The sequence below is a fragment of the Ovis canadensis genome, chromosome 1 (assembly GCF_042477335.2).
Source record: "Ovis canadensis isolate MfBH-ARS-UI-01 breed Bighorn chromosome 1, ARS-UI_OviCan_v2, whole genome shotgun sequence".
NCBI lineage: Eukaryota > Metazoa > Chordata > Mammalia > Artiodactyla > Bovidae > Ovis > Ovis canadensis.
Window position 1 is genome coordinate 220,560,133 of NC_091245.1, and position 143,252 is coordinate 220,703,384.

General features: G+C 41.1%; 5 protein-coding genes, 3 non-coding genes and 1 pseudogene across 25 annotated transcripts; 4 read left to right on the plus strand and 5 right to left on the minus strand.

Annotated features, from left to right (window-relative positions):
* Positions 1–19,770: 19,770 nt before the first annotated feature.
* On the plus strand, positions 19,771–46,251 carry LRRC31 (leucine rich repeat containing 31). 3 transcript variants are annotated; one of them, XM_069580000.1, is made up of 9 exons: positions 19,771–20,006; positions 27,572–27,715; positions 30,828–30,995; positions 35,523–35,690; positions 36,200–36,367; positions 37,148–37,312; positions 40,361–40,528; positions 42,465–42,632; positions 45,252–46,251. In XM_069580000.1, the coding sequence occupies exons 2-9, from the start codon at positions 27,610–27,612 to the stop codon at positions 45,581–45,583; spliced, it is 1,443 nt and encodes a 480-aa protein (XP_069436101.1). In that variant the 5' UTR covers positions 19,771–20,006; positions 27,572–27,609; the 3' UTR covers positions 45,584–46,251. The 3 variants fall into 3 exon arrangements, with proteins under 3 accessions (XP_069436101.1, XP_069436092.1, XP_069436110.1); XM_069579991.1 differs by having other exon boundaries at positions 19,863–19,980; XM_069580009.1 differs by lacking the exons at positions 27,572–27,715; positions 30,828–30,995 and having other exon boundaries at positions 19,863–19,980.
* Positions 46,252–46,597: 346 nt separating this feature from the next.
* Positions 46,598–63,335, minus strand: LRRIQ4 (leucine rich repeats and IQ motif containing 4). The gene is given in 9 exon segments (XM_069579977.1): positions 46,598–46,648; positions 47,714–47,845; positions 53,171–53,367; positions 54,849–54,987; positions 56,214–56,387; positions 62,316–62,468; positions 62,470–62,715; positions 62,717–62,809; positions 62,811–63,335. Coding segments are annotated over 9 exon segments (1,710 nt in total).
* Positions 58,375–58,447, minus strand: TRNAG-CCC (transfer RNA glycine (anticodon CCC)). Its single transcript has one exon. It is a non-coding gene; the product is annotated as a tRNA-Gly (tRNA).
* A 3,133-nt stretch (positions 63,336–66,468) lies between the features above and the next one.
* On the minus strand, positions 66,469–66,558 carry TRNAY-GUA (transfer RNA tyrosine (anticodon GUA)). The gene is given in 2 exon segments: positions 66,469–66,504; positions 66,522–66,558. It is a non-coding gene; the product is annotated as a tRNA-Tyr (tRNA).
* A 1,892-nt stretch (positions 66,559–68,450) lies between these two features.
* Positions 68,451–87,341, plus strand: LRRC34 (leucine rich repeat containing 34). 4 transcript variants are annotated; one of them, XM_069580064.1, is made up of 11 exons: positions 68,453–68,591; positions 74,330–74,450; positions 74,958–75,076; positions 75,173–75,237; positions 76,346–76,429; positions 79,792–79,920; positions 81,854–81,949; positions 83,210–83,364; positions 83,727–83,882; positions 84,517–84,643; positions 86,266–87,341. In XM_069580064.1, the coding sequence occupies exons 1-11, from the start codon at positions 68,492–68,494 to the stop codon at positions 86,467–86,469; spliced, it is 1,356 nt and encodes a 451-aa protein (XP_069436165.1). In that variant the 5' UTR covers positions 68,453–68,491; the 3' UTR covers positions 86,470–87,341. The 4 variants fall into 4 exon arrangements, with proteins under 4 accessions (XP_069436194.1, XP_069436165.1, XP_069436183.1 ...); XM_069580082.1 differs by lacking the exon at positions 83,727–83,882 and having other exon boundaries at positions 68,471–68,591; XM_069580072.1 differs by lacking the exon at positions 76,346–76,429 and having other exon boundaries at positions 68,471–68,591.
* On the plus strand, positions 86,832–90,156 carry LOC138435458 (protein TFG pseudogene; annotated as a pseudogene).
* A 3,594-nt stretch (positions 90,157–93,750) lies between these two features.
* On the minus strand, positions 93,751–111,602 carry MYNN (myoneurin). 6 transcript variants are annotated; one of them, XR_011255088.1, is made up of 9 exons: positions 110,922–111,602; positions 109,670–109,966; positions 105,173–105,963; positions 104,310–104,469; positions 100,814–100,992; positions 99,858–99,941; positions 98,897–98,983; positions 96,942–97,262; positions 93,751–95,138 (listed from the first exon to the last, which is right to left on the minus strand). XR_011255088.1 is itself a non-coding variant. In XM_069580021.1 (8 exons), the coding sequence occupies exons 2-8, from the start codon at positions 109,933–109,935 to the stop codon at positions 97,000–97,002; spliced, it is 1,830 nt and encodes a 609-aa protein (XP_069436122.1). In that variant the 5' UTR covers positions 109,936–109,966; positions 110,922–111,602; the 3' UTR covers positions 96,901–96,999. The 6 variants fall into 6 exon arrangements, 3 of the variants coding, with proteins under 3 accessions (XP_069436122.1, XP_069436146.1, XP_069436134.1); XR_011255094.1 differs by having other exon boundaries at positions 109,670–109,740; positions 110,922–110,989; XR_011255092.1 differs by lacking the exon at positions 99,858–99,941.
* Positions 110,737–119,702, plus strand: ACTRT3 (actin related protein T3). Of its 8 annotated transcripts, none has more exons than XM_069580165.1 (4): positions 110,737–111,055; positions 111,474–111,627; positions 117,797–118,027; positions 118,576–119,702. In XM_069580165.1, exons 3-4 carry the CDS (start codon positions 117,840–117,842, stop codon positions 119,492–119,494), a joined length of 1,107 nt encoding a protein of 368 aa, XP_069436266.1. In that variant the 5' UTR covers positions 110,737–111,055; positions 111,474–111,627; positions 117,797–117,839; the 3' UTR covers positions 119,495–119,702. The 8 variants fall into 8 exon arrangements, with proteins under 8 accessions (XP_069436266.1, XP_069436223.1, XP_069436231.1 ...); XM_069580122.1 differs by having other exon boundaries at positions 111,014–111,055; positions 111,474–112,088; XM_069580130.1 differs by having other exon boundaries at positions 111,037–111,113.
* On the minus strand, positions 112,952–113,024 carry TRNAV-AAC (transfer RNA valine (anticodon AAC)). Its single transcript has one exon. It is a non-coding gene; the product is annotated as a tRNA-Val (tRNA).
* Positions 119,703–143,252: the final 23,550 nt, after the last annotated feature.

A 143,252-nucleotide genomic window follows, 5' to 3' on the forward strand; every position in this document is an offset into this window, starting at 1 on the left:
GAGATGCAATAGATCCAGTACTATAGAATTAGTATAATATGAAGCAGAAGATATTAAGAAGAGGTGGCAAGAATACACAGAAGAACTGTACAAAAAAGATCTTCACGACCCAGATAATCATGATGGTGTGATCACTCACCTAGAGCCAGACATCCTGGAATGTGAAGTCAAGTGGGTCTTAGAAAGCATCACTACAAACAAAGCTAGTGGAGGTGATGGAATTCCAGTTGAGCTGTTTCAAATCTTGAAAGATGATGCTGTCAAAGTGCTGCACTCAATATGCCAGCAAATTTGGAAAACTCAGCAGCAGCCACAGGACTGGAAAAGGTCAGTTTTCATTCCAATTCCAAAGAAAGGCAATGCCAAAGAATGCTCAAACTACCGCACAATTGCACTCATCTCACACGCTAGTAAAGTAATGTTCAAAATTCTCCAAGCCAGGCTTCAGCAATATGTGAACAGTGAATTTCCAGATGTTCAAACTGGTTTTAGAAAAGGCAGAGGAACCAGAGATCAAATTGCCAACATCCGGTGAATCATGGAAAAAGCAAGAGAGTTTCAGAAAAACATCTATTTCTGCTTTATTGACTATGCCAAAGCCTTTGACTGTGTAGATCACAATGAACTGTGGGAAATTCTGAAAGAGATGGGAATACCTGACCTGCCTCTTGAGAAACCTATATGCAGGTCAGGAAGCAACAGTTAGAACTGGACATGGAACAACAAACTGGTTCCAAATAGGAAAAGGAGTATGTCAAGGCTGTATATTGTCACCCTGCTTATTTAACTTCTATGCAGAATACATCATGAGAAACACTGGGCTGGAAGAAATACAAGCTGGAATCAAGATTGCCAGGAAAAATATCAATAACCTCAGATATGCAGATGATACCACCCTTATGGCAGAAAGTGAAGAGGAACTCAAAAGCCTCTTGATGAAAGTGAAAATGGAGAGTGAAAAAGTTGGCTTAAAGCTCAACATTCAGAAGGCATCTGGTCCCATCACTTCATGGCAAATAGATGGGGAAACAGTGGAAACAGTGTCAGAATTTGTTTTGGGGGGCTCCAAAATCACTGCAGATGGTGACTACAGCCGTGAAATTAAAAGACGTTTACTCCTTGGAAGAAAAGTTATGACCAACCTAGATAGCAAGTTGAAAAGCAGAGACATTACTTTGCCGACTAAGGTCCATCTAGTCAAGGCTATGGTTTTTCCAGTGGTCACATATGGATGTGAGAGTTGGACTGTGAAGAAGGCTGAGCGCTGAAGAACTGATGCTTTTGAACTGTAGTGTTAGAGAAGACTCTTGAGAGTCCCTTGGACTGCAAAGAGATCCAACCAGTCCATTCTGAAGGAGATCAGCCCTGGGATTTCTTTGGAAGGAATGATGCTAAAGCTGAAACTCCAGTACTTTGGCCACCCCATGCAAAGAGTTGACTCATTAGAAAAGACTCTGATGCTGGGAGGGATTGGGGGCAGGAGGAGAAGGGGACAACAGAGGATGAGATGGCTGGATGGCATCCCTGACTCGATGGACATGAGTCTGAGTGAACTCTGGGAGCTGGTGATGGACAGGGAGGCCTGGCGTGCTGCGATTCATGGGGTTGCAAAGAGTCGGACACGACTGAGTGACTGAACTGAACTGAACTGTGTTGTTATTATCATGTTAGATAGAGCAGAGGTGTGGCAAAACAGGCAAAAGCCTGAGAAATCCCTTCAGCTATTGACTGCAACCTTCCAGAATTCATGTGTTGAACCTAGTCTCTAATGTTAAAGTGTTTGAAGGTGGGGACTTTGGGAGGTGACTAGGTCATGAGGGTGGAGTTCTGGTGAGCAGAGACCCCAGAGAGCTCCCTAGCCCTTTTTGCTATGTACAAACACTGATCAAGATGGCTGTCTATGAACCAGGAAGCAGGTCCTCATTAGGCACTGAGTCTGCTGGTACCTTTATCTTGGACTTACCAGGCTCTAGAACTGTGAGAAATAACTTGGATTTAATATACCTTACTATATATAAAGGTGGTTCTAGTGGTAAAGAAATCTCCTGCCTATGCATGAGACATTAAGAGATGCGGGTTTGATCCCTAGATCGGGAAGATCCCCTGGTGGAAGGTATGGCAACCCACTCCATTATTCTTGCCTGGACAATCCCATGGACAAAGGAGCCTGGTGGGCTACAGTCCATAGGGTCACAAAGAGTTGGACAAGACTAAAGAGACTTAGCGGGCATGCACACCATATGTAAAACAGATAGCAAGTGGGAAGTTGCTGTATAACACAGAGAGTTCAGCCCAATGCTCTGTGACAACACAGAGGGGAAGGATGGGGTCGGGGGTGGGAGAGAGGTTCAAGAGGGAGGGGACATATGTATACTTATGGTTGATTTACATTTCTGGACTGCAGAAACCAATACAACATTGTAAAGGAATTATCTTCCAATTAAAAATAAATTTAAAAACTAATAATTCATGTTTATAAGGCATCCAGTCTGTTAGAGCGGTCCAAAGAGACTAAGACAATTCCTGTCTGGGGTTGCCCCAGAAGGCTTTGTGGACCTGGTGTGATCTGAGCTCTCAAGTTCTAGAAGAATAGAGTCATGTGGTATTGTTAACACCCACACCATTATTCATGATTTCCTGGCCTGAAACTAGATGTGTGGTATGTTAATGTACAAAATACCTAGTTATATAAACTTCTTTACTTCTCACAATCCTGTTCCTACCCAAGATGTAAAGTAGGAGAGAACCAAAGAATATCCATTGTGAGATTTTAAAAAGTGAGTAAAATGTAAATGATTCAGAAACATAAGGATTTTATTTCCCTTAAAATAGAGTTCCCAGTCCAAGGAGAAAATATATGACCAGTGCAGTTTGCTGTTAGCTACAGGAGGCCTGTTCTGACAGAGAGTGAGATTGGGGGTACTTTTTGACCAAAATAGCGTCTCTTTGCCTTTTTTTTTTGCTACTGAGTCAACTGATGATGTTCCCATTTTGTTTGATTACATAATTTCCTCAGGATAATATATTAAACATTGTTAATTAGGCATTTTCCTAGAAAAATCTAATGAAATCAATTCTGTTTTGTTGTTGTAAAGAGTCTAAAGTTTTACTGCAAAAAGAGGTCTGGCCTTAGTCCTCAACTTCTTGATAGGAGAGTTCTTGTTAGCCTGGGGGCCTTGGCCCAGGCAGATACTCAGAAAGTGATAAAGGGTGGAGTTTGCGGTGGTGTGAGTGGACCTGCTGAGGGGCTGGAATGAGAGTCCCCACTGAATAAAGACTGGACACTGAGGCTTGGGTAACCTTCCCTGGTTGGCGATATTCAATGCATACTGTCACACATCAATGCCGAGAGAGTGACAGTGTCATGATCCATGGGGACAGGAAACATGGGGAGTTTGAACTCGATTGAACTCTGCCCTGCATTTCTTTCCTTGCCTGATTCTAATCTTATCCTTTAGCTGTATTAAAGCATATAACCATAACAGCTTTCAGTGAGTTCTATGAGATCTTCCAATAAGCTATCAAACCTATGAGTGGTCTTGGGGATCCCTGAACTTGAAACTTGTGTCAGAAGTGAGTCTGGTCTTTTGTATGGACTGTTTCTTCTCACTTCTCAGTTGGCTAAAGTCTCGCAAGTTTCAAGGCACATCTGTATGCCCTGCAAAAATCCCTACCAGCTTGGCTTTCTACCTGGAGTCTATCAATCCTGGCCTATCCTAATAGAGTGCAGGCCGGGATATTTCTCCCAATGTCTTGGGCAGGGAAAAGAATATCAAAGTAAAACAGTTTGGGAAAAGAAGACATTACACAGATAAAGATGTCCATCAAAGCACTTATCAAAAGAGTGAAATGAATAGAGAATTGATTATATAAATTATGATATTCCATACAGTGAACACTATTTTAAAAATTAGATAGATATTTATGTGTTAGTTGTTTAGTCGTGTCCAACTTTTTGCAACCCCATGGACTGTAGCCCACAAGGCTCCTCTGCACATGGAATTCTCCAGGCAAGAACACTGGACTGGGTAGCCATTCCCTTCTCCAGGGGATCTTCCTAATCCAGGGATTGAACCTGGGTCTCCCACATTGTAGGCAGTTTCTTTACCATCTGAGCCACCAGGAAACACTGTCACTACTTCATTACTTAAGAGGAACTCTCTTGCCTCTGAAACTCTTTTATTGCCCAATCACCCATTCTGTATTTAAACATACACAGCCATGAACTTAGGTAATATTAGGGGGTTTATGTCTTGTTTCCTGAGCTGGAAGGTTAGCTCCTTGAAGACAAGGGTCATGAACTGTGCTTCTCTGCACCTATCAATACCTAGGAAAGGAATTATGGGTAACAGATGTTTGCTGAATGCATGATTGATTATGGAAGCTGGCCCCATGCTGCCAAGCTCCAAGAGCAGCTAATTTCAACACAAATGAGAACAACAGGACAGCCAGGGTTCATGTATAACAAAGGGACTCAATCTGCTTATCCTCATTAAGGCAATGAATAGATGATGAGCCAGCTTGGGTAAGCAAATTTGCTATTGACCTAAAGTTCATTTTCACAGGGACATTGCTGGTAAAGCCCTGAGCTTAGCACTGCCTAGATAAGAACGCACATTAGCCAGTAGAGAACATGACAATAAAAGTGATGTGGGAAAATAAGCGCCTCAAAACAAAGAATACAATGCACTTGCTTTAGGAAGTAAGACTCACAACATGAGTTATAGCATAATCAATACTCTACTTTCCCCATCCTAATGTTTAGGTCAGCTTCCTGGGTAGGGGGCTACAGCAGATCAGTAGTCACAGTCCTCCTCCCCGTCCTAGATTGTCCTTTTGAAGGGAGGTGGCCTTGTGACTTGCTTTGGCCAACAAAATGTTCTTGGAGGCGATGCATGTCATTTCCCAGCAGAAGCATTTAAGAATCTGTGGCCAAGTCTCCAACCTACCTTCCTTTGCTGCAGCAATCGTGAGAGCAGATATTTGGATAGAGATGCCACAAAATCAAAGCATGCTGATGGAGTGCATTCACTTAAGCTACACTTACTGAGCACCAGTCTTGGTGTGAAGCACTGTCAGACGGAATATAGCAGTCTCTATGCGCATGGACTTTCCTGTCTGCAGGGCAGACATCTATTTTGACTGATGTAAATCAGCATTTAACTCTGTCTGTGGCTCATGTTATGAAGGGAAGTAGAACGTGTCAAGAGAGCATGTTATGTGGACATCTTGAAGTCTAATGGGAGGGTTGATTTAACGACAAGTAGGACTTACCAGACTGGTTCCAAATAGGAAAGGGAGTACATCCAGGCTGTATATTGTCACCCTGCTTATTTAACTTTTATGCAGAGTACATCATAAGAAACGCTGGGCTAGAAGAAGCACAAGCTGGAATCAAGATTGCCGGGAGAAATATCAATAACCTCAGATATGCAGATGACACCACCCTTAGGGCAGAAAGTGAAGAGGAACTAAAAAGCCTCTTGATGAAAGTGAAAGAGGAGAGTGAAAAAGTTGGCTTAAAGCTCAACATTCAGAAAACGAAGATCATGGCATCTGGTCCCATCACTTCATGGGAAATAGATGGGGAAACAGTGGAAACAGTGTCAGACTTCATTTTTGGGGGGGCTCCAAAATCACTGCAGATGGTGACTGCAGCCATGAAATTAAAAGACGGTTACTCCTTGGAAGAAAAGTTATGACCAATCTGGATAGCATATTAAAAAGCAGAGACATTACTATGCCAACAAAGGTCCGTCTAGTCAAGGCTATGGTTTTTCCAGTGGTCATGTATGGTTGTGAGAGTTGGACTGTGAAGAAAGCTGAGCACTGAAGAATTGATGCTTTTGAACTGTGGTGTTGGAGAAGACTCTTGAGAGTCCCTTGGACTGCAAGGAGGTCCAACCAGTCCATCCTAAAGGAGACCAGTCCTGGGTGTTCATTGGAAGGTCTGATGCTGAAGCTGAAACTCCAATACTTTGGCCACCTCATGCGAAGAGGTGACTCATTGGAAAAGATCCTGATGCTGGGAGGGATTGGGGGCAGGAGTAGAAGGGGGCGACAGAGGGTGAGATGGCTGGATGGCATCACCAACTTGATAAGACATAAGTTTGGGTAAACTCTGGGAGTTGGTGATGGACAGGGAGGCCTGGTGTGCTGCAGTTCACAGGGTTGCAAAGAGTAGGACATGACTGAACGACTGAACTGAACTGAACTGAAGAGTTACCAGTTAAAAAATATCCCTGGCTGGTTTTCTGAGGCACAGAAGGGAATATTCAATCTGAAGAAAAGACCAGCATGGCTGGACAGGAAAAACTAAGGGCACAGTATACCAGGCTGATGAAACATGTAGAAATTACATTGTACAGCCTTGTGGGCTTTGTTAAAGATTTCAATCTCTTTTCTAAAACTTATTTGGGTATTCGTGAAGCAAACAATTAATGGTCATGTATCACTCCCCTATTATACTTTTCTCCACCCTAGCAGCCTTGTGGAGTGGTACTAAGTTCCTTCTTGCTGAGGGGTATTTAAGCAAGTTGAGAAGTTGAGCAGGTACCCCTGTCCGATGAGGTCCCTGTGTGGCATCTGCCACTCCTCTGCAGCTCCCACTGTGCCATCCACCGAATCAGGCAGGGTTCTTCAGAAGGAACCAGGATCTGGGACTTCCCTGGTCCAGCAGCTAAGACGCTGAGTTCCCAGGGCAGGGGGCCTCGGTTCGGTCCCTGGTCAGGGAACTAGATTCCCCCATGCCTCAACTAAGACCTGGTACAGCCAAATAATTAAATAAATAAAAATAGATGTTATTTTTTAAAAGGGATTTATAACAAGTAGTATAAGGGTTATGGAATCATGGAGAAATGGACTGTGAGTTGTGTTTCTGGGAAGACCACAAAGCCACCCCATGTTACTGGGCCACCAAGAAAACTGCTGCCCTGTCATAATGAAGCTGCTGCCAGTTGAAACTGGAAGCAGCTGCTGTATTTGTTAACTCAAACCACACGCATCGGGGAATTAGACATCACGTGACCTGCCCCTGTCCCCCTGCACCTCAGCTGCAAATTCAAGGCCTGCACAAATGCACTGGGTCAGCAGAACCTAAATCACAACCAGAGCCTAGCTTGAGGGGAGGCTGGGGAAAGGCATTTTAAGTCTGTAGTTTCTGCAATAGGGAAAACCTGCTGGAAGGGGGGTTGAAAGAGATTTTGAGCATATAATTCATGGTGTTCATCACACCACGTATCAAAACAATAAAAGTGAGATCCCTGTTTTTGAAAATCTTCCAGTTCTCACTTTAGCTCTTTAAAATCCTGTCCTTATCTAGTGCCACCAAGGACTTCCCTGGTGGCTCAGATGGTAAAGCATCTGTCTACAATGCGGGAGACCTGGGTTCAATCCCTGGGTTGGGAAGATCCCCTGGAGAAGGAAATGGCAATCCACTCCAGTACTATTGCCTGGAGAATCCCATGGACAGAGGAGCCTGATAGGCTACAGTCCATGGGGTTGCAAAGAGTCGGACACGACTGAGCGACTTCACTTACCTAGTGCCACTCTCCTTGTCTTCCCATGGTCTTTTCCCCTATCAAGAATCAAGTCACTGTAAAAGTGTCTATTTCTCCACTTCTTTTGCATTTGGCCAAATCATGTCCTGGCCTTTCTATCCATCTATTCCTTGCTTTAGTAACATTAGAAGCTGTAAGAGGGCAAGTTCTTCATCACAAATGAGCTTTGTCAGAAGCTAGCACTGTGTAATGTAAATACACATGCTTACTATACAAATATTATTTGTCTAATTAAGTTTCTCTATAAGGAAGCCACTCCTGTTTGAGAATACTTAAAAGGGAGCAGAAGTAATGTAATTGGGATGAGCTACTCTGAGCATCCGGACTTCCCTGGTGGCTCAGATGATAAAGCATCTGTCTACAGTGTGGGAAACCCGGCTTCAATCCCTGGGTCGGGAATTTCCTCTGGAGAAGGAAATGGCAATCCACTCCAGTACTCTTGCCTGGAAAATCCCATGGACAGAGGAGCTTGTTAGGCTACAGTCCATGGGGTCACAAAGAGTTGGACATGACTGAGCAACTTCACTTTCACTGAGCATCCAGCTTAAGGACCAGAGGAGGGAGATACTTCAAACGTCTCTGTTCCTATATTATTTTCTGTAACTATTTGGACAGTGCTTTTATAACTCTAATTTTCTTTGTATTTCCCTTACCTAAGGCTGCTTTCGTGATCAGGCTATGTCTAGATAGAACTTCGAGTCTCAGAATTCTGTGTAAGTCTTGTTCTGGTGCTGGGCACAGAGATGGTGATATCTAGGTAAGGAAAATGTTCAGTTCAGTTCAGTTGCTCAGTCATGTATGACTCTTTGCAACCCCATGGACAGCAGCACACCAGGCTTCCCTGTCCAACACCAACTCCTGGAGCTTGCTCTACCTCATGTCCATCAAGTTGGTTATGCCATCCAACCATCTCATCTTCTGTTGTCCCCTCTCCTCCTGCCTTCAATCATCCCCAGCATCAGGGTCTTTTCCAATGAGTCAGTTCTTTGCATCAGGTGGCCAAAGTATTGGAGTTTCAGCCTCAGCATCAGTCCTTCCAATGAAATTCAGGACTCATTTCCTTTAGGATGCACTGGTTGGATCTCCTTACTATCCAAGGGACTCTCAAGAGTCTTCTCCAACACCACAGTTCAAAAGCATAAATTCTTTGGCGCTCAGCTTTCTTATACTCCAACTCTCACATCCATACATGACTACTGGAAAAACCATAGCTTTGAGTAGATGGGCCTTTGTTGGCAAAGTAATGTCTCTGCTTTTTAATATGCTGTCTAGGTTGGTCATTGCTTTTCTTCCAAGGAGCAAGTGTCTTTTAATTTCATGGCTGCAGTCAACATCTGCAGTGATTTTGGAGCCCAAAAATATAGTCTGTCACTGTTTCCATTGTTTCTCCATCTATTTGCCATGAAATGAAGGGACCGGATGCCATAATCTTAGTTTTCTTAATGTTGAGTTTTAAGCCAAGTTTTTCACTCTCCTCTTTCACTTTCATCAAGAGGTTCTTTGGTTCTTCTTCACTTTTTGCCATAAGGGTGGTGTCATCTGCATATATGAGGTTATTGATATTTCTCCCGGCAATCTTGATTCCAGCTTGTACTTCATCCAGCCTGGCATTTCCTATGATGTACTCTTTCCAACATCAGGAAAATGTTAGGTGTATCTAAATCCATCTGGATACTTCTGAGCTCAAGCGGATACATTCTTCACATTGAAATTTTCCAATCAGGAAACGAGTTCACTGTAGGAAATAACTGAGGACCAACAGCCCCACAATGGGAGTGAAGATCCCATGGGCAGGCTTGTCACTATATCCTTACGGTAACTCTGCATAATAAGGGATGCATGGGTGGAAGATAATGAGAAAGGACTAAGTGTTAGGGGTTGTAGAGAGGCCAGGAATGTATTGGCTGCACCCAAAATCCTGCACTCAAGACTGGTCTCTATCTTCTGTTACCTTGGGACCCCAGAGGAGCCTTGGGTACAAGTAGCGAGTGAGTGAAGGTCGTTCAATCCTGTCTGACTCTTTGTGACCCTATGGACTATACAGTCCATGGAATTCTCTAGTCCAGAATACTGGAGTGGGTAGCCTTTCCCTTCTCCAGGGGATCTTCCCAACCCAGGGATCGAACCCAAGTCTCCCACACTGCAGGCAGATTCTTTACCAACTGAGCCACAAGGGAAGCTGAAGAATACTGGAGTGGGTAGCCTATCCCTTCTCCAGCACATCTTCCTGACCCAGGAACTGAACCATGGTCTCCTGCATCATGGGCGGATTCTTTACCAACTGAGCTAAAATTGTTATTATTATAACTTCTATTTTACAGAAGATGATATTGAGATTTACAGATTACAAATGTCTAGGATTACACAAAATAGTAGTTGAAAAACCTAAATATAATAAGGAAGACTTTGTTTGGGCAACATATTTCAACGCTTTTATTCTTTTGCCTACTATTTACCTCTACATTTCTACATAATACACTTATACTGTTATTTCAGCTTTAGATACTATATATGACTCTATGAAGACCTACAAGACCTTTTAGAACTAATAACCAAAAAAGATGTCCTTTTCATTATAGGGGACTGGAATGCAAAAGTAGGAAGTCAAGAAATACCTGGAGTAACAGGCAAATTTGGCCTTGGAGTACAGAATGAAGCAGAGCAAAGGCTGATAGAGTTTTGCCTAGAGAATGCACTGGTCATGGCAAACACCCTCTTCCAACAACACAAGAGAAGACTCCACACATGGACATCACCAGATGGTCAACACCGAAATCGGATTGATAATATTCTTTGCAGCCAAAGATGGAGAAGCTCTATACAGTCAGCAAAAACAAGACCGGGAGCTGACTGTGGCTCAGATCATGAACTCCTTATTGCCAAATTCAGACTCAAATTGAAGAAAGTTGGGAAAACCACTAGACCATTCAGGTATGACCTAAATCAAATCCCTTATGATTATACAGTGGAAGTGAGAAATAGATTTAAGGGACTAGATCTGATAGACAGAGTGCCTGATGAACTATGGACGGAGGTTTGTGACATTCTACAGGAGACAGGGATCAAGACCATCCCCAAGAAAAATAAATGCAAAAAAGCAAAATGGCTGTCTGAGGAGGCCTTACAAATAGCTGTGAAAAGAAGAGAGGTGAAAAGCAAAGGAGAAAAGGAAAGATATAAGCATCTAAATGCAGAATTCCAAAGAATAGCACGGGGAGATAAGTTGGCCTTCCTCAGTGACCAGTGCAAAGAAATAGAGGAAAATAATAGAATGGGAAAGACTAGAGATCTCTTCAAGAAAATTAGAGATTCCAAGGGAACGTTTCATGCAAAGATGGGCTCAATAAAGGACAGAAATGGCATGGACCTAACAGAAGCAGGAGATATTAAGAAGTGGCAAGAATACACAGAAGAACCATACAAAAAAGATCTTCACAACTCAGATAATGAAAATGATGTGATCACTCGCCTAGAGCCAGACATCCTGGAATGTGAAGTCAAGTGGGCCTTAGGAAGCATCACTATGAACAAAGCTAGTGGAGGTGATGGAATTCCAGTAGAGCTATTTCAAATCCTGCAAGATGATGCTGTGAAAGTGTTGCACTCAATATGTCAGCAAATTTGGAAAGCTCAGCAGTGGCCACAGGATTGGAAAAGGTCAGTTTTCATTCCCATCCCAAAGAAAGGCAATGCCAAAGAATGCTCAAACTACCGCACAACTGCACTCATCTCACACGCTAGTAAAGTAATGCTCAAAATTCTCCAAGCCAGGCTTCAGCAATATGTGAACCATGGACTTCCAGATGTTCAAGCTGGTTTTAGAAAAGGCAGAGAAACCAGAGATCAAATTGCCAACATCAGCTGGCTCATGGAAAAAGCAAGAGAGTTCCAGAAAAACATCTATTTCTGTTTTACTGACTATGCCAAAGCCTTTGTGTGGATCACAACAAACTGTGGAAAATTCTGAAAGAGGTGGAAATACCAGACCACCTGATCTGCGTCTTGAGAAACCTATATGCAGGTCAGGAAACAACAGTTAGAACTGGACATGGAACAACAGACTGGTTCCAAATAGGAAAAAGCGTACGTCAAGGCTGTATATTGTCACCCTGCTTATTTAACTTCTATGCAGAATACATCATGAGAAACACTGGGCTGGAAGAAATACAAGCTGGAATCAAGATTGCCAGGAGAAATATCAATAACCTCAGATATGCAGATGACACCACCCTCATGGCAGAAAGTGAAGAAGAACTAAAGAGCCTCTTGATGAAAGTGAAAATGGAGAGTGAAAAAGTTGGCTTAAAGCTCAACATTCAGAAAACAAAGATCATGGTATCTGGTCCCATCACTTCATGGGAAATAGATGGGGAAACAGTGGAAACAGTGTCAGACTTTATTTTTGGGGGCTCCAAAATCAGTGCAGATGGTGATTGCAGCCATGAAATTAAAAGACGCTTACTCCTTGGAAGGAAAGTTATGACCAATCTAGACAACATATTAAAAAGCAGAGACATTACTTTGCCAGCAAAGGTCCGTCTAGTCAAGGCTATGGTTTTCCCAGTAGTCATGTATGGATGTGAGAGTTGGACTATAAAGAAAGCTGAGCACCAAAGAATTGATGCTTTTGAACTGTGGTGTTGGAGAAAACTTTTGAGAGTCCCTTGGATGGCAAGGAGGTCCAACCAGTCCATCCTAAAGGAGATCAGTCCTGGGTGTTCATTGGAAGGGCTGATGCTGAAGCTGAAATTCAATCCTTTGGCCACCTGATGCGAAGAGCTGACTCAATTGAAAAGTCCCTGATGCTGGGAAAGTTTGAGGGCAGGAGGAGAAGGGGACGACAGAGGATGACATGGTTGGATGGCATCACTGACTCAACGGACATGAGTTTGGGTGAACTCCGGGAGTTGGCGATGGACAGGGAGGCCTGGTGTGCTGCAGTCCATGGGGTCGCAAAGAGTCGGCCCCGACTGAGCGACTAAACTGAACTGACTGGTCTTCCTAGTAGGGCAGATGAGAATTTATTTTTGTAAACCTCTACAAATTTCCCCTTTCCACAGCCTTTCAACACGGTTATTTGGAGTTTAAATATAACATTACTATTATATTGTTACAGTTCTGTAAAATACTGTTCACAGCTTAACCATAAAGTATGCCAAAAATATGTACACATTTTTTCCATAATTAGTAATAAGTTCATTTTTCAGTAACAACATTAGTGAGATGTGAGTCACATAAAATACAATTTAATGTGTACAATTTTACTGTTTTTAAATGGATTCATAGAGTTGTGCAACCTTTTCTACAGACAATTTTAGGCCACTTTAACCACATCAAAACGAAACCTCCTGCTACATGTATATGGATAGGTGAGTCTCTTCGCTGTTACCTGAAACTATCACAATTGTTTGTTAATTGGTTATATTCCAATGCAAAAGAAAATGTTTTTAAGAAAAAAAAAAACCTCTTGGGATCTCCTGGATGGCCTAGTAGCTAAGCAGGGGGCCAGGGTTCAATCCCTGATCAGGAAACTAGATTCCATATGCAGCAACTAAAGATTCCCAGTGCTGCAATGAAGACTGAAAATCCCACAGCCAAATTCCTCAAAACTGTTGACAAGTGTTTGTTTCTTTTTGCCTATCTTCTATTCATATCTCTCAGTTTCTCTCTAGTTTTTTTATATCATAGATCAGTTTTCAAATGCCACAAATTATTTGATATGCCTTCTTTTACAGCGTGAAACTCCCTGCACTTAGAGTATGGACTGGACTTAGGGACTCACTTCTAACACCTGGAATAAGGCGGGAGGGATGGTGTGTGACCCGTGAATCATGTGCTCTGGAAAGTCAGCTGCGGCTTTGTGAGAATACATCAGGCAGCCTGTGAAGAGGCCCATGTAGTTACCTTCGAAGACGAGGGTACAGTGGGACAGCTTTCCCAGCTTGATGGCTTTGCTACTGTTATGGTGAGTGAAGTCGCTCAGTCGTGTCCGACTCTTTGCAACCCCATAGTCTGTAGCCTACCAGGCTCCTCTGTCCATGGGATTTTCCAGGCAAGAGTACTGGAGTGGGTTGCCATTTCTTTCTCCAGAGGATCTTCCCGACCCAGGGATCGAACCCACGTCTCCCGCGTTGTAGGCAGACGCTTTACCGACTGAACCACAGTTAAACAATGTTGCCTCGGGCTTCTTGAAGCTGCTTTTTCTGCCCTGCTGTTGCTATCTCCCACTTTATCTGGACCTTCTCTCGCCTTGCTCGTAGTATCTCTGTGCTACTCAATTTATTTACTTAAATAATTTAAAGAATTACTTCTGGCTGCACAGGGTCTTCGTTGCTATGCATGGGCTTCCTCTAGTTGTGGCGAGCCAGGGCTGCTCTCTAATTGCAGTGCGCAGGCTTCTCGTTGCAGCGGCTTCCCTTGTTGCGGGGCATGGGCTCTAGGCAACACAGGCTCAGTGGTTGCAGCTCTCAGGGTCTAGAGCACAGGCTCAGTAGTTGTGGCGCACAGGCGTGGTTGCCCCACAGCATGTGGAATCTACCCTGTATCCCCTGAACTGGCAGACAGATTCTTAACCGCTGGACCACCAGGGAAGTCCTGTGCTACTCCGTTTAGATTCTACCACCACAGATCCTTCTCTGTGAAGGACTCTGTCCTGGAAAGGAGATTCAGTTGGTTAGTTCTGAGATTTAACTGGACCCAGATTGTCCCATACCATCTAACCTTTCCTTTGCCTTCACCCTTAGAACCCAGCTCTGGCACTGTTCCCAGAAAAAAAAAACAATTTTCTTTCTATACCAAGTGGGCATATTCAGCATTCAGCGTAAGTGCCTTTGGCAGTTTGATTCGAGTTTGCTGTTGTTCAGTGTCACCCCAGGACCCTTAGCCTGCTTTCTGCTTCCTCTTGCCCACTTGCTGATACCCTGTAGGTCTCACTGACGTCAGTTGATCAGCCCTTTCCTTGTATTTCAGAGTTCACAGGATATCGTACTACTTTCATAGTAGATGACGGTCATGCATTTGTTGTGATGATGTTATTGTTGAAGGATTAACTTGTTGTTTTATTCTGCTTTTTCCATTTATCCTTAATCTTGCGTGATTGTCTGCTCAGTCATGTCCCACTCTTTTGCGACCCCATGAACTGTAGGATTAGGTAGATTCAAAACTACAGAATGTCACTTTAATCTAGCACAGAAACTATCTCATTTTTAATTTCTAAAATTTCCTTTGTCCCCTGGAGCTCCCCTCTCATTCATCTTCTGATTCTTGGTTTATGGACCCAAGAACTCTCAAAGTATAATAGTGATTCTAAAAAAATTCTTTTCTCCTCCTTACACTGTCCTTATTTTCTCCAAGTTTCCTTTTTGTTACTGTTTCTACGTCTCATTTTCTTCTAAGAGCCTTTCTTCAACTACCTCGAGCTCTTTGGCCCAACCCAAGCGTATACAGCATGAAGTGTGTGTGCGCTCACTCGTGCCCAATTCTTTGCAGCCCTGTGGACTGTAGCCCACCAGGCTCCTCTGTCCATGGGATTTCCCAGGTAAGAATACTGAAGTGGGTTGCCGTTTCCTCCTCCAGGGGAACAGAATGAAGGGCTGTGTGTGTATACATAATAGAGTATTGGCTGCTCATGTCTGATTCTTTGTGACCCCATGGTCTGCAGCCTGCCAGGCTTCTCTATTCACAGAATTCTCTAGGCAAGAATACTGGAGTGGATAGCTGTTCCCTTCTTCAGGGGATTTTCCTGACGCAGGGAATGAACCCAGGTCTCCTGCACTGCAGGCAGATTCTTTACCATCTGAGCCAGCAGGGAAGCCCATAGGATGTGTCCATCAGTGGGCTTCTCTGTAATTGCTTGGACAGCTTCAGCTTCATTTAGTTAAGGGACTTTATCTACACAATCAATATCTGTGGGGTTCTTCTCTTGGGTTGGTCAGTTTCCTACATAGGTGTCCTTCCACCTACCTCCACTGGGTGGGGGAAGAGGGTGACTAAGTTTGGTTGCCAGTGTGTTCTTAGAGGACCTACAGGGGAAATAAGGAGAGATCTCATTTTTCTGTACATAGACTTTATTCAACCTCTGTATCCAATAAGGTACTCAAAACATGACCAGAGTCTCTGAATCCAGATCCTTTGTGTTTCAACTGGTTCTGAAAATAAACTTTGTCTATTCCAGGTTGGGGAAAAGAGCAGTCTTTGGTCTGCCCTGGGGTGAGAAATGGAATTGGATAGTTTAACTTCTTACACTTTTAAACTAATCATATTCTTTTCACCGCTACCCATACCCATGTCTTTCTTCAGAGTTACCTGGTACAATTGCTGGTACCCTTACTGAACCTTTGGGTTTCTGAAATTTGAAAAACTATAAACTATTTACCCCAGCCTTTGCAGGGAATTAAGTATAAAGTCAGGTAAACGCATCTTCATGCTCTCTAGATTCCAAAATTTTGTTGGCATCTATCCAGTTTTCTATATCCTTACAGATTTCTTGAGACCATCCCCATGGAAAAGAAATGCAAAAAAGCAAAATGGCTGTCTCAGGAGGCCTTACAAATAGCTGTGAAAAGAAGAGAGGTGAAAAGCAAAGGAGAAAAGGAAAGATATACCCATTTGAATGCAGAGTTCCAAAGAATAGCACGGAGAGATAAGAAAGCCTTCTTCAGTGACCAGTGCAAAGGAATAGAGGAAAACAACAGAATGGGAAAGACTAGAGATCTCTTCAAGAAAATTAGAGATACCAAGGGAACATTTCATGCAAAGATGGGCTCGAGAAAGGACAGAAATGGTATGGACCTAACAGAAGCAGAAGATATTAAGAAGAGGTGGCAAGAATACACAGAAGAACTGTACAAAAAAGATCTTCATGACCCAGATAATCATGATGATGTGATCACTACTCTAGAGCCAGACATCTTGGAATGTGAAGTCAAGTGGGCCTTAGAAAGCATCACTACAAGCACAGCTAGTGGAGATGATGGAATTCCAGTTGAGCTGTTTCAAATTCTGAAAGATGATGCTGTGAAAGTGCTGCACTCAATATGCCAGCAAGTTTGGAAAACTCAGCAGTGGCCACAGGACTGGAAAAGGTCAGTTTTCATTCCAATCTCAAAGAAAGGCAATGCCAAAGAATGCTCAAACTACCATACAATTGCACTCATCTCACATGCTACTAAAGTAATGCTCAAAATTCTCCAAGCCAGACTTCAGCAATATGAACCGTGAACTCCCTGATGTTCAAGCTGGTTTTAGAAAAGGCAGAGGAACCAGAGATCAAATTGCCAACATCCGCTGGATCATGGAAAAAGCAAGAGAGTTCCAGAAAAACATCTGTTTCTGCTTTATTGACTATGCCAAAGCCTTTGACTGTGTGGATCACAAGAACCTGTGGAAAATTCTGAAAGAGATGGGAATACCAGACCACCTGACCTGCCTCTTGAGAAATCTGTATGCAGGTCAGGAAGCAACAGTTAGAACTGGACATGGAACAACAGACTGGTTTCAAATAGGAAAAGGAGTACATCAAGGCTGTATATTTTCACCCTGCTTATTTAACTTATATGCAGAGTACATCATGATAAACGCTGGACTGAAAGAAACACAAGCTGGAATCAAGATGGCCGGGAGAAATATCAATAACCTCAGATATGCAGATGACACCACCCTTATGGCAGAAAGTGAAGAGGAGCTAAAAAGCCTCTTGATGAAAGTGAAAATGGAGAGTGAAAAAGTTGGCTTAAAGCTCAACATTCAGAAAATGAAGATCATGGCATTTAGTCACATCACTTCATGGGAAATAGATGGGGAAACAGTAGAAACAGTGTCAGACTTTATTTTTTTGGGCTCCAAAATCAGTGCAGATGGTGATTGCAGCCATGAAATTAAAAGACGCTTAATCCTTGGAAGAAAAGTTATGACCAACCTAGATAGCATATTCAAAAGCAGAGACATTACTTTGCCGACTAAGGTCCGTCTAGTCAAGGCTATGGTTTTTCCTGGTGTCATGTATGGACGTGAGTTGGACTGTGAAGAAGGCTGAGCACCGAAGAATTGATGCGTTTAAACTGTGGTGTTGGAGAAGACTCTTGAGAGTCCCTTGGACTGCAAGGAGATCCAACCAGTCCATTCTGAAGGAGATCAGCCCTGGGATTTCTTTGGAAGGAATGATGCTAAAGCTGAAGCTCCAGTACTTTGGCCACCTCATGTGAAGAGCTGACTCATTGGAAAAGACTCTGATGCTGGGAGGGATTGGCGGGCAGGAGGAGAAGGGGACGACAGAGGATGAGATGGCTGGATGGCATCACCGACTCGATGGACGTGAGTCTGAGTAAACTCTGGGAGTTGGTGATGGACAGGGAGGCCTGGCGTGCTGCGATTCATGGGGTCGCAAAGAGTCAGACACGACTGAGCGACTGAACTGAACTGTGTTTTTTAAAATCCTAACATGGGTAAACACAAGTTTACCTTTGCCATCTTTTTTTTTAAAATAAATTTTCTTTTCTGTTGTTATTATTTGCAAAACATATCACATTGTAATCTTTTAAATTTTTGTTTATTTTTAATGGAAGATAGTTGCTTTACAATATTGTGTTGTTTCTGCAATATATCAACGTGAATCAACCATAGGTACACATATGTCCTCTCCCTCTTGCCACCTTTTTAATAGAAGTGTTGTCATCCTTTTTAGTAAATCCCTTTCCTTGCTTAAGTTCATTGAGAATAGTATTATTAACCAATACTAGAAATGTATCTACAATAATACGTTTTCAAGACAAGAGTTCTGAACAGGGCTGAAGTAATAGGCCCATTAGACAAGTGACCTAAGATACCGTGTGCCACCAGAATGCTTTAGAACTGAGTGACTGAGTCAGCTTTTTAAAATTACCTAGGAGTTTTATTTTGTATTTCTTAAAACCCATTTAGACATTTGGATTTTTGAAAATTATGCCATACTTGTAACTACATAAGGAGAAAACGGCAAAAAGTAATTAAAGCATTTTAAAAACATTTAGAGTCAGCCTTCTGAATTAAAATAAATTTTAATTTAAAAAATTTTAAAAACTCACAAAACAAAATTTAACATCTTAACCATTTCAAAATCTGCAGTTCAGTAGTGTTAAATATATTCACATTGCTGAACGACTGATCTCCAGAAATATTTTACCTTACAAAAATAAAACCTTGTACGCATTAAGATAACCCCCAATTTTCCTCTCCCCCAAGTCCTGGCAACCACTGTTCTACAATCTGTTTCTATACATTTGATTCCTCTATATACATCATGCAAGGAGAATCATATAGTATTTGCCTTTTTGTGACTGGCTTTTTCCTCTTACATTCTCAAACTTCATTCATGTTGTAGTATGTGTCATGCTTTTTAATGAAATAAGTTTGGGGAAGAAAGAAAAACACATTTCCCCTTAACAAGCAACACTGAAAGTATGATTCACTCTAAAAACGTTGGATCAAAATTTTAAGGCCTTTGAAAGCATTCCTTGAAAATTTTAAATAAATGTTAAGCCAAAACCTAAGGATGGACAAAAGAAGAAAAAGATATTCCTCACTTTTGCAAAAATAAATGAAAATCACTTAAAAGTAAGAGAAATAATGTGTTAAATATGTATTATCCTTGGGGTTTCATGGCAAATAGCCTCACCAACTGATAATACAGTAAATTATCAACAATAATTACTCAGCTAAATGCCAGCCATTGGTTTTCCCAAAGAGCTTTTAAGTGAATGCCTCTGATTCTGGGAGAAGAGGCAAAACCTCAGTTTTCTTTTGTGGCTATAGTCTAATTATGCTATGATCTGAAAAGTTCCCCAAATTCAGTTTCCAGGGTTTGTTTACCTTCACAGTGTAAAACCCAGCACAGAGATGAGGGGGAAGCCAGAGTTTGAGTTGCCTGAGTTGCTGTGAGAAAGCCTGAGAACGTTCAAGTTTGTATATAGAGAGGAATTTCCCAAAGACATTTTGAAAACATTTCTAAGCATGAGCATGGTAAAATACTGCTCAACCCACAGTGTATCAAGAAATAGGCGGGTGCTTTCCCCTTTACTCTCACAAGCCCGCCTTCCTCATACTTGGAATTTTTCTGGCTCCCTGTTAGCTCTCAGCAGCTCTCTTCTCCTTTCTGCTTTCCTCGTCCCCCACTGTGTGCTGTTTCCTCTGTGTAGTTTCTAGCCCTTCCTGGCTCCCGGCCCTTCCGTTCTGCTCTGTAGTGTCCCGTGGACACAGAGAGCCCAGCAGGGCCTCATCAGCTGGGCGGGGTTTCATGTGGGTAAATGACCACATCCTGGAGCACCATCCAGCAGTGTTTTCTTAAGACTTTGGAGTTGAAGTCACAACATTTAAGGAGGGGGGAGAAAAGGGGAAGCATTTACTGGGATGGCTCTCCAGAGAATGGCTGTGTATGTGCCTCCAAAAGGTGAGATTGAGCGAGTGACCATGGAGGTAAGCCTTGGGTGGGTGCCAGAGAAGCAGTAAAAGGAAAAGGGCCCTTGGGTCATGGTGGAATTGAAATGGGCAGGCATGGCTGCAGGTTGTGGCTGGATTCACAGGCTAAAGGTCTCTCCCACCTAACCTTCTGAGGCTTGGTTAGCTGTGGGGCTGTAGCTGGACAACTGTCTGGTCCCATGGCTGTCTGTTCCTGTGTACCTGGGCTGAATCCTGCTCTGGTTTGAAAAGACAAAAAAAACAAAACAAACAAACAAAAAAAACAACCCTAGCTGTTACTTCTAAAATAGTACTCCAGGGGACTTCCCTGGCGGTCTAGTGGTTAAGACTCCAAGCTTCCACTGCAGGGGGCATGGGTTCCATCCCTGATCAGGGCCAAAAATAAATAAATGAAATAATTAAAGTAGTACTCTAGGTATTAAGAACATTCCATCCCCTAGGCATGGAGGTAGGCTCTGCAAGGTCATTGAAGATCCCCTGTGTGCAAAATGTTTCTTGAACCATTCTGGAATGTAGTATTACAGAAAGACCCATTTTATAGGGAGGGAGCCATGAACATTGTTATTTCAAGAATATCTATTAGGCCCTAGCCTGAGGACAGAATGTAAACTTTAATAGCAGAATCTAAAATTCCATTTATAGTTTTATCCCTTTAGTTTAAGTCTTTAGTACTTAATTGCTTTGCACAGTTGTATCTGACTCTCTGTAGCCCCATGGACTGTAGCCTGCCAGATTCCTCTGTCCATGGGATTTTCCAGGCAAGAATACTGGAGTGGGTTGCCATTTCTTACTCCAGGGGATCTTTCCTACCCAGGGATGGAACCAGTATCTCTCTTGGGTTTTCTGCATTGATAGGCACATTCTTTACCACTAGCACCACCTGGGAAACCCTGTTTCAGTCTTTAATCCTCCCTTTAAAATGTAAGGAGATCCCAGGAGGGACGATAGATTAAACCTTCATGAATCTTGAGCCTGAAGTGACAGCAGACCCACCCCTAACCTCCATCCCCCACATCCCTTGCTCCAGGCACCCAGAATCCACTCCTAGAGGCAACCCCAGGCTCCTTTATGTCTTCATACCTGGAAGCTTTTGAGCCTGATTTTTCCTACCTGGGACACTTCTTCTCTCTTTTTAACTATCTCAAAATCGAGGTAATGTCACTCATTGCTCAGAGTTATGCTCCAAGCCAGGCTTAGTCCAGTGGTGGGTTCCCTGACCACAGGGGTCTCTTCTCCCTGACGGCCCTTGTCCCAGGGTAATTGTTGGCATACAGAGCCATCTTTCTACCAGGTTAAGGATTAAGTAATGTGAGGTGTGTCTGTTGGTCACTGGCTCTCTTGTGTCAAGAACAGTATCTTGCCCAGAGTACGTTCACTTCGTGGAGTGAATTAATTCCTGACTGCCAATGTGTTTTTATGGAAACAAGTGCAGGGCTGAGTAGTGAAAGTGAAAATGCCAAGAGATGCACCTGGAGTCCCTGAAGCAGTCTCCTCTGGGTGACAGTTTGCAAAGGGCCAGGGAGCTTAGAGGCATGCCAACTTCTATACAATCTCTCTCAGAAGGTAACTGACTGCTGAAATTTAAAACGTATCGACACATTCAATGCACTTGTCGAAGAGGTGTTTAAAGAATCGTTTCTCACAATAAAATAGGGCAAAGTTTCAAATTCAAATTTGCTTTGGATTTGTTGAATATTTTAAATAATTTGCTCATTTTACTTTTAATTATCAAAAGTAATTATGTCGCAGAAAGGTTTAGAGAAAAATACCCAGTTTCATTTTAACACAAAGTGCTATCTCTTCAAGATTCTTTTCAGATTCTTTTCACATGCATATATTTATGGTTAACCAACCAGTCAACAAATATTGAGTACCTCCTACGTGCCAGTCGCTTATTAGAAATATAGCCACGCAAAAGAGAACCTTATGTACACAAGGGACAAAAAGCAGGCATACTTTTTGTGTGATAAGTCGTATGAAGACCAATAAGCAATATAAGGAGATAGCGAATGATGGGCTGGGGTAATTTTAGATGCAGTTGGCAGGAAGGCATTTCTGATTTAGTAATAGAAACTCTTGAGCTGAGATCTGAAAGGCAGCCACGTAGAATGAATGAAGCCAGCCATATGGATATTTTAGGGAGCAGCTTTCCAGGCAAAGGGATCTGTAAATGCAAAGGCCCAATATGGGAGTGAGCCTGGAGTGCTTGAGAGCTGGCCAGGAGGTTAGGGATGCTGAAGCAGGATGAGAGATGGATAGAGGATGAGGGGAGTAGGGGACTAGTCAGAGAGGCAGCAGAGGCCAAACAGACATGGCTTTGTACAATTAGAAGAGCTTATAAAAGCCTCCTGAGCTTACATGGAGCTGTGATCCTCCTTCTGGGATTTATTATACCATTCACTGCTCACATGGTTACATGACGTTCATATGCCTACTTTTGACAGTGGCATAATATTCCATTCCATGCCTATGGCATAATTACTAAGTTCTTTTTTGCCCTTTGGTGAGTATCTTTGGCTTTCCCAGTCCCTTGTTTTCTCCTTCACTGTGTTACACTAAATAGCTGAAAGTTCCCAGCACAGAGATTACAAATTCAAGGGTTATGAAAATATTGCCACCCTCTCTCTAAAGTCATGACATATACAGTGTCATCAGTATATTATTAGAGTAAGTGTATTTTAAAAACATTTATACTTTTCGTGCAAATGCATGTAAAAGAGAGAACAGTATGAGTCCCCATGATTACCTCCCTCTAACAATTATCAACCCATGGCCAGTCTTATTTCATTTATACTTACCCCCACATCTGTCAGATTATTTGTTCCACTTTACCTGTGAGCAGTATCACTTTACCTGTGAGCAGTTTGAATACATTTTTGAAAGTAGAAAATTAAGAAGTCTGTCTTTAAAAGAAGGTAATCAGAAGGTTGTTGCTATTTGTTCTAAAGTATGATTTGGAGCTTTGGGAACATGGTTAATGGATACCCATGTAGTACTGCCCAGTCATGTCTGACTTTTTTGCAACCCCATGGACTGTAGCCAGCCGGGCTCCTCTGTCCATGGGATTCCACAGGCAAACACACTGGATTGGGTTGCCATTTCCTTCTCCAGGGGATCTTCCCAACCCAGGGATCAAACCTGCATCTCCTCTGTCACCAAGTGGATTCTTTACCACTGAGCCAGTGGATACCTATTATCATGATTAAATTAACAGTGCAGTCAGCTGGTTATCTCAGCTGGCTAACACCAGCCCCTCAAGATGTGCGTGGCATCTCCATGTTCATTTCTCCCCAAACTCAGTGGCCCCAGGAGTTACATGAATTGTCCCCCAAGTGGCTCTGGGACCTAGCTGGTCCTCTCTGTTGCTGTCCTGGCTTTCTTGTCTATTGCCTGGACTGCTGCTGCTGTTTCCTACCTGGTTTCTCTCCTCCTGGTCTTTCTCTCTTGCCAGCCTGTCCCCCACACTTCTGCCGGGTGCTCTTTCTAAACCACAGATGTCTTCCACCGGTTTGAAATTCTTCACTGAGTCAGTCTTGCCTTGAAGAGAAAGACAATATTCTCAAGCATGATCTTCATGGTGTTTGTGGTAAGCTGAATATCTCTTCATGGCCTCTGCCTTCCCCCAACCTCACATTCCTCCTCTACTGCTGATATTGTGATTTACCTGCAGTTTCCTGATCTGGCCACATTCCCCCAGAGCGGGTCCCTGTGCCAAAAAAGACCTTCCCTGTGTCTCTACCCTCCCTCTGCACCCCTCCCCCACTTATCCCTCCCTCCTGACCACCCACCTGGCTGACTCCAACTCATCTTTAAGGCGCAATTTATTTCACTTAGACTTCCCTGGTGGCTCAGACAGTGAAGAACTTGCCCGCAATGCGGGAGACCTGGGTTTGATCCCTGGGTTGGAAAGATCCCCTGGAGAAGGAAATGGCAACCCAATTCAGTATTCTTGCCTGGAGAATCCCATGGACAGAGAAGCCTGGTGGGCTACAGTCCACGGGGTTGCAAAGAGTCGGACATGACTGAGCGACTAATACTTTCACTTGGAAGCTTGCCAAGGCCCATCCCAAGAACTGAAGCACTTACTGTCTCTACCCTGGGCCACCTGGCACCCCTGCTGGCCTCCACCCTTGTACTTCTCTGTACTGTGACCGTGGCTCTTTCATCTGTCTCCTCCATCAGACAGGTAGCTCCTTGTTAACAGGAACTTGTTATCTTGATTCCCTGTACTGCACCACCCACGTTACAAACACGCAATCATGTTTTACGAGAGCATTAGGATTCTTGGTTGTAAACAACAGAAGCCAACCTCTCCAGGTTTAGCTTGGAAAAGAACCTAATGAGAAGATCCTGCTTGGCTCACAGAATCTCCTGGAGAAGCAAGAACGTGGTTCAGCAGAACAGCAGCCAGAACAGGCCCCGAATGGCTCCACAGAGCTGCTCACATGTGGTCACTTTGCCCCCTCCATGGAGGGCCAGCCCTCCTCTAGCAACAGCCAACCTGTAGCAGATCTGACTCATTTGTTATATATACTGAGCTGTCACCTAAGATATTTTTTGAAGGAAGAGTTTCATAGATTCAAAAAAACATACATATGGTCTGTAAGGCGATGTGTGGGGGCCTCAAAAATGGGTACTCATATTTATACTTAGGTGTTTTGATAAAGATTTATCATCTTGATTTTGGTAATTGAGGAACTATAAAGCTAATATTCATTCATTCACTCATCTAGCTATTTGTTCATTCAACAATGTTTAAAAAGTATGTATCATGTCAAAGGTATTGTAGAGTCCCATCTTCCTGGGAAGGTTCAGCAACTTTAAGTCACTACACTCCTGATAAGTGAACCAGGTGGGAATTATAATTTCCATTTTATAGATGAGTAAACCAAGGCTCAGAGAAGTTAAATGACTTGCTTACCTGATGGACACACGAGTTGATCTAGGTTTTCCAGTTGTGCTGCCTTGGACTTGCCAATCAATCATATAAAATATATATTACAGAGCACCCACATAGGGTGTGGTCTGCAAAGGGATTTCAGAATCTGTCAGTTGGTTGTTGGGCTGCACCCCGCTGGCCTGCAAATCTTGTAGTTGCCCAGACTTAAGACCAAAGAAAAAGCCTGGTGACAGCAACAGAGACATCAGTGTTCATTGGTTAGGGGCATCTTACCCAAAGGTCCTGGAGTCACACCCCACCATGTGTGACAGACAACGGGCAGAACATGGCAGCAGTCTTTGATATTCACCAGGAGGAGGAGGTTACCATTTATAGGGGAGGTGGGCTCATCAGTAACCAGGGAAACCAGCAGCTGGGGCAGGGGGCAAGCAGGCAGGCAGTTACTAATTAAGTCCTGTAATTAAGAGGATTGGATAGTCATGTGAGGGAAGCAGGGCCTGGTCAAGTAGGGGATGGATAGAGATCAAGAGAACAACCATCCTTAAAGGCCTGACCATACATACATCATTGGTGGTGGTGACCTTGGAGAAACAATTTATTTGGTCAGGTAAGTGTGGCAACCAGAATGTAGAGGACTAATTGGTAACAGTGTTGAAGAAGTGGGGCCAGCAAGCACACTCCTCTCTTTTCAAACATTTGACAGTAAAGGAAATGATTGACAGAACAGTGGCTTGAGGAGAAAACAACAAAAAAAGAAGGCTTGGTGAAGCTGGAACTTGAGCATGGTTGTAGGTTGAAGCTACAGAGATAAAAAAGCTAAAAGACAAAAAGGAGCGCAACAAGACACAATGCAGAGAAAAAAATTTAAGCACAAATATTTAAAAAGCACACACACATAATGGGCTTTGGAGCAGATTGTTCTGGGTTCAAATTCTGACTCTGCCGCTGACCAATTAATAGTCTGAGTCTCGGCTTCCAAATCTATGAGACAGTGTGCTTACGACTCCTTGCATCAAGTGTACACAAAATGTTCTGTCCTCACTGGCATAGAAGAGGCAGTCTGTCCTCGTCCCCCTCATCCATAACTCTCCTATGATCCACCCCAAATTAGGGTTGTCAGAAAAAGAAAAATACCTGCATTATTTGGGATGTACTTTTACTAAACAATGATTCTTTGTTTACCAGAAGTTTAAGGTTAACTGGACTTGGTATTTTTGTTTTTCTTAAATCTGCAACCCTACCCAAAATAAAATACCTTGTATACAGCTTACTATAATAAAAATTGAAGGCCAGAGTGAAGAGGTAAACGGTGGGTGGATGATGCTGCCTCTTACTGGTAGAATGTGGCAACACCAAACATCCTAGGTTGGCCTGTAGGCGGTTTTCTTAAGAATGGCAAGCCACTAGACCCGCTGCAGAAGAGAGATGGAGTCTATTATCCTGCTAATATTTTAGTCTAAATTTACTAGTATGGTAATGCTGCTATCTTTTCATTTTCACCGGTGCCAATATATTTCTTTTTCTCTATATGATTTGTATACTTTTTTGTCAGGGTTAGTAGAGTATTACTGTACACTTGGAACTTATGCTTTCCTATTGGATTCCAGTATGCATACTGTTTGTATATGTTTTATTTATTTATTTGGCCTCACCACATGGCATGCAGGATTTAAGTTCCCTGACAAGGGATTGAACCTATGCCCCCTGTGGTGGGAGCGTGGACTATTAACTATTGCACCAACAGGGAAGTCCCTAATTAAAGTCACTGTCTGTACATGCTTATGCATTTTGTCTTACAAAAGTACAGTATGTCCTACATGTGGCTTACATGTTGACACATGCAGTAGTAGACAATAAAATTAATTATTAATAAAATTAATATAGTCCATGGAGTCACAAAGAGTCAGAAGCATCAGTTCCAAATGTACAGTAATACTCTACTAACCCTGACAAAAAAGTAACACACACACACAAAATTATAGCTTTTTATTTTTATTTAATCTTTTTAAATGTTAGTGACATAGTGCAGCATTATTACAGAGGAACTTGGCAAGGGTGTCACATATGTCCCTAAAAAAAAAAAAAGTACCTAGTAACAAAGACAAATGAGGTTTTCTGAATATATTCTCTGGCAGGAGTTGAGAAAATACAAAAGCTCTTGTAGGCACTACTGTCTGGATTTATTAGTTGAAGGGTCTAGGAAACGAGCAGCAAGTGCTCCACTTGCTCCTTTTAGCCATCTGAGGCTCATCAGGGGAGACTGCAATGTTCCCCCTCCTCGTCTGTCCTGTTAGGAGGCCAGCATGTGGGCACCTCCCCCAGCAGTGCGTTCACCAAAGATGTCTATGCATCCTTCCACCAGAGCTGTCTTAAACATGGTGCTAACAATTTACCGCTTCGTCTAGGAACATGATTCAGTCTCCAAGCAAGAAGCCCAGGTCAGGCCATGAAAGAAAAGCCCCTGAGTTCCTCAGGCTCCACTGTAGGAAAAGGGTCCCTAGAGCAGCCAGTGTTGAGCACCAGCCACAGGGACAGAGGTCAGGTTTTGTCCCCTTCTGAGTTGAGGTTTCACAAAGGACTAGTTCACAGTTGTCTGTCTTCTCATGTGTCTCATCTTTATACTGTCATTCATAGCAAAGTCTTCTTTATTCTTATCATACAGCCAAGACTCTCACTTCAGAAACAGAACTGAGATCCAGGATGGAGGAAAATGAGCGGTTTCTGCAGAAGCTAGGCAGAAAGGCTGTCAACAAGTGTCTAGATCTGAACAACTGCAGACTGACAACAGCGGATGTGAGGGAGACGGGTCTGTATGGAGTCGACCTTATCCAAAGGCACAGAGGGCACAGAGGGCTGAGATGAGCAGGCAAAGCTCTGCGTCCTCACTTGGTAACCTGAGGTCTGCAGGGTGGCCTAGAGAATTCGGGAAGAGCAGCTACATTGCTGTTTAAAAAAAAAAAAAAAAGTCAATTGACTCTTCCTCAAGTCTCAAAGATTTGAGCCCAAATTTAGGTGGGAGGTTTGTTTTTTCCTGAACAATTTTACCTCTCTACTAATTACCTCTAACTCTCTGAAACTCATCTCCTCCTATATATGATATAAACTCATCCATAAAAGTAAGCCCTGCTGGGAATTTAAAGGGGCATCATGTTGTTATCTGTGGGATGAAAAGTATCATTCCTAGTGATTATTGCTCACACTTTTTTTTTATACAAAAGAACAACTACTGTTTGTGACACTCTAGCAAGAGTTTGATTGCAAACAACCTTCTCCTCAACAACACCATCATCACCTTCTTAAAGATTCTCTTTTTTCGGACATCTTAAGTCAAGTAATCAATCACATTAAATGTGTCTACCAACAGAGGAATCAAAAGAACTGCATTTTGAGTGAGGAGGGGTGGGCTGGGGCTGTCCTTCACTATTTTAATTAAAATCCATGCCATTACATTTGAGACAGATCTCTTAACAGGAAACTGTAACCATGCCTGTGATTCCCAAATGCCTGTGTACGGGTCAGAATCTTGCAGAACCTATGGAAATGCATACACTTGAGTCCAACCCAAACCCACTGAACTGAAATCTTCCAGAGCACGTCCCAGGAATCCTAGTTTTTTGCCTTCTAATGTGTTCAATAGACTTTCATACTTTGTAACACTTAAGATCACGGTAAACAAAATTAAATTGCTGAAGTGCTTTGGGCTTCCCTGATCATGGAAAAAGCAAGGGAGTTCCAGGAAAACACTTATTTCTGCTTTATTGACTATGCCAAAGCCTTCAACTGTGTGGATCACAATAAACTGTGGAAAATTCTGAAAGAGATGGGAATACCAGACCACCTAACCTGCCTCTTGAGAAACCTGTATACAGGTCAGGAGGCAACAGTTAGAACTGGACATGGAACAACAGACAGTTCCAAACAGGAAAAGGAGTACGTCAAGGCTGTATATTGTCACCCTGCTTATTTAACTTATATGCAGAGTACATCATGAGAAACATTCCAGCACAGCTGGAATCAAGATTGCCAGGAGAAATATCAATAACCTCAGATATGCAGATGATACCACCCTTATGGCAGAAAGTGAAGAGGAACTAAAATGCCTCTTGATGAAAGTGAAAGAAGAGAGTGAAAAAGTTGGCTTAAAGCTCAACATTCAGAAAATGAAGATCATGGCATCTGGTCCCATCACTACATGGGAAATAAATGGGGAAACAGTGGAAACAGTGTCAGACTTTATTTTGGGGGGCTCCAAAATCAGTGCAGATGGTGATTGCAGCCATGAAATTAAAAGACGCTTACTCCTTGGAAGAAAAGTTATGACCAACCTAGATAGCATATTGAAAAGCTGAGACATTACTTTGCCAACAAAGGTCCATCTAGTCAAGGCTATGGTTTTTCCTGTGGTTATGTATGGATGTGAGAGTTGGACTGTGAAGAAGGCTGAGCGCTGAAGAATTGATGCTTTTGAACTGTGGTGTTGGAGAAGACTCTTGAGAGTCCCTTGGACTGCAAGGAGATCCAACCAGTCGATTCTGAAGGAGATCAACCCTGGGTGTTCTTTGGAAGGAATGATGCTAAAGCTGAAACTCCAGTACTTTGGCCACCTCATGAGAAGAGTTGACTCATTGGAAAAGACTCTGATGCGGGGAGGGATTGGCGGGCAGGAGGAAAAGGGGATGACAGAGGATGAGATGGCTGGATGGCATCACCGACTTGACGGACGTGAGTTTGAGTGAACTCCGGGAGTTGGTGATGGACAGGAAGGCCTGGCGTGCTGCAATTCATGGGGTCACAAAGAGTCGGACACGACTGAGCAACTGAACTGAACTGAACTGAACTGAACTGATGACTCAGACAGTAAAGAATCTGCCTGTAATGTGGGGGACCTGGGTTCCATCCCTGGGCTGGGAAGATTCCCTGGAGAAGGAAATGGCAACCCACTCTTGCCTGGAGAATCTCAAGGACAGAGGAGCCTGGTGGACAATAGTACATGTAGTCACAAAGAGTAGGACATGACTGAGTGACTAACACTTTGAATGCTGGTAAAAAAAAAAAACTATAAACATATTTTTTTTGCCCTTAAGTGTGTCTTCAGAATTTCTTCAGAATGGTGGAAGGTCAGAAATTGCTGCACCTGTAACTCTAGAAGCTCACTATGTGATGTCTAACTGCTGCCACTATTTTGACATCCAAGACAGCCATTTAAAAGCAAGCAAGCAAAGACACCTTCCAGCCTTGACTTTGGCATTTCCACTCAAGTCTTGTTGCCTCAGGAGATAAAGATAACCTCAGAGAATTTTGTTCACAGAGAGTAATTTCATTTTTCATGAGCAATGGAGGAGACTCAGAGAAGGTTCTGGTCAGGCTTTGTGCTTGTCTAAACCGCCACGTGTTGGCCCATGTAGGTATAAAAGGAGGTTTGTAAGACGGTGATACCCAGGTGATCTAGATAAGAAAAAATAGTTAATGGGCACTGTCTGAGCAGTCCTGGCCAATGGAGTGCTCCCCGGGCCTTCGGCCTGAGGGTCCAATAGAATGACAGGGTGATGGTTGTTAGAGGGTTTGCAAAATAAAAGGACCAGTTTACACACTGTAGTGACGGCAGTAGTAACAGTGGTAGCTGAATTGCCGTTTCCACCACAGTAAAGGAGTTCTTATGGAATCTCACAGAAACACCACTGCCTCTTCAGAATGCAGTTATTTGGCAGAAATCAAAAAGGTCCCAAGAAATAGGATATCACGTCGTAATATCACGACGTCTCCAGTTGCACACCTGAGGGAGCCCTGCTGTGCGGAAAGTCAGCCCATTCATCCTCCTTCTATCCTGTTACAGAGCAACAGGCAGTATAGATGAATCCTGTTTACTACAAATCACAAATTCCACATATAAATCTGTCTTTTCTTGTGTTCACTTCTAGTTGCTTTGCTGCCTTCTCTCCCAGACTTGGAAAAACTGGATATTTCCTGGAATGATGTCATAGGTGGAAACCTCCATGTACTCACCCAGCAAATGCATCTTGTCAGCAAGTTAAAAATACTGAGGCTGAGTAGTTGCAGACTTACCGCTGATGATGTTCGGGCACTGGGTATGATGAATGCTTCCCTTGAGAGAGTGCTTGCCTGGAAGGATCTCTGCAATCCAAACCCTCAAGGGCAAATCACCTGGGTGCCCACTCCCCTTGGATTCCCGTGGACGAGGATGAGAGCGCTGTCCCTACAGGATGCAATGCTGTGTTGAGCATTTGTGTACTTTCTAGAGGACTGTGTAACTGGCACCCAGAATTGCGCTAAGCCCTGGGAGAAAGAGGGGAACAGGCTGACCAAGCCTCTGGTCTCAGGGAGTTTAAATGGAAATAATAATTGCAAAATTTGCTCTCTCTGGATCTGTTACCTCATCTGTAACACAGAGAAGTTGGGATAGATAAATTAAGATCCTTTCCAATCTCAAAATACTTTTCTCTTTTCCCATTCCTATTTTTTAAAAATTGATCAAAACAAGATTTTTCAAATAAAAGCAATGGTTTAAGTAGAACCAGAACCTCAATTAAGTTAGTTTTGTATGTTGAACGTTGAATAACCTAAAATGTAGGCTAAAATTTGCCATGCTGCTAACCCAGCTGCTTTACTGGAATGCTTGCTGATTTTAGATGCCAGACATACTTTTTTAGTCTTCTTTTCATCTCAAGTCTTTATTTCAATTATGTATTTTGATCATTTACATCTCGGCAAAGATTTCTGTAAAAGCAACAAAATTTATGCCAATGTCTTTTCTCTAAACTGGAGGAGGAAATGGCAATCCACCCCAGTACTGTCAGAAATATCCCATGGACAGAGGAGCTTGGTGGGCTACAATCCATAGGGGTCACAGAGTCAGACACGACTGGGTGTGCACAGATGCACTTCTCTCTAATCATTCCCTAGAAAATGGCCAGATCCTAGTTCAAATCCTGGTCCCACTTCTAACTACTTTTGTGACCATGGACAAAACAACCCTCCCGAGCCTCAGTTTTATTATCTCTGAAATGGGGATAATATCCACCTCAAAAAATTGTGAGGATTAAATAATTTTTATAAAGTACCTACTACATGCTTGACACATAGTAGGCACTCAATAATTGATAATTCCTTCTTTCCCTACTTCCCCATCCAAAATTACCTTTCTGTGGTTTTCTATGATCAATTTAGCCTCACAGGTTAGCAGCTGGTTATCATGTAGCAGAGTCTCAAATTTAACATACTGTTACTCAGGCATGAAAAGAAGTATAGTTTCTTTTTTTTTTTGACTAATCTAATCTTTTTCATGATCCTCCAACCTTAAGGAACCAGAAATTGAATTTTCTTTTTTTAATGTTTAAATTTATTTATTTTAATTTTATTTTTGTAGGCACTGGGTCTTCGTTGCACAGACTTTTCTCTAGTTGTGGCAAGCGGGTCTACTCTCTAGTTGCAGTGCGTGAGTTTCTCACTGTGGTGGCTTCTCTTGTTGAGGAGCACAGGCTTTAGGGTGCTCAGGCTTCAGTAGTTGTGGCATAGGAGCTTAGTTGCCCCGAAGCATGTGGAATCTTCCCTGACTAGCAATCGAACCAGTGTCCCCTGCATTTCAAGGAAGATTCTTTACCACAGACCACAAGGGAAACCCAGCAAGTGGAATTTCTACCCTGGGACTCACTCCAAACTCATCTCGTCCAGGAGAGCGTCTGCAACCTTGTCACTGATGTTTTGTGTCCTTTTCCCTCTCGTCAAGAATTTATCCTCTCTGGAAGGACTTCTATATCCTCTTTACCAGGAGGAGCTTTCTTATCATCCATACTCTACTTAGCCTTAATGGCAGATGGGGCATAAGAAGGGTAGGAGAGTAAATGGTTTATTGTTCAGTTCAGTTCAGTCGATCAGTCGTGTCTGACTCTTTGCGACCCCATGAATCGCAGCACGCCAGGCCTCCCTATCCATCACCGACTCCCAGAGTTCACTCAGACTCACGTCCATTAAGTCAGTGATGCCATCCAGCTGTCTCATCCTCTGTCATCCCCTTCTTCTCCTGCCCTCAATCCCTTCCAGCATCAGAGTCTTTTCCAATGAGTCAACTCTTTGTATGAGGAGGCCAAAGTACTGGAGTTTCAGCTTTAGCATCACTCCTTCCAAAGAACACCCAGGACTGATCTCCTTTAGAATGGACTGGTTGGATCTCCTTGCAGTCCAAGGGACTCTCAAGAATCTTCCCCAACACCACAGTTCAAAAGCATCAATTCTTCGGTGCTCAGCTTTCTTTATTGTTAAGAAAACATAAATCAGGAGTCATCCCAACATTATTACACCTGTTAAAATTGCTTAGTGCAGGATGGCAAGTGTATAGTGCTCCAATATTAGATGGACTGCAGACAATCATGCCCTTTCTCCCTGATCCTGGGCATGCCTCAGGGCTGTTCAAAGCCTCACCCCATTGACTGGCAATGGCATACAAAATGACACCTGTTTAGTGGCTTATTTTGTTAAAATTCCTGAAGAATTTGCATGTTTAAGTGGGGCTCGCGTACTCCAAAAACCTTAAAGTGAAAGTTGCCCAGTCATGTCCAACTCTTTGCAACCCCATAGACTGTATAGTCCATGGAATTCTCCAGGCCAGAATACTAGAGTGGGTAGGCTTAAAGCTCAACATTCAGAAAACGAAGATCATGGCATCTGGTCCCATCACTTCATGGGAAATAGATGGGGAAACAGTAGAAACAGTGTCAGACTTTATTTTGGGGGGCTCCAAAATCACTGCAGATGGTGATTGCAACCATGAAATTAAAAGACGCTTACTCCTTGGAAGAAAAGTTATAACCAACCGAGATAGTATATTCAAAAGCAGAGACATTACTTTGCCAACAAAGGTCCGTCTAGTCAAGGCTATGGTTTCTCCTGTGGTCATGTATGGATGTGAGAGTTGGACTGTGAAGAAGGCTGAGCACTGAAAAATTGATGCGTTTGAACTATGGTGTTGGTGAAGACTCTTGAGAGTCCCTTGGATTGCAAGGAGATCTAACCAGTCCATTCTGAAGGAGATCAACCCTGGGATTTCTTTGGAAGGAATGATGCTAAAGCTGAAACTCCAGTACTTTGGCCACCTCATGCGAAGAGTTGACTCATTGGAAAAGACTCTGATGCTGGGAGGGATTGGGGGCAGGAGGAGAAGGGGACAACCCAGGAGGAGATGGCTGGATGGCATCACCGACTCGATGGACAGGTCGAGTCTGAGTGAACTCCGGGAGATGGTGATGGACAGGGAGGCCTGGCGTGCTGCAATTCATGGGGTCGCAAGGAGTCGGACATGACTGAGCGACTGAACTGAACTGAACTAGCCTTTTCCTTCTCCTGGGGAATCTTCCCAACCCAGGGATCAAACCCAGGTATCCCGCATTGCAGGTGAATTCTTTACCAGCTGAGCCACAAGGGAAGCCTGAAAAACCTTAAACCATAGAATAAGTAATCAGTGGCAGAAGTTCACGCCCAGTATCCAGCAGTAGAATATAGGTTTCTGGACTCAGTGGACCTTCCAACACTCTCAATTGACTGACACTCTCAATTCAGATTGACTCCACATGTTGAGAAAGTATATTTTCCGTGTGTGCAGCTCACCATTCTGTTCTGCCCCCAAAGCAATGACAATCATTCCTAAGGGCTGACCCCTCATTATCTCCCGGCTTCCACTCTGTAGCCCTCAAGTGTATCCTGTGTTAAGTGGTCCCAGAAATGTTAAGTTTCATCCCTGCTCACTGCATCCTTCTTTACCCCAGGGCTGTCATAAGCTGCTTGCATTCCAAGGCATCATGAGCTGCTAATGCCTAGTGCTCTCTTACTCATTCCTCCCTGCCATGGTTGGATCAGTTGTATGTGATATTCTTGATGTCAGAGTGAGCTTTTCCTCTGTGATGGCCAGTGCCCTGCTTTTGCTTCTACCTCTGGCTGAAATATAACAGTGGTTATGTTGGGGAATAAAATTATGGGCGATTTAAATTTTCGTGTTTTATTTTCTAAATCTTTTATATTTCTACCTCTGGACAAGCTTCTCAGCAATAATGATCCCTAAAGAGGGTGGATGAGAGAAAGTAGATGGACTGGTAGAAATACTTACTACCATAAAAACGATTTGGTAAAATCATGGTGGCTCAGGTAAAGAATCTGTCTGCAATGCAGGAGACCTGGGTTTGATTCCTGGATCAGGAAGATCCCCTGGAGAAGGGAATGGCAACCTACTACAATATTCTTGCCTGGAGAATCCCACATACAGAGGAGCCTGGCGGGCTACAGTCCATAGGGTTGCAAAGAGTTGGATACGACTGAGTGACTAAGACAGACACACACCCCTTACCAACAAGTGGATTTTTTTTTTTTCCACAATTTTTGCTTATGAGCATGGCTTCAGAACTCTGGCTATGCCTAGAAGCTCACCCTGCTGGTCGTGGGTAGGAACTGGGTCCTTTTCTCCTCCCTGTTCCCCGGCATCTAACCAGGACCTGGCCCGGCTTCAATACTTTATAAATGATGGTTGTATTGACTTTCAAATGAACTCACTGCTTTGTGAACCTGGCAACCAACCTGATCTTTGGACCATTTTTTTTTTTTTTAAACAGGAGAAGCACTTAAAGTGCTGCCTGAACTTGAAGAGTTGAATTTGTCTTGGAACAGTAAAGTGGGAGGAAACTTGCCTCTGATCCTCCAGACGTTGCAAGAAGGGAGCAAGATACAAACACTTGAGCTCGTGGACTGTACACTCACATCAGAAGATGGGGTGTTTGTGGGTAAGTAGAATTTGGTAGAGTCTTTCCCAGGAACAATGTGAAGATGCCCATAATGGGAGAGCTTGGGAGTTGACATTGGGTGTATTTCCTCTCACCCCGAATTGAAAAAGTAGCTCACTATATCCCAGGTCACATGAAGATGTAACACTCTCCCCATCACAGCCCCCGCCTGCCCCAACTTTCATGCCCACATCTGCTTTTTTGGCTATGCTGGGTCTTCATTGCTCCAAGTGAGCTTTCTCTAGTTGTGGTGGGTGGGGCTACTCTTTTTGCGGAGCACTGGCTCTAGGGTGTATGGACTCAGGAGTTACAGCTTGTGGGCTCCAGAGCACTGGCTTTAGTATTAATCGTTGCAAGCTTAGTTGCCCCATGGCATATGAAATCTTCCCAGACCAGGGATGGAACTCGTGTCCCCTGCATTGCTGACAGATTCTTAACCACTGAACTGCCAGAGAAGTCCCACACCCTGCATCTTTACTGAGTTGTTCTTTGGATTTCTTTCCTTCCAGGTCAGTTGCTACCTAGACTGCAAAACCTTGAAGTACTAGATCTTTCTATTAACAGAAATATCGGTGGCAGTCTCAGTAGTATTGCTCATGGACTAAAAAGTACCTCAAACCTGAAAGTCTTGAAGTTACATTCGTGTGGATTGTCACAAAAGAGTGTCAAGCTACTGGGTGAGTTAGCAATGACTGAAGCTTCTATATAATTTTATTTTACGTTTAATTTTTTAAGCTGTTAGGAAATATAACAAACTAGAAACAGAGGTTAGGTTGGGGAATGAGATCATGGGTAATTTAAAATTAAAAGTTTTATTGATTTTCCAAGTCTTAACAGTGAGCATGTATTTTTACAATTACAAAACTAAATGGCCAGCTCTGAAAAGGCCAGGGTATTTTAGATTTGAGAGAGACAGTGAGCAAAATAAAAGTGTGCTACTAAAGCTCTCCATTTCTCTCTTACTTTTGAAATTACCAGCATTATTTTATGCTTAGTAGTAGGAGGGAATTGGTGCTGATAAAAACAACTTCAGTGACATCTGTAGTTAAAATTTGCTCTGCTATATAGAGTACCCCCATTACATGAGAATATAAAGTGCCATGTATTTTTATCCTTGAACCTTCTAGAGCCTGTCCTATCCTTCTCCTTGGCAGTTTAAGTCTAGAATGCTGCTAATGTATCGGTGCTCAAGGATAGTAGAGGAAGGACCATTAGTTGCAGAAATCTGAGCAAAATCACTAGCAATCAATGCAGGTCATAGGGAGAGTGTTCGAAGCCATTGTCAGGTCCAAAGGGGCTAGTGGTACAAAGCAGACTGTTATCCCTCCACTTGGGGTTTTGTCATCACAGTGCATCTATTTTCTTAGTCTCCCTTCTCCACGTCTGCCCCCTGCCCTGCTCTGCTCCTGCCGACTGTCCTGTAATATGTCAGAGTGGGATTTTGACCTTCTTTGTAGATGCTGCCTTTAGATATTTGTGTGAGCTGAGGACACTAGACCTTTCCTGCAACAAGGAGCTGGGTGGAGGGTTTGAAGACACCACAGGGCTGGCCACACTGGAGCACCTGGAGGGGCTGGATCTTCGCCAGTGCTCGCTGACGGCTGACGACGTGTTGTCCCTGAGTGAGTAGGTGCTGCAAAAGCTGAGGGAGTGCTCTCAAAGCCTTGGCATATGTTTGGGAAACTGGCAAATCTGAGATGTACTGTTTATGAAGTTACTGGGAGGATCACATCATAAAAGTTCTGTGAATGTCCCCATATAGTATTTGGCAAATATTAGGTGCCCAATAAATATTGTTGTTCAGTTGCTAAGTCATGTCCAGCTCTTTGCAACCCCATGGACTGCAGCAGGCCAGGCTTCCCTGTCCTTCACTATCTCTTGGAGTTTGCTCAGACTCATCTCCACTGAGTTGGTGAATGTTCGTGAATCTAAACTCCTATAGACATCTGTGAAGGAGGAAGAAATTTTGAATTCCTAGGGCTGTTTAGAAATGAATCTATTAATATCACAAAGCATATTACAAAGAAGGATGTATAGGGAAAGCCAAAACGAAGGGTGTTGAGGCACTCTCTCTCACAGGTTATGCCAAGACACTTAGATAAGGTGAAGTTACAGAAGCTCAGTGGATAGTGCATAATCACAATTTTAGGTCACTACCTTTACTTTCCTACCACAGATATAGTCCTGTAACAGGTAACGTATATGCAATTTCCCCTAACAGCAAGCACAGCCATAGAGATTAAGGGTTTTATTCATCTGCAGCCACAATAAACCTTCAGAATACATCCTGAGTCTGACCATGGCTCACTGTTTAGACCTCTACTCTCCTGCTCCAGCCCACTGTCAGTTCATGCCTAAATTATTGCAAGAGTCTAGATAGCTTTCCTGCTCCTCTGTCACTCTGACTGCAATCTCTATTTCTTTCCCGGATCAACTTCTCCAGCTACACTGTGCTGACTCCCACGCACACCAGCCATGCTCTGCTTTCTCTCTGAACGATGGGCTCCTCCTAGGTAGCGATGGTTTTCTTCAGTATCTCTCTACCGCTTGTGCACAAGTTCTGGCACAGAGCTGGCACCCAGCAAATGCTTGTTGAATGTGTGATTGAATGAATCAATCAATAAAGAACGAGAAAAAGAAAATTTTTGTCATTTTTCGTATAATTGGGGGAAGAAAACAGCAAAATAGGTCTTTGGGTCTAATATCAATCTTTTAGCCCTGCTAATTTGTTTCTTAGACTCTTATCCCTCAATTTGGGAAATTGAGGTGAGTTCAAGTCTTTCATGAAGATTTTAAAATAGTAAACAATAACTTTTTGAGCTTCAAATGGAAATTGTGATGGATCAGCATCTCTTTTACTTATGAGTGTCATACCTGCGGAGACACTCCTGAATTATCAGTCCATCAGATTCCAAATAATGAATTTCCCCTGCTACAACTGAATAACACAAACTTCATATCTCATCTTGCTGCTCAGATGAAAATTAAAGTGCTAGAGGACTTGAATTGTTACCACTAGTGCAACCAAGAGATTAGCCTTTATTATCTGGAGGCCACCAATAGAGTAAATAGCCCCAGAAAGGTAATGGTTATTTAATAAGAATTGCATGGTCCTCCTCAATTTTAAAAAGGCGGAATTGAAAATACATCCTGTTTTCTACCTTGTGATATTAAAGAATTGAACATTCTTTTATCTGATCATTCTCAGTGGCTTCAAAGAAAGGGAATTATGGATCACTTAGCCAATGACATCTGATTAATCATCTAATTGTTCGAGGCCCTGTGCTGCAGGCTAAGGGAAATTCAGAGTCAGGGGCTTCAGTTTGTGGGGGCGGAAATAAACCAAATACATGGTGAAGATCCCCTGGAGAAGGAAATGGCAACCCGCTTCAGTTTTCTTGCCTGGGAAATCTCATGGACAGAGGAGCCTGGCAGGCTACAGTTCATGGAGTCACAAAGAGTCGGACGCAACTGAAGTGACTTAGTACACATGGTGAATACAATGTGTTGTGGGCATCAGACGAGGGAGAAATGGTTGCATCTGCGGGGATCACAAGTACCTGCCCTCTTTTTTCCTTTCCTTCCCCTTCCTTTCTCCTGTCCTTCTCTCCTTCCACTAACATTTGAGCCTCAGATTTCCAGACTCTGATGCACATTCTGGGCAGGAAGAAGCCTCTACACACAGAGCTCACCTTCAGTGAGGGAGGGCAGAAGATTTGCGAATGAACAATAGATACGCAAACAAGTCACGTAACAGGGGTGCTGGGAGGAAAAGAGAATAGGGCGCTGTGATTGTGACCACAGGATTCCTGTGGCTTTGGTGGCCCTGGAAGGCTCTGAGGAGGTGAGTCAGCCCCACAGGGGTCCCAGGAAACTATATTTCCCACACTGGGAAGAACTAAGGCAAAGGCCTGAAAGCATGAAAAGCAGCAGAAAGACAGGGAAACGGGTCCCTCCTGGCACAGCAGGGGCCCTCAGGACCCCACTCTGGTGCTGTCACTAACAGACATCTGGTTATTATTATTACTTTTTAACCAATGTACATACCTTAATTTAAAAAAAAAATGTAGCCACATGTGGGATCTTAGTTCCCCAACCCGGATTGAACTAGGCCTCCCTGCATTGGAAGTGTGCAGTCCCGACTATTGGGCTGCCAGGGAAGTCCCAACAGACATCTGTTCTGATTGCTTGATTTCATTGCCTTCCTAGTACTCCTGACTTATATTCTGAGGAAAGAATGATCATATCAAACATTAACTGAGCAGTTAATGTGTGCCAGGCACTGTACCAGGCACTTTATATATACCAAGTCACTTTATCTTCCCATTGTCTCTATGGAGTAGTTATTGTTATCGAGAAAACTGAGGCTCAGAGAAGTTAAGCAATTTACCCAAAGTCACACTGTTCTTTAGCAACAAACAGGATGAGAACCCAGTTTCCTCTGTCTCCGAAGTCTTTGCTCTTTACTTCCAGCCTGGAGAGAGGCTTAGAGAAGAGCCCAAGCTGCATGCTGGGGAAAGTGGCTGGTGTGTGTGGGGAGGAACGGTGTGTAAGGAAGGGCAGGGGTCACATAAGCAAGAGTCATGCTTGTTGATCAAGAAGACTGTGGCACCTCCCGAGACCCTTTGTGAGATGCTGCCTAAGCCATGTCACTCTTGATGTTTCAACAGCTCAGGTTATCCCTTTACTCACGAGTCTTCAGGAATTGGATTTATCTGCCAACAAAGAGATGGGCAGCTATTCTGAAAACCTACTCAGCAGGCTCCGATTTTTGCCAGTGTTGAAGTCATTGATAACCAGCAACTGTGCTTTGGAGAGTGAGACTTTTACTGCCCTGGGTAAGCGATTCTCCAGGTCCCTGCAGACACTGGCACAGTAACACCCGAGAGGGAGGCCTCTGTTTCCCTCCAAGTGAATTTCATCCCAAGGCTCAGCCATAGGCATACTGAAGTATCAATCTGTCCTCTTTTCAGGAAATATGCTCTTTTAAAAGTGACTTTCAAGGCCACATGGATGATTTCTGGCTTTTGAAAATTTAACCTTTAACATTTAAAGTATGCAGACTTGACCCTTTGTATCCAGGGATTCCAAATCCGTGGATTCAACCAACAGCAGGTCAAAAATAATTTGGAAAAAATTTCCAGAAAGCTCCAAAAAGCAAAACTTGAATTTGCCTCATTCAGGTAACTGTTTATATAGATAGAATTTGTATTGTGTTAGGTATTATATAGGTGGTGCTAGTGGTAAAGAACCGACCAACCAACGCAGGAGACATAAGAGTTGTGAGTTCGATCTCTGAGTCGGGAAGATACCCTGCAGGAGGTCATGGCAACCCACTCCAGTGTTCTTGCCTGGAGAAACCCATGGACAGGGGAGCCTGGTGGGCTACAGTCCATAGGGTTGAAAAGAGTTGGACACAACTGAAGTGACTTAGCACAGCACAGAAATGATTTAAAGTATATATATGGGAGGATGTGCATATATTATGTGCAAATACTATGCCACTTTACATAAGGGACTTCAGTATGGACGGGTTATGGAAACAATATCCCTGTCTATACGGAGGGGTGGCTGTATGACCGACTTTGGAGGTTCACATTTGTAGTACCTTGTAATTCCACTGAGGTCAATATAAATTGGGATTGCTATGAGTCTGATGGGCCATCAGAAGGCATAATTCTTTTCAATTATAGCTACACAATCAAAGAATCATAATCAAGTAGATATTACACTAAATTGCATCATGTGACATGAATCTACAGATAGTCCCTGACTTACAATGATTTAACTTAAGAGTTTTTGACTTTAAGATGATGTAAGGGCTTCTCTCGGAGAAGGCAATGGCTCCCCACACCAGTACTCTTGCCTGGAAAATCCCACGGACAGAGGAGCCTGGTGGGCTGCCGTCTATGGGGTCGCAAAGAGTCGGACACGACTGAGTGACTTCACTCACTCAACCATTTAACCAAGTTTTACTTTTCTATAGTTTCCAAAATATCTTCCAGATGAAAATAGACAACATAAATTGAATCCATGCATTTCAGGCAGGAGAAACAAGGAACTGTGGAGGGCTTCCCTGGTGGCTCAGACAGTAAAGCGTCTGCCCGCAATGCGGGAGACCTGAGTTCGATCCCTGGGTCAGGAAGATCCCCTGGAGAAGGAAATGGCAACCCACTCCAGTACTCTTGCCTGGAAAATTCCATGGGCAGAGGAACCTTGTAAACTACAGTCCATGGGGTCGCAAAGAGTCGGGCACGACTGAGTGACGTCACTTCACTTCTTCACTGCCCACACCCAGAAATGATGTCCCTCTTTCACCCAATTTAATCCAAAGACTGCTGGATCTCAGGACTCCCCTAGTGGTCCCTGGGCTAAAATTCCACACTCCAATGCAGGGGACCCACTGACCGACTAGGGTCGATCCCTAGTCAGGAACTAGATCCCACATGCTGCAACTAAGACGTCTCTGAAAGTGAAAGTGCTAGTTGCTCAGTCATGTCTGACTCTTTGTGACTGCATAGACGTAGCTCACTAGGTTCCTCTGTCCAAGGGGATTCTCCAGGCAAGAATACTGGAGTGGGTCTTCCAGGGGATCTTCTCAACCCAGGTCTCCCGCATTGCAGGCGGTTTCTTTACCATCTGAGCCACCAGGGAAGCCCACAACTGTCTTAACTCAGTGATAATATGTTGCCCTAGCCTAAGTTGCTCTCGTTCAAAGTTTATGACCTCTAAGGAAGTCTAAGTTATTGCTATTCTTATCGCTGTCAATTTTAGCTGAAGCCTCCATTCACCTCCCTGCTCTGAAAATAGTCAACCTTTCTTGGAATAAGTGTATTGGCGGCAACCTGAAGCTGCTCCTGGAGATGCTAAAGCTTTCGACGTCTCTTCAAGTGCTGAGGCTGAGCAGCTGTTCCCTGGTGACAGAGGACATGGCTCTCCTGGGTTTGTATCTTCTGGTTCCAAAGCTGTCCTGACACTGAGCCCAGTGTGCCCGCCCTGCCAGCCTGGGGGAAGGAAGGCGCAGGAGGCAATGAGGCCTGGAGTTAAGCCCTTTGTGTACCTTCCCTGCTCCCTGACATCTGCTTGGGAGAAAGCTGGTTTGTGATCAGTCACTTCAGTCATGTTCAACTCTTTGCAACCCCATGGACTATAGCCCAACAGGCTCCTCTGTCCATGGCATTCTCCAGCAAGAACACTGCAGTGGGTTCCCATGCCCTCCTGCAGGGGATCTTCCCAACCCAGGGATCGAAACTGCCCCTCCTGTATCTCCTGCATTGCAGGTAGATTCTTTACCCACTGAGCCACCTGGGAAGCTAAATAGACACAGGAATTCTAAAACCAGATACACAGTAGAGACTGGTTCATAAAATGAGATGGAGGAATTCCTTGTGGTCCAGTGATTAGGACTTCATGCTTTCACTTCTGAGTGTGCAGGTTCTATTCCTAGCTGGGGAGCTAAGATCCTGCAAGCCACCAGGTGCAGCCAACCATTAAAAACAAGAAAAAGGAGATAGATACAGATATGGTGGTGAAAGAAGGAGGATTATCTGACATAGAATAGAATGTTGGAGCTGGATGTGGAAGGGCAAGGCTCCTTGTCCTTGGGAGGGCTGTGCATGTGTGGATTTTGTTTACGCCTATTCCTGGCTTTGCTCAGCTGGGTGTAGTTTTTTCTGTTCACCTGGTGTTTCCTGTGGATGAATTATGTGTAAGCAAACAAGAAATTTGTGTTACATTCACACTGTTCTCTGATATTTCAATCTAGTTGGAATAAATACGTGTTTTCAAAACAAGTGTTATGGCCAAACACTGTAATTAGAAGATGGGCACAAATCACTGTGATTTTATTTTGGATTTCCCTAATGACTAATGAGGGCTTCCCAGGTGGTGCTAGTGGTAAAGAATCCGCCTGCCAATACAGGAGACACAAAACACATGGGTTCAATCCCTGGGTCGGGAAGATCCCTTGAAGAAGGAAATGGCAACCCACTCCAGTATTCTTTCCTGGAGAAACCCATGGACAGAGGAATCTGGCAGGCTACAGTCCCTGGGGTTTCAAACTGGTCAATTGATTTTTGACAAAAATGCAAAAGCAATTCAGTGAGTCTTTTCAACTAACAGTGCTTCATTAACTGAGCTATCATACACAAAAATATTAACTTCAGCCTATATCTCACAACTTGGACAAAAATAACTTAATATGGATAAGTAAAATGTAACTGTAAAACCTTAGAATAAAATATAGGAAAAATACTTGGGAACTTGAATTTTGCAAAAAGTTTTTAAGATATAACACAGAAAGCTCTGCCCACCAAATTAGCAAATTGATAAACAGATCTTTATCAAAACTGTGAGTTATGCTGTGAAAAAGGTACTGTTAAGGGGGTGAGAGGAAAATGTAGGTAAGTTCTTTATCACTGAGCCACCAGGGAAGCCTCCATGGGTCTATGCATCTGTTCTTTTACCAGTTTCATACTGGCTTGGTTACTAAAGCTTTATAGTAAGCCTTGATGGAAATGGAGCATCCTGCCCAGTCTGGAAGCCATGATGTGTGACAAATGATTGAAGGACCAGGGTATGTTTAGTCCTAACAGGGGGACATTTGAGGGGACCTGTTGTCCAACACTGCATGGTTGGCATGTGGAAGGAGCTGAGATTCCCAGAAGATAGGCAGTGGCAAGGTCAGATGGGGCCCAGAGGCATGGCTTCCTCCAGCTGAGAGCTGCTTCCCTCTGCTGGGGCAGCCTGAAAGGCGTTTCAGGCAGATTTGGGCTGGTCCCCCTTAGAGAAGCTGTGAGAGGGATTTTTCTCTGATCATCCATCTAGAGGTTGAAAGAGGAGCCCTCCAGGGTCCCTTCCAGCTCTGAGAGTCTGCCCATCTCATCTTTTTAATCCATTCCTGCTTTTGGCTGAAAAGGGAAGCACATGTCGTCTGCTCTGGCTGTCCCTCCTTGCTCCTTTTCTTAGCTTCCTCATTAACAGTTATTTATTAAGAGCAATTTTAGGTAGCACTGTGATACTACCTAATGTGTACTATTCAAAGGAAAAATTGACCCATGTGTGAAAGGTTCTAATTGACCCATGAATTAGAAATTATCCAAGTATATTTTGTCCATGGAAAGTACTCAAATAGCTGTTGAATGAAAAGTGAGTAAATAAACAATGAATAATGAAACAGCATTATACAGCAAGAAGACTATTCACAAATGATCCTGAGTTAAAGCCAGTGAGTAGTCACTCCTCACATTTAATTAGAGAAAGTCTGCAGCAAGAGCTGGGGCTCCAGGAGAGCAGACAGCATGAACTCAACCAGAAAAGACATTCTTTGGGTTGGAATTTGGAAGGAGAAAAAAATTCATTTTCAAGCTGTACATGGAATGCAGAGAGGTGTTACTAGAGTAATTTCAAATGCCCTGAAAAAAACTGCTAGCTAATAACATTCTATTACTTAGTGCCACTCTTATTACAAATCCTGGAGCTAGTGTGTTGTGTTATTGGAAGTGAGAAACAGTTGCACTTGAATGTGTTCTTGGCTTTTAGCAGAGTGATTTTGTTTTTCAGCATCGGTAATTCAGACAGGTCACCTGGCCAGGCTGCAGAAGCTGGACCTGAGTTATAACGACAGCATCTGTGAGGCAGGATGGACTGTCTTCTGCGAAAACCTGTGGCTCCTCAAGGAATTAACTGAGCTGGATATCAGCCTTCGGCCATCAACTTTTAGGAAATGCGGACAATGGTTTAGATACTTGCTAAGTGCCGTGACCAAACTTCCCAAGATCACTGAGGTAGCAATGAAGAGGTGGCTTCTCCCAGCTTCACAGGAGGAGGAACTACAAGGCTTTGACCAAGATCACAGAAGCAGTGTTCACTTTGACCATGGTGGGTTTCAGTAAGCTGACTTTCCAAGGCTCGACTAAGCTACATGTCACCCAAAGGAAGAAGAAAAGAACGTGAGTGAATCCTGGTGAAGTCAAAGGAATACCAGCTTGTAGGCTGTTTAACGTGATTTATGTTACAAGAGCTTTGTAAATATATGTTTAGGATAATCTAATATGAACATGCCTTTATGCTCTATTTTATGAAACAAGGGTGACATTTTTCAATGGGCTTTCATTTGTTTGGATATATAGTTAGTTCACTTTCTATTTAGAAGGCCTGACAAAATGTTTAGATTCCAGTAACACATTTCCTTTTTTCTTTCCCTAGAATTTTCTGCCTCTTTTACTAAATGTTTTAAATATAAGGGTGTGTCTTTATGTGAGTATGTAAAATGTGAAAGGCACTAACTGTGGAACATTTTCATGTTATCTTTATCATTATATCTGTCTCAATGTGGTCTGATGGAAATGTAATTTTCATCAGAAAGAATGCTCTTCAGTTATTTATTGTTTTATGTTCTCTTGCCTTTTATCTCAGGTACAAACCATGAATACAAATAACGGTCACTGACATACAGATCTTCATGAAAAGTGATCAAAAATTCAAAACCCAGTATCAAAAACGTGCCTTGTTGAAATAAAGTAAAATGTTTTGTTGCTAAAATAAACAAATTAACATATTATTAATATCTCTGAGCATTTCTTTGACATGGAATTTGCCTCATAAAACCTATTTAATTCATTAATTAAAGTTCCTGTGTTGCTGTCGGTGATTTGGGGAATTTCTGGTTTTCTCTTCCTAGAGCATGAAATTCATTGCATGGCAGAGGGATCTGCTCACACATTTCTATTCTGATATATTCTAATCAGATCATGTTTTGCTTTCTTCTTGCTACAGTAATAATTCTTATTATAATCATTGCTTGAAGGACATGTTGAATTTGAAATCAATGTTATTCCAACAGAAAAAGTCATCAGGGTGAGGAGGTCTTGATTAGTATAAATGGGGATGTTTTAGGTAATGATTCTTCACTTCTCTGAGTAAATGTTCGGAGCAACTTTATTCAAACTAGCCCAAACCTGGAAACAGAGAAACACCTTTCAATGGGTGAATGGTGAGCAAACTATGCAATACTACTCAGCAACCAGAAAGGAATGAACAATTGCTTCGTGCACCACTTGGATGGACTGGAAGTGAATTATGCAAAATAAAAGGCCAGCCCCCAAATGTTACTTACTATGTGATTCCATTTATATGATCCTCCTGAAATAACAAAATTACAGGTCAGGGACTGGAAGAGAGACAGGTGGTAGGTGGGACTAAGAGTAATAGCACAGTGGTGATAGAACAGTTCTATCTTGATTGTAGTGGTGGCTACACAAAAGCTACATGTAAGAAAATTGCACTGGACTACACACACACACACACACACACACACACAAGTGACAAGTGCATGTATAAGTGATGGAATCTGAATAAGCTCCGTGGATGGTACTGATGTCCATTCCCATAGTCATGGAGGGTGTCAACACTGAGGAAGGCTGAAGGGTGCATGGACCTTTCTGTATGTTTCTTTGGAACGTGCTATGAATTGTTTCGTAAGTAAGAGTTTTAAAAGCAGACGTGATAGTGTAGTGAACCTTCATGTAACTACCACATGCTTTCACAATTCCCAGTTTATGGCTGATCTTGGTTCATTTTAGGGCTTCCCCAGTGGCTCAGACAGTAAAGCATCTGCCTGCAATGCAGGAGACCTGGGTTCAGTCCCTGGGTAGGGAAGATCCCCTGGAGAAGGAAATGGCAACCCACTCCTGGAAAATAATCCCATGGACAGAGGAGCTTGGTGGGCTACAGTCTATGGGGTCGTAAAGAGTCGGACATGACTGAGGGACTAAGCACACATATTGGTTCATTTGGATCATCTACACTTACCTCTCTCTGATATTATTCTGAAGCAATTCCCAGACATCAAAGCATTTTATCCATAAACAATTCAGTAAAAGAATCTTTATTTTTATATGTAACTGTATCTGTGAGTAATTTTTGTATGATAGGCATCTAATTCCTAGAGATTTTGCCTTCTTAATCCACCAGGTTTCATTACCTCAATTCATACATTTATAGAATTATTATTTTTTCTTTACAGGTTTTCCTTTTACATCTTTCTTTCCTTTCTTATCTTTTGGAGAATTCTTTCCCTTCTTTTGCAATTTTAGCAGTTCTTCAAATTTCCCAAGTCCTCTGCGTACCATCATTCCACGCCACCAAGCCTGAATCTGAAAATAAGAATAGCAGCAGCTCATATCACAATGCACTGGAGACGGTTACAGCTCTTTGTTCTGGTATGCAATCTGTGATTTTCAAAATATGGAGAACGGAATATAGCTAGAACTCTAAACCTTATCTTCCCTCTTTCTCAGTTGGCCAGTCATCCAGGCAAAGGATTTTTAAAGTGTTTGGTGCTTTTACATGCCAGGCATGGTTCTAGGGAAACAGCAGTTGAATTACCAGTACCACTGAGTCGGTGGAGCTCACATTCCAGTGAGGGGAAAAGACAATAGACAAGAAGCACGTGACTGTATAATTGACAGATGGTGCCGAGTGCCGAGGAGGTGACAGGGCACAGCAAGGGAAATGGGTGTGCCGGTACTCTGCCTTCTCTCTTGTTCTGGGACCACCTGTGCTCCCACCTACAGGTAATTGTCACTTGTTCTATTTTTTAAAATTTAACTTATTTTATATTGGGGACTAGCCAATTACTATTGTGATAGCTATAGGTAAACAATGAAGGGACTCAGCCAAACGTATACAAATATCCATTCTCCCCTAAATTCCCCTCCCACCCAGGCTGCCAAATAATATTGAGCAGAGTCCCCGGTGCTATTCAGCCCTCACTTGCTCTTGAGATCTTCTTTCCTAATACCCACTCAGGAACATCCCTTCTCTAGAAGACGCTTCATACCTGCCAGTGGCTCCCCATTTCTCTCAGAATAAAACTCAAGTCCTGGTCTCTTGCCTTCTGAGACAGCCCATGCTTTCTCTGTGGAGTGTTTCTCCCAGGGTCTTTTTCCCCTTTTGAGACCAACAGCATTTTGTCTGTGGAATGTGTATACGTGTGTGCTCAGTCAGTTCAGTCCTGTCCAGCTCTTTGCAACCTTGCGGACTGTAGCCCAACAGGCTCCTCTATCCGTGGGATTCTCCAGGCAGGAATACTGGAGTGGGTTGCTGTGTTCTTCTCCAGGGGATCTTCCCAACCCAGGGATTGAACCTGGGTCTCTTGTATCTCCTGCATTGGCAGATGGATTCTTTACCACTGCACCACCTGGAATGTGTATCTCTCTAAATAAATCCACTTCTTAAAAACACAAACAAAACCCCAAAATTCAAGTCCTTGCATTTGCTTACAAAGCCCTATCAATTTTCCCGCACCCTCCGGACCTCTTCACTCTCCCCTTGCTCACTCACTGCAGCCGTGCAGGCCTCTTTGCTGCTCAGATGCACGTAGGCACCATCTCAGCTCAGGGCCTCAGGCTTTGCTGCTTTCTCTGCCTGGAACACTCTTCCTAATATTCAGATGGTTCATGCCTCCACTTCTTCAAGAACCTGATTGATTGTCGTTGCCATGAACTGAGCTATGTTTCCCCCAGTTCATGTGTTGAAGTCTTAAACCCCAGTGTTCTGGTATTTGGAGACTGGGCCTTGTAAGGTAATGAGGTTTAGATAAACTCCTAAGGCTGAGGTTCTCATGACGGAATCAGCGCTCTTACAAGAAGAGACAGATAGCTTGCTGTCTCTGTCATAGGAGGACACAGTGAAATGGCAGCATCTGTGAGGTGGGAAGGGAAGCTCTCACCATGCTGGCACCATGATCCTGGACTTCAAGCCTCCAGAATGTGAGAAAATAAATTTCTGTTGTTCAAGCCACCCAGTCTATGATATATTGTAATAATTGTCGAGACAGTCAATTTCCCAAAGAATCCTACACTGACCATCTCATTAAACTGAAACCACTATAAACCTTTTTTAAAAAAAGATACAAGTGAGCTTATTTACAAAACAGAAATAGATTCCCAGACTTAGAAACCAAACTTATGGTTACCAGAGGAGAAGGGTCGGGGGGAGAGATAGATTGGAAGTTTGGGATGGGCGTGTACACACTGTATATTTAAAATGGATAACCAACAAGGACCTACTGTGTAGCACAGGGAACTCTGCTCAGTGTTATGTAACAACCTAAATGGGAAAAGAATTTGAAAAAGGATATTAACACATGTATGTGTATAACTGAATCACTTTGCTGTAGACCTGAGATTAACACATTATTAATCAACTAGGCCCCGATATAAAATAAAAATTAAAAAAAAGGAAGAAGAAGCTAATAGAGCAAGATCAGATGGAAGGAGACTAAATAGATTAAGTGGCTACTTTAGTAGTCCAGTGAAATGGAAGAGCAGTCTGAACCCTACCAGGTATTCCTATCTAAATACATGTTTTGATCAAAAAATAAAATAAAACCCCTATAATACACACACACACACAACTTCTGGCAACCTCAGTTCCCCTTAGCTTGAACTTTTTTCCAATACACTTAAATAACCTTCTAACATATGATTATGTTAGAAACAACATAATCACTTTCTAACATCACTTAGAAATAACTTTCTAATATATATTATGTTACACTTCATGTTCTTACTCTCACCACATGAAGCTTTAAGCAATATGAGGACAGAAATATTTGCCCATTTTGTTCAGTATTGTATTTCCAGTGCCTAGAACAGTGCCGGGTACATAGTTGCAGCTCAATAAATATTTGTTGAATGAATGAATGAACGAGGTGGGTAGAGGTATGCTGTTTTATAAGGGGGCTTGAGGACAGGTGTATGGATACTTGAATAGAGACTGAACTAAGTGAGGGCCAGTCTTGCCCACACCCGGTGGGAAGCACCTCTGGACAGAGAGGCGGGAGCACGCATGAGCCTTGGAGTAAAGCGAAAATGGGAAGGATGAGATGGAGCCTGCAAGCGGCAGACCAGCTAAGGCGGTGACTTTCCAGGGAAGGAGCAGTGCCCAGGAGAGGGATTCCGGAAACTCGCAAGGCTTTTTGTGTGTTAAGACTCAACAGAGTTCAATTGTGTGCCACTTACTCTGGTCCACAGAGACTTTCCAAGCTTGTGCAGGCTTGGATGGGTTGGAAGCAACTCATTTCCAGAGCTTCAACTCTCACCCGTCCCTCTCCCTAAAATGTGCCTGCGGAGGAACACAACTGCTGACCCTCCAGTCCCACCGCGAGTCCCACCGCCCCTTCCCAACTGCCCGTTTGGCAGCCCTTCATCCATTTGAATCTGACCAGGGTGGGTTGCCCAAGACTCCAAAAACCTCGGGGGCACTGAAAAAGGGGTAATTCAAAATAGCAGTATTGATGTTGGCTCTAAGGACTGGGTAACCAATCCTTTATAAGAGAGGTGGTTTCCAGCTCTTTGCCTTCAAGAAAATTGAAGTTGATTTGTCAGTTGAGAGCCTACTATCTAATTTCAGGGAGCTATATCTGGAAGTTCAGAGATGTGTGAAGCACTGCCATTTAAAGCAAAACAATACAGGCAAACAAATTGTTTCCATTCTTTGCCTTGTCAACTTATGAATTTGAACAAGCTTTCTCAGTATTTCCTCTGTAAATTAAAAAATAGGAATGGAACTGATGCCAAACCCTATTTCATTCTAGCAATAAGTAATATTCATGCAAGGACATATAAACTCTTAAAAGTCCTTTGGACTGCAAGGAGATCAAACCAGTTAATCCTAAAGGAAATACACCCTGAATATTCACTGGAAGGACTGATGCTGAAGCTGAAGCTCTAATACTTTGGCCACCTGATGTGAAGAACTGACTCATTGGAAAAGACTCAGATGCTGGGAAAGACTGAAGGCAAAAGGAGAAGAGGACAGCAGAAGATGAGATAGTTAGATAGCACCATCAACTCAATGGACATGACTTTGAGTAAGCCCTGGGAGATAATAAAGGACAGGGAAGCCTGCCTTGCTGCAGTCCATGGGGTCACAAAGAGTTGGACACAACTTAGCAAATGAACAACAACAACATATAAACTATGTGAAAAAAATCTTTCCAAACATCCTATGTATCAAATAATTGAATATCAAATTTTATACTAGATTTTATATTGTTTTGGTCAATTTTATACTACTACTAATTGCACAAAGACTCAATCCAGAATGTTAAAATGCTATGATCATAGAAAAAAAGTTTAATTTACATAAAACTTTTGTAGCCTAGAAATATGAAAGGTGATCTATAAATTATTTAGATTATATATATATACACACACATATTAAGGTCAATTCTAAAGGAAAAGTGGAAATACATGTTCAAGAAAAAAAATAAATGACAAAATTTTTGCCTGTAGAGTAAGAGTTTGTTCAAATATTTTGTAAATTGATGTTTACTGATATCAAAGTAAATCCTTTGCAATGACTAAACTTAATGGCACAAAAAGGTCTAATATCAATTTTAAAATGTGCAAGGGGGTACATTGTTCAAAATACTTCTAGGAAGTATCCTAAAAGTAGTAAGTAATTTCATTCTTCCAGTGTAGTCATCCCTGAGTATATACATACTAAAATTAATATTTCAATATAAACTACTTTTCTTTTGTATTACAGTTTGGGCATTATTTTGATTTATTAAAATTATGTTTATGGTAGTTTATGTTATCTATGAGTCTAATTTTAAAAGAGTAAGGGAAGTTTCACATAATACTTATTAGAGAAGGGAGGGTGTTGTTAAGTCTGATTTGATTGAGGGCTATTGATAAAGGTTCTTACAGACCAAAGACTAATTTTTATTCGGGGTAAAATGGAGAGTTGTTGATTTCAGCAAAGTACAGCAAGATCTGACCTAGGTTTCAATAGCGTAGGTCTGACTGCTCAGTAGAAGAATATATATGGAAAAAAAAAAAAAGAGAGAAGAATATATACGGTAGGGGAAGCAGGCAAGTAACAAGGGACACTAGTTGGAGGGCTAATGCAGTCATCCGGGTGTGAGATGCTGCAGGCTTGGACCAGCCGAATGGAGAACACTGAATACTGATTGTAATGGACACATTCCTGGGCTCTGGGGTATCCTTCTGTCTCCACCGGCTTAGTGGGCAATGAGGATCTTAACCCTTTGATGATATGTTGGTGGCAGAGCAGAACTCTGGCTTCTAGACCTGTGCTCCACAATGCTTTCATTTTTAACTTTTCAGTCTTATCTGAGTTAACATAAGCCTTTCACTCCAGTGACTAGTCCAACAGTTTTAGATCATTTGGGGGTTTGAAGTTTTGGTTTCTTTTGCCTGTTTGTTGGCTTCTTATCTGACAAAGAGAAAAGGAACAGAAAAGACAAAAAAAAAAAAAAAGCTAGGATTTTTGTTTAAAAATCTCTTGCTTAGGCCTGGGGATGTAAAAGTATTCAATAAGTAAGAATCACAATTCTCAAAATGTAGATGTGTAAAGAGCAGCCCTATAGAATAATCTGTAAAGTTTAGCAATACCCTACTCCGAGCAACTGTGATTATGTTATCCAAAATCATTGCTTATTTTACCTTTGTTGCCAATTCTTTCATATTTCTCCTTTCTTTAAGGTATTCCCACACAGCCTCAGTGCCTTTGGTACACACTGACATTGGGGGCTCTTCCATGGGGTTGCCCGTTAGTGTCAGAACTTTTAGATTCACTAGACTATCCAAATTCTCCGGAAGATAAGTGATCAAGTTGTCCTCGAACCGTAATTCTTTCAAAGCTGAAATTATTTTTTAAAAAATAATGAATTTGTCTTAAAAACTAGCAAAATTAAAGCATACATTGCTTAGTCCAAACACTTTGAAATGTTTATTTCCTGTTAGACCATGTAACAAAAAAATTTAATGTTTTATAACAACTCAGAGTTGTTGAAGTCAGTGTAAATAAGTGTCAGAGACAGGAAAATAGTAAATACTAAAAAATGTTGAGAATGTTCCATTCCTCCAGAGATTAAAGACAGAATCAGGAGATGACTAAGGAGTGTCACAGATCCAACCCTGTGGCCATGCTTTTTTTTTTAATTTATCTTTTGCTGCGCTGGGTCTTGGTTGCGGCATGTGGGCTTGCTCTTGCTGCAACAAGTGGGAGCTACACCCTAGTTGTGGTGTCTGGGCTTCTCATTGCAGTGTCTTCTCTTGCTGCAGAGCACTGGCTGGAGGGAGCTTGGGTTTCAGTAGTTGTGGTACGTGGGCATACTTGTTTGTGGGATCTTCCCAGACCAGGAATTGATACCGTGACTCCTGCACCGACAGGTGGATTCTTAACCACTAGACCACCAGGGAAGTCCTGCTGCTAATCTTGGAATGTCCCATGAGTAGGCAACAGAATCCACTCATATTCCTTCATCTTTCTTTCATTAAATAGTCACAGTTTGAAAATATATCTATAAACCTGAAGATTCGGCACAATATGGCAAAGAAACATTTTTAAAAATCTGGTTCTAGGAGGATCTCAGCAAAAACCTGTTTAGGTTTAGCCTAGTGGAAAATCTTTGCATATTCAAATATGAATGATGTATGATTTTTCATGGCAGTCAAATAGGTCCACTCCCAATCCCCCCAGCCCCAACTGCCTTGCTAATTTTATTACTCTGGGTCAATCCTTTTCCTTTCTTTTGTAAGTGACTTAGTGATCTAATGCAAATTTACTACAGGACCCCCAAGCCCAAATTCTGGCAGATAATAGGTATTCAGTAAGTTCTGGTTCACAGTATAATGGCTATGAGGATGAATGCCAATCTTCATAGCAGTTGATATTTTCTTTTCAATTCCCAATAAACTAACTGCCTTTGTGAGGCTTTTAGCTGTACCAATCAGGTACCTTGCCTTCCCTGTATCACCAACTAAGAAGCTCTGCAAGGAGATTACGGGGTAGGTCTAAGCTCTCAACATTGAAAAGTGAAGTTGCTCAGTCATGTCTGACTCTGCGACCCCATGGACTGTAGCCTACCAGGCTCCTCCGTCCATGGGATTTTCCAGGCAGGAGTACTGGAGTAAGTAGCCATTTCCTTCCCCAGGGGATCTTTCCAACCCAGGGATTGAACCAAGGTCTCTCACATTGTAGGCAGAAGCTTTTACCATCTGAGCCACCAGGGAAATCTCCTCAACATTGAGACTGATCTTTAGTAATATAAGGATGCCTTCCATCATGGGAAATGCTAGTCAAACTCCACTGGGTTGTAGATCTACAAAGATTTCTCACCTTGTGCTTGGCAAATAGCATCCGGGAGTTGCTTAATTAGATTGCAGTGGCAATCAAGAATTTCCAAGTTAGGCATTGATCCCAAGGATACAGGCAGGTACTCGAGATGATTGTTCTCAATATACAGCTCTTTAAGATTCTGAATAACAGAAGAGTATGTTATCATACCATAATAAAAGATTTATGGTAACTAGAATCACCTGCGAGTTCCCATGTTCTTTCAATGGGAATATTATTCATTAGGATTAAGGCGAAAGCACATTTAAAGAGTCATCAAAAAAATATAATTATTCTTGAGATAAGCCATTAGTCATGGTTCCCAGGTATGTAGGGAAAAGAGAACATGGGAATCTAGTGTTTATTTGTTTCACTAGAACTTAATGCAGAAAAACAATTTGGATCATTTAACTACAAATATAATTTGTTCCCTTTTAATAGCTAATTATCTGTGGCAGTTGCTATAGAACTGCAATTGCCTCAGTTATCAATCCAACATCGTCCATGTGGAAGTAGCCAAAATGTACAGAGAATAGGTTGACTATTTTCAGATTCACTGGGTAAAAATTCAATGTTTGCATTTCACCCTAAGATTCTGGAGAGAGTGGCATGACACGTACAAGGAGCAAACTGATGAAAGGAGTTCTGTGAACACAGAGCAAAGGAATGAAGAATTAGGAAGAGGTGAGAAGGACCTGTGCTGTGCCTGTCATTACTCAGGTCCATGACTGGGAGCTATGTAGTGGCTTACAGCTACTTTATTATTATTAAAAGTGTAGCACCAGGAACATGAAAAAATCATGCTTTAAAGCATGCATACATAAAGACACATTGGTATAGCTACTTTGAATAATGTTATGTTGCTTTCCTGGGGTTTAGTGCTGTGGACCCATCTTCAGCATGAACCTGTTGCAATGGTTAAATAAACCATGATATGCTTTCCACCATGCAGGAAGGGGAATCAGACTCTCTCATGCAAAATGCAGATTCCTGGCCATATCATCTATATGACACTTTAACTTCAAAGTAGTACAACTTTCAGAGAATACTTTTAAAAAGTGGAAATTAACTGGAGAGTGGTATGGCTCAATTTTTTAAATAAAACATGCCAAGCCACACAGAAGGAATGAGTATGCCCTGACATATCCAAGACCAGTCACAATAAAATGTTCTTCAAGTGTGGATCCTGTGGTTGTTCAGGAAGACAGTGGAAGCCTCAAAGTGTAATAATGACTTCTTGTTGGGAGCTAGAAATCTAGTATAGATGATTCCACATGCAACCTGTGAGAATACAACCATGTTTTCTCAGTATTAGCCAAGGAATCGGTGGGCGTATACTTCTTTGCCTGCTCATTTGGGGAGGCTTACCTCTAGTCTCTCAATGCATTCTGGCAGATGGGTAAGTTTGGCTCCCTCATCTTGGCCAATGTATAACTTCTCTAAAGATGCTAAAGAAAGGATCTCTTTCGGAAATGAAGAGAACTGATTTCCCGTTAGTCCAAGAATCTTCAGTTTTGAAAGTAAACCGAAGTCTGAAGGTAACTGGAAATATTTCAAAAAGATGTTTCAGATTAGGATTATTTTTAGAAGAAAATAAATTGGGCTTTTAGTTTTGAGGAAGATTTTTTTTTAAAGGGAGCAATTTAGCATCTCCTGCAGATGCAAAGCTGGCCCATATGTTTGCATCTATAGTCTTTGTACTTGTAGATCCAAAGTCTGGAGTTCTATTTTTTTCCCCAACCTCTGTGCACTTTACTTTCATGCTCTGGATAAAGTTAGAGCAATTTTTAACCTATGTTATTGCAAATTTTTCAACTATGGTGTAGCAAATGCTTGACACTACTGAAAGAAAAAGTACAAAGCTTATTAGTATATTATTAACTATAATATTCATAATTAATTCAGTTATTGGCACTGATCAATTTAGTGATGTGATGTCCATCCTAAAAGGCTTTAGGTCAGCAATTTTGAAACTTTAGTTAAAATACCAGTTGGAAGGAAACAATGAAGACCATTATAATTATATCTTCTGCCCTGCGGTGAATCCCAAGGCTATGTGTATTAGGCAGGCATTGCACAGATTCTCAGACTTTCAGAGTTGGAAGGCCTTAAAAAGCTCCCTGTTCTTACCCTCTACTATGGTGGTTGGATATGTTCCATAGCTAGCCATCCAGCTCTTATTTAAACACTACCTCCTGGGATGAAAAGATCATTGGATGAAGGCCACTCGGATTTCCTTCTCCTGTCAAAATCTGTGTCACTAATCCATCCCCTATTGACATCTGGCTGGCCCTCTGGAACCACATGGAAAATCTCATTCTTTAAATACACGACACAATCACCCTACTGAATAAGTTACATAGATACCTATTTTCTTGTAGGAAAAAAAGGCCCAACTCTGAATGTTAATAACTTAATTCATTTTGAAACACTTCTGTTACCTGGCTCTATTCTTCACTGGGCAACCTTTCCTCACAGGTCCCTGCTTAAACCTTGGCTTTTCCTTCCACCCATTCCATAACCTGCCATTCTATTTTTCATGAGAATGGTTAGTAGAGTTCAGCTCAACCCAAACTCTCCCTAAATGGGTGGAATAGGTAAATAATTAGTGAATAGATTATCCCCATAGTAGGCTTTCTTTTGACCTACAGGCAAAAGTTTCAAACACTTGGAATAAACTGTAAGACATTTTCCTCTTTGTTATGTAAGGTGAGGGCTCATTTTTTAAAAAAAGTTATAAAACATTTTCAGTTTTATTTACATCTAGAAAAAGAAAACTCAGAACAAGTCAATGTCCAGAGAAACTGATGTTTAAGCTTTCCTTCTTGGCTATTTCAAAATTCTTCAACAGGCCCTTAGATTCCTTCAGTGCAAAGCATCTGCATTTAGTACAGTCCTAAATAACAGGGAAAGACTTATCAACCTAACCACTTCATTATAACCCAGTTATTTCATTCATATTGCTATATTCTCAGCCCAGAGGATTAGCATTTACTTTTTCAAAAGCCCACTGAATATCTAAAGATTTTTTTCCCAGGATATTCAAGAGCCAATAATTAATACCATCATAGTCATATTATAGCAGAAATAAATTTGCATGTACAGAAAGCCTGCAGAGCATCAGGTGAGAACAATTATTGCTGACAGTATAACTGAGCTGTAGCCATTCTGAAACCTGAGTTTTCTGCCTTAATAGTGTGAATGTAAAATGCTGCCTGCCAAATCAGTAAACAAAGGGTACAGCAACCATTGAGCCACTGCAGCCACTGGACCATGAACCCTGAGGGGACTCAGGATGGGAAGAACAGAATACTGCCCTTAGATAGCTAAGGCTCATATCAAAAGAATGATTTCAATGACGTCATTGAAATACATGATTTCAATGAACCCAGACTCTTGCATCTTCCCATATATAGAAAAGTACTGAATTCATTAACTTGAGAATTTGGTTTTCTTTAGGGATGAATGTTTTTGTTTTGTTTTTGTTTCTTGACTGCACCTGGTCTTAGCTGTGGCATGTGGGATCTAGTTCCCCAACCAGGGATTGAACCTGGGCCCCCTGCATTGGGAGCACAGAGTCTTAACCACTAAACTACCAGGGAAGTCAGAATTTGTTAATTAATTTCTTTAATTAACAGTTAAATCATTTGAAGTTCTGACTACGTGTTCTTTGTTGTGAAAAGTCCTACATCTCCTGGCTCCTCCCTTATCTCTGTGGAGCAGTCCCTCTGAGCAATCTGAGAGGCTGCTTTCTGGGCTTAAGTCCTCAGTTCTGTCCACCAAATAAAACACAGTTCTCAACTTTTAGGTTGTGCATCACTTTTTCAGTCAACAATAGGAATGGACCATACACATAAAATCCATCGAGGTATACATGAAAAGTCAGCTATTTTTGCCTCCAACCAGGCATGAAAAAGCTACTGTCTAGGCTTCAAGTGCCAAAAAATCCATCCGGTAAATTTGGGGGTGGAAGAGAGAAGAAGCTGGCTTAAAGGCCATGTGTCATTAGAGAGAGAAATGATTGGGAGGTTCCTAGAGGGACTGGAATAATAGGAAATTCAGAAAGGAAGACAAAAAACACAGTAATACCATCATAAGAACTGAAGAATCATAAGCACTGGTATATGGAAATTTCCATGTTCAACATAATAACACTGAACATCTCCATGTTTTGGTGCAGTCTGACTTGCAGTAAAGCTTGGTATTGGATGAGGCTAATCTTTGGTGATGGACACGGAGGCCTGGCGTGCTGCGGTTCATGGGGTAGCAAAGAGTAGGACACAACTGAGCGACTGAACTGAACTGAACTGAATCTTTGCTAATCACACACACATCTGTGTGTGATTCTCTCCTCCACCCAGACCTCTTAAAAAGTCTCACAGGAGAGGATTAGGTATCATGCATGACTCAATAGGATTTAAGTGAACTGTGTTATACTTCCCAAGGGCACTTTATATTCTGATACTTTCACTCCCACTATGGAATGACAGACTGTGCTCACTGTAACAGGAATTCTTACATCGGAAGAGTTGGGGATGGGCAGAGGGCTTCTCATAGAACCTCTAAAATCCTCCAACATGGGTTGCTACCTATAATAAGTCGAAATTAAGTACTAGATTCTCTTCCTAAATCTTAAAGTAATCATCAAAATATTTACTTCCAGTTTTGAAACTAACAATAAGGAAAACAAAACAAAAAAATCCCAAAGTTCTAAAAGTTGAAAATCAAGTAAAAGATTCAAAAAGAACAAAAATAAACTTTAAAGCTAGGACTTTTATAATGTAATGAGATACACATTGAGAGTGTTGGTCACAACCAGGAAAAACAGACATGATATTTGGTTAGCGTTGTTGGTTTCTAAACCTTCCATTCTTTCTCTCCAGAATAGTCTTTTGCTTTTAACAGAACTCTGTTCTTTCAAATTTGCAAATATTAAAAAACAATAAGGGGCTTTCCTGATGGTCCAGAGGTTAAGAATCTGCCTTTCCATGTAGGGGACATAAAATATGTGTTATATGTTGTGTATGTAGTTTTGTGTGATTAAAGATTTCTATGTGGCACAATATTCTGCAATTAGGTGCCTTACTTTTTAATAAACATCACAATTTTGAGATCTATCTACATTGGCACATATAACTCCCATTCACTTAAATTATTGTATAGTATTCCATTTTATAAATATACCACAATTTACTTGCAAACTCCTCTCCCAACTGACATTCACATTATTGCCCATAAGCCATGATTATCAACAATACTATGATGAATATCTGCACACACCACCCTGCACACACATGGGGACTGCACACACAGCTTCTCTGGGGACTAATCTGGTTTTGTAGATATCTGATTTTGGAACATTAGGGCCTAAGGTTGCATGTGTCGGAACTCTGGAAGATGAACCCTGCAGTCCAATGCTATGGACTGGTTTTCTGACTCTATCAGGTACAGGTATATGGCCTTGACACATTAAAAGCCCCATGCCTCATTCTCCTCCTATATCATTGAGGATAATATCACTCACATCAAAAAATCATTGTGAGTAATGGTTGCAATTTAAGAAAAAAATCATGCAGGAAGTCACAGGATCTCAGGAAGGAAAGCAGAGTGTGATAAGATAATATGACTGTATTACAAATGTATAAATTAATCTTCCTCCCAATAATCAATAACTCCAGTCTTATGAGAAAAAATTCAAACAAATTCCAATAATGGGGGCATCCTACAGCATACCTTGCCAGTACACCTCAATACTGGCAAGGTCATCAGATACAAGGAAAGCCTGAAAAACTCTCATAGCCAAGAAGAGCTGAGATGCAAAAACTAAATGTAATGTAGAAACCTGGATGGAATTCTGAAGGGAAAAAGATTAGATCAAAGCTAAGGAAACATGAAAAAAGCAACAGAGTTCCAGAAAAACATCTATTTCTGCTTTATTGACTATGCCAAAGCCTTTGACTGTGTGGATCACTGGAAAATTCTGAAAGAGATGGGAATACCAGACCACCTGACCTGCCTCTTGAGAAATCTGTATGCAGGTCAGGAAGCAACAGTTAGAACTGGACATGGAACAACAGACTGGTTCCAAATAGGAAAAGGAGTACATCAAGGCTGTATATTGTCACCCTGCTTATTTAACTTATATGCAGAGTACATAATGAGAAACAGCTGGGCTGGAAGAAGCACAAGCTGGAATCAAGATTACTGGGAGAAATATCCATAACCTCAGATATGCAGATGACACCACCCTTATGGCAGAAAGTGAAGAGGAACTAAAGAGCATCTTGATGAAAGCGAAAGAGGAGAGTGAAAAAGTAGGCTTAAAGCTCAACATTCAGAAAACGAAGATCATGGCATCTGGTCCCATCACTTCACAGCAAATAGATGGGGAAACAGTGGAGACAGTGTCAGACTTTATTTTTGGGGGCTCCAAAATCACTGCAGATGGTGACCTCAGCCATGAAATTAAAAGACGCTTGCTCCTTGGGAGAAAAGTTATGACCAACCTAGATAGCATATTCAAAAGCAGAGATATTACTTTGCCGACTAAGGTCCGTCTAGTCAAGGCTATGGTTTTTCCTCTGATCATGTATGGATGTGAGAGTTGGACTGTGAAGAAGGCTGAGTGCCGAGGAATTGATGCTTTTGAATTGTGGTGTTGGAGAAGACTCTTGAGAGTCCCTTGGACTGCAAGGAGATCCAACCAGTCCATTCTGAAGGAAATCAGCCCTGGGATTTCTTTGGAGGGAATGATGCTGAAGCTGAAACTCCGGTACTTTGGCCACTTCATGCGAAAAGCTGACTCATCGGAAAAGACTCTGATGCTGGGAGGGATTGGGGGCAGGAGGAGAAGGGGATGACAGAGGATGAGATGGCTGGATGGCATCACTGACTCGATGGACCCGAGTCTGAGTGAACTCTGGGAGTTGGTGATGGACAGGGAGGCCTGGCGTGCTGCGATTCATGGGATCGCAAAGAGTTGGACACGACTGAGCGACTGAACTGAAGGAAACATGGATAAATTGTGGACTTCAGTGAATAAAAGTGTATCAATATTGGTTTATTAATTGCAACAAATGTACCATAGTAATCTAAGATGTTAATTGTTGGGGAATCTCAGTGTGGAATATATGAAAATTCTCTGAAATATGTTATCAATTTTACTATAATCTGAAGCTATCCTAAAAAAGAAAGACTTTAAATAAAAAGTCATTGTGAAGGTTAAATGTGATAATACACAAAAAGCATTTAGCCCAGTGACTGGCACCTACATACTGCGAATAAACATCAGCTACCATTATGATTACTACTGCTATTCAGGCAGGAAAGGTAATATGAATGATGACCTTGGAGAGATCTGTCAATCCCGATTTTCACTCATCAACTCAGCTCGAATTTTCTGATTTTAGACTCGGAACCACACCAACGTAGGGCCGGGCAGCACAGTGACAGCGGGAGAGGAGTCAGTACCTGGCATATCTTATTATCGTCCAGGGCCAAGACCTCCAGGTTCTTCAGTGAACAGATCTGCAACGGACAATGTTCCAGAAAGTTCTGGCTGAGGTCGAGGAACCGCAGGTTAACCAGGCGCCGGAAGGAGCGGCGCAGCACCCGCAGGCCGGTGTTGCGCAGGTAGAGCAGGAACAGCGAGGTCCACCTGCAGAGGAGGCGCGGCATCTTTTCCAGGTGGTTCCCACTCAGGCCCACCTCCGTCATCTGCACGAGCTCGCCCAAGGTGTGAGGGAGGGTGTGGAGGCGGTTGTAAGAGAGGTCCAGCACTGATAGCCTGGTGCACCGGCCCAGCGACTCCGGGAGAACAGCCAGGCTGTTGTAGGCCACGTAGAACTTCTTCAGCTTCGTCAGGTTCCCGATCTCTTCCGGGATGACCGTGAGCTTGTTCTCATCCAGGTCGATGATCTCCAGGTTATAGAGACCACACAGCTCCAGAGGGAACGCTGCAAATTGGTTATGCTTCAGGTGGATTTCCCTCAGTTTGGTCTGGTTCACTATTTCCTTGGGTAGAGATTTCAGGCGGTTTCCGGCCAGTCCGAGCAGCTCGAGATGGTGAAGGAGTTTGCAGATGACTACGGGGATGTCCGCTAGGTCGGTGTGGTAGAGGCGGAGCTCGCGGAGCTGGCGGATGCCACTAAGCACAGGCAGGGACGAGGCTTCCAGCGGGTTGTCGCTCAGATCCAGGCCCTCTAGGTTGCTCAGCCTTCCCATCTCCGGGCATAGATTCTTCAGTTTGTTCTTGTTCAGGTAGAGAACCCTGATCTTCCTTAAATGCTGAATATCCTTGGGGATTTCTGCAATCAGGTTGTTTTCCAAATGCACTTCCTCTAATTCTCTTAATGCTAAAATGTCTGCTGGAATAGTAAGCAAGCTCTGATTTGAAGCGTCAATGAAAAATATCCTATCAGAGACCTGTTGTGGATCACTTTTCTGCTGAATTCTAGATGAATGTTCGCCTTTTGTGCTGTCACTTGACATTATTCTGATGGAAAGTTCAAATATTCAAAATCTGAAATATTGTGAAAAGAAAAATGTATCAGAGTTTTACCTGTCACCAGATTTAGTATCCTTAAGAGAAACAAAATTAAAATCTAGTTGATGAGTGCTCACCGTGACACAACATAAAAGGTAGGGTTTTGTGTTTCATGTTGGAAGATAAATCGAAGTGTAGATTCCTCTTTCTCCTAACCTAGGTTGACTCATATTAAGAAAGGACAGTCTGGTTTGTCTGATTTCAGTTTTTAGAAATGCATATTTTGATTCTATTTTCAGGTTGGAGGTATAGAAGGCTGCAAAAATCATTGCTCTAAAACACTGAGAAAACACTAGGATAAATAGCATTTTAAAATATTGCATTTAGGGGAGTTCCCTGGTGGTCTAGAGGAGAGAATTCCAGGTTTTCACTGCCATGACCCGGGTCCAATTCCTGGGTGGGGAACTGATATCTTGCTAGCCATGCAGCCAAAAAAACAAAACAAAAATAGCATTTTCCCTTAAATCCGGCATAAAGTTGTAGATGTAAAGGCCAACATAATTAAATTCAAGAGATGAACTGTACTTCTAAATCAGGAGAAACCAGTGGGCACTTTCGTGCCTGGTGGAACTTTTAAGTTTTAGGACTGGAAGGTGGATGATCAGGCTTTCTGTAGGCATAGGTAACAGCCATGTGTGAGTTGGTATGATAGATTAGAATATGTGAAACCAAGGGTAGTTATCAGTTAGATCCATTAAACTATAACTTGCTTAATAAATAAAAAACTAACCTGTCTTCACTGACCAAGCTCACTTTGTTTTGTTTTTTAACAAAAAGCATTGTGTAGCCTAAATAATGTTAACAGACCCTTCACCACCACTATGGATAGTATCTCTCACCAAGAGTCTTGAGATGTTTGCCCAGTTTGTTTTTCAGGAACTTGGAGTCAGCTGTCCAGTTGGCACCCCAGCCAGTTAAGACTGGTTGGCAGTATTGACCATGTACCTGGGTATGTGTGTTTGGTCGGTGACCATTTGCCATCAGAAACTCGAGAACTCTGCCCCCAGAATGAGCTAATGCCACCAAATTCTGAGCATGTATCCCAGTTGTGCCTGCACAGAAGGACAATTATCTCACTTTTTAAAATCTACAATCACCTTTCCCCATGCTCCCCATACCTCAGGCCACCCTGCTTCTTTGTCTCATAAATATCCTGAGTCCCTTGTCTTTGGGAGGGTGGATTTGTGATTTGTTCTTTCACCTCACTTGACTGATTCACAATAAACCATTTTTTGCTGCAAACCTCCACCTCTCATTGTTTGGCTTGCTTTGTTCTCAGGCAAATGAACCTGGCTTGGTAACAACAGGTCCTCAGGGTTGCAAAAGACTTAGTGACTAAACCAAACCAAGCCCTTGGTTATGAATACATGTACACACGTACACACACAGCCTAAGGGGGAAGGCAGGAAGGACTATGACATGATGGTGGCTGGGTTGATTGTGGCATCTCTGCCTTGCCTTCTAGGGTGGGGTCTTTTCTGCTGGAGGACTAGACCTCCCATCCAGCATAGAGGCCCAGTCAAGACGGAGAGGGGTGAATTCCCAGCCCCACACTTAATGTTTTTGCTCCTTGCAGCATAGCAGTGTGTGATTCAGATCCTTGTTTCTATATACCTAGCCCCCCAAATGGAGAAGGCAATGGCACCCCACTCCAGTACTCTTGCCTGGAAAATCCCACGGACAGAGGAGCCTGGTAGGCTGCAGACCGTGGGGTCACGAAGAGTCGTATATGACTGAGCGACTTCACTTTCACTTTTCACTTTCATGCACTGGAGAAGGAAATGGCAATCCACTCCAGTGTTCTTGCCTGGAGAATCCCAGGGACGGTGGAGCCTGGTAGGCTGCCGTCTATGGGGCTGCACAGAGTTGTACACGACTGAAGCCACTTAGCAGCAGCAGCAGCAGCCCCCCAAAGAGTTATGAGATGGTGTGGCTGTTATTTAAAGAAAGAAGACGTGGAATTCCCTGGTGGCCCAGTGGTTATAGGACTACTTGCTTTCAGTGCCATGCACCTGGGTTTGATCCCCTGTTAGGGTTTGATCCCCCAGTCAGGGAATCCCACAAGCCACATGGCCAAAAAAGAGAGATGATGTATCATGGACTAAATTATGTCTAGGACTAGTTGTCTCTAACATTTTTGTCTTTATCTAACAGTGTAGAGTCCTGCAGGTTAAAATCTCATTTCCTAAAGACAAATGACTGACAGTGCTGATGGCTTTTAGGCAATCAACGGTATTCAGACTGAGGTGATAATATAAATAAAAATAAGAAATTATAAATAAAAGAGAAATAGAGAATACCAAGGACAGTTACTTGTTCTAGGTTTTACTTAACCTATTTAATCCTCACAAGAACTCTAAGGAGGTACTGTTACAATCCCTGTTTCACAAGTAAAGAAACCACCGAAAGGCTCTTCTCAAGACACAGCAGGAAGTGGAAGAAGGAGCAACGGCATTTGACTGAACCTCAGTCACTTCCTCACCTGGGTTTGTAACAATCATTTGTTCTCCAGAAACCTGGTTTTAATTAAAATCTTCTTGGATGTGAAGGTTCAGGCTTGATTTTTCTATTTCAGTTTTCCAACAGAGCTATCTGGGGGAAATTTGTGTGCACTGGCCGCTCTAATTAAGGTTAGTTAGCACAAGTATGTCTGGGCTTCCAGACACATAAAAGAACTTATTTCTCTTAACATTCATCCTGTTCCATGTTGTGACCTGCCTAGAAGGTCTCTATGTGTGTATTAGCTCACATGAATCATATCCCACATGTGTTTGTGTATTAGCTCACATGAATCATATCCCACATGTGTTTAGAATCAAGTTGATAGCCCTATGAAAGCTGTTTATATTGTATATGCATTGTTGTTAAGTTGCTTAGTCTTGTCTGACTCTTTGTGACCTCATGGAGTGTAGCCCACCAGGTTCCTCTGTCCATGGAATTCTCCAGGCAAGAATACTGGAGTGGGTTGCCATTCCCTTTTCTAGGAGATCTTCCCAACCCAGGGATCAAACCCAGGTCTCCTGCATTTCAGGCAGATTGTTTACCTTCTGAGCCACCAGGGAAGTCCAAAATGTCAATTCCTTTGAGCCGGATTCGAACCAGCGACCTAAGGATGCCTGAGAAACTTCACACTACAGTCCTCCGCTCTACCAACTGAGCTATCAAAGGAATTGCACTGTACATGCATTTTTAGTGGACTTAATAAAAGGAAGTTATAAAGCCAGGATTTACAACAGCTGCCAGTAAATAAGAATAGGGAAGATTGATTCTTTATTGGCTATTTTTAACTAGGGATTGCTCTCTGGATGTACTTTTACAACCCAGTATTACTGAGAAGTTTCTGAGTGGAATTACTCTTCAAAGGCCTTCCAAGGTGTCACTAGTGGTAAAGAATACACCTGGCAATGCAGGAGACACAAGATGCAGGTTCTATCCCTGGGTTGGGTCGATCCCCTGGAGAAGGAAATGGCGACCCACTCCAACATTCTTGCCGTGGACAGAGGAGCCTGGCAGGCTACATTCCACGGGGTTACAAAGAGTCAGACACGACTTAGTGACTAAACCGCAGCAGCACAGCGAAGGGAGTGTGCTGAACTGTACCTACACTCACATCTCAGAGTTTCAGGCTACCTTTCAACTTTGCTGGTAGCACATGGGGTAAATGAAAACATAATTGTCTTTTCTATCATCATGTTTAATCTGAAGAACTACCTGCAGTGATGCTTAAAATCTGTGGGTTACAGAGTGTTTCAAGAGACCTCTGCCTTGCCTGGCACAATTTCTTGGCAATGGAGTATGGTCTGGAAATGCCTGGCTGGGTAGTGGGAGGGAGAGAGGATTCAGATATTTTCTTCTTCACCTTTGAAAACAATAAACTTCATAAATGACCTGTTTTTACCTTGAGGATCTTCCCCTCACATTTTTCAGACAAGGAGTCTATGTCTCCAGAGTCGCCTGCAAGGCCCTTTCACTTCCTTCTCTTTGACCTGTGGCAACCCCAGACAGAAGGCCTTCCTTTCTTCCTTCCTTGTCTCCTCTCCCCCAGGCCCAAGTACCAAATCCTGACCCATCTACCTGGTAACTAACGCTGGGTTCTGTCTCCTCACTCAAACTCCTGAGATGTTTCAGACCTCTTCTCCCCTGGGCGTGTGCGAAGTCACTTCAGTCCTGTCCGGCTCTGTGCGACCTTATGAACCGTAGCCCGCCAGGCTCCTCTGTCTATGGGATTCTCCAGGCCAGAATACTAGAGTGGGTCGCCGTTTCCTTTTCCAGGGGATCTTCCGACCCAAGGATCAAACCCGCCTCTCTTATGTCTCCGGCATTGGCAGGCGGGGTTTTTTTTTGTTTTTGTTTTTTAACTACTAGCGCCACCCTCCATCAGCTGTTCCCAATCTGAGGGCTCACTGCCCCATAACAGCTGTGCTTCTCAGAAGATGCACAGGACTCCACATGGATCCGGTCTGACTTGCTTCGCCTCTAAAACACACCCAGTCTGTTCATCTGGGCAGCCCTAAGTTCATGCTCATCTCCAAAACGCACAAAGCAGTTCCGTCCTCTGGCAAGTTCACCTGGACGGGTCAGGACGATACCTCCTCCAAGAAGCCCTCCCTGATGGCCCGGCCCCTCCACAAAATTGATCAACTAGCCCCTTTAAGTTCCCTTACCTCCGTCCGTCCTAGCTGTGGTGGGCAACTCAGCTTTTGCACCTACCCTCTGTAGGTATGAGCACAACTTGGGGGGCGGTCTGTGTCATAATCATCTTTGTATCCCCGGCCCTTAGTTCATCAGCCATGCCCCCTAAACCTGGAGAACTTCTCTCTGCAAAAGAACCGGGATGCCCTGCCTCCGTGTGTCTTTAACCCACGCAGGGGACTAGGACTCAGATGGTGAACAAGGAGTCTCCACCGCATTGGCGGTCACTACCTGCCCAGCCAGGCCTCCGGGACCGAGGGGGTAATGGCAGAGGTTCGCACAGCATGGGCGCTTATGATCGCGAGGTGGGGCCACACCTCTTGCAGCTCTTCGGCTGCAGCACACGGAGCAGGAGCACGCGCGTGGTCGTCATGACAACGCCGCCGCTGCCGGCCGGATTGTACGGAGCATGGAGCTCAGCCAGAAGCAGGCCGGGCCGGCGTCCGGGTCCCCACTTCCCGCTCCCTCTAGGACCCCGACTCCGGCTTGGGCTGCGGCAGACGGTAGCGGTAAGAAACAGGGGGTCCCTTCGGCGCCAGCCTAGCCCGGAGGAAATGCGCGAGGGGCGTCATGGCCAGGCCGAGTCCTCCGAGCAGACTTGGGGCCAGAGGTTGCCCGGCGGGAGAGGGCCCCTAGGAACCCCAGCTGAGCCCGGAACTTCGGGGCGCCCCCAAACGTGGTTGAGAGGGCAGCCCCAAGCTCCCGCGGTGGGTTGTCCTGAATTCAAGTGTGTGTGTCGCGTTCTCTGTCTCCATGCACTACTTGGGCCCCTTTTTTGTGAAGTCTCCAGAGAACAGGGCCCAGGTGGGCTAGAGGCTCTGGAGACCACTCTTTGCACGTTCACGCCTGCACGGTTTTAAGTATTTCTGCACCCGTGAATTATCTGGTAGCATGTTAAGCATTCTTGCCCGGAGAACTCCATGGAAAGAAGAGCCTGGCAGGGTACAGCCCATGGGGTCACAAGGAATCGGACACGACTGAATGACTTACTTTCACTCTCATGTTAAGCGGAAAGTGTACACCCGTCTCCCTTCACAATTTCCATTTAGGATGCTTGTGTGCTTGTAGATAGGGAATTGTGCCACAGGCCTTACATATTCCACACAGCACTGTGAGGTGGGCATTGACATGCTCTGCTTTTAGCATAAAAGGAAATTTAAGATAGAATTTCAGTAAGTTGTTTGACATCACACAGCCCTTCCGGGTTAGCACCCAAGTCTGACTGACCCCTCAGTCCTCAATCTCCCAGCACTTGACTGTTTCAATAGAAGAGGGTGAAGGTTAAAGTGAAAGTGAATTCGCTCAGTCGTGTCCGACTCTTTGCAACCCTATGGACTGTAGCCTACCAGGGTTCTCCATCCATGGGATTTTACAGGCAAGAGTACCAGAGTGGGTTGCCTTTTCCTTCTCCAGGGGAATCTTCCTGACCCAGGAATTGAACCCAGGTCTCCTGCATTGCAGGCAGACGCTTTACCCTCTGAGCCACCATAGAAGAGGGTAACCACCTCCAAAATTAGCCCTTATTTTTATTTTTGGGGGGCTTCAAAATCACTGCAGATGGTGACTGCAGCCATGAAATTAAAAGACGCTTACTCCTCGGAAGAAAAGGTATGACCAACCTAGATAGCATATTAAAAGCAGAGACATTACTTTGCCAACAAAGGTCCGTCTAGTCAAGGCTATGGTTTTTCCCGTGGTCATGTATGGATGTGAGAGTTGGACTATGAAGAAAGCTGAGCACCGAAGAATTGATGCTTTTGAATTGTGGTGTTGGAGAAGACTCTTGAGAGTCCCCTGGACTGCAAGGAGATCCAACTAGTCCATTCTAAAGGAGATCAGCCCTGGGTGTTCTTTGGAAGGAATGATGCTAAAGGTGAAACTCCGGTACTTTGGCCACCTCATGCGAAGAGCTGACTCATTGGAAAAGACCCTGATGCTGGGAAGGATTGGGGGCAGGAGGAGAAGGGGACGACAGAGGATGAGATGGCTGGATGGCATTACCAACTCGATGGACATGAGTTTGGGTGAACTCCAGGAGTTGGTGATGGACAGGGAGGCCTGGCGTGCTGCGATTCATGGGGTCGCAGAGAGTCAGACATGACTGAGTGACTGAACTGAAGTAATGTTTAAACGGGCTATTAGGTAAAGATTATTTGGAATTCAAGTGTCAGGTGTGGATTAAAAATGAATCTAGGTCAAATTCTTGACATTTTCTTGTAGAATTGGTTATTCTTAGCTTTTTTTTCGATTTGAAAACCAGTTTATTATTTTCTCCTAATATGAATACAGTATAGGAAATAAATTGTTGGTGCCATAGAATCCTGACATGCAATACTTGGGTGAATTTTAAATAAAAGAGAGAGTAGCAGAAAAATATAGCTGATGCTCAAAAATACTTTAAATCCATGGCCAGGTAGTTAAATATACATATTCTTTGGCTTTGTCTGGCCTGTAATCTAAGATTCCTTCATGCCTTCACATAAACATGACTTGTAAGTCTACATCTGTTTGCATGTCTTGGATACGGTTCTGCCAGCTGAGGGCAGGCAATGAAACTGAGAAATTCTCAAGGCAGCCTTCTCTTCTCTTTGATGACATATTTAAAGCTATTTAAAAATCAAAATGGAGTAACTGTGGTTCAGGCATGCAAAATGGAGCTGGGTGGCTGTTGTGGAAATGATTTCAGATGCATTCCTTCATCACTGAGAACTTGAATTGGCTTCCCTGGTAGCTCAGCTGGTAAAGAATCTGCTTGCAATGCAGGAGACCCCAGTTCAATTCCTGGGTCAGGAAGGTCCCCTACAGAAAGAATAGGCTACCCACTCCAGTTTTCTTGGGCTTCTCTAGTGGCTGAGATGACAAAGAATCCACCTGCAATGTGGGCGACCTGGGTTCTCTCCCTGGGTAGGGAAGATCCCCCGGAGAAGGGAATGGCAACCCACTCCAGTATTCTTGCCTGGAAAATCCCATGGACAGAGGAGCCTAGCGGTCTACAGTCCATTGGGTCTATACAGCACAGTGTCAGACTCAAGGACACTACTAGCTGTTTTCAAAATAGGAGCTGCTAGCTACATCCTTATAGTTTCAAATTTCTTCCCACCATTGCAACTTTGTAATCATTTCAGACTCCCAGTCATTCCTTGCTTAACAAGCAACCTCATTTCTTGCCAGCTCAAACCCCAATCCCAATTCTTGATGAACCATTTATGTAACTTCTGGGTTCTTTGCCTTTGTAAATCACCACCACTTTGTAGTCTGGTGGAACACAGTTCAAGTGCTTCTTGGATCTGTGTCTCCTGGGTTGCATTTTTAACAAACACCAGATAATTACCTCTGTTTCAGTTGGGTCTCCATTTCTGAGATTTTGTTTAACATTTTTAATACCAAGGAAGGTAGGAGCCAGAGCAGAGGGAACCCAGTGGGAGCCCAGTTCCAACAAGTAAATTCGTTTGAGGTCTACTTGTTTTATTTTCTGTTGAGGATGGTAAGGGAGCATTTTTTGGATTGTATTCCATGTGAACCATGGTCTCCTAAGTCCTAAGTCTAGGAGCATTTTTATCCTCCTTCCCCTCCGGGCTCAACAACTTGAGGAGTCCTTGTGTACCTGAGAGTTTTAAATGTCCCGAGAATTACTGTAGATAGGAATCTGTTTAGCATTATTTAACTCATCATTTCTCAAATTTATTTTAGGATAAACTCCATTCTATTTACAATATCTTTGATCATGCAGTAGATTAGTATTCCACAGAACAGTTTGGGAAATACTGTGCTAAAGTATTATTTAATACATGAAATAAAGTATTATTTAAATATAAATAAATCCTAAAGTGAAAGATTTCTTAAAAAATTATTTTTAAATTGGAGTATAGTTGATTTACAATAGTGTTAGTTTCAGGTATACAGCACAGTGATTTAGTTATACAGAATATATATGTACTTTTGCAGATTATTTTCCATTATAGGTTATTACAAGATAGTGAATATATTTCCCTGTGCAATACAGTAGGTCCTTATTATTTTATGCTTAGTAAGTGAAGATTTCTTATGTACAATTATGCTGTTAAAAATTTTCAGAGGGTAGCTAATGAAATGGGAAAGATGCTCATAATGTTAACTGAATAGGAAAAGGATACAGAAAAAGAAAAATAGTAGGGAACACTCCCAGACCTCAGTTGCAGTGGTTCTTTGGCAATGAGATTGCTGATCAATGTTTCTTTTATTTTCTTTTTGATACTGAAATTTCCAAGTTATTTGAAATAAACGTAGGTTAAATTTATTTATTTATTTATTTATTTATTTATTTAGGCCACACCATGCAGCTGCAGGATCTTAGTTCCCCAACCAGGCATTGAACCAGGACTCTTGGCAGTGAAAGCACAGAGTTCTAACTACTGGACTACTAGGGAATTCCCCTAAATTTATTTTTTTTTTAAGTTTATTTTTAAAAAACTGTAAGAAAAATTATTTGGTTTCAGTTTTAACATAATGTTCTTTCTCTTTAATCTTGTTTTGCATATTTGTTTAGCAAACTCTTTAGTTCATATAGTGCAGAAATCCACTCATGAAGGAACATTTTTGAGATGAAGAGACTTAGAGAAACTGGATCCTCAAGATCTCAGGGTGGTTGAGTAGTGAGATTACTAAGCTCTCTTAAAGAGACATACAAACACAAAAGCTAAGACAGAAAAGAGACAGGGAGTGGTATGTGCTTGTAAGGAAAGTGTCAGCATACCTTCTACCCTAGAAAGCCTGGGCCTGGAAAAAGATGCTTTTAAAATAATAACAAAGGGGAGGGGAGAAGGGATATATTGGGAGATTGGGACTGATATATACACATTTCTATTTATAAAATAGATAAGGACCTACTCTACCTGATACACTGTAATGAATTATATGGGTGAAGTGAAGTGAAAGTTGCTCAGTCATGTCTGACTCTTTTGAGAGCCCATGGACTATGCAGTCCATGGAATTCTCCAGGCCAAAATACTGGAGTGGGTAGCCTTTCCATTCTCTAGGGGATCTTTCCAACCCAGGGATCGAACCCAGGTCTCCCACACCGCAGGCGTCTTCTTTACCAGCTGAGCCACAAGGGAAGCCCAAAGCAACCAGTACCTCCTTCGAACCAGAAATGAACCAGTGACTGAAGCATAAGAACCTAAAAAAAGAGTGGATGTATGTATGTGTATGTGGCCTTCCCTGGTGGCTCTGATAGTAAAGGATCTGCCTGCAATGCAAGAGACTCAGGTTCAATCCCTGGGTCAGGAAGATCCCCTGGAGAAGGGAATGGCAATCCACTCCAGTATTCTTGCCTGGGAAATCCCATGGATAGAGGAACCTGGTGGGCTCAGTCCATGGGGTCACAGAGTCGGACAGGACTGAGGAACTAACACACTACACAACGTACAATATTTATGTATAACTGATTCACTTTTCTGTACACCTAAAACTAACACAACACTGTCGATCAACTACAATAAAAAAATTTTTTAAGTAGTATCGAAAATAATAAGATGATGCATCAAGGAAAGATGCTGCTGCAGGTGTAACAGAGGAAGAAGACTTCAACTCCTGTTTTGTTTGTCTTCCCTATTAGTGACTGTCAGGGAAAAATCACCTTTAGAAACAGGAAATAGAAGACAATGGCAGGTAAAGCACTTCTATGAGTGAGGTCTCAACTTGGAGACCTGTTCTAGGAAGGACAGACAGAGCTGTATTCAAAGATGCTATCAACTTACAGGGTATAGAAGGTCTTCAAGAAGCCTGTTGGACTTGATTTTTCAGATCCCTTTTGAGTTTAGACTCTATGATAAAACTGTCTTTATCTGAAGCTATTATAAGCAAACATGAGTTACCCTAATCCATTATGGCAGAATGGAAGAGGCTTTGGAGTCAAGTTTGATTCAATACTCTGCTGTATGATTTCAGGCAAAATACTTAATTTTTCTGGACGTCATTTTCCTCAGCTGCCAGGCCTGTTACTTAACAGAAGTTAGTTCTCCTTTTGTGTCACTTCAAGTTAAGTGTCTGCCCATCCTCAGTGGGTACTTCTATGGCCCTAGTTCTCCAAACAGCGTTTTTCTTCTCTCCCATTCCTTATTTTACTTTCTCTATTCTTCCTTTTCTTCCCCTCACTCCTAACTCTACACACACACACATTTGTATCTTTGAAAGAAATCTAATTTTGGTGGGAGGAAGCTCCTCGGATAATTTATATGTGATGAAAAGTATTGCATTTATTTTTCAAAAGTTTCAGCATCTATTGGTGGTCTCCAGGAATATTATAATGACTTATGTATGGAAAAGTCCAAGGAAATTAAACCTTTTATATTGCAAATACTCCAAGAAGTGGATGAAGAAATTGAAAAAGGGTAAGGAAGACATATACTTGATTACATCAGAACAGTCACTGATACTCATCTGTGTGAAAACTCTTGGAATACTGAGTGATTTGAAAGCCATTTGCAAATGCTAGATGAAATGGACATGCTTTTTTGATTCAGCATAGATGACTGACACAGGTCTTGGAGGTAGTTTAGTAAAAAAAAAAAAGGCACTAGACCAGCATTCTCCAAGTCTGAGTTCCAGATTGGTCATTAACTCCTGTGAGCTGGGTTTATTTATGCAAATCATTGAATGACATTCTTCAATGTCATTACCTATCAAGTAGGAATACTTTTTCTGTGCTTGAAAAATTAAATTATGCATATATTAAAGTGCTTTTCAAAAGCTGTAGTATATATTCAGTAGTTTTAAGTTACACTTAATAAAAATCTGTACTGTGGTACTTGGTTCCAGTAAATACTATCCAGTGATGTCACTAACCATGAAGGAAAAATATTTTTCCTTTACTGGATTTCCTTTTAATATTTTAACAGATCGGTAGGAATCACATTAAATATTGCTGGTAACAGTCGCTCACTATCAGGAGAAAGAGTAACAGGTGAAGATTTCTGGATTCTTTGCAGAGTTTTAAAGAATAACTCATATATTAATGGTATGTCTCCTTACGAATCGTTCCTTCCTGTTCTCATTCTGCTGATTAAGTATTCATTAGGAGGAATATCAGCTTCTATTCATCTGTATTCTTCAGGTTTGGATGTTAGATACAACCTCCTAAGTGATGTTGGCGCGTACTATGCTGCAAAACTGCTCCAGGTATTTTACTGCAAAATGTTCTGTTCTTTTTTTTCTTTCAGGACCAAGTTAAGAACCAGTCTTTTCTCTGGAATGTGCAGGGTTTCAGCAGCCCTAGCCTGCTAAACTAACCCTTTATTGTAGACTTCACTTTCGAGATACCCAAACTGAAATGCTGCTTTATGGTTGCATTTTATTTAAGAAAGGTAGTGTGGTCCACCAATAAGAACAGGTGTCCTTAAAGAAAAGGTTTTGTTTCAACCTCAGGAGATTGACATATACATGTGTGTGTCTGTATTTTCAGTTAAAATGTTTAAAGCAGCATATATCATTTGTTATTCTTCCCTTAAATTGGCTTTTTAATTTCTTAGCTATTTGTCCCATTCTCGTGTGCTGCAAGTGTCTCTACTGAGCCAAAAAAGATCTTAAAATTCGCATACCCATGAAATGGCACAGAATATAAGGATGGAGTGAAGATTTTAAAAAAAAAAAACAAAACACCACCAAGTTATTTTCAACAACCACAAATCAAAAATCATAGCCACCATGTTCTCAGATCTGTTTATGGTGAAATCACCTAGTCTAGTGACATATACACAAAACATAGTTTTGTAAAATATCAAGGGTCTTGACTGTGCTATAACACTTGAAATACAGTAAAAACACATTTGTGTATATGGTCTCAGTAGAGCTCATACCTAGAGCCTCTTGAGTCATCTTTTGCAAAGTGATACACTATGGTTTAGTACATGAAGCACATCCATACTTTGAATCATTGATAAAAAATGAATATACTGGGAGGGAGGCTTAAGAGGGATATGTGTATACTTAATAGCTGACTCACACTGTTGCACAGCAGAAACTAACACAACAGTGTAAAGCAACTATCCTCCAATTAAAAAAAAAACTAAAAAAATGAATATAGTCTTTTTCTTTATCCTGTAATTATATTTGTTTAAATGAGAATGTTGTTTTTCCTTAATCATCCTTTGTTTTGCTGGAGACCTTGAACTTCCCTGGTTGTAAAGATTTTCTTTGCTGGTAAACACCTTTACTTAAAAAGCAGCTCATATATTCTTGATTGATTTCTGGTAATACATGTATAATAGCTTCTTTTCTCTTATTTTAGAAACAACATAATCTCATTTACTTAAATCTTATGTTTAATGACATTGGGCCTGAAGGTGGAGAACTGATTGCTAAAGCCCTACATGTAAGCATTCGTATACCTCAAACTAACAATTTGGGGATTTCAATTTCTTTAATTTTAGCTTGAAACCAACAGAAATAAATGTTAATGTCAATTTATTTTAATTTTGTGCAACTGTATATTTTTTGTTGCACTTCATTAACATTTAGATATCACATGAGTACTTTTGAACTCACTTTTAATACAGTTTTATGGATAAACCATAATGGAAAATATTTTAAAAATGTATATATAACAGTTTGCTGAACAGCAGGAATTAACGCACTGTAAATCAACTATACTTCAATTAAAAAATCAAGTTTTATTAAGACATAATTCACATAAGAATTTATCCTTTGGAAGTGTTCAGTTCAGTGGCTTTTTTAGCATACAATGGACACCTTGAAGAGCGCAGGTTTGAACTGCATGGGTCCACTCATATATGGGTTTCTTTCACTAAATACATGCTGCAGTATGATACAATGCACGGTCAGTTGAATCTGAGAGTGTAGGACTTGGATATGGAGGGCCAACTGTGAAGTTAAACTCATTTTCAACAGCAGAGGGTCACTGCTCCTAACCCCTGTGTTGTTCAAAGATCAGCTATATTCACAGTTTTGCAACCATCACCACTATCACTGTTGTTAGAACACCTCCTCCCCACAGAAGAGAGACCCTGTTAGTAATCCCTCTCTACGCTTCTCTCCCTCTCTCCAGCACCCTGCAGTCATATCTACTTTCTAACTGACTCTTCTGGCCATTTCACATAAATAGAATCACCACATAACATGTGGCCTTTATTGACTGGCTCAATGCTTTCAAGTGCCATCCACGTTGTAACATACTTCATTCCTTTTTATTGCCAAGTAATATTCCATTGCACATTTCATTCATCCATTAGTTAACGGGTACTTGGGTTTCCACTATAATGAATAACGCTACTATGAATATTTGCACACATTTTTCTGTGCACTTATGTTTCCAATTTTCTAGGGTATATACCTTGGAGTGGAATTGCTGGATCATTTGGAAACTCTATTTAACATTTTGAATGACTGCCAAACTTTTTCAAAGTGGTTGCCCCTTTTTATGTTCCACCAACAATGGGTATTCTGATTTCTCTATATCCTCACCAATACCTGATACTTTTTTATTTGAGCTATCCTAGTGGGTATGAGAAGGCAATGGCACCCCACTCCAGTACTCTTGCCTGGAAAATCCCATGGACAGAGGAGCCTGGTGGGCTGCAGTCCATGGGGTCGCTAAAAGTCAGACACAACTGAGCGACTTCACTTTCACTTTTCAGTTTCATGCATTAGAGGAGGAAATGGCAACCCACTCCGGGGTTCTTGCCTAGAGAATCCCAGGGACGGCGGAGCCTGGTGGGCTGCCATCCATGGGGTCACACAGAGTCGGGCTGACTTAGCAGCAGCAGCAGCAGTGGGTATAAAGAGGTTTTGTGGTTTTGATTTGCATTTTCCTAATGATGTTGACATCTTTTCACATGCTAAGTGGTTATTTCTATATTTTCTTTGGATAATTCGCTTTTCAAATGTTTTGCCCTTTCTGGATACAAGTCCCTTATAGGATATAACTTGCAAATATTTTCTGACATTCTGTAGGTTGCCTTTTCACTTTCCTAGTAGTATCTTTAGAAGCACACAATTTTAGAAGTTCAGTAAAATGCATTTTGTGTTTTTCTTGTTGTTTATGCTTTTAGTGTTACATCTAAAGTCATATATGACCTAGTCATGAATATTTACACTTACATTTTCTTCTAAGTTTTTAACTCTTTCATTCAGTTATTTGATATTTTAATTTTTGTATATGAAGTGACGTAGGAGCAATTTCATTCTTTTTCATGTGGCTATCTAGTTGACCCAACATCTTGTGTTAAAACTGTTTTTTTCCCACTGATTTTGACATCCTTGTCAAGAGTCGATTATAAATGAGTTTATTTCTGTACTCTCTCTTAATTTATATATCTGTTCTTAGGCCAGTCCCACACTATCTTGGCTACTGTAGTCCTGTAGTTAAGTTTTGAAAAAATGTGGGTCGTCTTTGTTCTTTTCAACGTTGTATTGGTTCTTCTGGGTCCCCTGCATTTTTACATGAATTTTAAGATCAGTTTATCAATTTCTGCAAAGTAAACAAACAAACTGGGATTTTGAGAGGGATTGCTTTAAATCTTTAGATCAACTTGAGGAATAGTGCCATTTTTACTGCAAGGAGATCCACCCAGTCCATTCTAAAGGAGATCAGTCCTGGGTATTCTTTGGAAGGAATGATGCTAAAGCTGAAACTCCAGTACTTTTGCCACCTCATGAGAAGAGTTGACTCACTGGAAAAGACTCTGATGCTGGGAGGGATTGGGGGCAGGAGGAGAAGGGGACGACAGAGGATGAGATGGCTGGATGGCATCACCAACTTGATGGACGTGAGTCTGAGTGAACTCCGGGAGTTGGTGATGGACAGGGAGGCCTGGTGTGCTGCAATTCATGGGGTTGCAAAGAGTCAGACACGACTGAGTGACTGAACTGAACTGAATATTGTCTTCTGATTCAGAAACATGGGATGTGTTTCTTCATATATTAGTTCTAACAGGTCTTTTTTTGTTTTAGTGGATTCCTTAGAATTTTCCACATAAAAGATTGTCATATGCAAAAAGTTTTGCTTGTTTCCAACCTGTATGCCTTTTTTTCTTGCCTTATCTAGCCCCATCCAGTACAATGTAAAATAGAAGTGGTGAGAGTGGACATCCTTTCCTTCTTCCCACTCTTGGCGGGGGGGAGGGAAGTTTGACTTAATTTTAAAGATAATTACATGCACTTATGGTTCAAATATTTCATTAGGACAATGAAATGTCTGTAATTTTGTGGATGATTTATCAAAAGAATGAATTATGAGAAGGAATTAAACTTTGCAAATGTCTGAGAAATTGTGTCACTTTCAAAGTAATACAGGGAAATGTGAAGTGAGTGTTTAACGGGTATAGGGTCTCCCTTAAGGGTAAAGAGAATGTTTTGAAATTAGAGGTGATGGCTGCACAACACTGTGAATGTAGTAAAATCCAGTGAATTGTACTTTTTGGATGTACCATGTGGCTTACAGGATCTCAGTCCCCTGACCAGGGATTGAACCTGAACCCCTCAGCAGTGTGTGTGCAGAGTCCTAACTGCTGGGCCACCAGGGAATTCCCAAATTGTACACTTTATATTTTTACCTATTATGGGAAATTGAATGTTACCTTTATGGAATATATTCTATTCAATCTCCATGAAAAACTGACTGAGTCCGCAAATAGTAATACAGTCTCCTAACACGTAATCTGAAGAGAATTCTTTGGGTTAAATTTTTAATCCAGTTTTGCCTCTTTTCCTTTTCAGAAGAATAGAACTCTGAAACACCTAAGAATGACTGGAAACAAGATTGAAAATAAGGGTGGGATGTTTTTTGCTGCAATGCTACAAATTAATTCATCCTTAGAGAAATTAGATCTGGGTGACTGTGATCTGGTGAGTTAAACTGGTTATGAGAGTCACTCACAAAAAAAAAAAAAAAGAGAGTCACTCAAGTATTTGATATTTCTCCCTGGAAACTAGCACAGAGAAGTGTCAAGAGACCAGCTACATGACAGTCTTATGAATGATTTAAGCTCATCTCTAAGATCTAGTATCAGAGAAAAAAAATCTTTAAGTAAAAATCAGATTATAATAATTTTATGGAAGAATATCCAGTGTAATAAAAATCGTCCTAAATTTCCATCTATTACCCTTCTTAACTTGCATGGGATTTTCTAAAGAACCTTATGTTCCTTTTAATTAAACAAATACTTGATTTGTATAATGTAAATTTTTTATTTGTGGAAACATTTTTCAGTGAGTAGTTATAGCATAAAACCTAAGACAATTCTAAGAGCCTTCATCTGACCTGATATGTCTTCAAAGTCCAGGCTTCATTTTCTCAAACATGCCTTCAAACCTTCAGGCCTACTGTTAGGAACCTAGTTAAAAGGTTAATGCAACATCACTGGGACAGGATGTCAGTAAGATGGGCCAAGGAGGCTCTTTGGTATAATAGGCTCTAAAGTTTAAGTGGGTAGATACAGTAGGAAGGAATGGGGAAAGCATTAATTCAATATACAGTTGACTCGACAACATGGGTTTGAACTGTTGGGTCCGGGTAAATGCAGACTTTTTACAACAGTAAATATTACAATTGCTACATAAGTCAAGGTTCCTTGAATCCATGGATACCAAGGTATACAATTGACCTCTGACCCTTTAGGGTCAACTGTATATTTTCTGCACGTAATAGTCACAACCCTAGATTCTAAGGATACAAGAGTGCATCACATATAGTCTCTGCCTTTATAAAGGTTACATTTTAATTGGGAAAATATCAGTAAATTAGAGCAAAGTGCTACAAAGATGGCAAAATACTCTGATAATGGGTAGGTAGGAGGTCATCTGTGTGATAGGATGGTTATGCCTAAGACCTGAGGAAGGAATACTAGGATGAAAAAAGCTGCCCCATCTGTGAAGGATGAGAAAGAGCTGCCTTCAAGAGGGACATGGCAGAAATATTCCAGGCCAGGGATCCAGAACATGCAGACCCTAAGAGAGTGCTTCCCCAAGTGTGGTATGGTGCTAAGAGAGTGCTTCCCCAAGTGTAACATGACTGACAGAGATTGAAGTAATTTTAATACTCATGTATTTATTCTTACAAATGCTTTCTATTTATTTCAAGGGTTTATGTTTCCCATTTAAAGAAGTGAAAGTTTTAGGAAGTTTCTGCCCTCATTCAGGTGGGTGGTGAGAACCTGGGTGAGGTGGTAGCTAGAGATGGACTAATTAGAGACATCTTTGGAAGCAGAATCTGTAAGATTTGCTTCTAAGATCTGGCAATCAACTGATAGGAAGGTAAGAGGACGGGTGGAGTGGGAAGAGGCCCAGGTTTTCTGGTGTAACAACTAGGTATGTATCCATCACAGAGATGCGAGAGGATCAGGCCCTTCCAAAAGGCAGAGGGGGCCAACTGGAGTTGTGAAAAATGTGATTAGTAATGGTTTGCCGCCATAAACACCCATTTAAAGTGTGTTAGTATGAATATAAAAGGAGGTTTGCATTAAGGATATATAAGTAGCATAGAGCCCTAGCTGGGATCCACTTTTGTGTCCGCATGTCTGACGTCTGCATCATACAGAATCTTGAAGATTTAGGAGCAAACCTAGAGGTAAACATCCAAGGAATCCTTAAGAAAGTCCCCGTGCATGTTAAAGATGGATTTTTTCTGAATTTGATCAACCTACATTCAAGGACTAGGAAATTAAACCTTTAAAAGCACAATTTTGATTTATCAGAGCCCAGTTTTACTCATCTTGAAATATTAGGGAGGTTACTTTTTAAAGTTTTTGTCAGTTTCCTTAATGAATTTATCTGTTTTTAGGGAATGCAAAGTGTGATAGCATTTGCTACAGTCCTAACTCAAAACCGAACAATTAAAGGATTAAACCTAAACCGACCCATACTGTATGGTGAACAGGTATGTATTCTAAGTGAGCAGTTAATAATGCTGTATGTGAATAAAATGAAGGTACTAACTTGAGGATTATGTCAAGGTTCATGAATGTGCTATATTTTTAGAATTGTAGACTACCATTTACAAATGAAAACTTGAATGGAAAATTTTAAGTTCTTGGTAAGAGTATTATAATATGGTTTTAGAAGTTGCTTATTTAAACAAATATGTTGTCTTTTGTTCTTATAAACTCATTCTCAGTGGGTAAACCTGTTGAGGGGCAGAATGCTTAAGATGAACACACAAATGATAAAGGGCTAGAGAATTATAAAAGCCCAGTGTGAAATGTCTTGTCATTTGTTTGTTTTGTTGTATTGATGTGATGAGCCACTGCATCTCTGAAATCATAAGTAATAATGGCATACTGCCTAAGAATAGCAGTCCAGGAGGTCTGGACTTCATTCTGTACCTAAGCTGCATTCTGTAGCTTGTGGGATCTCCGTTCCCCAACCAGGAACTGAATCTGGGCCCAGTAGTGAAAGCAACTGCTAACCACTGGACTGCCATGCTCAACTATGGTACCAATTATTGTGATTTGTTTTCCTTCTGGGATGACTGATATTTTTAAAATAATGATTTCTGTTGTTGCTGTTCAGTTGCTAAGTTGTGTCTGACTCTGCCAATCCCATGGACTGCAGCACGCCAGCTTCCCTCTCCTTCATTATCTCTTAGAGATTGCTCAAACTCACGCCCATTGAGTTGATGATGCTATCCCAACCATCTTATCCTCTGTTGCCCCCTTCTCCTTTTGCCTTCAATCTTTCCCAGCATCAGGGTCTTTCCTAGTGAGTCAAGCTCTTTACACCAGGGGGCCAAAGTACTGGAGCTTTAGCATCAGCCCTTCCAATAGTGAGAGCTGATTTCCTGGAGGATTGACTGATTTGATCTCCTTGCAGTCCAAAGGATGCTCAAGAATCTTCTCCAGCACCAACAAATAGAAAGCATCAATTCTTCGGCGCTCAGCCTTTTTAACTCCCCTCTTTTACATCACTTAGTCATTGCACTTTACAAGTGCCCGCTGCGTGTTTCTAAGATGGTAAAGGTTATCATTTGTGACAAAATGATTTCTTTTCAAAAGCCATGCTAAACAAATACAAATTGTAGACTAACAGTCTTAACTGATAAAGTCTTCTTAAAAAGCTAACTTAAATAACTGACCATGCTTGAAATAAACATGTACTGCTTTAAAATTATATTTTAGAAAAAAAGACTATCTATTTTTAGGAAGAGTCTACAGTTCACCTAGGCCACATGTTGAAAGAAAATCAATGCCTTGTTGAGTTACACATGTGTAAACATGATATAAAAAATTGTGGTATGAAACAGTTATGTGATGCACTGTATCTGAACAGGAGCCTTCAATACCTTGATGTAAGCTGGTAAGTGATAATCTGGAAAATCTGTGTAAAGATTCATAGTAGGTATGATTCTGTGTTAGACACTAAATCCAAAAATTAGGAAATAAAACCATTTTTATCTTTTTATCCTGAGCTTCACTTATTATTCAGTTTAAACTGATATAATATCTCCTAATAACTGGAGTGAGCAATTTAAATACGTAAACCAGAACAGAAGCAACATTTTATAGCAAATTTTCAGTAACATTTTTGGAAATTGAGTGACTAAAATAAATCTTAACTAAAATACAAAGTACTGCTTAAAAGTTTCTAAGCCTACGATCTCTATGAATAAAAGGACACTTCATATTTTCAAATATAACTAGATATTTTTCCTTTCCCAGCAATAAAATAACTCAGGATGGAATGAAGTGTTTGGCCGATGTTCTGAAAAGCAATACTACCCTGGAAGTAATAGATCTTTCTTTTAACAGAATGGAAAATGCAGGAGCAAACTATCTCAGTGATGCTCTTGCTTCACACAACAGGACTCTTAAAGCGTTAGTATGGTTTTACATTTAATCAAAATAACAGAAAAAAAAGTTGTTTAGAACACTAACTTTAAACCTCTTACCACTTAAGATTCATGGTGAAATATGAAAACTCAGTTTCTAAACTAACATATTAAGTTACAGGAAACATTTCAGTATCTTCTATTTTCTTTTTAAAGGAATGTCTTTTTAAAATTAGATTGATAACCGTTATGAATGCTTAAGGTTAAAGAGAAAATTCTTATCACTTATATTATTTATCCCAAATTCTAACAGAAAAGTTATAATCATTCAATATGATAATGACTTTAAGAATGAATCAAGAAGAAAATATTGCTCAGGTGACTTTATCCTGAAAAATATGTCTGCAATCCACTCCAAACCTTTACTGAATAATAAGTAGAACAATAGTTTGTTTAAAACAATTTCCAAAATGTAGGTAGCTCTACTTAGGTACATGAAGAATCCAATTAGAAAAGTTTCTTGGATTTCAGGAATTGTAAGATCAGTATTTTAACTACTACATTGAATACATTTAATGCTAAGACAACACAGTAAGATGTGTGTAATAAATGCTGTTGGTAGCTCATCCATTCTCTCTGTGGAACTGTTTCTAGGGTTATTACTTTTTGTTTCTCCACAGGTTGTCTGTGGTGAGCAACAACATAGAGGGAAAAGGACTTGTTGCACTTTCACAATCAATGAAAACAAATCCTACACTCTCTCATATCTACATCTGGGGAAACAAATTTGATGAAGCTACATGTGTGGTAAGTTTGTCTTCACTGAGGTTTTTTCCTGGGGCTTTCCCTACAACATCAGATGTTATTTACTGATGAGTTAGTCAGGATTACCAAGTACAGTGAGACACTTCAGTTTTGATAAATTTTAACATACATTCTAAAAATTAGCTACTGGAAAGTTCTGTGGTTGAAACAGTGAAAGATATCAAATACTACATGTTAGTATAAATATCACCAAGGAACTTTTCTGGTGGTTCAGTGGTTGAGAATCCACCTTTCAATGCAGGGGACACGGGTTCCATTCCTGGTCTGGGAAGATCCCACATGCCATGGAGCAACTGGGCCCACGTAACAAATACTGAGCCCGTGTCTGAGCCCATGTAACAAATACTGAGCCCGTGTGCCACAACTACTGAAGGCCATGCGCCTACAGCCTGTGCCCCACAAGAGAAGCCACTGCGCACACCGCAACGAAGAGCAGCCCCTGCTTGCTGCAACTAGGGAAAGCCTGTGCACAGCAACAAAGGCCTAGCGCAGTGGAAAATAAACAAATAAATAAAATGATAAATTATACAGTCCTAATTCTACTCCAAAGTTAATTTTAAAAAAATCACAATTGTTGATTCAGTATAAATTTGATGTGGCACAATCTCTAATCTGCTACCCAATAATTAAATCAAGACAGAATTCGAAAATACAGTACAAGTTGTCAAAATATGTTATGTTGCTTATGTAAATGTATAGAACCCTTAATACTGCTTTCAAAACACACAAAAAGCATCATAACGGAATAGTTTTCAGTTAGAATAGAAAGAAAAATAAGGTGTCAGAATTCTCAAAAACTGCCAAAAGACTAATCAGAATTCTATCACTAAAAAGATTAATAACATGTACACTATTTTTTTAAAAATAGCTTGATTTCAGAAAAACACCACATCCACATTCTATAACACTAGAAGCTAAATTGAGTTGGACTAATAATGACAAGCTATAGCAGAAAGCAACTAGACTTGAATCTTTTACTGATTTCTCCTTTTCTCTACAGTAGTCACAGCCTTACTGACAAATTAGTTTAACATGTTTGTATGACACCTTTATGTAGATGTCAATGATCCATACAAGATATACAAAGAAAATTCTACAATGAAGAAATAACTATGTGGCCAGCTATGCCAGCATCTAATACTAAAGGAATGGTCTCAGCCTAAATCTGTCAGTTACCTTCAGGGAGTCCATGAACTCAAAGTTTTAAGCCAAAATCTGTGGGTGTTTATTTTTCTAAAAAATGGATCCCCAGCTATCACTGGATCTTCAGGGGCATATACAATAGCACGCCACCCCCATTTATGAGTCACCTTGGGACTTGAAAATTTTCACTTGAAACCTCTGGTCCACAAAATTGGTAATATATATAGAATTGTTATCTCAGTGAGTCATAAGACAACAAAACATCCTTAATGTTAAAATGCAGAAATAAGTTTTATGAGATTGTAATTTACACAGTGTGAACAATACCTGAAAAATTTTTAAATTCAGCAGTTATTCAGAATATTTCAGACTATAAATTATCACATCTAAATGTGAATGTTGAAATTTGTAAAATGAATTAACTATTTTCTTAATGATACAGTTTTTCTTAAAAATCCTAGGCATATTCAGATTTAATTCACACAGGCCGTCTAAAATCGGACAATACAGATGTGGAGCCGTTTGTGGTGGATGGACACGTGTACCTTGCAGAAGTCTCCAATGGCCTTAAAAGGCATTATTACTGGACACCAGGTTATGGGGAAGCTTGCAGCCTGTCATCTAATGCAGGTTTTTCTCTTGCACCAGTAGGTCAACATCTATGAAAAACAAACTTTAATTTTCATCTATATGTCTTATTACTTTTCAGATGTTAATATTTTTATCATCTATTAAATTCTTTCATAGATTATGTTACTTTTGTTAGACAGGTAAAAGATACTAAATTCTAAGTAACTGTCCATTGTGAAAAACTGAGTAATTTTTCAAAAAAATTTTACAAAATAGGGACCAAAATTTGAACACTTGAAGAAGGAAATCAAGGAACTAATTTCTTTTTATAAAGAAAATACACCCAAACAGTAAAGCAGTATCGAAGGAAAGGTCATTCTAGGTATCCTAACTGAAAGTTGTCATGAGGTAAAAAGGTTTCAGGGGGCAGATTCCAGGTACCATCAAGGGGTTTAGAGGTTGAAAAAGTATTTAAGGTATTTTATAGATGAGTTTTGGTTCAATTTCACAAATATAGGCAAATATATATAAACAGACACACATATAAATACATATAAATGTATACTTTCCAAACATGTCCAGTGCTGCCAGTGAACTTTTAAAGAGAATTCTCTTTTGGAGGATGCCACTAACATTTTAATGATTTGATGGCAAATAATTACACTTGTTTGTGGCCAATTGTTTTCAAATTAAGATTTATACAAAGAGGCAATAGACACTACAATCCTTTGATTACAGACTCATGTTCACAAATTTATTAATTCATATATACCACTTAACAGTTTAACTTGAATGACTTATTACTGCTAAAGCCAGGCAAAGTGTGAGGAAGAAAAAAAAACCAACCCAACAACTGTGGACAATTTAAAGAGGTTATTCTAAGTTTTGCATCTAAAAGGAAAAACCATCTGTCTCTAAATATTGTAATGAGGTGAAATAAAGGTGTTCAGTTTTACAGTTGTCAAAATATTGCCTTCACTTTATTATGAATTCCTCATATCATAGCTGTATTTATTCCAAAAATTTAACATTACAAAAAAACCCCAAATCTGTTATTCTCCATTCCTTTAATAAAGAATTAAGATAGAAATTTCCTATTTAATGATTTTTAAAATTTATCAGGCTTTTCCTTATATTCACCACCTAATACCCCATTTCCTTACTCCCTAGGGAAATGTGTGCACGCGTGCAGGGGTGCTGAGGGGTAGGCACAGATATTTTTCACTTAATGTTCTAGGGTTACTGAGTTACTGAGCCAGAAAAGACCTAAATGCCTTACCAAATCCATTCTCACACTTTCAGAGAGATGAACTTGAATCATCCAGGACAGATGGTTACTATCGGGTTGAGTCTGTACTGAAAAACAAAATCTTAAAAACATCTGCAATTGTTTGAGAAATACACTCATTAGTTGATGTTAATAATAACAAAATGTGTGAAATGGGTTTCAGGGCTTTTTTTGGAGTATCGTTCATATGTTATATTAAAAGAAAACTCCCTGTCCATCACCAACTCCTGGAGTTTACTCAAACTCATGTCCATTGAGTTGGTGATGCCATCCTACCATCTCATCCTCTGTCCCCTTCTCCTCCCACCTTCAATCGTTCCCAGCATCAGGGTCTTTTCAAATGTCAGTTCTTTGCATCAGGTGGCCAAAGTGTTGGAGTTTCAGCATCAGTCCTTCCAATGAATATTCAGGACTGATTTCCTTTCGGATGGACTGGTTGGATCTCCTTGCAGTCCAAGGGACTTGAGAGTCTTCTTCAACACCATAGTTCAAACACATCAGTTCTTTGACACTTTTACATTACATGCTGAATATAGCTAGAACTAAATAACTGTTATCTAAAAAAAAGTTGCATGTCAGAGGAAAGTCAGGTTTCTATAGTTAAAAATGCAATAGGAAATAAAATTTTTTTGATCAAATCTGAAAAGCCACAGAATTCAATGTGTAAGAAAACCATGTTATAAGAAAAAATAAGACTCTGCCCCAGTTAAACCTTACTTCACCCTTAACGGCTCCAGGCAACCACTTGTCTGCTTTCTACCACCATGTGTTGGTTTTGCCTGTTCCAGAATGCCAGTCTTTCTCTAGAGTTACATACATAGAACATCCTGGAGTCCACCATGAATGGGCAGTTGGATCTGAGTGGGAAACTAATCGTCAAAGCTCAGCTTGGGGAGGATATTCAACGAATTCCCATTCATAATGAAGATATTACTTATGATGAATTAGTGCTAATGATGCAGCGAGTCTTCAGAGGAAAACTTCTGAGTAATGATGAAGTTACAATTAAATATAAAGATGAAGATGGAGATCTTATAACAATTTTTGATAGTTCTGACCTTTCCTTTGCAATTCAGTGTAGTAGAATACTGAAACTGACATTATTTGTTAATGGCCAACCAAGACCCCTTGAATCAAGTCAGGTGAAATATCTTCGTCGAGAACTGATAGAACTTCGAAATAAAGTGAATCGCTTACTGGACAGCTTGGAACCACCTGGAGAACCAGGCCCGTCTTCCAGCATTCCTGAAAACGATACTGTGGATGGTAGGGAAGAAAAGCCTGCTGCTGCTGATTCTTCTGGTAAACAGTCTACTCAGGTTATGGCAGCAAGTATGTCAGCTTTTGATCCTTTAAAAAACCAAGATGAAATCAATAAAAATGTCATGTCAGCGTTTGGTTTAACACATGATCAGGTTTCAGGGCCTCCCAGTGCTCCTGCAGAAGACCGGTCAGGAACTCCCGACAGCATTGCTTCCTCCTCCTCCGCAGCTCACCCACCAGGAGTTCAGCCACAGCAGCCACCATATACAGGAGCTCAGACTCAAGCAGGTCAGAGTGAAGGTCAGATGTACCATCAGTACTCGCTGCAGCCCAGCTATGGCACTCAGCAGCCACGGGCGCCCCCTCAGGCGCCACAGCAGTACAGTATTCAGTATTCAGGCTATAGTCAGCAGACTGGACCCCAGCAACCTCAGCAGTTCCCAGGATATGGCCAGCAATCAACTTCCCAGGCACCGGCACCTGCCTTTTCTGGTCAGCCTCAGCAACTAACTGCTCAACCTCCACAGCAGTATCAGGCAAGCAGTTACCCTCCACAAACTTACACTACCCAAACTTCTCAGCCCACTAATTACACTGTGGCCCCTGCCTCACAACCGGGAATGGCTCCAAGCCAATCCAGGGCCTACCAGCCAAGACCAGGTTTCACTCCACCTCCTGGAAGTACCATGACCCCTCTTTCAAGTGGGTCTAACCCATATGCATGTAGCCGTCCTCCCTTTGGTCAGGGCTATACCCAACCTGGACCAGGTTATCGATAAAGAGGCTCAGTTACACTGATGAACGTAGCTGCTAGCTGTTTGCCTCCCAAAAGACTCCAATACTACTATTTTAATTTGTATTGAAGTTCAGGAATTTAAAAAGCAGAGCATTTTTTTATGATACCATTATTGCTGTTAATTGAAAGTATAATTTGCTGGAAGAAAAAAGACCAAAATGGAAGTTTTTTTCCTCCCCTGCTTAAAAGTATAGCAGCTTCGTACTTATTTTGGAACACTACTCTTACATGTGTGCAAAGTGATTGATTTTCTAGCTTGCCTTGTCCAGAGGATATTAAAATGCTAGGTTGAAGTTCAGCCCTCTTACTTGGCTTTTTATTATTAACACGATGTACTAAAGTAGATCCCTTTGAGAAGACTAGCTATTATGTATAAAATGTAACATTGATAGGTTAATAAAGATGATTGAATCCAAAAAAATAAAAAAATAAAAACATTTTTAACAATTGTCATTACATTTGGAAAACATTAAGCTGATGAGGAAATGCTATTCTTAGCAATTAAGACAGCCAATAAACTCAGACTTGTGTAACAGTATGACAGACTTCTTATGCTCGAACATCTGTCCAGTGTATAGTTTAAACTGAAGATGCTAAATCAGCATTTTTTAAAAAGTATGGAGAATGAGAATCAAATGGGGGAACTGTTAAAAATAGATTTTTAAGAGTCAGGACTATGGAATCAGAATTTCCAAACAGTCTGGGGAACCTGCATTTTTACAATCCAAGTCATCTTTAATCTCACTGAAGTTTAAAAACCAACACTCTGGTTTTCTCATTCTTCAAATTAATTTTTTTTTAAATATATACTTCTTTTAAATGGAAGTATCTAACAGTTAAATGAATTATCACAAAGCTAACCCATCTGTGTTAACCATGATACAGATAAAGAGTAAATGTCAGAACTGCCTCCAACCATCTTCCCCAACAGACAACCACCATCATGATGTCTACCACCACAGTTTTGTATGTTTTAGAATTTTATATAAATGGAATCATATGTATGTTCTTTGTATCCGACTACTTTTGTACATTAGTGCAATTCATTCATGTTGTTTAATGTAGCAGTAATCCATTCAGCTTTTGTTTTGAAATATTCCATAATATGCTGGGTAGTAGGGGTGTCAACTGGAGAAGGAAATGGCAACCTACTCCAGTACTCTTGCCTGGAAAATCCCATGGACTGAGAGGCTCCTTAGAGCCGGGTAGGCCACAGTCCATGGGGTTGCAAAGAGTCGGACACGACTGAGCGACTTCACTTTACTGTACTTTAGGGGTGTCAATAGGATTCTGAAAGAGATTCTCCCAGGCTAGGACACAGTCACATCAAAGTAAACCTTTGTGATGCAGTTTACTTTCCCAGGCTACTTTCTGTTCCTCTGTGCTATGGAGTGGACCCACAAGTTCCAATATTCTCCCAAGGGGAGACTCACAAGGTAGCTGAGTGGGAAGCAAATAGGTGAATGTGAAGACAGTAGGCCTATCTGGAGCCTGCAGTGGGGTGCCATGTACTAATGTGCAACCTTGAAACAAGACTGTTTGAGGCATTTATGCAGAAGTCTCAGGGCTCTCTTTTTTAACATCCAAGAGAACTAAAGTGAAGCCAGGTCAACCAAGAAGTACTGGGCTCTGAGCAGGCTAGGAAAAAAACCTGATCACATATTTTATAAGCTGCTGCCTACTGCATCAGAGGCCAGCAGCATGTCCAGAAAACGGAAAAGAAAGAACAACGTTTTCCCTCATGCCCCTCGGTTATATAAGCCTCTTGTCCTCCACATAGGTGGACACCATTTTAGAGAGAAGACAAAGGGTAGAGATAAGACAACAAGTTTTAAAATGTTTCAGTACTCCCTTAAGATATAAATTGTCTTTATATCAGACTAGGTTTTTAATTTTTTTCCAGACTTCCCACTGGGTGGGAGCTCAAGGGGACGAACATGTTAAATTCTGTAGGAAAACTCTACTTCTTCTGCACATCTGAATTGTAATGAGTAGATTTGCAACCATATACATGTCAAACATTTTCTTCCATTTCCTTCTTAGCAGTCGTCCTTTAAGATCCAATGCAAATCCAGACTTCTGTTACAGTGCTGCAGACTCTATTATGCTCATCACTTATCAATGTTTCAAGTTTGAAAGCAAAAGAAAGTGGTTTATACTTTTCAGATATTTCATAAAATGACTGCTGTACTCACTCTGTTTTTCAAACTAAGTAGTCTGAAAAATCCTTACATCTACTCAAGCTGTATCCACCTGGCTTCTACCCACGATTATTACTGCAGCTGCCTTTCTCAAAGGATCATCATGCTCCAGTTAGCCAACCCAATTTTGTCTTTGACTGGAATCCTATTTCTCTGTACTATGCGATCGGTACAAAGCCACTTCTGTCTTCATGAAATCTGCACCACCCTCGTTTTCTTCCTGTTGTCAATTTCCATCTCCTGTTCCGTCTTTTGCTTATTCTTAAGAATGTATTTTCCCCCATGATTCTGTCCTTATCTTTTGTTCTTCTATACCATCTCTCAGGGTTGCCTAAATCATTTCTGTCAAAATAATTATTAGCCTTATGCTGCAAGATCTATATCTCTAGCTTTAACCTCAACTGGGTTTCAGTCCCCATTGCCAACCTCTGCTAGACATTTTCATATAGATGTCTCACCACCAATCAAATTCAGCAGATAAAAAGTCTTCTCTTCCATAAACCTCCATCTTATCTCCCTATCATAGTTAACAGCGTCACCATCTACTCAATCACTAAGGAGCAAAACTTACGTTACTAAGTTGGGGATGCAGGAAGAGAAACTGGCTCAAGGCTGCTTAAGAAAAGGGGGATTTAGGGAATTTGCAGGTTCAATCTGCGGCTGGGGAACTAAGATCCCACAGGGTGCGCAGCATAGCCAAAAAAAGAAAGGGGGGATTTACTATAAGGATTTAATAGGCAAAAATCATGAGCATTCAAGGCACAAGGAAATGAAGCATAGCTACGCCACCTCGAGTGGGGGTGGGGACTGTAAAGTCCCAGGCCACTTTGGTTTCTCACAGGGTCGTGGTCGCTTGGTTCTGCAAACTTACTTCATCCCCTTGCTTTGTTCTCTAGATCAGCTTTCTCTGCTTCTTCACTATTTCCTTTAGATTTCTGGCTTGCTTCACTATGGACCAGATCTAAATGATCTTTTTTATGTACACATAAACCAAGTGTCTGAAGTAGCTTGTTTGGGCTAAGAACTGTTTTCTTCCTGGTAAGGTGTTCTATAATGTGTGATCACAAGCATGGAATCACAAGCATGTTACAAACGTGGCTGTCTACTCCCTGCCCTTTAGCATTCAACTGTAGTTGAGGGTGTGAAATCCTGGAGTGTAAACCTGGCTATCTAATCCCATTCTTCCACCACAAGTGAAAGGCAGAGGACTCTTTCAAGGTGGTAGGGGTATAGTCCTAGATGTGTCTTTGATGACTGATCTCTGCCAATACCTTTCAGATTTTCTCTCCATTCCCCTACCTCAGTTAGCTGTGAACAAATCCCTCCCAATAGCCATCTCCTCTTGCCTGCCTATCCAGGAAAGCAACAGCTCTTTCTCTGTCCATTCAATTTCTATTGACTGCTTGACATTTCCTTTCCTGCCTTCCTCTGTTATAACACTTGGCATTCAGGCCTGTCTTTCCCATTTGACTGTAAACTTAAAAGAGGAAATCATTTTGTTCATCTTTATGGCCTTATGTATTCTGATTTCAATAATCTTCTAGCATTTCAAGTAATAGCCAGATATTTTAATTCAAATTCTTGATTCATATCCATGGTGTTTATTTCAGTATATACTTCTTGAAAATAAATACCCTATTTCTGAATGACTATGTTTACATGGTCATTATCCAAATCCCTTAAGCAAATACATCACATCTCTGCTGAATGAAGTGGGGTGGGGGTTGCAGAGGCCAGGTAAGTAAATTATATCACTGTCTCAAGAAATGCTCTGATAACTATCAATAATGTTCATAAATAATGAGTAAAAATATAGAATTTACAGAAATGGCATTAAAATACAATTTATTTGGTGGTATTTCTAGCCAAATTCCAAAGACTCAAAATCTGAGTAAAAAGTGGAAAGTCATATTAAGAGCTTCATTTATCAAGAGACAATACAGGAACTTCCCTAGAGTCCAGTAGTTAGGACTCCACACTTTCACTGTCAAAGGCCCAGGTTCAATCCTTAGTCACAGAACTAAGATCCCACAAGTTGTAGGGTGCAGCCAAAAAAAAAAAAAATCAAAAAACGATACTGCCTACATACCACATATCAAGAGCCGAAAGAAAGAACACCCGGAAATGTTTAGGATAATCGTTTTCTATGTTTGGTACGCATTAAGACCACCCATGGAGCTTTTCTAGCATGTTCTGGAGACTGATTCAGAGGGCCCAAGGTGTGGTGGGTCTTGGACACAACTATTCTAAAAATGTTTTTGATGTGTATCAAATGTTAGAGCTATCGTACTAGGATATTTAAATGAGTACATGTAGATTAACTATCTTTATATAAGCACATTTCAACTATCATTTGTACAATTTCTGTAGACATGAAACATACAGAAAAGTGACAAACTACTGTTGCAACAACTGACAGGACCTTTTCTTTTGGAAAAAGATAAAACACTTTTCTAAAATCAAAATCATTCTATGAAATGAAACATAAAACATACCAGCAAAAAATCCTTTATATATAATCTATGGTTTCTTTTTTAAAAGCCTAAAATCTAACAATACAGAAGGAATTATCTAATACAAAACAAAATTAATTTAGAAAATAATTTCTTAGTAAGATCTTCAGCATTCTAAAAAGACTTTCAAAAAACATAGGAATACTTACATAATTTATAATAGACCTTTCCCGAAACACTGCACTGTAACAAATATATTTAAAGATGAACTTAACTGATAATTATGAGTGTTACAATGATAGCAGATACAACTAAAACATATGCATAGGATAGTAATACAACATTAGAAGAATGACAGGACAAAAACTCAGTCTTCAAACTTTCTTTACAAGTCGTTCTGGAAGAGCGTCATGCCATGGCAATTTAAAATAAAATTATTTTAGCTAAGAAGCAGACAATGTGATGAAGAAAAACACAATAAATCAACCTTAGCCACTCCAATCCTTTAATCTGAAAAATAATAAATGTAAAGGCTAATTTATGTAAAGACAAAATACTAATTATCATCATGTTAGAGGAAATCTGGTAACTACTACCCTTACACAATTATGACATCACTGTAGCAGTTTTTAAAAAGAAATTTTGTTCATTAGATGCTTGGATTAATGAAGATGTGAATTAAATATAACCTCTCCATTTCAGCAGACTTCTTAAAAAGGCTGAGTCTTAATTTTCTTTAATTTCTTCACATTCCAATAAATTCCTATTGAATTTAAGCCAGAATAGATTAGTTGAACATTTTTATAACTTTATAAATTGTATTTAAATCCTGTATATTAAATTAATACATATGAATAATTAGATTTCTTAGATAAGTTAAATACTAAGTTTGACGTACATTGTACAAAGGCAGTATTTCAAACTCTAAGTCAATCCCACTGGTGGCAATTTATTGTGAAAATGCTGAGTGTGCTATGAAATGGTGATCTGTACAGTTTATAAGAATTTGGTTTTATTAAGTCTTCTGGTTGGTTCCTATGACTAGGACCCCAGAGAAAACACAATTAAAGAAATCAATACCAATAGAAAACACATTAATTTTATTACAGGTGTAGTTTAAAAGCAGAAAACAAATGAGCCATAACTAATGCATGGGAGAAATAGGAAATAATGTCACAATGGTGTTTGATCAGTAGTATAAGAACAGACTTTGTGGAACTAAAAATTTAATGTCCAAAGACTAGGCAGTGAGATTAAATCAATACGTGGGGAAATAAAAAGAGCCAAGTGGTAGTAAGTATCAGAATAAATTTGAATTTTCTAAGTTCATTAAGAAGGAAAAGGACTAATGTGAAACTACAGCCACCACCAACTGTTATGGTTTAATCTATAAAAATTTCAAACTTGAAACTTATAAAAAACTCAAATATAAAATGTTTAATAAACTGGCTTTCTGATAACTCAAATGTCTACTTATAATTGAAGTTAATCTTTTAACTATTTATGAATATAAGTACCAAATTCAGAAGTCAAATGTTTTATACTATGCACTAAGTTTCTATTTAGAAAATTCTTTAGGATTTCATTTTTTTAAAAGTGCATAAGAAGTATAAGAGAAGCTTATCAAAAATTTTCAAAACTCAGTATATTTCCCTCATCTCCAATAATCTAGAAACTTATTAAAACAATCTACATCAAATTTGAAACTGCTTTTAATAAGATAAAAACACCAAATATCTATCTAAAATTCATTTTGAAAATGTAGTCTCAGATAACTCAAATCAAAAAAGTACTGACCACTGGTTTTCTCCAGAATTCTGAGTTCTACACAATAAAATTTATATCTAGTTTTCTAGTTTTTAAGAGAAGCACTTTTTGTTTCATTAGAAAAGTTACCTTCAGTGGACTATATTAATAGAGAAATAGCACAATTCTTACTCAGTACCTCAATTTTTATAGTAGAAATATGAATTTCCCCCCTCACAGTTTATATGTGAAAGTCTTCCCTTGTGGCTCAGCTGGTAAAGAATCCGCCTGCAATGTGGGAGACCTGGGTTCAATCCTTGGGTTGGGAAAATCCCCTGGAGAAGGGAAAGGCTACCCATCCCAGTATTCTGCCCTGGAGAATTCGCCAAAGAGTCAGACACGACTGAGCGAGTTTCATAGTTTATATACTGGTCTATGGAGCTTGCTAACAGCACTGTCATGGGCTGATACTATTATGGATTTTGTTTAAATTTTGAGAAGAAAAACATATTCCACAGGTCAAAACTCAATCATAAACTGATAGATTTCACTTCAGTAAATGAAAGGCAATTCTGAAATGAAAAATAGAAATGGAATTAAGGCAGCTCTGAAACAAAGTTATACTTATTCACCCCAATTAGTGCTACTGCAGTATAATTCATTCCTTTAAAAGCTGTGTGGATAACCTAGACATGAAAGCCAAACATCAAAACAAGCACTGCAGCTATGATGCAGCACCAGGTGCTTTTACTTCAGTGAATGAAAATAATGGTCACAACTCAAATGAATGGTCAATTTAATATGAATATATGCACCTTACCAGCGATGTTTATGTTTACTACCAGAGACGTCTTAGCAATTCCATATTCCTCACAAAGTCAATATAGCTGTTGTAAAAAAATCAACTGTGGCTCTGAATACCCATTCACGGCCGGCCTCAGCAACGCGTCTGGCGCAGGGGACTGGCTGTCTGTGACAGGCAGCAGCAGGTGGTGGTCCTCAGCCCCCAATGGGAGAGTCAGTGGCAAAGTCACATCAGAAGGTTTCACGTCCAGAGTTTCTGACAGAGGACTTTTTTGCATGGAGTCTTGTTCACTCAAGGGATGGTCCTCTATACTGGAATCTAGAATTTTATCTGCACCTGAAGAAGGGAAAAAATTCACTATCTTTCAAAACAAAACAAAAACCCTGAGGAACTCATCTACTTACCATTCCCATTCTAACCCCACCTTTAGTCACACTGTTTCTCTTCTGCTGATCTGCCCGTCTCATTACCTGCACAAATCCATCATGGGCCTCAAGACTAGGTTCACACATCAACTCCATTACAAAAATGGACTTAATCGCTCTAGACCAGGGTAAGCTGTTTCTTAATCACTCATTTGTCAATACTTCATATACCACCTTGGGACACCTAGCTATCTATCTTACTGCTATGTAACATCCTACTTAGGTATGCCTTGAATGCTCAACAGATGATATATTCCTTAGAGCAAATGTCTAATTATACTTCTCTACTTTCAAGTACTTCACAGTGCTACACAGATAAGTACTCTTTAATTCACTGAATGTATTAGTGAGTAATTCATATCATTCTGTGAGTTCAAGTTCAGAAGTATGGTACTTTATTTTCAGAAGAAATTCTGCACAACTCAAGGGATTAATTATGTGGCTGACTAAAGACACACTTTTCTCTTCAAATTTTCCACTAGCTTTCCCATGCTCTTGTCACTCCAAAAGTACTAACATGATTTCAATCTCACTACCCTCATTAGACAAACTTGCATACTTTTATAAACTTATAACTCTATTTTTGCCAAACTACTCTTCAGTTCAACCAGTCAAGAATACAACCTGCAGTTTCTTGTTGCAGTGACTCTCTTCACAATGTTCTCTCTGCCTGGATGAACATTTCCTTTCCCTTTTCCATCCTCCATGTTTCAGGTTCTCTAGGATTAAGCTTTCCCAATACTCATGTCAGAAGGACTTAATCTCTTCTTCAGTACTCTTATGTCTTTACCATATCCTACATTTTGTCTTGTAATCATAGTTATTTATTTAGATTCCTGGTTTCCCACACTAGACTGTAAGCTCTTTGAGGACTAGGACTACACTTTCCTAGTACCTGCATGGATACGTGTACTTTAGAGGTACTTAATAAATGCTCGTTGAATTTATGACTCACTAAAGTTTTCAGATGTTACTACCTTAATCTTTATGATGTTTACTACCAAAAACTTACTATCATCTCTACACAGTGAGGAAGATTAATTTTGTTTCTAGGCATGAAAGAATGGTAAGCATGTTGAAACTTTTTTAAGGTTTCATTTTTAAGCAACAGACTAAAAATTCTGTGGTATGGTTTTCCATTTCACATATTATGACAATTTGGGGATATCTGTTTCCCTATTTCCTCTCATACAATTTTTGGACTAGTGTTCATGGTGCTCCTTTCTCTGCATAACTACAATAAACCCCAGATAACCCAGACTCTAGTATGGGAAAGAGTGATAAACAGTTGTTTATGTATTCTTTCATTCTTGAAATTGTTCATACACCAGGTTTTTAAAGGAGAAAATATTTTAAAGCAATGTTTACTACAAGGTCAATATGGAAAGAGGGAACTCACCTGCACATTACAAAGCTACCTTCCTCATATGGGTACACCTTGTTTTAAAAAATATATATCTAATTTAAACTGCTAGAATGTGTATCTCAACATTTTAAGGAATAGCAAATGAGAGCTCCAAATTTTTAAAAAACACAAGCATTTACCAGAATGTACTTTTGTTTTGTGCTTCTTTAAATTTTTAATATCTGTGTAAGAATTTCCACATAATTCGCAGATAAATGGTCTTTCTCCTGAAAAATAAGTTAAAAAATCAAAGCTCAGTATTTCAGAAACTGCTAAGGCAAAAATACCAACGTTCATGAACACAGTGCTAACATTATTACATTATTTTAATTTCTTTCAAATTACCATTTTAATCTCTTGGCTCTAACATAGCAAAATAAAAGCTTCCATACATAGGCACTCCTTTCCTTTATGCAAAGCTTCCCTATTTCAAGGAAAAATCAAGCATTGTCACTGACAGAAACCTCAAACTAAAAAATTAAAACTCTATCAGACATTTAGTGAGTGCCAATAATATGCCAGACTCTGGCTGAGAGATGTAGCTGAGGGGGGAAAACGCACAATTATGGTTTCCACTCTCAGGTAGCTTATAAATTAGAAAACGCTTTCTATTATGAGGAATAACTTTTAGAAAGAACAGTACATTTTCAAAGTGGTCTTTTCCTTTGTTTTAAAAAACCCTGAACATTTAATATGTTCTTCATACTATCTGTATACTACCTTTTAGAATAACCTGTCATTGTTAGAATATATCCCTAAAACTTGCACACTGAATATTGTTTCCTAAGAAAATCTGATATTATCTTAGTATTACCCATCCCTTTTCATTTTTTGGCATATCTGTGCAATTTGATCCAAATCATTTAAAAACTACTGATTACCTGGAACATGTCTTAGAATCTACATAATTCTCAACCCAATTTAATCCATACTCCAAACAATAAAAAAACAAACAAATAAAAGCTGATACTCATACATTAAAATATAGCTATAGCTAGAGTATGACTAGATACCATATAGTCCATAATGGTTTAAAGTCAATGTTTACATAAAAAGAAATTAGAGAGAACAAAAAATAATACGTTCTCCCTAAACACAGACCTGTATGGGACCGAAAGTGTTTGTTGAGCTCTCCTGAGGAAATAAAACTTTTCCCACAAATACCACATATGTATGGTTTTTCACCTAGATGGAAAATAAAAGATAGCGAAGTGGTGTACTATACCAATATAATATTTATCAATTACAATAATCTATAGTAAGCTGTTCTAAAGTATTATTTTAATTAAGACCTCTTTATATTGTATTTAGAGGTATTTTCAGTGTGATCCAACTGAAATGAACATTAGTAATTATTTTACACTGTTCATATAACCTGATACTTTTTCATATAATAAAACTTTCTCCAAATATCCTTCCAGTAGACTAAAAATGGGCAAGAAGTCTGACTTTTATAAAATTAAAAACATGAAAATTCATCAATCCATATTTCAATTCTTGTTATCTACAAGATTATTAAAGGGGAATTAAAGTCACTTAGGAAGATCTATTAAAAATTACCCTATTAAAAAAGTGAAAATCTTTGAACAACAGATTTTGCTTCAAAATTGATACTTTGGGTTTTAAGTATTTATTTAATTTACAAATCTTAGAATGTTTTGTAGAAAAAGTCCTAAGAAGTTACTAAATTGATGTTCTATTGAAACTCATCCCAACCCCTTAACTTTACAGCTTTATTCCCGGGAAATGAAGCTTCAAGAGGCTAAGGAGTTTTTCTAACGCCATAAAAAATGTCTTAACTCAAACTTACATACTGTCAAAATTACCTAATTTTCATGTACATAAGTTACATGATAAAAAAAATTTCACCCAGTTTATTATTCTAGTAAATATGTCTGTTTTTACATCTAATATTTATGTGAAAATCAGAAACATAAAAAGCTTTAAGAAGCACAAACACAAAAGCCTGTAACCTACTTTTTGTAAAGGCTCAATTTCCCTTTTTCTTTCATTTACAACTGTCCTTATTTTAGGCAATCCCTGTGTCACATTCTTACCTGTATGTTTCCGAGAATGAGTGATAAGAGAACTAGAGACAGCAAATGCCTTCCCACAGGTATCACACACATAAGGCTTTTCTCCTGTATGCCTTCGAACATGGTAGGTCAATGTGCTGGCTTGGGCAAATCGCTGTCCACACCTATCACAGACATATGGCTTCTCTCCACTATGCTTCCTATTAGTAAATAATTATAGAGATATATGATGGCAAATAAAACAATCTGAAGATCATGCTACATAGCAAACTTTTCTGTACAATTTTTCATGCAGCATTTTCATTTCATCTGAACAGATCTAGAAAATGTATTTTAAATCAAGTTTTCCCCAGAAATAAAGCCACACACCTATGATCAATTAATCTGTGACAAAGGCGGCAAGACTATACAATATTGGAAAGACAGTCTCTTCAACAAATGGTGCTGGAAAACTGAACAGCTACATTAAAAAAATGAAATGGATTAAAGACCTAAATGTGAGACCAGACACTATAAAATTCCTAGAGAAAAACACAGGCAGAACACTCTGACATAAATCTCAGCAATATCTTTTTCGATCTGCCTCCCAGAATAATGGAAATAAGCACAAAAATAAACAAATGGGACCTACTTAAATGTAAAATCTTTGGCATAGCAAAGGAAACAATAAACAGAACAAAAAAGACAACCCACAGATTGGGAGAAAGTGTTTGCAAATGATGTGACCAACAAGGGATTAGTCTTGCTTAACAGCATCAAAACAACCCAATCAACAAATGGGCAGAAGACCTAAATAGACATTTCTCCAAAGGAGATACACAGATGGCCAAGAAGTACGTGAAAAGATGTTCAATATCACTATTATTAGAGAAACGGAAATCAAAACTATGACATAAAAAGAACTACAACATATCACATCACACCAGCCAGAATGTCTTATTATCAAAAAATCCATAAAGAAACGCTGAAGAGAGGCTGTGGAGAAAAGGGAACCCTCCTGCACTGTTGGCAATGTAAACTGGTACAGCCACTAGGAAGAACAGTATGGAGGCTCCTTAAAAAACTAAAGACAGAGCTACCATGCCCCTGCATGCCACTCCTGGTCATACACCAGAGAAAAACAAGATCCAAAAGGATACATGCACCCCAATGTTCACTGCAGCACTGTTTACAACAGCTGAGACATGAAAGCAACCTAAATGTCCATCTACAGGGGAATGGATAAAGACGTGATACTTTTATACAACAGAATATTACTCAGCGATCAATCAGAATGAAACGCCTTTTGCAGCAACAAGATTGGACCTAGACACTGTTACACAGACTGAAGTCAGTCAGAGAAGGAGAAATATATGAAATCCCTTATATGTGGGATCTAAAAAGAAATGATACATATGAACAGAAAGAGGCTCAACATACTTAGAGAAAGAAATTATGGTTGTGCGGGAGGGGGGTTGAGGGGAAGGATGGGAAGAAATAGTTAAGGAGTTTGGGATGGGCACGTACACACTGCTATACTGAAAATGGATAAACAAAAAGGACCTACTGCATAGAGCATGGAACTCTGCTCAATGTTATGTGGTAGCCTGGATGGGAAGGGAGTTTAGGGGAGAATGGATATATGCATATGTATGGCTGAGTCCCTTCCCTGTTCACCTGAAACTATCACAACATTGTTTATTGGCTATATTCCAATACAAAATAAAAAGTTTTAAAATAAATTTAAAAATAAAATCAACAGTTTCGATGTATAATGTCAAGAATAAATGTTTCAGTTGTTATGAAAACATTAGTTCTGAGATCAGTTCAAAGTTTTCCCATCAGCTATATGTGGTAGTCAAGTATGCCCACCATACTACAGGCAATGATTTTTGCTTGTCCATTCCCTTTCCTTAAACCTTTAGCACCCATCCTCACTCTTAGCTGATGTCCTTGCTTCTTGTTTTGCTAAGAAAAATCTTAGCAATCAGAAAAAATTTCTACATCACAAACCTCCACCTACAGGCATCTACAGAGTTTGCTTTTCTTCATAGTAGTTCTTCCTATTTGTACACGTAAGACACTATCCCCCTTGCCTACTCCAGGTTCACTCCTGAAATTTCTTCCATCCTGTATCAATTCCCTCCCCACTTTGGATTATAAAATACAAATATACTGATACATCTCCCATCTTAAAAAAAAAAAAAACCCGACCCTACCTGTTCCTCTATTTTTCTGCTCTCCTTTTGGTAAGATCCTGAGTCTCCAAGAGTTCTACTTTCATTTCTTCCCCACTAGTCTCTGCTAACACTGCTTTTGTCAAAACCACTGCTAACCTTTTACTTTGCTGAATCCAACAGTCAATTCTCAGTCCTAATCTCCCTGTCAACAGAATTTGACACAATGACGGCTCCTTTCTGAAATCACTTCCTCCACCTGGATTCTAAGATTGCCCACCATTCTGGTTTGCCTCTATTTTTGCTGTTCCTTCCTAGTCACTTCAGCTGGTTCAGCTTGGCTATCTCTCAGAACTCAAAGTTAGTGTGCCTCATGGCTCCATCTTTTGATGTCTTTTCTGTCCATCTTCATTCTCCTGGTGACCTCATCTCTAACATTATGACTTTAAATACTACCTACATGCCAATGACTCCAAATTTATGCTGCTGCTAAGTCGCTTCAGTAGTGTCTGACTCTGTGCAACCCTATAGATGGCAGCCCACCAGGCTCCTCTGATCCTGGAATTTTCCAAGCAAGAATACTGGAGTGGGTTGCCATTTCCTTCTCCACCAAATTTATGTCTTCAGCTCAAACCAGTCCCCTGACTTCCAGACTGAACCATCTCTTACACATTTCCATTCATGTATCTAAGTCATCTCAAATTTAACATGATCAGAACTCTACTCCTAAACTCCCACACTGAAACTTAAACTGCTCTATTCACAAATTCCCATTTCAGTTAATGGTAATTCCATCTTTTCATATGATCAAGCTCAAAACCTGCGTATCGTTTTTAATTCTACTCTTTTTTATACCCCACATCCAAATGTGCTGAGAATTCTGTTTGCTATACCTTTAAAGCACATGCAGAATCTGACTACCACTTGTCTCTCCCACTACTACCTTTCTGACCTGAACCATCATCCCTCTCTCGGGTTTTATCTATAGCTTCCTAACTGGTAACTTTGCTTTCACTCTTGCAATCTTACAATCTTTTGCTAACAAAGCATCCACAGTGATCTTAAATGCACATAAGTTCACATCACTTATTTCTCATTCTTAAACATAAAAGTTTCATAATGGCCTACAAAACCTTCACCTTCCGAACACCGTAACACCATTCAGACCTTATTTCCCTCCCTTACTTATTCCCCTCCAGGCATTATGGCTTCCTTCTGGTTCCTTCACTGTGCTAATAATATTGTGTGACAGTACCACAATTAGAACTCTACTGTCCTGAATTCTCATATAATAGTCTATTTAATGCTACAGTGAATGACAGACTTAAAGATCAAATGTCTTTTTTTGCTTTTATTTTTACCTTGCATGAATCTTGAGATTGCTAGAAGTTGCAAATTGTAAATTGCATACATCACATTTATAGGGTTTTTCCTCACCATGATGCATGCGACTATGGAAGACTAGCTGGCATTTCTGAGCAAATCCTTTATCACATAATTCACATTTGTATGGCTTCTCACCTAAAAGAAAAGTAAATAAAATTTGTATTTAGAAGGAAATATTGTTTTAGTTGCTTAATTCATACAAGCTTTCAAAAGAGTTCAACAGTATTAGTTTCAGTATTCAGAAAATATTAACTGCTAGAAATAAAAAAGCATATAGGATCTTCTTCCAGACTGATTATTGAAAACACCAATAGAGTTAAAAGAAATTAGTGTTTCTTATTTCCTAAGTGAAAGGTGATAAGAGAAATATATAATGCTTCTATAAAGTACAAATCTAGCATACCAATAAAGGTTGAGGAAGCAATGTACATACAATTTATGTTCAGAAGTTGACAAAGTCTAAGGAAGTAGGTAGTGAGATATGTTGGCAAAATCTGATAATCAGCCTGAGTTGTAATTACTTTTTCTCTTTATCAGTTTTAATATATTGTCTGTTAAACAGTCAGCAAGCTAGAACTTAATTTACGCTTATTTTAACTGTGAGGAAAAATGGTTTAGAGTTCACACACTGGGACTTCAGAGTATCAATTACAACAAAACAAAGAGCCATTAAATATTTGGTCACAATTACGAAGGTATTTTCAAGTCTAACATGCTCAATATTTTTATGAATCTAAGTGTAAACTAAATTTTGGACATAAATAGTCAACACTATATATTAATGTCTATATAAACATTTCAGTCACAATAATAAAAACTGTACTTCCCACAGTCTTACCTGTATGAGTTCTTACATGAGTTTTCAGCTGGTTACACTGGGTAAATGCCTTTCCACACAAGTGGCAGACATAAGGTTTGACTCCTTTATGTATTCTCATGTGCCTTCTCAAGCTGCTGGCTTCTGAAAACACTTTCCCACATGTGTTACACATTGGTTTGGCCTTGGAATACCTCTGATCCAGCTCTTCTCCAGAGCTTTCCAGTTCATAAGAGTTCTTGACACTGGCTATATTAGACATAGAGTGTTCTTTCAGAGCACAGTTTGGCTGTGATTTTCCACGTTTCCGTTTCACTGTAACAGTCTGCACAATATCTTGTGCTGGGAAAGTATTTTCCACAACTGATGTCAACTCAAGTTCTGAATTACTTCTTTGTGCAACTTGTTCTATTATAGGTGTGGACAACTTATTTGCATCGAGAAATAATTCAACAGACGCATTCTCTAAAATGTCACTGGGATATTGCACTGTTTTATTCTGCCCTGTTTTCTGGGAGTTGAAGGCCTTCTTCTTCTTTTTAGTTTGAGATGACTTCTTTGCTAAAGCTCCTTGCTTAGGATTTGCCTGAACTAAATCTGTAGACACTTCTGATTTCTCCCGACTGTTATAATCTCGCAGAGTCAGGAGACAAGTCTGTTGATTCAACTCAATGTTTCCAGTAATACTAGATATCTCTGTAGAAGAGGGATTAGCAATAAAAGCAAAATCTTCCATCTTTATTTTACATTTAGTGACCACCTCTTCCACTTTGAGATAGTCAGCAGCCTGATGGATTTCTTTAACATTCCAACTGTAAGGAAACAAGGCTAAATGACAATATTCTGATCAAAGAAAAAACGTTTCTGAAACACAACTACACAGATATTTCTGTCTTTTAAACATCTAATGAAGTAGAATGATGAAAAATGATTAACAGAACAAATTTTTAAAATTTATTCACTCAGAATGTTTAGGAAAAAACTTCAGTTTTACAGAACTTAAAAAGATAAAAGATAATGGATCATTCATATGTACAGCCATGGAAAAACAAAAATGTTAATATCTCTACTTGTTAAAAAAACACTTGGAACACAAAAATAGTTGTTGGCAACCTACTGCCTCCTCCCATTTATCCTGAGGCCTCTTCAGATAGCAACCAACTTTTCTTTATTTGTAATTAGAAGAGTCTTACAACTATTATCTTCCTCTGCTCCCCTATGAGGAACCTGAACAGTATTTCTTGAAACTTCCTGTGTACTTGAATTACCCAGGCATTTGTTAAATGTAGATTCAGATTCAGTAGGTCTGTTTTGGGGCCCAAGCATGTGCATTTCTAACACACTCCCTGGTGATGCCAATGCTGCTGGCCCATGGATCACAGCTGAAGGAACAAGGTTTTAGAATGCACTAAGCTCTCTCTAGAAACATTCCCACCTTTTTTGTGTTTGATATTCAGCATAAACTAGCTGGAAAATTTGTCATATTAGAGTTATGTAGAAAAATTTAATGTTCAATTTGAATGTTCAACATTCAAATCAATATTTATTGAGCACCTACCATGTGTGGTACTCAGAGGGATATTAAGACATATCAAATAGACTCTGCCCACCAGAAGTTTACAATGCAGGGGAAGGCTGGCTGTTCACTTACATTAACAATGGCTCTGTGCTACCAGCTGACTTAATTAGGGTAAGTCAGCATCTTTGGGGGCTTCAATTTTCCTAGTTGTAAAGTCAGAAAGCTGAGTTGGTATTAATACCAAAAACATGCCCATTTAATTATTTGAGAATGAATATATACTTAACACACACACACACACACACACACACATATATACACCCTCAAGTAACCCTCCTATTTGTCCTTTTCTCCAGAAAGAAATTTTTTTCAGAAAACATTAAGTAGATTTATAGACTAGTCTGGAAACCTAATCACCAGTTTTAGTGAACATTTTATTCTGGGAAAATCCATCCCAAATTCCTAAATATACTACAAACTTTTGGACAATTATATGTTTGCAAAATGACTTCCTTAGCTAAGAATACATTACTTACTCTATTCTTATGGCCTTTGGCTATAATTTTGGAACAAATAAGGGATGATCTCTGTAATCAAGTTAACTCTCTGTGTGCAAAGGTACAGTATGAATGCCCCCAAAATAAATACAATCTTATTAGTCTTCCATATGAATTTCTTTGCATGTATATACCACTTAGTCTGTAAAAACATTGTTTCTTAAGCATTTTAATTGATTTTGTTACACATTCTATTATTAAATTACAAAAAGTGAGAGACACTATTAGAATGAAACCCAAATTTATTCTATCACTTAATATACCAAGGTCTCAAATTACAATTGTTCTTAGTAAATGAACCACAAACTAGGTAAGATAACCTTTAAGACCACTACAAACTTGTACTGAATCACACACGAACTGTTCAGAACTGAAACTGTAATTCATACAAATTATTTACCTATTTCATTGATAGCCTATAAGCTCAGTTACAGTTAAAAAAATCAATTAGCATTTGTTCATGTCAATAACTGATTTGTTTTTGTTTATTAGCATGAAGTTAAAAGTGTTTGCAAACTTGATTTCATCTTTTGAACAGTCACTGAAAATCATTTATTACCTATGCCAGATATATGGCTAACTGCTTTATATGAGTAACTATTTTACATACAAAGGATCAGAGGTTCAAAGTAACTCATCTAAGATCACAGAGCATTAAAACTAAGATTTGAGCAAGGAAACTAGCTCCTGAGTCCTCTTAATTCTTTATTATTCTGTTTTCTTAATAAGTTGTACAGACTTTCTATTTTTGGTCTATATCTTCTCTTACATTTGTAGCTGGGCTCAAACAATTAACTCCCCAGCTCTCCAGGAAAGATGTATATCAAAAAAGACTGAACCAAACATCTGGCTCTTCTTCACACTGGTCCTCTGCATGAAAGCTCAAAGTAAGCTGCCCTTCAGTGTGTTCAAATCAATTCAAGATTTTCTGGCAAAGTTAACTGAGAAAAGGTAATCACTAAATTAAAGATCAACCAAAATTCACTGGTTTTGTGATTGTTTATTTTATATTACACATTCTAAACTTCTAGATCAAAGACGCTTCTATAGCCAAATATTCAGTAAACTTAATATCATGTGACATATATCTGTGACACTGCTGTTCCTTTAAGCAACTTATACAGAAGTGACATAAAAATTCCATTACATCAAAATTTAAAAGTAATCCCAAACAGCATGAATGATTCCTTTTTAATAGGATTAAGGAAAATCCTGATTCCAGCTTTTCAGAGAAATATATTTTCATGATAAGCTGCAATGTAAAAAAAGGGAAGGATTTTGTTTAATGTGAACACATATGTATCTATAGAGATCGTCTGGAAAACAATGTAAGAATATTTATCAAAGTGTTAAGAGTGATTATCCGTGTGTGGCAGAATTTCAGATGTTTCCTTTTTTATTTTTTTCCTTAATTTTTCTCCAATAAATGTGGATTCAAAGGATTTGGAGAGTAGGATAGAAAAGAAGAAATAAAGGAAGGAAACTAATGTTCACTGGGAGACAGTAAATCCTAAATTTTCACAGTTAACCCATGTAGTTATTATCATCTCATTTTTTCAGATGGAGAAACTGAGGCCTAGGGAGGATGTATATTGATCCAAGAGACATAGTGACTGACAGGCAAGATCTAATTCTAAAGTTCATAGCTGTGCTATGTCAGATGGTGACCTATTCATGTTTACACTTTCAAAAAAGCTGGAGAAAAGAAGGCGAGAGTAATTTGATGGGTTTCCCTTTCCTTTTATCCCCATCGCCTTTCTCTACAACAACCAGTAAACATATTAATTAGTATTAATCTAACTACACAGTTCATCGAAAATGAAAGACAAAATGCCTGAGTTACAAAATGTTCTTCAGAACCTACTTCTTGTCAGTGCAGTGACAGCATTCAACATCTCAGAGAAGCATTCTAGCCAACTTAAACGTTGTATTTTTCTGAATCAAAATCAGGAAGAGGTCCTGCATGTTGCTATTTATGGCTAGAAAAGAGGGCACTATTAAAGAACAGACTTTTTCTTCTTTCTCCACCTATATCTCCCACCCAAACATCTTATGAGGTAGAGGATGAAGAGTAAGAGAGAAGACCAGAGGGAACCTAAAGACCAAAAAGCAAGGGGAAACTGGAATTAAATGAAAATTCATATTTCTGTTTCGATCTTTAAGTTTCCATTCCTCAAAATACATACCTTGTTTCAGTAGATAAGTCAAATCTGTCAAAAAACATGCTGTAGTTCTATGAACATCTCTACTTTTTGTGCTTATGAAATGTAGTCTGTTTACTGCAAACCAGTGATATTGACCTCTTTATTAAAAACAACACTGGGCACATCAGTATTTGAAGACTGAGAGTTCAGGGACTGAATGGAAAAAATACTAATCTGCTTTAGCTCAAGACTATTGACCAGCTTTTGTAAGTGGAAAGAAATAACATAGGTACCTTACCTGTCAAGATTTAAAGTTCCTGTGTATATAAACTCCAACAGTTTCTGAAATCCATCAGCCTTCACCTGACTCTGATCAAGAAAGACATTGTTCTCAGAAGTGCTCCTGTAGATTGCACCAAAATATTCACTAAACGAGGCAAGCACATTCCTGTGAGCTTTAAACTGGAATTCCCCAATGACTATGGTGCAGTCACAAAGAAAACCTGCTTCCCGTTGTTTGTTCAGTCTCTCTAAAAGGTGCTCACAGTGGTGCGAATACTGCATTTTGATATCGGAATCGAATTCTATCCTTGTTCTAAAAAAACAAGAGAGAGAGTAAATCAGCACCACTAAATTTTCATCAAACTTTTCTCCCAAGCCATTGGTGAATAAAGAGACATAGAATCCAAACAAGAACAAAGCCTGTTCTCATTTTACGTCCCCAGAAAATTCTTACCAAGCAAATACGGATAAAAATGCCGAAGGGACAAAAATCCTTCCTAGTTTTTATTTCATCTTGGTCAACTAACACAAACCTTTGGACACGTCAACAAATGACGATGTGTGAAAACATTTCCACAAAGTGAAACAAAAAAAAGCACCGCAAAATTTCACACTTCTACATCACAGAGTCGGACACGACTGAGCGACTGAACTGAAGTGAACTGATCATCAGTTGAACCTTCAGTTTCAAGCTCAGTGGGCACATGTAAATTACGAAAAAACAACAAAAAAAATTAATAAACCACTAAGAAATGATTCCTTGGGACAAACGGTCAAAGGACATGGTAGGAATTCGTTAAAATTTTCTCAAGTGCCTCTCTGCCTTTCGACTAAGTGTAAAACTGCTCTCAAATTGCCGAAACCCGTTACCTTCCGCAAAGCATACAGTAGCTTAAATGAAAGGCGGGTGCCGGAGGGGGCGGAGAACCAGCACAAGGGCCAAAAGTTTTCAAAGATCTGGTCACCCGCCCCGAGGAGGCCACGCTCCTCCCTACCACCACCCCCGTCTACTGGAGGCCGCAAGGGAAAGTGACAGTAAAAGCCGGTCTCTCCCGACTTCCGCCTTCCTGCCCTTCGCCCGGCTCCCACTCCCCCAATTCCCACGGCAGAGGTTGTGGCCAAGGCCAACATCGGGGCTGCCTCGCCCTAGCTTTCCACCCTAACACCTTCACTCCGGCCTGAATGCGAACTCCACGGAGCCTGCCCTCCAATGCCCCAAGGTCTGGAGAGAGCGGGAATAGCGGCCTGGGGGCAAAAATAGAACTCACCTATAGAAACCCGAGGGGGAACACAGTTTCTTTAGTCTCTCTCCGCCATCTTGGAAGGACGTCACCACGCCACGCTCCGCCTTTTCCCTGCTTCCTCCACGATGACGTCACATCCGGCTCCGGGCGATCCGCGTGTACGCAGTAGGCTCTAGGACCCTGGAGGTCCAACAGCAGCCTGAGAGTAGCAGGCTGGTACATAGAGACCCCGCTACTTCGCACACCGGGAACACCCGGAAACAGGGAGAGTCTTGGCTAGGAGACTAAGGGCTCTCTTACGGAACCAAGCCTGTTGTCCTCACCTTGAGCATTCTAGATAGTCAGCATCTCGCGCTCGGCCTGCGTTTTGCGCGGAGGCTGAGCCGCGCTGCCCTGCGGGCTGCTTTCCAGGAGCCAAATTGTGCATTGTATGCTGGGGTTTATAGTTAGTTGCTCGTCTTCTCCCTTTATCCTCCACTTCCTTGAGGCCCACGAGTGGGAATAGCTATCTTGTGTACTCCGGCTCTCGGCCATGGGAATTTTGTAGCTGAGACTGATCACCCCTTTTTATTTTAGGTACTGCCGGAAAGCTCTTGGGAAACTATGAGTCTTGTTTGCATCAGCCAACTGGAGCCCAGTATCCAGGATACCCTTACCTGGTGATAGAAGTCTGAGATGCAAGAAAGCGGCGCAAAGCAGTAGGGCACACTGGGCATGCGCTTAAGGAAAGGTGGGCTTTATACCGGAAAAGGTTCTGCTTGTGGACTACTGCTGCTGTTGCTGCTAAGTCGCTTCAGTCGTGTCCGACCCTGTGCGACCCCATAGACAGCAGCCCACCAGGCTCCCCCGTCCCTGGAATTCTCCAGGCAAGAACACTGAAGTGTGTTGCCATTTCCTTCTCCAGTGCGTGAAAGTGAAAAGTGAAAGTGAAGTCGCTCAGTCCTGTCAGACTCTTGGCGACTTATGGACTGCAGCCTACCGGGCTCCTCCACCCATGGGATACTGGAGAGTGGGCCTGTAGACTAGAAAACATTTAATACAATCATTTGCATTCTATGCAGATTTTTGTACAGTGAGGGAAGCTTGGCCGGCTACATACAGTCCATGGGGTAGGAAAGAGACAGGACTGAGCACGCGGTCAACCACAGTGACGGAAAGGTTATCTCCGTGATTTAAAAAGACGTACAAACGGTACGTGCTGATATGTTAGGGTGAGTTCTTTCATGCTACTCGCGGACATCAAAAAATCTAAGAAAACCCAAAACTTCAGCTTTTTTTTTTTTCCTTGTTAAAAGTTGTGTCAGGACCATGGGAAATTTGCTCACGACTTTATTTTAAAGAACATTGTAAACTTGAATTTATTCTTTTTTTTTCTCGAGATTTGTTTTACAACCAGATTTTGTTTGCTCTCTTAGTAAATTATTTCGACTCGGTAAGAACCATGTTTATGGTGGGGGGTGGGGGGGAAGTCCCACAACCGTTAGGTTTATAAGGGAAAAAAATGAGGCTGGTTCTTTCTTGATTTCGTCTTGTCTCTGAGAAATTTTCTGATTATTTATTTTTGTCGGAATCATTTTTCGTAATTTGTTAATTGAGGGATAGCTGTGAGTCTATACTAGGTGTCAAACAGGAAGTATGTGAAAGACCGCAAAACATGGTCTCTGGCATTTAGAAAAATCAACAATCTCAATGGGAAAACTAATGGAAAACCGAATGACTTGTAATACAAAGAGTGCTGAGGTGACAGGGATTACCAGTTTTTACCCTGCGTTTAATTACTCTTACTAGGCTGTACATTAGTTTTTCAGTATCAGGTTGTGAATTGAATTTAAAAACAGTTGTTTAAACTCTGGAACCCTTCTTCCACGTGCAAGCCATTAATAAGAATATTTGTCAAATAAACTCCACGTAGAAAATTCAAATTCCCAAGGTACTGCAAATATTCATCAGAATTTTGCTTTTTAAAAGGGTAAGAAAAGAAGGATCACAGTCTCTTGTTAAAAGAAATGAGAAAAGGGGAAATCACAGGCTCCTGTTAAAAAAGAAATGAAAACTGTTTCCGCCCGGTTTCGAACCGGGGACCTTTCGCGTGTTAGGCGAACGTGATAACCACTACACTACGGAAACCTCCCTGTAAAAAGGGCTTGAGAAACTCCCTCATAGTTCTTCATAGCTCTGCTGTACCACGCGGTTCACAAAACTAGCCGTAACTTTTAACAAAAGAACAAAGAAACCCCAACGGAAAATAACCGTAAGTCCAGTTAAATAGTGCTACCATTTCAAAAGTTGGAATTTACGTACATTGTTTTCAAAGCCCCTAGTTAGAAACTGAGCATCCGTTAGTTGGCCCTTCTTTGAGCTTTACTTTCTTCTATGGAAAAGAAGTGTATTAGCTTCTTTGTTGCTGAGTGTCTTGGGTGTGTTTCGGGGCTTGGGCTGGCTAGGAAGAGGCTACTGCACTTGGATCCTGGAGTCCTCTCTCACGCAGGGGCGGGCGGGGGGGGGGGGGGGGGGGCGACCAAACTCCCTAGCCCTGAACTTAGCTTTTAGAGAGAAAGCGACGCTTTCAGCCTCTGGTGGAAGGATGTGTAGTTTGGTTTTGAATTTCCTTCCTTGCTTCTGCACTAGTTTTAGAGAGTACTTAGATTTAAAATCTTCTATCAGTTCAGTGCAGTTCAGTCGTTTAGTCGTATCTGACTCTTTGCGACCCCATGAATCGCAGCACACCAGGCCTCCCTGTCCATCACCAACTCCCAGAGTTCACTCACTCATGTCCATGGAGTCAGTGATGCCATCCAGCCATCCCATCCTCTGTCGTCCCCTTCTCCTCCTGCCCCCAATCCCTCCCAGCATCAGAGTCTTTTCCAATGAGTCAACTCTTTGCATGACGTGGCCAAAGTACTGGAGTTTCAGCTTTAGCATCATTCCTTCCAAAGAAATCCCAGGGTTGATCTCCTTCAGAATGGACTGGTTGGATCTCCTTGCAGTCCAAGGGACCCTCAAGTCTTCTCCAACACCACAGTTCAAAAGCATCAATTCTTTGGCGCTCAGCCTTCTTCACAGTCCAACTCTCACATCCATACACGATCACAGGAAAAACCATAGCCTTGACTAGACGGACCTTAGTCGGCAAAGTAATGTCTCTGCTTTTGAACATGTTGTCTAGATTGGTCATAACTTTTCTTCCAAGGAGTAAGTGTCTTTTAATTTCATGGCTGCAATCACCATCTGCAGTGATTTTGGAGCCCCCAAAAATAAACTCTGACACTGTTTCCACTGCTTCCCAAACTATTTCCCATGAAGTGATGGGACCAGATGCCATGATCTTCGTTTTCTGAATGTTCAGCTTTAGGCCAACTTTTTCACTCTCCACTTTCACTTTCATCAAGAGGCTTTTTAGTTCCTCTTCACTTTCTGCCATAAGGGTGGTGTCATCTGCATATCTGAGGTTATTGATATTACTCCCAGCAATCTTGATTCCAGGTTGTGTTTTTTCCAGTCCAGCATTTCTCATGATGTACTCTGCATATAAGTTAAATAAGCAGGGTGACAATGTACAGCCTTGACACACTCCTTTTCCTGTTTGCAACCAGTCTGTTGTTCCATGTCCAGTTCTAACTGTTGCTTCCTGACCTGCATACAGATTTCTCAAGAGGCAGGTCAGGTGGTCTGGTATTCCCATCTCTTTCAGAATTTTCCACAGTTTCTTGTGATCCACACAGTCAAACACTTTGATAGTCAATAAAGCAGAAATAGATGTTTCTCTGGAACTCTGTTGCTTTTTCCATGATCCAGCGGATGTTGGCAATTTGATCTCTGGTTCCTCTGCCTTTTCTAAAACCAGCTTGAACATCAGGAAGTTCACAGCTCATGTACTGCTGAAGCCTGGCTTGGAGAATTTTGAGCATTACTTTACTAGCATGTGAGATGAGTACAATTGTGTGGTAGTTTGAGCATTCTTTGGCATTGCCTTTCTTTGGAATTGGAATGAAAACTGACCTTTTCCAGTGCTGTGGCCACCGCTGAGTTTTCCAAATTTGCTGACATATTGAGTGCAGCACTTTCACAGCATCATCTTTCAGGATTTGAAACAGCTCAACTGGAATTCCATCACCTCCACTAGCTTTGTTCGTAGTGATGCTTTCTAAGGCCCACTTGACTTCACATTCCAAGATGTCTGGCTCTAGATTAGTGATCCCACCATCATGATTATCTGGGTCATGAAGATCTTTTTTGTACAGTTCTTCTGTGTATTCTTGCCACCTCTTCTTAATATCTTCTGCTTCTGTTAGGTCCATACCATTTCTGTCCTTTATTGAGCCCATCTTTGCATGAAATGTTTCCTTGGTATCTCTAATTTTCTTGAAGAGATCTCTAGTCTTTCCCATTCTGTTGTTTTTCTCTATTTCTTTGCATTGAACACTGAAGAAGGCTTTCTTATCTCTTCTTGCTATTCTCTGGAACTCTGCATTCAGATGCTTATATCTTTCCTTTTCTCCTTTGCTTTTCGCCTCTTCTTTTCACAGCTATTTGTAAGGCCTCCCCAGACAGCGATTTTGCTGTTTTGCATTTCTTTTCCATGGGGATGGTCTTGATCCCTGTCTCCTGTACAGTGTCACGAACCTCATACCATAGTTCATCAGGCACTCTATCTATCAAATCTAAGCCCTTAAATCTATTTCTAACTTCCACTGTATAATCATAAGGGATTTGATTTAGGTCATACCTGAATGGTCTGGCGGTTTTCCCTACTTTCTTCAATTTGAGTCTGAATTTGGTAATAAGGAGTTCATGATCTGAGCCACAGTCAGCTCCTGGTCTTGTTTTTGTTGACTGTATAGAACTTTTCCATCTTTGGCTGCAAAGAATATAATGAATCTGATTTCAGTGTTGACCATCTGGTGATGTCCATGTGTAGAGTCTTCTCTTGTGTTGTTGGAAGAGGGTGTTTGCTATGACCAGTGCATTTTGTTGGCAAAACTCTATTAGTCTTTGCCCTGCTTCATTCCACATTCCAAGGCCAAATTTGCCTGTTACTCCAGGTGTTTCTTGACTTCCTACTTTTGCATTCCAGTCCCATATAATGAAAAGGACATCTTTTTTGGGTGTTACTTCTAAAAGGTCTTGTAGGTCTTCACATAGAACCATTCAACTTCAGCTTCTTCAGCATGACTGGTTGGGGCATAGACCTGGATAACTGTGATATTGGATGGTTTGCCTTGGAGACGAACAGAGATCATTCTGTCGTTTTTGAGATTGCATCCAAGTACTGCATTTTAGACTCTTTTGTTGACCATGATGGCTACTCCATTTCTTCTGAGGGATTCCTTCCCACAGTAGTAGATATAATGGTCACCTGAGCAAAATGATAGGATACTGAAAGAGGAACTCCCCAGGTCAGTAGGTGCCCAATATGCTACTGGAGATCAATGGAGAAATCACTCCAGAAAGAATGAAGGGATGGAGCCAAAGCAAAACATCCACCCAGCAGTGGATGTTACTGGTGATAGAAGCAAGGTCTGATGCTGTAAAGAGCAATATTGCATGGGAACCTGGAATGTAAGGTCCATGAATCAAGGCAAATTGGAAGTGGTCAAACAAGAGATGGCAAGAGTGAACGTCGACATTCTAGGAATCAGCGAACTAAAATGGACTGGAATGGGTGAATTTAAATCTTCTATATGGTGTGCAAAATTCAGGGTTGTTTTTTTTTAATCAGACACCAAGATGTACTTTTTGCCGCACAGCGTGCATATATCTTCTAAGCCTGAACTTCTTATGACCTAAGTAATATCGTTTATTCTGAAAAGAAGCAGATACACCCTTAAAAATCAGTAATTTTTAGGGAATGAGAGTGAGCTTCCATTTTACGCCGGGGGTGAGGATTGGAGGAGTAATCTGATGGGATTACTAAAAAAAAATTAAAAGTGAGATGGTACTATTTCGGTTTTGAGTACACTTTGTTTAGAAACCACGGAGAAAGAAACAAAGTATTGCCGATTATGTATAGATATAATTTATGTTAAATACACTTTAAATCCTGGCACTTTTCCCCTTTCTCCTTTTGGAAATTGACAAAGTTCTCTTTCAGGAAGTTGAAAAGCGTGAATCGTGCCCCGCCTTATACAAAACTTTCCCTGTTCAAATCTCTGCACCTTTTGTCAATTTCAAGGGCGCATCTGAGAACTTCCCGCAGGACCCTGGACAGGCATGTATTAACCAGAATCTACATTCTGGTAAAGACCCACTCCAGCGTTCTTGCCTGGAGAATCCCAGGGATGGGGGAGCCTGGTGGGCTGCCGTCTATGGGGTCACACAGAGTCGGACACGACTGAAGTGACTTAGCAGCAGCAGCAGCAGATGGTAAAGAGTCTGCCTGCAGTGCAGGAGGCCCGGGTTCGATCCCTGGGTCAGGAAGATCCCCTGGAGAAGGAAATGGCAACCCACTACAGTATCCTTGCCTGGAAAATTCCATGAAGGCGCCTGTACAGGCCATGGGGTCGCAAAGAGTCGGACTCGACTGAGTGACTTCATCTTAATGACGTTAAGAAATAAAAGGTTTTTACAGCTCATGGAGATATTAGAGATAGCCTTTTGTGAAGCCTTTTTTTTATTAAGCTTTTGGGGAAGAAAGTCAGGTTTTCCTGATATTGGTATTCCTGGATTCCAAGGGGGTGAGGAGTGGTCCAGGCCCACGCAATTGTAAGTTGCACTTTAGAGCGCACCTTGCATCCATTGAGCCCTCTGCCTGGGACTCTCTTGCCCCCAACCCCTCCCCCGCTCCCCCCGACCCCTTCCCTAGCCCGCCCGGCTCAGACCCATGGGGCGGTGCCAGGGCCTCTATGACGCGGGGTTCCAGGAACTGAGACCCCGCACATCACTCTCCTCGCTCCCCGCAGCCACGGCAGTCCGAGCAGCCGGGAGACAGGAGGCGGCGGCGGCATGAGCTACTACCAGCTACCAGTGGTGATCGACAACGGCTCAGGAGTGATCAAGGCGGGCCTGGCCGGGTCCCGGGAGCCTCAGTTTGTCTACTCGAACATTGTGGGCCGCGCCAAAGGCGTCGAGGGCGCGCAGGAAGTGTGCGTGGGAGACCAAGCGGAGCGGCGGAGAAGCTCACTTTCCATCAGGTACCGCCTTCTCCCGGCGGGCAGGACCGGGTGGAGGGGAAGGTGGGAGAACCCAGAGGAGGGACCGAGGCTAGAGAAAGGATAAAAAGCGAGTAACGAGAGTCTCTGCCAGGCAGCGTTATTGCAAACGCTTGAGCACAAATCTCTGAGTGTACCACATACCTAAAGAGTGAACATTACTTGCTCTTTGTATCTATTCGAATATATTCAAATATATAAACATCGTTCATAAAATACAAGTTCATTTAGAAATGTTAATTCCTGGTACCTTTGTCATTTGGGCTTTTTGTTTTCAGCTAACTGATATGAAAACTACTATTATGTGAAGATCTCCCTATTTTCTTTTTAATTAAAAAGGGTATTCCAAAGGGACAGGGAAGATGGAAATCAACAAAAAATTTCAGAGGAAGGTAGCTAGGCTATCTTTTGCTGGCAGTCACCACCCATAAAGGGATACTGTTAATAAATATGAGGATTAACCCAAGTTTGAAGAGAGTGAAAACTGGAAAAATTTAAAGCTCCCATATATCTTCTTGCTCTTCTTACAGCTACCCAGTGGAACGTGGTCTCATTACTTCGTGGGGGGACATGGAGATCATGTGGCAGCATATCTATGATGACAACCTCGGGCTAAAGCCCTGTGATGGCCCAGTCTTGATTACAGAGTCAGCACTGAACCCACTGGCCAACCGGCAACGGGTCACTGAGGTGTTTTTTGAGCATCTGGAGGTTCCTGCTTTCTTTATGTCCATCCAGGGGGTGCTAGCTCTCTTTGCAGCTGGCTTCACAACTGGCTTTGTGCTGAATTCAGGTGCTGGGGTTACCCAGTGTGTACCCATCTTTGAGGGTTACTGTCTGCCTCATGGTGTCCAGCAACTAGATCTGGCAGGTCTTGACCTCACCAACCACCTCATGATGCTGCTGAAGGAGAAGGGCATCATGCTGCTTCATGCTTCAGACAGAAAGATCATCACAGACATTAAGGAAACCTATTGCTATGTGGCAATGAACTTTGAAGAAGAAAAGGCCAAGAAAGCTGCCTGTATAGAGAAGATTTACCAACTACCTGATGGGAAGAAGTTCAAGCTCCATAACCAGCTCTTTCATTGTCCAGAGGCCCTCTTCTCTCCAAGTCTCATGCACCTTGAGACCCCTGGCATTGATAAGATGTGCTTCAGCAGCATAATGAAATGCGATACAGATCTGAGGAATGCTTTTTTCTCCAATATTATCCTTGCTGGGGGATCAACCTCTTTCCCTGGTTTAGATAAACGTCTAGTTAAGGATATAGCAAAGATGGTGCCTGCCAACACCCCTGTGCAGGTTATTGCTCCCCCAGAAAGGAAAATATCAGTGTGGATGGGAGGCTCTATTCTTGCATCCCTGTCTGCCTTCCAGGACATGTGGATCACTGCTGCAGAATATAAAGAAGTTGGACCCAATATAGTACACCAGAGATGCTTCTGACTACAGATAACATGGTTAGGAGAAAATGTTTTGGGTATATGTGATAGAAAACTTTGGATATTATATGTTTCTGGGAAAACAAAATATTTCAGTTATTGGAATGTCCATGTCTCTCTTGTATTTCTATAACGGGGGGAAATAATGGAGAAGCAGTCAAATAACAGATGCTTACTGAGTTGAACCAAATTAAATGCTCGTGCTAAGTTTCTTCAGTTGTATCTTCACTCTTCATGACCCCATAGATTGTAGCCCACCAGGCACCTCTGTCCATGGAATTCTCCAGGCCAGAATACTGGAGTGCGTTGTCATTCCCCACTCCAGGGTATCTTCCTGACCCAGGGATTGAACCCATGTCTCATTTCTTTTGCATTGGCAGGCCAGTTCTTTATCACTAGCGCTACCTGGGAAGCAAGTTAAATGCTAGAGGAGACATTATTCTTGACCTTGGAGATCTCACATTTCCTTTAGAGGAAGAGAGCAATTTGTGGTACAACATAGTATATGCCAAATGAGTGATATAGCTTTCAGTTTGTTGAAGTTTATGAAAGGAAGGTTGCTATGAGGGAAGATTTCATAGCAGAGGGAAGCCTTCCCTGCTGGCTCAGATGGTTAAGTGTCTGTCTACAATGTGGGAGACCCGGGTTTGATCCCTGGGTAAGGAAGATCCCCTGGAGAAGGAAATGGCAATCCACTCCAGTACTACTGCCTGGAAAATCCCATGGACAGAGGAGCCTGGTAGGCTACAGCCCATGGGGTCGCAAAGAGTCAGACACAACTAAGCGAATTTACCTTTACCTAGGATGGGCATGGCAGGGTGAAAAAAAAGGGCAGATATTCAGAAGAGCATAATGGAAATGAGTAAGAGTCTAGATATGAGGATAAACAAAGCATATTCAAGGCATGTTTAATACACTGGTTTAGTTAAAATGAAGAGCTCTTATTGAACAGATTAAGAGCAATGACTAGGATTGTAAATTAAGGCCAGAGGCTGGAAGGCTTTGTTTTAAATGTTGTATAGGTAAAAGATTTGAAAACAGGAGACGTAAAGAAATTAAGATGAATGTAGTGGTAGTTGGGAGGATAAATTGCCCTGGGAAAGGCCCTGTAGATTCAATGATCAATTAAAAAGTTATTAGTCTAGATATAAAGAAGTCTCACACTCAAGATTATAAGCAAGAAATGAAAAACTGACAAGTCTTGGCACTTAATTAGTTATGAAGGGGAAAGAAGGGTCTGAAATGACCAAGATGGCTGAGAGAATGTTGGCAGTGTTAACATGACACAGAGTGTATTATCTGCCCTGTGCAAAGCACTGTTTTAAGTGCAGTAAGTGCTAAATCAGGAGTCAGATTGTATCCTGTGGAATCCTGCAGTTCAGTGTAAGAGATGAAATTCATACCTACTACAATAAGATGCAAAGTGGGTTAGTGTCTTAAGAGAAATGTGAAATGGGGTTTCATAGGAGGGAAAACACCTTGAGTGCTCAGGAAGACTTTCTGATAGATTTGGCTTTGGGGCTGAAGTTGAAGCTGGAATTTAAATCTAATAGATTGCCCTCCCTCCGAATTTAGGGGCAATATATGTGGATTCAGGTCCAGGCCCTGCCAGCCTACCAGCTGCATTTCAACAAATTGTTTAAACATTTTGAATATCAATTTCCTCATTGGTAAGTGGGGTTGCTAATCCTAATCCCTATCTGTTTCACATGGTCCTTATGAAATACAAGTGAGATAATGATTCTATAAGCACTTTCAAAATGTTACTTTGCTTATAGAATTAGACAATTTATAGATCCAGTTCATGCTAATTCCTCTGCAGAGTCAAAAATCAATTGTGTCCTTCAGCACACATGATATTACTTGAACTTTTATTGATCACAATTTATGCAGGCTTTTCTTTTGGTTTGCTTGTCTTTCTCCCTTACTAGATACATTCTTAGAAGACGAGTTGTGGGCTTTCTCTTCTTCATCTCTGTCCCCTTCCCTCATGACTTCTGTGGTAGGTATGCAGATATAGAGAACTGACGAAAAGCACACATTAGGAATATTAGGGCAAAGGTTCCAAAGTGTACAAATGATGGTATGTACAAGCAGCAGGAAGTAATTCAGTTTGGCCTGAAAGAAACATTTGTGAAGAGGCGCATTTCATTTTTTGACATGTTTCCCATTTAATTAATAGTGACTGTAAGCCAAACTACTAGATTGCATATGGTGTAGAAAATGATTATCTGAGAGCAGTTTTTGAACATTTCGTGAGGTACTCAACTAGATCCACAAGCACTGTAGAGAGAATGATCCCAACCCCCTCATTTCAGAGTTCTTAAAGTGCTTTTTTCCTATAAGAAATCTCAGCCAACACATTACCTAAATTTAAACTTCAACAGCTCAGAGAGATGGGCAAGACAAGTAGTATTCCCATTTACAAATTAAGAAGCTGAGATTTAAAGAGATTAAGAGATAAAAATTTAAACTGATTCCCAAAGTAGCTTACTGGGTTAACTAACTTAACTAATTTAACTGTGGCTTCTTAGGCAGTTAACCCAACAACTAGCCTGGAATAGACTCCAGCCTCTTAGGATTATGGATGATCCTTTTCAGGAAATCTAGGGAAGGGAAATGTGAAATTTTTCGTTTGGTAGTTTTTGTTGTTCCCGTATCAAATCAAATCCCCATGACATTTTACTTTTCTCTCATATAGAGATGCCAATAGCGGCAGCTCCATGGAGTTTACCCAATTGAAAAGTTAAACTTTTAAGATCAGCCAATTATATGAAAAACAGCATCATACCAGCGAATATGAAAACCTGCTACAATTTATGGCGCGTTGTTCTTTCTTAATGTGATCATGACACATTAAAGCAAAGTCCATGATTGAAAAGCCTTTATTTCCTAATAAAAGGGAGATTCAGTTCTTAATGTTAAGATCAAGAATGAAGTAGTTAGTTATATGTAATAAAAACATCCTCTGCTCAAAAAGTTGAGAGGACAGTCTAAGGAGGAGGGAACAGGTAGGATCTCAGAGGCAGCCCAACGAGCCGAACCAAGATTCTGGTTTAGTCGGTACTGCTAGGGAATCTATTAAAGTTCTCCATCAAATGTGATGATCAGAACTGAGCATCACTGTATTGGCCCTACATTTTTTCTAAGAACTGTATTTGTTTAAGATGATATCGTGCGCCGTACCTGGTGGGAGGTGGAAAACAGCGCTCAGAAGCACTCAAGTTAATTTTCAAGTCACAAGGTCATACGTCCGAAATAAAGATTCAAATCTGCAGATAAGAAACGTGGGGTGGGGCGGCGACTATCCTTTTGACCGGAAACAGAACTTCGGAAAAAAAAAAAATTGCGAGACCGGTTATCGCGAGAACCGCGGTGGACAGGCTCAGCCAATCCGCGTAGGCGCCGGCTGCTGCATTCATAAGGAGACGCAGCCGGCGGCGCGGCGGGATGCGGAGGGTGGGCTCCGGGTTGGTGGCAGCCATTTCTCATCTAACCCTAATTGAGACAGGCGTAGGTGCTGTGCTTTTGGTTACCGCGCGCTGTTTTTCTCGCTGACTTTCAGCGGGCGAAAAAGCATCGGCCTACCGCCATCCACCATCCAGTCTGGAACAAACAAAAAATGTCAGCCGCTGGCTCGCTCACCTCTCCCGGGAACCTGCGGTGGCCCGCTCGCCCAGCCCCAGTGCCCCGCCTGAGGCCGCGGTCGGCCGGGTGCTTCTCTGGAGGTGCCCATTGCCGCCGTGAAGAGTTGGGCTCTGTCAGCCGCGGGTCGCTCGGTGGGCCGAGGCATGGCTGTAACCGCAGGGAAAGGAACGGAGCGGGGTCCCCGCGCGCGGTGCGCTTCCCTGAGCTGTGGGACTTGCACCCGGGACTCGGCTCAGACACCTGCAGCCTGAGGGACTGCGGAGGGCGGGAAGGGGAAGGGTAGCGGAGGGATCTGTTTTCTCCTTGAATGGAGGGGGTCCGTCTGTGTGCGTCTGTTTTCCCCTGCTATCAGTGAACCTCGAATTTTGCAGATTAGACCGGAGAGCGTGCAAATAGACTGTCAGAAGGACAAGTGGAGGCAGCTCCAAAATCCGTCCAAATGAATGGGCAATGAGCCGAGTAGTCGGCTATCTTATAGGGCTTTTTCCTCCTCCCCTCCTTTGGTTTTATTGCCCTTTATCAGTGTATCTCAACCTAGTTCCTGCTCTGCAGATTTTGTCCAGGTTTTTGCCTCTGTCGAAATTGATCCTGATCAGTCCTGGGATTTGGAACAGCGGTGATTTTTTCTGTGTGTGAGATCATTAATTCGTATTTATTAACAGGAAGATCTAGTGTGTTCTCAAAACAGTGGAAGTCATGTCCTTTAATGGTCGTCGCTTTTCATCTTTGTCTCCATCTTTGGATGCAAAGTATTAAGGGGGCGATAGGAATTTAAGAAGAAATCTATGCCCCCATCCGCAAGAATTAGGTTTCTTTGCCAAAAGGGAAGGAAAAAAAGGCCAATTAGGAAACAACCAACAAGTCATTCTGCCCTCCTTTCATAAAACCTAACTTTCAAGTTCTGTGAGGATTCATCTGAAGTCAATGCCTTCACTTTCTTCTATAAGAATGAAAACATTTTAATTGGCGAGTAATTGCTTTAGTGTTGTAGTGGTTTCTGCTGTCCAGGAGAAGTGAATCAGCCATATGTATATATCAGTCCCGCTCTATTGAACCTCCCCCAGCTCCCCACATGCCACCCATCTAGGTCACCACAAAGCACCAAGCTGAGCTCTCCGTGCTATTCAGCAGCTTCCCACTAGCTACCTATTAATGTTTTATACACGGTAGTGTGTGTATATCACTGCTGCTCTCTCAGTTTGCACCCCCCACTCCGTCTGGATTCCTACCCTGCAAATAGGTTCAGTACCATTTTTCTGGATATCATACATATGTTAATATATGACATTTGTTTTCCGCTTTCTGACTTAACTTCACTCTGACAGACTCTAGGTTCATCCACATCACTACAAATGACTCAATTTTGTTCCTTTTTATGACTGAGTAACATTCCACACACACACACATATATATATATACCACATCTTTATCCATTCATCTGGACATTTAGGTTTCTTCTATGTCCCGGCTATTGCAAATACTGCTGCAATGAACATTGGGGTACATGTGTCTCTTTTGAATTGTGGTTTTCTCAGGGTATATGCCCAGTAGTGGGATTGCTGGGTCATATGGTAGTTTTATTCCCCATTTCACAAGGAATTTCCATACTGTTCTCCATAGTGATGGTATCAATTTACATTCCCACCAACAGTGCAAGAGGGTTCCCTTTTCTCCACATCCTCTCCAGCTTTTGTTTGTAGACTTTAATGAGGGCCATTTTGACTGGAGGCCTTCACTCTCTTAAGACAGCTATTCTGGTAGCAGTTGCTGGGAGAGAGAGTAGCAGGCAGCCTGAATTACAAAGGCAATCAGTGTGATACCCTGTTGGGATCTTGACCCTGGAAGATAGATCGGGAGGACCATGGGAGTATATGTATTTACGAACGTGTCTAGCATTTCATCTTGTTGCCTGAAGTATTGTCCAATCAGTGTTGTCCAATACAATTCTTATCCTTCAGTTAAGAAATGTGGAAAAAACTGCACCGTTGTTGGGAATGTTCTCTGTGTAAGAAGGAAAAAGAATCTTCCCATCAGCATGGCTTTGTGGAAAGAACATGGAGTAAATTAGTGAATAAGGTTCTAGTTCTGATTTTGCTAAAGATTTTTCTAGGTTTTTGAGGTAACTCAGCTAGCTTTACTAAGCTTGCATTTACTCAGAAAGGGATCTCTTAAGATCGCTTTTGAAGACTGCCAGTGTTCCTTAAACTATAAATAAATAGATGTCTTTTGTTCCTGCTCCATCTAGTGGTACTTTTGCTTCTCCACATTTACAAAATCTGTGGTGGAGGCTGGTCTGTAATGAGCCTCCTGCTGGAGAGGCTCTTTCTCTCTCTCTCTCTTTTTTTTTTTTTTTCTGTTTGGCTGCTCTGTAAATCAGTGGGGTTCCCCTAACCCATGCCCCTGCAGTGGAAGTGCAGAGTCTTAACCACTGAACAGTTAGGGAAGTCCCTCTCTCTCTTCTTTTTATTTTCTTTCAAAAAATTTTTTACTTTTTAATTGAAGGTAATTGCTTTACCAAATTTTTTGTTTTCTGTCAAACCTCAGCATAAATTGGCCATAGGTATACATATATCCCCTCCCTTTTGAACCTCGGTCCCATCTCCCCCACCCCACCCTTCTAGGTTGATACAGAGCTCCTGTTTGAGTTTCCTGAGACATACAGCAAATTCCCATTAGGTATCTATTTTACATATGGTAATGTAAGTTTCCATGTTACTCTTTCCATGCATCTCACCCTCTCCTCCCCTCTACCCATGTCCATAAGTCTGTTCTCTATGTCTGTTTCTCCACTGCTGCCCTTCAAATAAATTCTTCAGTACCATTTTTCTAGATTCTGTATATATGCATTAGTATATGATATTTATCTTTCTCTTTCTGACTTACATCGCTCTGTATAATAGGCCCCTCATTTTTAAAAAGGAAAGTAGTGATTTAATAAGTACAGTTCAAAAAATACTACAGCTATTTTCTTGTTCTTATACTTGAAATCCTTTCCTTGACAAATGTCTTATAAACATTCCAAAGGATAATTCTCAGTAGTATGACCGTTTGTTATCCAATGAGAGAATTTACATGGCAGTGTTTTGTAGATAATAATTATAACAAGTATGACTTCTTATTCCTACAAGATTTTAGTCCCTTCACCAGATGGAGAAACTCCCTTATCTAAGTTTATTTTTTGCTGAGTTGGGACCAGCAACTAGCCCCTTGAACTGTTCAAGTCCAGTGTTGTATTTACTATGTGCCACCTTAATGCTTCATTGGCTTGCCGGCAAAGATTATTAGTGTTAGCCCCACCATCGTTTTCTGACTTGAAATAACATCCTTAAAGATTACTTACCTGTGAGCTTAGTTTTAATTACTTATGATGAATTTCAAGTTATAAAGGGGAATGTGAGAATTTAAAATTACTGAGAAACATGGGTTTTGTTTTGTCTTTAGAAAGAGAGTCTTCTTTCTAAGGTTGGCTATAGTTTGAAAATTTTGAGTTTTGCCCCTTTGTTAGCTACTTGGAAAAGTAAGCAAAATATTTGTATTTTGTTTCCTTAGTCTTAAAAAAAGTCTCAATGAAAGCTGAAAAATGTCTGATTTTAATAGTGAATGACAGATATGACAAATATATGTTACAGAATATACTGATAATTCCTGAAGATTAGGCCACCAAATGCATATTATTAATCATAGCAATGGCAGGCCATTGACTACCTCTGTTGTAGATTTCATTCCTACCTGGTATAAAATTAAAGTGTTTAAAAGGGATAGGAACTTCTGATAGCATGGAATTTATATTACAGGTATGTTTTATGTCTGTTTTTCAAATGTTTTAACCATTATCCACAGTAATAATCATTTACATGGCAATTTGTCATACACACATAACTAAAAAGATTTCCCAAATGACATTTAGCCTTACTAGGTATGATGCAGAAGCAAGAAATGGCAACCCATTCCAGTGTTCTTGCCTGGAGAGTCCTGTGGATGGAGGAGTCTGGTGGGCTGCTGTCCATGGGGTCACATACGACTGAAGCAACTTAGTAGTATAGTATAGTTTTTTATTTGAGGATGTCATGAGTTTTAATTTAGTTTGTCCTGGTTCTGCAGTCAAAAATTTCACATTGGCCTGCTGCTGCTGCTAAGTCACTTCAGTCGTGTCCGACTCTGTGCGACCCCATAGACGGCAGCCCACCAGGCTCCCCCGTCCCTGGGATTCTCCAGGCAAGAACACTGGAGTGGGTTGCCATTTCCTTCTCCAATGCATGAAAGTGAAAAGTGAAAGTGAAGTCACTCAGTTGTGTCCGACTGTTCGAGACCCCATGGACTGCAGCCTACCAGGCTCCCCTGTCCATGGGATTTTCCAGGCAACAGTATTGGAGTGGGGTGCCATTGCCTTCTCGATCACATTGCCCTGGCTCAAGATATAAGAGACAAACAGAAGATACCTGCACCCACACTCACACAAAGTGTACAGAAAAAGTGGTTTTAAATTCAGATGAGAATGAAAGGACAAAAGGTAATTGCCATTCCTTCCCCATTTATTCTTTTAAGGTAATAATGTGTGATGGAAGTTAAAAACAGCAAAAATATCCAAGACTTAGGCCAAGGTTCGCAATTTGAATCTCTGCAGTGCCCCAGAAGGAAACAAAAGGAATGAATCACATCAAGGTTAAGAAAATAGACTGTGGATATAGTGGGGAAACTATCCCTTTTAAAGGGGAGGTGGCCTTGTGGGAATGGAGTCCCCAAATTGCAAATATTTCAGGGGGAGACAAAAAGTAGAGATATTTATGTGAAGACTGATTTCAAAATGTTGATAGCTAATTTAAAATAAAATTTAAATATTGCTACTGAAAGAGTGTGGGGTCCAGCTGCTCACTACTCAAAAACTCATAAACAGGCAGGTTGGTGGAAAGGAAAATTTGCTTTATTTCATATGCTGGCAACTGGGGAGGAAGGCAGGGAAGGCATAAGACGGAAGGGGCTACCTGCAAAAACAGAACAGTCAGCTCTGACAGTCATCTTCAAATTGGCCATCGGTGGTCTGACCAGAGTAATCTTGGTTGTTTTAGGTACAGTTAATATCTTCAGTTCCAGGATCCATTTGTTCCCGTTTCTTTGAAGCCAGTTCTCAGAATTGTGGCAGCTCATGTCGTGGGTACAGTCTGGTCATCTTGTAGTTAACTTCTCCACCTGGTGTTTTGCTATCTATAAGACAGCTCACAAGATATAGCTCAGAATATTATTTATAGCCCTTGAGAAAGAACTAAAGGCCCTTGACTATGCCTAATGACTACATTATTATTACTTGGTCTTCTTTCTCTGTTTTGTGCATTTTTCACTCTCTGAATAAACTTATTTTTTGACTATAGTTTTCCACAGACAAAAGGCAAGCAGAAGACATGGGGGGGTGGGTAGTGGGGGGAAGGACCATAGGGTCCTGCTCCATTTCAGTATGGTTGTGTAATAAACAATTTGTTGTTGTTATTGTTAATCTGCTAAGTTGTATCAGCCTCTTTGCTACCCCATAGACTATAGCCTGCCAGGTTCCTCTATCCAAATACTGGAGTGAGTTGCCATTCCCTTCTCTAGGAGATCTTCCCACCCAGAGATGGAACCTGAGTCTCCTGCATTGGCAAGCAGATTCTTTACATCTGAGCCGTTGGGAAAGCCCCAATAAAGAATTTGGATGGCTTTTATTCCTGAATCCTGAGAAGTAGCTCCTATATCCTTGGGATTTCCTAGGAATGCCTTTCTTATTCATGGTGGGCCCCTTAGACCACACCTGATAGCTTATGGGATGACCTAGCATGGACGCTGGTTATACCAGCAATCCCAAACATGTCCTCATCAGCCAGACCTCTCAAGAGAGTAGTGGGGTTAGAGACTGACCAATGACTCAACTGGTCATGCTGACATAATGAAGTCCCAATAAATACTCTGGACATTTTGAAGCTTGGGTGAGGAAGCTTCACTTTGGGGACCCTCCCAGACTTCACCATACACATCGCTCTCTTTGGTTTGGATTTGAATCTTTTTTCTATAATAAAACTGAAATCGTAAGTATAGCACTTTTCTGAGTTCTATGAGTCACTCTAATGAATTATCTAACCTGAGGAGTAGTCAACTGAATTGCAGCCAGCTCGTCAGAAGTGAGGATGGCTTGGGGAACCCCTGTATCACCCCTTATATCACTAAGGGCAGCCTTATGGAGAACTGTGCCCTTAACCTGTGAAATTTGGCCTAACTTGGATGTTGGTGTCAGAAGTCATTGCAATGGACCACTCAAAAACATTTGGAGGAAACATCTGGCCCACTGTACCTACTTATCTGTGACCTTTGGCCTAAGTAAATTCAATACCAAAGGAGAAAACAGAAAAGGCTCTATCTTGAAAGCAGGACTCCATCTTGGGCCGGACTGTGTGTGGACTTTGAGCTATATGCCCAGTATCTATGGAAATGACATACCAACTGGAAAACCAGGCCCTGGGAAGGGAGAGCCCCAGGGCTCTCCATTGCTAAAAGAATACCCTAATTATCTGTGTAATGGAATAGAATCATACATTCTATTATGCTTGTTGGGGTATGACCACAGGCCTATTGATAATTGTCCACTGTTAACTACCTAGGCTTAAGACATGTGAATCACGGGTTAACTTTTATTGTCAGGGAGTTTGGGGAGGTGGATTTGTGCATGTACACTTAGGGTATATAAGGTTTTCACAAAAACTGGTTGGGGTCCTTGGCTAAGAGGAGACTGCCTTGAGCCCACAGGTGTAATAAACTGCACTCCACTATCTGCATTGTCCTTCTGAGTAAGTTTGTTTCCTGGAATGCATGGCTTACAACAATACCAGAAGTTAGGAGTGATTTTCCCAGAAGTAGGGCAGTTTGGGCCATCCCACCAGTTAAAGGCCTATGCAAGATAATTGTATTTGAGAGGAGGCTATGCTCATGGCAACTTTTATAGGCCCCCGAAATATCACTAAAGACAGAAATTTCAAAATAAAACCTTAATAACATTGTGAAAATATAATTGGAACTCCTTCCCCACTTTTAGGACCTAGGACACCTAGGACATTTGTTTCGTGAATCAGCCTGAGGGAGAGGCCTGTCCTTCAGTGTCCATTGGTCAGATCCTGGTGGGGTGTGAGGAGGCTTCTACCATCTCTTGGTGAGGTTGAGGCCATTTCCCCCCATACCCTTCTCCACCTTGGTTTAGATCTCCCTTCTTAGAAAGTCATCAAAGTGTCCAGTATTGAAACTGAGTAGAACCCTTTGGGACTCCCAGGAACAACAACTCTCTGGCTCGCCCTTTTTTAACTTGTAGGAAATGGGCTTCATTCAGCCTCTGTGACCTTCCCTGAGCTTCACAGGGCTAATCAGGGAGGAGAGGGAATGCGGAAACATTGGAGGGGCAGTCAAGAAACAATAGTTTAGCCAGGAGGCAGAGATCTGTAGCCATGGGGCAGGGTCCTCGAGGAATATTTCTAACAATATCTTTAGATTCTTCTGCAGAACTAAGTCCCCCACCCAGGTGGAGGGTGGAGACTTCAGGCTCACCACAAGATGCCTGGAGTACTGCCCTGTTACCTCACCAACCAATCAGAAGAAAGTTATACACCTTGCAGCCCTCACCCCAAATTTGTCCTATAAAAACTTTCCCCCCATAACCATCGGGGAGTTTGAGGTTTTTGAGTGCAAGTCACCCATTCTCTGCTTAGCCTTGTAGTAAACCTTTCTCTGCTCCAAACTCTGACATTTTGGTTTATTTGATCTCACTCGGCATCAGGCACATGAAACTTTTTCAGTAGCATTATCTTCAAATTCTCATTTCTTCCCCAAGAGAAGAAGGAAACAGGAAGAAATACTCAAACACTTTAAGCCTGGGTTCTAACCTGGTGGAAAGAATCTAGTATAAGTCATTTAACTGCAGACTCGACATTTATCAAATGGATATACTAAGACTTAACTTAAATGGTTTTACTTAAGAGGAGAGACAGGTCTTATTCTCATAGTTTGCAAAGAATGATTTTATAGCACTCTTTTGAGAGCATTGTGTCCACTCCAGCAGAAAGTGGTTTTGATTTGTGTTGAGTATACAGGTAAAGGATGTATGGATAAGGTTGGAAGTGCTAATGTCAGGTTTTTTATATCACACTGATTATGAGCTTGTAATTACAAACTGATTATGAACAGTAATAAGACATACTGTTCTAGGGACTTTCCTGGTGGTCCAATGGTTATCACTCCATGTTTCCACTGCAAGGGGAATGGGTTCAATCCCTGATTGAACAGGGGGAAGTAAGATCCTGCATGCTGCATGACCAACAAAAACAAAGAAAAGAAAAGAAAAGAAAAAGGTGATTCTAGAAGATGTTTGCTATCCTATGTTTTGTCTTGAGGGCTGTAGGTCTTTACTTTGATGATATTTATGTGTGCATCATGGCTGTCTATGTTAGAAATGTTAAAAGAATAATTATAGCTATTAAAACCAATTTTAGGAGAACCCATCAGAAAAAAAAATACAGCAAATGAAGAAATAAAAATACTGAATTTTTATATCAAGTTTTGAGTGAGGATATTATAGCTAAAATGAAAAGCATTATTTGTACATATCATTTGCAGAAAATTGTTGAATTCATCTCATAATTATTTAAAATGTAAGTAGCTTACTAAAGTGAACCATTGACTTATTTTCAACTTTGGGAGAAAAACTCAATTAAAGCTGCAATTGAACTGCAATGGCACCAAGTTCAACTTGACCTCGTATGCCAGATGATAATCATCTTTCAAGTGTACAAACAAGGAAGCACAGTTATCAAAGAATGAGAAATACATTTGTTCAAAGACCATTTACTGCTTTAACAAGAGGTGAAAGCTTGCCAGAAATGTATAAACACCTAACACAGTGCTATTCATAGGCTTAACATGTTCAAAGACTTGGGGGGCAATTTAAAAATATCTTTGAAGTTGTGGGTATTCATCATCATATGTAATAATGCTTACTTTCTAGAGCCCCTCTCTAAGGAGGGCAAAGCAATTTATCTGACTTATTTTCATGACATCCTTGTGAGATAAGGCAACTACCATTATCTCCCTTTTGCAAATGGAGAAAACTAAAACACTGGGAGGTAAAACTCACTTGAAGAAGGTCAGTAGCAGGCCCAAGAATTTAAACATACACACTAAAGCTTTTAACTCCCATTTTAGTTTAACTACAGAAAACTAAACAAACAAAGAATTACAAAAATAAGCATCTTAAACTTTTTCTTCTTCAATTAAAGAATAATTAATGGTCAACCACTTTTTCCTTGTCTGCCTTGGTAAGGGCAACTGTCTAAAATCAGGCTTTTCACAATAAGTAGAATTTTATTACTCTGAAAGGAATGAAATATTTGCAAAACTGTGACATTCATTTCACACTTACTAAATACTTTGTCTGTAACATGTTGCATTGTTGAGACTTCAAAGGTGAGAAACATATTCCCCTCCTCAAAGTTCTTCCTGGAGGGTAAGATTATGTAAACAGGTAATATATTGCATCTTTTTTTTTTTTTTGCCATGCCACATGGCATGTAGGACCTTAGTTCACCAACCAGAGATTATACCCATGCCTCTTGCATTAAGAAAGAGGAATCTTACTCATTGGACCACCAGGGAGTTCCCACAGTGTTATCTAAGTTTGACTAAATTCTTCATTTTATTTCCCTAATTCTTACTCACTTTCCCCATCTCTGTAAGTGCCATTGCTGTACACTCAATTGCTCAAACCAATAATCTGGGCCTCAACCCTGACTCATTCTCCCCTCACGTCACCATATCTTCTGGTCTATCTCTAATTCATTCCATTCAGTTCAGTCACTCAGTCAAGTCCAACTCTTTGTGAAGCCATGAATCGTAGCACGCCAGGCCTCCCTGTCCATCACCAACTCCTGGAGTTCACTCAGACTCATGTCCATCCAGTCAGTGATGCCATCCAGCCATCTCATCCTCTGTAGTCCCCTTCTTCTCCTGCCCCCAATCCCTCCCAGCATCAGAGTCTTTTCCAATGAGTCAACTCTTCACATGAGGTGGCCAAAGTACTGGAGTTTCAGCTTTAGCATCATTCCTTCCAAAGAAATCCCAAGGCTGATCTCCTTCAGAATGGACCAGTTGGATCTCCTTGCAGTCCAAGTGACTCTCAAGAGTCTTCTCCAACACCACAGTTCAAAAGCATCAATTCTTTGGCGCTCAGCCTTCTTCACAGTCCAACTCTCTCATCCATGACCACTGGAAAAACCATAGCCTTGACTAGACGGACCTTTGTTGACAAAGTAATGTCTCTGCTTTTGAATATGCTATCTAGGTTGGTCCTTCCTTTCCTTCCAAGGAGTAAGCGTCTTAATTTCATGGCTGCAATCACCATCTGCACTGATTTTGGAGCCCCCAAAATGAAGTCTGACACTGTTTCCACTGTTTTCCAAACTATTTCCCATGAAGTGATGGGACCGGATGCCATGATCTTCCTTTTCTGAATGTTGAGCTTTAAGCCAACTTTTTCACTCTCCATTTTCACTTTCATCAAGAGGCTATTGAGTTCCTCTTCACTTTCTGCCATAATGGCGGTGTCATCTGCATATCTGAGGTTATTGATATTTCTCCTGGCAATCTTGATTCCAGCTTGTGTTTCTTCCAGTCCAGCGTTTCTCATGATGTACTCTGCATATAAGTTAAATAAGCAGGGTGACAATATACAGCCTTGATGCACTCCTTTTCCTATTTGGAACCAGTTTGTTGTTCCATGTCCAGTTCTAACTGTTGCTTCCTGACCTGCATACAGATTTCTCAAGAGGCAGGTCAGGTGGTCTGGTATTCCCATCTCTTTCAGAATTTTCCACAGTTCATTGTAATCCACACAGTCAAAGGCTTTGGCATACTCAATAAAGCAGAAATGGACGTTTTTCTGGAACTCTCTTGCTTTTTCCATGATCCAGTGGATGTTGGCAATTTGATCTCTGGTTCCTCTGCCTTTTCCAAAACCAGCTTGAACATCAGGAAGTTCATGGTTCATGTATTGCTGAAGCCTGGCTTGGAGAATTTTGAGCATTACTTTAGTAGCATGTGAGATGAGTGCAATTGTGTGGTAGTTTGAGCATTCTTTGGCATTGCCTTTCTTTGGAATTGGAATGAAAACTGACCTTTTCCAGTGCTGTGGCCACCGCTGAGTTTTCCAAACTTGCTGGCATATTGAGTGCAGCACTTTCACAGCATCATCTTTCAGGATTTGAAACAGCTCAACTGGCATTCCATCACCTCCACTAGCTTTGTTCATAGTGATGCTTTCTAAGGCCCACTTGACTTCACATTCCAAGATGTCTGGCTCTAGGTGAGTGATCACACCATCGTGATTATCTGGGTCATGAAGCTCTTTTTTGTACAGTTCTTCTGTGTATTCTTGCCACCTCTTCTTAATATCTTCTGCTTCTGTTAGGTCCATACCATTTCTGTCCTTTATCGAGCCCATCTTTGCATGAAATATCCCCTTGGTATCTCTAATTTTCTTAAAGGGATCTCTAGTCTTTCCCATTCTGTTCTTTTCCTCTATTTCTTTGCACTGATCGCTGAAGAAGGCTTTGTTATCTCTTCTTGCTATTCTCTGGAACTCTGCATTCAGATGTTTTTATCTTTCCTTTTCTCCTTTGCTTTTCACCTCTCTTCTTTTCTCAGCTATTTGTAAGGCCTCCCGAGACAGCCATTTTGGTTTTTTGCATTTCTTTTCCATGGGGATGGTCTTGATCCCTGTCTCCTGTACAATGTCACAAACCTCATTTCATAGTTCATCCGGCACTCTATCTATCAGATCTAGGCCCTTAAATCTATTTCTCACTTCCACTGTATAATCATAAGGGATTTGATTTAGGTCATACCTGAATGGTCTAGCAGTTTTCCCTACTTTCTTCAATTTAAGTCTGAATTTGGTAATAAGGAGTTCATGATCTGAGCCACAGTCAGCTCCTGGTCTTGTTTTTGTTGATTGTATAGAGCTTTTCCATCTTTGGCTGCAAAGAATATAATGAATCTGATTTCGGTGTTGACCATCTGGTGATGTCCATGTGTAGAGTCTTCTCTTGTGTTGTTGGAAGAGGGTGTTTGCTATGACCAGTGCATTTTGTTGGCAAAACTCTGTTAGTCTTTGCCCTCCTTCATTCCGCATTCCAAGGCCAAATTTGCCTGTTACTCCAGGTGTTTCTTGACTTCCTACTTTTGCATTCCAGTCCCCTATAATGAAAAGGACATAGTTTTTGGGTGTTAGTTCTAAAAGGTCTTGTAGGTCTTCATAGAACCGTTCTACTTCAGCTTCTTCAGTGTTACTGGTTGGGGCCTAGACTTGGATTACTGAATGGTTTGCCTTGGAGACGAACAGAGATCATTCTGTCGTTTTTGAGATTGCATCCAAGTACCACATTTTGGACTCTTTAATTGTCATGTGAGTTAAATTCACCCCATTCCAGTCCATTTTAGTTCGCTGATTCCTAGAATGTCGACATTCACTCTTGCCATCTGTTGTTTGACCACTTCCAATTTGCCTTGATTCATAGACTTGACATTCCAGGTTCCTATGCAATATTGCTCTTTACAGCATCTTTATCACCAGTCACATCCACAGCTGGGTATTGCTTCTGTTTTGGCTCCATCTCTTCTTTCTTTCTGGAGTTATTTTTCCATTTATCTGCAGTAGCGTGTTGGGCACTTACTGACCTGGAGAGTTCCTCTTTCAGTATCCTATCATTTTGCCTTTTTATACTGTTCATGGGGTTCTCAAGGCAAGAATACTGAAGTGGTTTGCCATTCCCTTCTCCAGTGGACCACATTCTGTCAGACCTCTCCACCATGACCTGCCCGTCTTGGGTTGCCCCGCAGGCATAGCTTGGTTTCATTGAGTTAGACAAGGCTGTGGTCCTAGTGTGATTAGATTGACTAGTTTTCTGTGAGTATGGTTTCAGTGTGTCTGCCCTCTGATGCCCTCTTGCAACACCTACCATCTTACTTGGGTTTCTCTTACCTTGGGCGTGGGGTATCTGTTCACTGCTGCTCCAGCAAAGTGCAGCCGCTGCTCCTTACCTTGGACGAAGGGTATCTCCTCACTACCGCCCTTCCTGACCTTCAACGTGGGATAGCTCCTCTAGGCCCTCCTGTGCCCTTGCAGCCAACGCAGTAATTCATTCCATTACCACCACCCTAATCCAGTTCACTGTTTCTCCTACAGAGACCTTCTGACTAGTTCTCTGCTTCTTATCACGTCCCCTGCTGCTGCTGCTAAGTCGGTTCAGTTGTGTCCATCTCTGTGCGACCCAATGGATGGCAGCCCACCAGGCTCCGCAGTCCCTGGGATTCTCCAGGCAAGAACACTGGAGTGGGTTGCCATTTCCTTCTCCAGTGCATGAAGGTGAAAAGTGAAAGTGAAGTCGCTCAGTCTCATCCAACTCTTAGCAACCCCATGAACTGCAGCGCACCATGGTCACCACCAAATCATTCTTTACAAAGCAGCCTGAGTGAACTTATTAAAATGCAAACCAGACTATGTTTCTTCTCTTCAATAGTTTCACATTGCACTTGGAATAAAATCCAAAATTTTTATCAAGGTTTTGCATAAGCTGATCCCTCCTTGCCTTTTCCACCTCATTTTCTCCCCTCTTCTCTCTTTTTCTGTGCTCCAGCCCCCCAGGGCCTCCTCCTTTCAGTTCCCAGGACTTGCCAAGCTCTTAGTCACCATAGTTCCTCTGCTTGCATTGCTCTGTCCCTGCACTTGGAATTTTGGGCACCTTCTCATCCTCATCTCGATTTAGATACTAATTCCTTGGAAGCCTCTGACCCCCTTTTCAAGCAGCTTCCCCTTCCTTGTATGACATTTTGTTGGTTACCTTCATAGCATGTTTTCCTGATTTGTAATAAATTATTTGCTTATTGTCTGTCTTCTTCACTGGGCTGTAGGGATGGGGCAGGGAGAAAGTCATTTCCCTCACTAAAATATCCTTGGTGTCTAGTACACAGCAGGTAGTGAATAATTACTCAGCAACTGTTGAGTAAGTGAATGAGTGCTGTTGGGACAGACCACAGACCACCAATTGTAACTGCTCTTTTATCAGCACAAAGGCCAAATGCTAAATAGATTTCTGCCAAGTAATAATGCTTTCTAATTTTTTTTCAGTTATAAATGCATGTAACAGTATCCACAAAAAACATTGAGAACTAGATAACAGTATTTCAGTAAAACTCAAGTACCATTCAGTATATTTCTTTTTATTCTCTTTTTGACTGTATACTTTACATAATTATATCTGACATGTAAATTTTAAAGAATTATTTTTCAAATTCTGCTTTTTAGTACTTGGTGGAAAAGCCATCACAGGCATTGCTTTTTGATATTGCAGATCCTTCAGAACTGTTATTTAATACTGTTACTTAATGTTCCATTGAAAGGTTGAACTGTAATCTACATGACGTTTTATCTACTGATGTATATTTAAGTTAATTTCAACTATTTTCCTGCTATTGTGAATAATTATTATGCACATTTGCCATATTTTGATTTTTTTCTTTAATTCTTTTTGCCACACTGCACTGCATGTGGGATCTTAGTTCCCCGATCAGGGATTGAACCCATGTCCTCTGCCTATGGAGTCGTAACAATTGGACAATCAGAGAAGTCCCTAATTAGTTCAGTTCAGTTCAGTCGCTCAGTTGTGTCCGACTCTTTGTGACCCCATGAATCACAGCACGCCAGGCCTCCCTGTCCACCACCAACTCCTGGAGTTCACCCGGACTCATGTCCATCGAGTCTGTGGTGCCACCCAGCCATCTTATCCTCGGTCGTCCCCTTCTCCTCCTGCCCCCAATCCCTCCCAGCATCAGAGTCTTTTCCAATGAGTCAACTCTTCGCATGAGGTGGCCAAAGTACTGGAGCTTCAGCTTTAGCATCATTCCTTCCAAAAAAATCCCAAGGTTGATCTCCTTCAGAATGGACTGGTTGGATCCCCTTGCAGTCCAAGGGACTCTCAAGAGTCTTCTCCAACACCACGGTTCAAAAGCATCACTTCTTCGGCTCTCAGCCTTCTTCATAGTCCAACTCTCACATCCATATATGACTACAGGAAAAACCATAGCTGTGACTAGACGGACCTTAGTCAGCGAAGTAATGTCTCTGCTTTTGAATACACTATCTAGGTTGGTCATAACTTTTCTTCCAAGGAGTAAGCGTCTTTTAATTTCATGGCTGCAGTCACCATCTGCAGTGAGTTTGGAGCCCCCCAAAATAAAGTCTGACACTGTTTCTACTGTTTCCCCATCTATTTCCCATGAAGTGATGGAACCAGATGCCATAATCTTCAGTTTCTGAATGTTGAGCTTTATTTTTGCCTATATCACACAGCTTGTGGGGTCTCAGTTTCCTAACCATTGATTGAACCTGAGCCATGGCAGTGAAAGCCTGGAATCATAACCACTAGGCCACCAGGGAACTTCTTGACATATTTTTAGATTATTCATTTACTTAATTACTGAGAGTGCATGACTAACACAAGCAATAGAATTGGTTTGAAGCAGAATTGTCCAAACTGGTATAATAATCTACCTATTTTGCTTTCTCGTCTAAAGTTTCCATAATAAATTTTTTTCTGGATCACCACACACTTTGCTAATGTAGGGCATGAGTTCGGACCACAGTTTCAAACTTTGGGTAGCTGTGTAGATTTAATCTTTCATTTCTCAAGTCTAGAAGTTTTCTAGAGTCCTTCTACTAAAATGAAGGACGTATTATATTTTTTTTGTCTTTTCCTCATCCCCTTTCCCACTTTGCTTTCACTGCCAATCAGTTTTCATAAGGCAGAAGGTCACGATGATACGGAGAATGAGAGAAAGAAAGAGAGGGAAAGAGTGGAAAGAAAGAGAGAGAATAACCAAGAACAGAGTGTGTCTCTTTCTTGGACGGCCCTGACGTTCTAAGTTACAGGGACAAAGAACATTAGTACAGAGGCTGGATAAGGAGACAGTGATGCCATTCCTACATCAGACCTGACTCATGCATTTAGCTGCAGCCATGCATTGCAGGTGGGATAGACTGACCCTGGCCTCTTTCTGGAACGGTTCTATTCCCATCTCCCTTGTCATCATGATGGTTCTAGGATGGTCCAGCTGATACAAGTCCCACACTTCAGTTTAGTGGTTAAGTGAAGTAAGGGTCTCTTCCGATGGGAACGAAGAAGCAAGAAACTGATGTTGCTTCTCTTGGCAACAAAGAGGGAAGCCATTCTGAGGACAGAGTCAACACATAAAGAAAAGCAGAACCCAGAGACACACACAGAGAAAGGTGGAGTCCTTAATGGACTGTATTGTAAAGCTTGCCCTGCTTCTGGACTTTTCAAATACATGAGCTGATAAATCACTTTCTTCTTCAAGTCAGTTGGAGTCAAGGTTCTTGTTGCTTCTACTAAGCTCAGTGTAATGATACAGGAGGACTGGCATGACTGCAGTATGATTGCTATCTTGCCAAGTAATGGAACTGTGTTCCTGTTCTAGGTGGCTTCTGTCCTAGAAGAAGATGTTCTCCATGACATAGGAGGCCTGCCTCGGAGATCTCTGGGGCCTGTTCTTCTTCCACTGGGAACTCCCACAGCCTGGATGCCTAGTGATGAGGGCATTGCTCTTTCTAAAGACAGGACTTGCAACTTTCAGATACTATATTTGCAAGTAGATTTTCTCCTGTTAGGGATGTTTTGTAACTACCACTACCATGGATGTGGCATGTGATTATTTATAATATCAAAGAGCAGAGGCACAGATGCTGGAATGCAGAGGCAGCACCAATCTTGACAAGAGACTTATGCTATTCAGGGATATAGGCCCAAAGATGAGGAAGTTGGAGCCAACTTCCTAAGAATGCTTAGACTGCTTATTCTAAGAGAAGAAAGAATCTTTTCTTCTATGTGTGTGTCTTGTGTGTTGATGTGTAGCTTTTCAATAATGAGATATACAGTAATGAAAACTTGAATTTTTCCATCTCACAATCCCATTCCTTCCTTTTCTCAGAATAGGCTCTCCCTTTATTGGCTGGTTGTTTATTATAGAGAAGTTCCTTTGAATAATGTTATATCTGAAGTCAGATATCCATCTACTTTAATTTTTACCTAAAAGTTAATGTTTAAGACTTCCCTGGTGGTCCAGTGGTTAAAAGTCCACCTGCCAATGCAGGGGATACAGGTTCGATCCCTGGTCTGGGAAGATTCCACATGCTTCGAGGCCACTAAGCCAGTGTGCCACAACATCTGAGTCTTGCTGCTCTCGATCCAGTGCCATGCAACAAGAGAAGATACTGTTGCAGGAAGGTGGACCCCTTCCAGGGCCCGAAACTGGGCTCTTGCCTAACACTCGGAAATAAATTGTCCGAAGGAGATCAGCCCTGGGAGTTCTTTGGAAGGAATGATGCTAAAGCTGAAACTCCAGTACTTTGGCCACCTCATGCGAAGAGCTGACTCATTGGAAAAGATTCTGATGCTGGGAGGGATTGGGGGCAGGAGGAGAAGGGGACGACAGAGGATAAGATGGCTGGAAGGCATCACTGAGTCGATGGACGTGAGTCTGAGTGAACTCCGGGAGTTGGTGATAGACAGGGAGGCCTGGTGTACTGCGATTCATGGGGTTGCAAAGAGTCAGACACGACTGTGCGACTGAACTGAACTGAACTGAGGAGACACATGTGCTGACAAAGCAAGAGATTTTATTGGGAAAGGGCACCTGGGGCGGAGAGCAGTAGAGTAAGGGAACCCAGGAGAACTGCCCTGCCATGTGGCTTGCAGTCTCAGGTTTTATGGTGATGGGATTAGTTTCCGGGTGGTCTTTGGCCAATCGTTCTAATTCAGAGTCTTTCCTGGTGGTGCACGCATCGCTCAGCCAAGATGGGTGCTAGCGAGAGGGATTCTGGGAAGTGGACGGACACGCGGTGTCTCCTTTCGACTTTTCCTGGACTCTTCCAGTTAGTGGTGGCTTATTAGTTCCGTATTCCTTATCAGGCTCTCCTATCATAAAACAACTCATGCAAATGGTTACTATGGTGCCTGGCCAGGGTGGGTGGTTTCCATCAGTGTGCTTCCCCTAACAATTCCCCACTGAGAGACTTCATATTCAAGATACTCCTTGGGATTTGGGGCGGAGTCTCTTTCTTCTATAACTTATTCCTGCTGTGCATGGGCATAGGCCTGCCTAGCAGAGCAGAAGTCTCTCTCTGCCTGATCTGATCTAAGTTGGGGTGTTCCACATCTGAAACCAGCTTCCACCCTTGTAGTAACAGCAACTTAGTTTGAAACTGTTGGCCCCTCTCAGAGATGAAATAGACAAGGGCCAAACAGGAGACCTAACAGGATGGTCATCTCTGGTCCTCGGAAACAGAAGGCAACATTTGGTGTGAGGGTTGCAGGGTTTGTGACCCTTTTTGGTTGGTTGGTGGTGAGGCCACAGAGCTGTGCTCCAGGAATCTTGTGTTTAGTCTGAAGTGACCATCCTCCACCTGGGTGGGGGCTCAAAGACATTGTTATGCACATTTCTTTGAGTAGGAACCAGGACTCTGTCTGGAGGCTGTACCAACCTTTGATTGTTTCTCCTATTTCTGTATCCCCTCCCTTCCCTCATTAGCAATTGTTTGAATCCACCCTTTGGAACTCAGGGAAGGTCAAGGAGGCTGAATGAAGCCTATATCTTACAGACAAGAAATGGAGAACACAGAACAGATCTCTACTCCAGAGCCCCACAGAGTCTTGCTCAGTTTTAATTTAGGGAACTAGGCAACTATGACTACAATGAGAAGCCTGAGCACGGCAACTAGAGAGCAGCCCATGCTCGCTTCAAATGGAGAAAATCCACACGCAGCAACAAAGACACAGCACAGGTTAAAAAACAAAAGTTAATGTTTAAAAAGAAGTAATACGTGCTGTTGGATGATCGTCTAATTTCTGTGTAGAACAAATCATCCGTTGGCATTCATCACAACAACCTGAGTCTAAAGAAGAAGAGTACTGTTGATGATACTGCTTCTGAATCATTGAAGTTCAAGTCAACACATCTTCCCTTCTCTATCAGACAGGATGGTGTTCCACAAAAATTGTTCTTACATATTCAATAGTGTAATTTTCTCTGCTAGCACAAGATATGGAATTAAAACAGAGTTATATGGAGGGCAAAGGAGAAAACTAGAGGGGATGGCTGTTTCTTTTTTTAAACTTAAAAAGCTATTGTTATGGGAAAAACCTAATTGAAATTTCTGGCCAACCCAATAAAAATAGAGTTGCCATATGATCCTATAATCTATCTCCTAGGCATATGATCTGGGGAAAACTATAATTTGAAAAGATGCATGCACTCAAATGTTCTGAAGCACTATTTACAATAACCAAGACAGGGAAGCAAACTAAATGTCTGTTGATAGATGAATGAATAAAGAATATGCGGTACATTTATACAATGGTCTACTACTCAGCCATAAAGAAAAATGAAATAATGCTTTTTGCAGCAACATGGATGGACCTTAAAGTTATCATAGTAAGTAGAGGGAATGGTTTGAATTTACCAGTTCTCTCTGCTTTTCTCCTCTTGTCTTCTTTCTTGCCTTTTCCCACTTAATTGGTTGGTTGGTCTTTGTCTTAGAGATTCAAATGCTGAGTTTTTAATAGGGCACAAAGACTCAGCTATATTATTTTGAATTTCACACTATTTATGCTAATATTACTTGAAGGTGTTTTGCAGGTATTTGCCTATTTTTTTGCATCTGTTTATTCATGTCTTCATTAATCCAATAAATATTTATTGAGTATCTGCTATGTGTCATCATCATGCTAGGTGCTAGGAATGCCAGGCACTGGGTGACCAAACTGCAGGGTCCCAGGCAGTAAACTAGGGAAGACAGACAGTGACAAATAAACTAATAAATATTTAATTGCAGAGTGTAAAGAAAATGAAGAGGGTGTTATGCTAGAGAATAATGAGTAGGGGAGAAGGACTTGGATAGTAGATGGAGGAGGAGAGGACTGTATATTTTCAGATGATATTTTGTAGATAGGTCTGTGATAGGGATTTTATGACATGCATATGAG

Bases quoted from the DNA above. Each gene is read 5' to 3' on its own strand.
- LRRC31 (XM_069579991.1), top strand. From the start codon at position 19,941: ATGGCTCTCCAGAGAATGGCTGTGTATGTGCCTCCAAAAG. The intron at 19,981-27,571 runs GTGAGATTGAGC...CTTATCATACAG, and splicing joins TGTGTATGTGCCTCCAAAAG to CCAAGACTCTCACTTCAGAA. The intron at 42,633-45,251 runs GTTTGTATCTTC...TTTGTTTTTCAG, and splicing joins AGAGGACATGGCTCTCCTGG to CATCGGTAATTCAGACAGGT.
- LRRC34 (XM_069580064.1), top strand. From the start codon at position 68,492: ATGGAGCTCAGCCAGAAGCAGGCCGGGCCGGCGTCCGGGTCCCCACTT. The intron at 75,077-75,172 runs GTATGTCTCCTT...TGTATTCTTCAG, and splicing joins GAATAACTCATATATTAATG to GTTTGGATGTTAGATACAAC. The intron at 83,883-84,516 runs GTTAGTATGGTT...GTTTCTCCACAG, and splicing joins CACAACAGGACTCTTAAAGC to GTTGTCTGTGGTGAGCAACA.
- MYNN (XM_069580021.1), bottom strand. From the start codon at position 109,935: ATGCAGTATTCGCACCACTGTGAGCACCTTTTAGAGAGACTGAACAAA. The intron at 99,942-100,813 runs GTAAGAATGTGA...TTTTCCATCTAG, and splicing joins TCATTCTCGGAAACATACAG to GTGAAAAACCATACATATGT. The intron at 97,263-98,896 runs GTAAATGCTTGT...TCCCTTCTTCAG, and splicing joins CAAAACAAAAGTACATTCTG to GTGCAGATAAAATTCTAGAT.
- ACTRT3 (XM_069580103.1), top strand. From the start codon at position 117,436: ATGACGTTAAGAAATAAAAGGTTTTTACAGCTCATGGAGATATTAGAG. The intron at 117,600-117,796 runs GTAAGTTGCACT...CGCTCCCCGCAG, and splicing joins TGGTCCAGGCCCACGCAATT to CCACGGCAGTCCGAGCAGCC. The intron at 118,028-118,575 runs GTACCGCCTTCT...CTCTTCTTACAG, and splicing joins AGAAGCTCACTTTCCATCAG to CTACCCAGTGGAACGTGGTC.